The sequence below is a fragment of the Ochotona princeps genome, chromosome 13 (assembly GCF_030435755.1).
Source record: "Ochotona princeps isolate mOchPri1 chromosome 13, mOchPri1.hap1, whole genome shotgun sequence".
NCBI lineage: Eukaryota > Metazoa > Chordata > Mammalia > Lagomorpha > Ochotonidae > Ochotona > Ochotona princeps.
In genome coordinates, this window is record NC_080844.1 from 52,982,580 (window position 1) to 53,126,758 (window position 144,179).

The 144,179-nt window shown below is 47.0% G+C and overlaps 1 protein-coding gene, 1 non-coding gene and 1 pseudogene across 6 annotated transcripts; 1 reads left to right on the forward strand and 2 right to left on the reverse strand.

Moving 5' to 3' along the window:
• Positions 1–20,969: 20,969 nt before the first annotated feature.
• On the reverse strand, positions 20,970–24,201 carry LOC101530014 (dynein light chain 1, cytoplasmic-like; annotated as a pseudogene).
• A 16,801-nt stretch (positions 24,202–41,002) lies between these two features.
• Positions 41,003–94,067, reverse strand: XPNPEP1 (X-prolyl aminopeptidase 1). Of its 5 annotated transcripts, XM_058671040.1 has the most exons (22): positions 93,919–94,067; positions 86,705–86,793; positions 81,096–81,220; positions 68,815–68,878; positions 67,657–67,761; positions 63,888–63,980; positions 63,499–63,642; positions 61,819–61,914; positions 59,575–59,656; positions 58,004–58,214; positions 56,547–56,636; positions 55,930–55,980; positions 53,999–54,057; positions 53,783–53,860; positions 51,979–52,050; positions 49,727–49,787; positions 47,997–48,066; positions 46,648–46,821; positions 45,661–45,737; positions 44,452–44,555; positions 43,654–43,715; positions 41,003–41,568 (listed from the first exon to the last, which is right to left on the reverse strand). In XM_058671040.1, the coding sequence occupies exons 1-22, from the start codon at positions 93,948–93,950 to the stop codon at positions 41,318–41,320; spliced, it is 2,190 nt and encodes a 729-aa protein (XP_058527023.1). In that variant the 5' UTR covers positions 93,951–94,067; the 3' UTR covers positions 41,003–41,317. The 5 variants fall into 5 exon arrangements, with proteins under 5 accessions (XP_058527023.1, XP_004579920.2, XP_058527021.1 ...); XM_004579863.2 differs by lacking the exon at positions 43,654–43,715 and having other exon boundaries at positions 41,335–41,568; positions 44,457–44,555; XM_058671038.1 differs by lacking the exons at positions 43,654–43,715; positions 93,919–94,067 and adding an exon at positions 93,823–93,843 and having other exon boundaries at positions 41,335–41,568; positions 44,457–44,555.
• On the forward strand, positions 83,944–84,069 carry LOC118759496 (small nucleolar RNA SNORA40). Its single transcript, XR_004996224.2, has one exon. It is a non-coding gene; the product is annotated as a small nucleolar RNA SNORA40 (small nucleolar RNA).
• Positions 94,068–144,179: the final 50,112 nt, after the last annotated feature.

Sequence of the window (144,179 nt, forward strand, 5' to 3'; positions counted from 1 at the left end):
ATACGCTGAGTTCTACGGGTTCTTTGCTATAGATGAATAAATAGCTATGCAATCACCCATTTATCTTACTAAGAATTTCGATGTGGAAGAAACTTCAAGGTAGAAGATGTGGTTCCCATTCTCAAAGAGTTAGCATTCAGTTCTACAAATGCAAGAGATGCTGTGTAGTCTGTGAATGTGTGGTTAAAAATAAACCATGCTGATATGGAGTCAAACAACCCCAGTTTAAGTCTTGCCCCTGCTTTGTGATACCACTTACTTTCTACCTTAAGTGACCATGTATGTTACTCAATTTCTCCATTTTCTTGTCTTAAAATTTAGGTAATATATGCCTTCATACAGCACATTTTCAGTTAAGTCCCTCAGATTGAGTGTTTAGCATTGTGCCTGATTACTAATTATTCAGTGAAAGAATTCATGTTATCATCACACACATACAATGTCATGCATAGTTTACCAGTCCCACCCACTACCCTAAAATATATTGGATGGCACAAAGCACTGCGTGGGAAGTGATGGATATGCGGCCTTTAGAGTTTGCAAATTTTCAGCCTGTGGGCTGAATCCAGTTGGCAAGCATGACTTGTGTGATTCACACAATGTTTCTAAAAGCATTCAAATTATTTCCTAACACCTAAAACTTAGGAAACTTTATCGAGAAATCTAGAATGTTCTCTTCTCCCGAGAGGACTTGCTTATCAAGAGACCTGAGGGTCCTGGAACTGTCCTCTTAGCTGAAGCTGAGAGTGTCTGCCCAGTTCATAGGCCCTGCCTTGTGCTTGTGTCACAGACCCTACTCATTTGTATATTTTGTGTTGCCACTGAGGCAGGAGAAATCTGAAATTTAAATCAACAAATATTAACACAGATATTCTTAGAATCCCACTTCTCCTCTGTGCTAACACATTTTCACACACATACACAAGCACACAGTTTCCTTGGTCACAGAGTGGAAAATGCTTCATAATAAAAATCATCAGCCACCCGGAGATTCACAATTCATTTACAGCTATTAAAAAAAAAAACACCTATCAAGTTGATTTTAACTTGATATTTCTCAAACATATTTTACCATGGAAATTTTTCTTCCAAAGGATACCTGGTAACACTATTTGCATCAGGATTTTTGGAAAATCACTGAGGATTATTGGATTAGATTTAAAGAAAGCATGTGTTCATGAGAAGAGGGTCATAAGATATCATGTATGCTATAATCTCTGACCAAGGTGTAGGCCTTTTTTAAATATTTTATTTAATTTTTGATGTTGTTTTTATAGTTGAGAAGGATGCACACACATATAGACCACTGACTGGGTGGGCTCTTGTGCAAACCAGAAGGTGTGGCAGCCCCACATGGATGAGCCCACAAATTCCCCCCACAGAACCTGCCCCCAGACCCAGTACTCTTGTGTGCCTGTTAGTGACATGGCCCAGTCTAATGTGGGCCACCCCCTGACCTAACTCTCACTGGTGGGTATTGTGGCCTAGTCCTGCCAGGCAGGCCCCTCAACTCTAGCATTCATGCATGCCAGTGGGCTGCTATCAATGCCAGCTAACCCAGCCCAAGTCTTCCGCATAGGCAGGTACGATGGTCTGAAGTAGCTATGTCCTTTGGCTTCCCTCCATTCAAACCATCCAGTCTCAGCCCCCTCCCTTACCTACAATTGCAATGGCCAGTCCATGGAAGTCCCCCAGAAGTCATTCCTCACCTGCAATGTATTTTCTCAGCGGTCCCCCCACCCACACTCTCCCAAACCCCCCCTCCTAGGACAATCCACAGCTGCCAAGTGTGCACAGGTCCCGGTCCTGGTCTTGCAGCGGCACAGTGCAGCACGTGTTGGCTGCTTGACATTTTCTTCAAACCAAGGCTTCAGGGTAAAGAGAAACTGGGGAAATAGTATAAATGAGCTATAAGACAAAGGCCTATAACCTGGTTTTTCACTCACTCAAACAAAAGAAGAGTTGAGAAATGAAGCCCAGGAAATTTGTGCTGTCATTTCTTGAAGGAAAGCAATTCCATCATGACGCCTAGAGAAAGCACACATCACTGCCAGCATCCGAAAAGAACCTCAGCCTTGAGTCGCGGTTTGTTTGGTGCCTGTTTGCTCTGGCTCCATATGCTACCTTGTGACAAGTGAAGAGCAGGCCTTCTTTTTGGAATAAACACACTGGAGAAGCGGAGTTCTGATGAACAATTTTGTCAGCTCAGATTGATCAGTAAACTTTTGGCTACACAGGCCAACAGAGGGATGCTTTGTTTACTGGTTGCTGTCATTCAAAGTTCCACTCAAAGTCCTATGGGTTTGGCTCTGTGAATCAAATATTAGAAAGTGCCAATAATTTACGGCCAGATTAATTTGGCAGGACTTAAGCCTTTTATGTGACGGTATTTTTGGTTTTAGTACTGAACAAATGCGTATACATTAGAGAAAATTGGAAAGTGCAGACAGGAAAAAAAAAAGTTTAATCAATTAAAGGGGGGACCTGATCCTGTGGCTCAATAGGCTAAACCTTCACCTATGGCATGCTGCCACCACATATGGGCACGAGTTTGCGTCAGGGATGCTCCAATTCCAATCCAGCTCCCTGTGTATGGCCTGGGAAAGCCCTGCAGGATGGCTCAAGTCCTTGAACCCTGCACCCACAGGGTAGACCCAGAAAAAGCTCCAGCTCCTGGCTTTGGATTGGCTCATCTCCAGCTGTCGTGGCCATCTGGGGAGTGATGGAAGATCTCTCTCTCTCTCCTTTCTATAATGTTGACTTTCAAATAAAAATAAAATAAATCTTTTTAAAATCAATTAAAGGGAGTATTAAGGTTAATATTTTGGAAAGTTCCCTACAGACTTTCTTTCAAAGTATGTGTAACATTACTAAATAAATGGGAGGGTAGAAATTTCTGTATAATAATTTTCCCCCTAAAATGGAAATAATTGTATTTAAAATGTGGGGTTTTTTTTACGGCTTACCTAGAAGTTTGAAAGGGTTGTAGAGCCAGAAGGAGACGGAGATACAGGGCTTCCGTCCACTGGTTAACTCCCCAGTGACCCCAGGCCAAAGCTAAGAGTTGTGAAGCCAATGTAATTCTACTTAAAACCCAGAGAGGCTTTTTCCTATATTTTAAAAAAAAAATCAGTTCCAAAAGTTATATGGGAATGCAGAAGACTAGCATAGTTTACCAGTTTTTAAAAGGAAAAAACAAAAAACAAATAAATTACCTGATTTCAAGAAGTAATTCAAAGATACAGTAATAAAAGCACATATTAGCCTAAATAAAATCATATATAAGTTAATGGAACAGATCAGAAAGCTCAAGAACAGGGTCACATATTTATGGTGAAATTACTTTTAATAATTTTGCCATTGGTGCTATAATAACTAGATATAAATACCAGAGAAATTACCTTTATGTTGAATAGTTTTTACCTTTACCTCACATCATGTTAAAAAAAAAAAGATAAAAACCTGAAATATATTATAAATTTTTACAGCCAAGAAAGCTTCCAGAAAAAGAAACAAAGGGAAATATCTTTGATTCCTGATGTGCATTGATTTGTCAGCAGCATAAAGAAGCATAAGCCATAAGCCAAAATAAACCTTCCATCCTATAAGGTCCTTTTTGTTAAGCTGATGCAAAGCTGACTAATCAGCCCATTAGCAGGTAAAGGAATGAGCAGGTGGCAGTGAGTGTTTTCAATAGAACACTCTACAAAAAACAAAAGAACCACTGATACCCATAGAAACATGGAGGAATCTTAGAAATCACTGGTTAAGTAAACAAAGCCAGAATAAAAGAACATGTTCAATAGTATCTATTCACTTAAAATCCTGAATAGATAAAACTAATCTATGGTGACAAAAAGCAGGTGTTTCTGAAACTGAGGATAGAGATTGAGGGCAAAGAGGCAGGAAAGCATTTGAGGGGGTGATGATGATGTTCTGTGTTCTTACTAAGCTAATAGTTTCATGAGAGTCATTTTATCAAAATGGCAAAACCTAAACTGAGTATATTGTATCTTATATGAATAAAATCTCAGTAATGTTGATTAGTTATATATATAGATATATAGATATTGATAGATATAGAAAGCTACTGAGAGATGGAGAGAAGAAATGAATGTGAAGGAAGTGACGCTTTCCCTCTGAGATTCATCAAGCAGCAGACAGACAATAGGCTACACGTGAAAGGACCCAAAGGGAAAGCCCAAGTTTCCTGCAGGAAGGCACTCCCTGACAGCAGCCAGGAACTGGCACATCACAGTCCTGCCTGGACAGCTTTAGCGGTGGTTCCAGCCTTCAAGATATCCCAGGAGAAGCTTCTGGACATAGCATCAAGGGGGCTACTCAGTGTGATAACATGAATAAAACCTGGGGAAGAAATTCATCAAGTTCACACCAGGAAGTCCTCTGTCCAGAAGAAAAGAGGGTGGAGAGGAAAAAGAGCTGGAAGAAGTGACGTCATAGCCATATGAAACTGTCAGAATGCACACTGGACACTACTGCTCAGACTCAATTGGCCTGTGGGACGTAGCACCTCATTAAACGTCCCTACCGAGCTTACCACCGCTCTGTCTCATATCTGACATTCTTTTCCTTCCCAGGAAGACAACCTCGATTCCAGTCATCTCCACTAGCAGATGATATCCATTTCTCACGCTTACTGAGTCTCCCAAACACATGTTCAGTGTGCTCAGAAACCCCCTGTTCTGAGCTTGCAGTTTCCAGATAAAGATGTGGCAGCTGCTGGAAGCAATGCCTGAGACACGTCCTTCAAACACGTTTTGGGTCCTGCAAGGCTAGCAGCTCCTGCCTTCTGCCCCAGAGCATGATGATGACATTGTGATATGAAGAGCCAAGTAATTTCTTTGTCAGCATAACCATTGTTTCCTCCCAACAGCTACAACCAGGGCTTCTTTCCCTTCAGTGCGTTGTTTGGACCCTACAAAGAAAGCAGGAACACCACACAGAAACACCAACGGATGATGCATTATGATTGCCACATGGACCTAGCATTTGTCAACATCTGCTGTTTCTCTAGAATCCAGGATGCTTCTGAAATGGCACAACTAAATGGCCAATGACTAAATGCTTCTAAAATGACCAACAACTAAAATGGCCAACATTGGGCCAGCAACTATAAAGCTAATTATCAAGAACAACAATGAAGTAAACTACGAATAAGTGTTCTCCCTAGATGTTTTTTCACCAACATACTATCAAGATGCAAGTAGCTTAGCTGATACCCACTGGGAGGATTGTGGCATGCTATTAGAAAAAGACCTATCTAAAAAGGAATGTTTCCTACTTATACCTATATTGTTCTAGGGATGTTGAGAATCAGGGCTGCCAGGAACGTCTAAGTCAAACAATGAAGGACCTTTTATTGAACTCAAATATTTCCTGAAGAATTCCATGATTGCTTCCTGTGCCCTTAAATTTCTCATTTTAAAAAGTCAGCTCAGGGCCCAGCAGCGTGGCCTGGCGGCTAAAGTCCTCGCCTTGAACGCCCCGGGATCCCATATGGGCGCCGGTTCTAGTCCCGGAAGCTCCACTTCCTATCCAGCTCCCTGCTTGTGACCTGGGAGAGCAGTCGAGGACGGCCCAATGCCTTGGGACCCTGCACCCGTGTGGGAGACCCGGAAGAGGATCCTGGTTCCCAGCATCGGCCCATTGCGGCTCACTTGGGGAGTGAAACATCGGTTGAAGGATCTTCTTCTCTGACTCTCCTCCTCTGTGTATATCCGGCTTTCCAATAATAATAAAATCTTTAAAAAAAAAAAGTCAGCTCAAAACATTAAGGAACAAAGAAGGGGGATGAGGGTCAATTGGGACAATGAGGGCAAGGAATGGAAGGAGCTCTCTGCTTCAAATTCATTTAATGATCACGAGTCTGTGGCAGCCAGAGGACCCTGGAGTCGTGTGCCTCTGAAGTTACTGACATTCGTGGAATGCCATAGTCAAGTCAATCATGAATAGGAGTCAAAGCAAACGTGGCTCAGCTTCACAGATAATTCTGTCCACTTAGAAGACTATGCCAGGGGCCTGGCGCTGTGGCCTAGCGGTTAAAGTTCTCATCTTGCACAAACCGGGATCCCATATGGGCACCGATTCTAATCCCGGTGACCCTACTTCCCATCCAGCTTCCTACCTGTGACCTGGGAAAGCACTCAAGGACAACCCAAAGCCTTGGGACCCTGCACCCGCGTGGGAGACCTGGAAGAGCTCCTAGCTCCTGGCTTCGGATCAGCACAGTACCGGCCGTTAGGGTCACTTGGGGAGTGACTCATCGGATGGAAGATCTTCCTCTCTGTCTCTCCTCCTCTCTGTGTATTTGCCTTTCAAATAAAAATAAACAAATCTTTAAAAAAAGAAGACGGCGACAACTATGCCTGGCCCAGCATGATGGCTCAGTGGCTAAAACATTGCACTTGCAAGTGCCAAGATCTGATATGGGTGCCGGTTCATATCCCAGCTACTCCACTTCCCACCAAGCTCCCTGCCTATGGCCTGGGAAAGCAGTAGAGGATGGCCCAAAGCCTTGGAAGCCTGCACCCACGTGGGAGAACTTAAAGAAGCTCCTGGTTCCTGGCTTCAGATCAGTTCAGTTCCAACCATTGCAGCCACTTGGGGAGTGGACCAGCAGAAAGATCTTTTTCTGCCTTTTCTCTCTGCCTTTTCAATAACAATAAATAAATCTTTTTTAAAAAAAGACAACTATGTGCCTACAGATTACATACATTAGGCACATAGTATTAACCAAAATAAGCAATTTACATGAACTTTCAAATTTTACGGCCCCTGTATCATGGAAACTGTATCATGGAAAGCCATAGTAATTTTTTAAAATGTAAGAAAAACGGCAATCTCAAAGAACTTTATCGATGAGGTAGCGACTGCAAGCCGTGATCCAATCTCACAGGCCTTTGCTCTCTTCTGCTGCCCTGGTTGCCCTGCAGAAACATCACAGCAGCCCTGAGCGGACAGCCTCCCTGCCAGTCCTGGGAGGGTCAAAGGGAGACCCGAGGAAGGAAGAGCACTTGTTCAGTCCACGCCATGTTTGTGAGCAACCAGAACGCCTTCTCTCTCCTCCTCCAGGGCCCTTCCTCCAGCACTCAGCAAGGGGGAGAAGCTACATCAGAGATTACCCCATGAACCCCAGAAAGGAAAAGCAGCTCCCCAAGCCTACCGTTCCTGCCTGGCTCCCCATAGAAGGAACAGATTAGCTGGCTGATTTCTTGGAGAGGGATTGGGTCCCTGGGTTAGTGGGGGCCTCGTCCTCCTCCTCCAACAGCCAGTCTCCTTCCTTTCCACATCTACTGCCACCCTCCTGCAACACTCCTTCCTTGCAATAAAACCCACTTTCCTTCTGTGTGGATGCTTTCCAAGAGAACTCATTCATCCATTCATTTTTGCTCTACACATGTCAATAAAGATACAGGCCCTTTACAAGCAGCCATCGCTAAACCTGCAGGGAGCTGAGGGGCTCATCTCACAGGTAGGGGGCTTGAGCCGGTGCGTGTACATGTCATGTACATCCTCCTTCCTAGCTCCCCGATTCATCCCAACAGTTTTAAAGATGAGGAAGACAGTTCTGCTCACATTAGCCTCAGCAGCTGGGGTTGTCCCGCTCTGTTTTTTGGCCACAGACAGTACCCCTCTCTGGTCCTGCCCCTACCACCATAACATAATATCCACAGCAAAGGATGGAACTAAAGCTCTTAAAATAGGTTATTTTGCTGAAGATTTTCCTACGAATCATAAAGCTTCAAGCAAAGTTCATGGGATGAATCCTGGTGCTAGAACCAAGACTCAGACAGCTTTGGGACTCCTGGGGACTTTCTCTCACTTCATAGTGGTACTGCCCGTTCTCGCCTCCCATGTGTACCTGTGAAAGGAGCAGGAGAGAGATGAAGGCTGTCCATGCCTGAGTAACCACTCCAATGAGCTGTAACACGCAATGGCCTAGGAGTGTCCTCACCAAGGGGCTTCCTCCCTGGCCTCTCTCCCACCTCCCTGCTGCCTCCTGCTTTTCTTCATCTTTTTGGAAGAGGAAACATCACGTGGCAACCCGGCTCCTCCCCACTGGCCTTCTAAAAAGGGGAAGAGAAAGGATTTCAGAAGCTGCCCTACCAGATAGGTACAAGGGCATGATAGAATCATGTTCTCAGAGTTTCTCAAATACACACTTTGTTTCGAGGCATCCCTCTAGCAAGCCATTCTTATCTCTCTCCAGACATTACTTTTTTGAATACGGCAAGAGCTTTCCCTTTTTTACTCATAGTAAGATGTAACATGGAAGACATGCTCATCAAAAATCCAGGCTCCCAAACTGCACTCACAGCTATGAGCAGGCATGCCATTTCTTCCCCAAGCTCTCTCTGTCCAACAGGAGATTATAAAAACACTTGGTATGTGTATAGTTCCTTAAAAGTACTTGAATAATGATTTCACTTTAACTTTGGCCACAATTCTGTAGCAACTTTTCTACTCATACCGAGAAAGAAACGTACTGAACCAATATTTGCTAAATGTTCACCAGCTGCCATCATTGTGCTGTGGGCAGGACGTTGAGCAGGGCAATCTTCCGTCTTTACGCCACCTGCAGTCTGATAGGGCAGGTGACTAGTAGACATCGTGTGACAAAGATACCTCACTATTACTGTTCTATTTTATAACATGGAATTAATAAATGTTCATGGTTCACCTTAGTCTTAGTGAGGAAATTGTACCATCTGCTGAATGTGAAAAGACCAAGGTACCAATGTGGTGACTCTCCAGGAGAAACTTGAAGAAAGACAAGTGGCCAAGTGGATCGTTGAGGGAAAAGGTACAGGCTATTCTCCACAAAGGGACCTTAGTATGTGAAATCTGATCGCATGAGTTTGCAATATAGTCTGTTTACAGAACTGCATGGTAATGGGGATGAACTTGTCCAGTGTGCTCAAACTGTCTAAATACAAAACATCTTTCTGCCCAGTGGTAAGTATTCAAGTTCCCTAACACACCAAGCTCCCTGAATGGAATGTGCCTGACCAACTGCCCTCCAAATGACTGTGCGCAGCAAATCATCTATGTGTTATTCTTGATTTTGAGCTGCATTGCTTTCGACAAGCCATCTCTATACACTGGCAAATTGCGATAGTTATGATCATCATAATAACATCACAAGAATAATCAAATGCTATTGAAACAAAAATGTACCAATTTAGCTGGGCTTCAGCTACTATAATGTGCATTTAAGTTTATGTACATTTGTGATTTATGTTAAAGATCATACCCTTTGTGACTCCCTGGAAACTGTGATTGACAGCCTTGGCAATTGGGTTTTGTTTGCCAATTTACTTTCCTTTGCTTCTTTCCTCAATCTTTAAAGGAAAGGATGCCAGCATAATTCCTGCAGTTTGAACCAGTACAAATGAAGCCAGGACTAAAGTCATGACAAACCTCTAACTGATAAATTCATTCAATCACTTCCCACTGGCAGACCAGGCTGCCCTTGCATAAACAGCCTTCAAGACAGCAATCAGCCCAGCACTTCAGTCCTCTTACTGCTGCCCCAAGCCTGGCAGCCTCCTCCACTGCCTCTCTCAAGTAGGCTGGACTCCTTTTTGGCTGCTCTGGTAACTTTTAAACTCTTGAAAGGAGATGGTGTTTGCCACAATTTGGGGGGTTTGGTTTTGTTTTGTTTTTTGTTTTACAGAAAGAAGCACTCTGGTTGGGAGTTGGGGCTGGGAGACATCTTTTGAAGCTATCATATTTGCACATCAAGGACATGGAGTTGTTTATTGGATTATCAGCTGGTGGGAGATGTCGAAGAGAAAGGTGATGGCACGGCATCATTGGAATCCCAACTCAGTGTTGGGTACCACTAGGTGGAGATCCCTCACCGAAAGAATGGCTTTGTTCTTCCACGTGCATTTTAAACCTCCCAGGATCCAGGGAGAACACTCCACAGCTCTCCAGTCACCGAGCACTGCTCACCTCTATCTGAGCACTTCTTACAGCCTGCCAGGAACCAGCACAACTTAGGGCGCCTTTTCTTCACTACCTGGGAAGCTCTTACAGGAGAGATGCCACAGATACCATTGCTTCTCATAAATGCACATGGGGTTCATAAAATCTAGGAAGCTTATCAAAGGCGAAAACCAAATAAGAGTCATTTATATTCAGGTTCCACCTCAGACCTAAAAATCAGAATGACTTAGCAAGACAGTTCTCCCTTCAACTTTTGTGGGAGTCAAGCAAAGAGGGACAAATTAGTCACAGATGAAGTGATTTACAGTCACAGTTATTTCACAAGCAAGGCAAGCCTCGGTGATCTATCACACCAAGAAGCACTTCTCTCATTACCTAGTTTCAGGGGAACAAACAGCTCCAACGTCAACTGGCCACTCATGTGACAAATAACAGGACTCTGGAGAGGCTGTGTCCAACCTGGTCAGCAGCTTCAGACAAAAAGGGACAGGGCTGTGTTTGGCTTTGTCACAGGTGAACAAGGGATCCTCCCATAAGCCTCAGGATATCATGAGAAAACAATTGTCACTGGGTCTTATGAGGAAGAGAGGTTCCTTGTTGAAAGCCATTTACTAGAGCACAAAAGGTCTAAAGGATTTCCCATCTACTGCAGATCTCCATGGTCACAGGGTTGTAGTCAAGTTTAATGTCATCCAATTGTTTGAAAACATATGTTTTGTCCTGGCCAGTGAACACGTCCTGCTCTTTCTCTGCCCATCTTTCAACATGCCTCCATACATTGGAAAGTATTCTCACTCATTCACATTCTCTCTCTCTCTCAATCTCTCCTCCTGCCTTTCTCAGCTCTTATTTTTTCTTTTGTGACATATTCAAAACAAGAAAGAGAACACAGAAATTTCCAAGAGGAAGAACTGTCTTCAAGGTTATTGAGCTTTAAAATCTGCAGTATAATTATTGCTCTGGCAACTTTTCCATCAGAATTGAAGACGTGAGAAGCCATGGAAACAAACAGTGTCTCTGTGTGTGTAATCGGATGAAGTCATTGGTTGCACCAAGAGGGGTGCTATCTGAGGGGCTGTCATCATGGACATTATAAAGACTTGGGCCAATTGCTGGTCCCTGGGCAGAGTAGCCCCTTATCACCACTAGAATTTGGTGGAGCTGAAGTTCATGTCCAAGTTGATTCTGCAACCACCACATTGTGACTCATTAGGTCAGCATGCTGTTGGGTACAAATGGTGCTTCGCCAGGTCCATGCTGCTCAAGCACTGAATTCTTCCCCAGAATGTAGCATTTTTGCTCATGTTGCTAGCCCAGACACAGAGAAAAGTAGGAAGGTTGGGCCAGAATGAAGAGACTTGTAAGGTAAAAAAGGTCTTTCAAAAGCAAGCTTTGAAGTGGAGACAGAAATTTTAGTTGCCTCTTGCCTCTAGTTTTTAACATTTTTTTTTAATCTCTAACAAAAAGCAAGTAAGTAGTTCCAGAAATCAACACGAAAAAAAAAAAACCTACATAGAAATCAACCTTTAGCTTGTTATGTTTCATCTGGTGCCATGTTTTATTTTATTCCAGTATCCCATTACTTAGTAGAGTCTTTGGTATGTAGTGAGTGCTCAATACATGACTATTAGTCAGTTATTGATTACTTGGAAAAGTATTAACTGCCTTTTAATGGTATTTATCTTTCTTCTTTCATTAAGAAAGATAACTGTAACTCCCAACATTTTTGTGAGGTTTACCCAGACACAGCCATGTTTCAGATGGCCATCATGACTTGTCTGTCGCCAGTATTTTTAAGAAGCTACCCTTATCATCAGCATAGCAGATGGAAGATCTTACTTTCAGACGCAAGAGGAGGCAGGCCAAACCTGCCCAAGCATAGTCCAGCTGGATGCCCAGAAAGTGCTGACTGATTGTTGGTCAAAAGGAAGAAACATTCTTTCACACTTGCCCAACAATGCTTGATATTTGTTTCAGAGTGAGGCTTTTCAACCCCTAGTCTGCCTTGTCCTTGGCAGCTGCTGCCCCTCTCCCCCCATGTGATCCCAGCTCTTCAGTCAGAGCTCAATGGAGCTGAACACAGCTAAGGCCTAAGACTCCTGAAATCAAGGAATGTGACGTGAATGTTGGAAATGGTCATACTATGCCAGACTTTGTGCCAGGAACCTTGAGATTTGAGGGGTAAAATAAAGTCACATTTCTTATTCTAACAACAAGTTTAAAAATACAACCACCAGGGAAGGTATTTCACCTTAGAGATTTGTCATCACTTGTCCAGCCTGTGAAATGGGATGACTTTCTGGAAGAACAGCTATAAAGTTGATTTTACTTCACAGGAAAAGCAATCTTTCTCCCACCTGCTGACAGTTATCATCCTTATGAAAAACCCAGGGACCGCAGTCATGCACCCTCGGTCATGCAGAGGCACAACATGAAAATAAGCCAGATGACAAACAAAACGTAAACCTTTAAGCTATTCACAGTGAATCGTTGCTTTAAAGATGAAAATGTACTAAGAAACCAAGGAAAGTATTAATTACAATCTTCCTTTGTCATTAAATCAATAAAGAAATTAAAAAGCAACATTGCTCAAAACTGTGGGTCCTGGGATTTAAATCCATGTTTGTATTGTTGTCATTATTAATGCTGTTGTCTCATTTCTCAGTGGCCACTGAGTGTGAAGGTTTCTGGGGTTAACGGCGTAGTAAGAAATAGAAGAGATATTGCTTTTGCCTGAGTTTCACAAAGCTGACATCAATCTTTCATTTCATAAACTTCAGGCTGGTTATGGCTTTAAACACGGGCTTTGGTACATTAAATCCGGCACTGACAGGAATACAAATTAAGAGAATTCCCAATGAAACTAACCAGTGGGGCTGGGGAAAAGCTAACTTGCCTCCCACACCTGGAAAGTGGAACGTGGGAAAGGTTACCAGGTGGTTACCCGAGCTCACCTGCCTCCGTCAAGAACTCGGATTGTTTCCAGATACAGGGGAAAGACACATGGTTTGATTGAGCTTTAAGACAAGGCCTGGCTGTGGTGAGCTGTAAAGGCCCAGACCTCATAATTAGATTTGAATTTTTCCCCTACATCATCACCCCTGTGATGGGCCTCGGTAAGATGACAGCATTTCCCAAGAGTTAATCACGAAGCACCACTATCGGTTTGAAATTTTAAGAACTAAAGTTCAACCCTACTAGGAGCAATCATTGATATTTGAAAATTTTTCATGCTTTTCAAAACACTAATTATCTTGATGCTAACCATAATCTTGCAAGAAAACAAAGATACAGTTGAATAAACTGAGTTTCAGTTGAACTGAAAAACCATACCAAATAATCACGACCAAATAACAGATCTAATCCTTTGCCATAAGTCTTCTGGCTTCCAATCTTGTGCCCTTTATAAAAACATATGCCACAATGGCGTTTCTGTTTTTATCTTAATTCTACTTTTCCATAAATTTGTTAATATTTTTCATTTGAAAGGTAAGAAGACAGAAATAGAGACAGCAAGATTCTCCATTCACTGGTTCACTCCACAGTGTTCTCATCAGCTGGAGATGAGGCAGGCCTAAACTGGAAGCTCAGAACTCAAGCTACATCTTCCACAAGGGAAACAGGCACCCAAATATCTGAGCCATCATCCACTGCCTCCCTGGGTGAGCATCAGCAGGAATCTGAAATAAGAGGAGGAGCCAGGACTTGAACCCAAGCACCGCAACAGGGAATGGAGGCTTCCCGGGCAGTGGCACCATATGCCCACCCCCACACTGCCTTACAACAAACAGGATGTGGGAATCCAAGCAAAGGGAAAATGATGATTTTGAGTTCCTCACGGAAAGTTTGAACTTGGCACAACACAGTGAAAGTAGAATGTGTTTGTCCATGATGACAGGGGAAAGAATAAAGTTCAGCAGAATTCAAAGCAGGGACTGATCATATCTCTGCACAGACGACATCAGAGCAGTGGATGAGAACAAGTCTTTGTGTTGCTTGAGGTCTGGATCATTTCTTCAAGGACTACAGAATCACAACACAACCCTCACTCCCAAAGTCTCCAGGCCTCTGGCCTTCTCCCCCTTTTCCGTATAATCCTCACAACGTTCCTTCAGCTACCATATCTTAGTCACACTCAAGGACTGTCTTCCCCTGGCACTGCCCCACATGTACATGTCACATGTCCTTGTTCAAACCTATGGGGATTGCCTCAATCCTAAATATATTCTCTGCCTTCCTGCCCACATATCTCCACAATCCCAAGGAACCAGTTCATACCTCCAACTGCCAGCACCTTCTTCTGTCTCCTCTGTATACTCTTCTCCCACTTTTACCTGACCTGGCCCAGCCAGCCCCCCAGTCCCAACTCTCGCTGCCATGTGCTGCAACCTGGCCCTGCTCAGTTTGCTCCCATTAAAGGCCTCATGTAAACCAGTAGGTGTGATACCCTAGCCCAGCACTCCAGCTTAGTTTCTGCAGTCACCAGTGGGCTAAAGTTTGCTTGGCCCTGCCCAGTCCACCCCCTTCCAAAACCAACCAACACCTTGCCAATGGATGAGCTACCTTGCCCAGCTTGCTCAAACCCTAGCTCTGGACCACATGCTCACCAGTGGGAGCTATGACCCACTAGGAGAGTTTCCCAGATTCCCCCATTTGGCCCACTCCCAAACCCAGATCTTACAACTGCCAGCAGGTGCTACGCCCTTGCCTGGCATAGCCTGCCCCTCCATCTTGGCCTTTGTATGAGCTGGTGGATGTTGCGGGCCAGCCTGCCCCATACCCTGTTTTAGGATGCACATGCAGGTGCTGCATGTTGGACCTGCCCAGCCTATTGTCAGCCCCAGTAGCTGTGAGTGTTGGCAGATTCCATGTTCACTCCTAGTTCAGTCAGTCACCACCCCAACTCTTGAGCCAACCAATGGGACTTGTATTTCCACAGGGTTGGGCCCACTCATCCCCCTTCGGAATCTACCCCCAGACCTAGTTCTCTCACATGCTGGTTAGTGTCATGTCCCTGCCTAATGTGACCCGTCCCCTGTTCTAACACTTAGTCAGGTACTGGGGGTCTAGCTCTGCGAGACAGGCCCCCAGCCATAGCTTTCATGTGGGGTGGCATGTGGCAGTAAGAGAAGCTCTGCACTAACAAGCCCATCTCAGGACTCCCATGTGGGCTGGTGAATCAGTCTGACCCATATAGATCTTCCAGTCTCTGTCCTCCAAACCACCAGATCTCAGTCCCCTGACTTACCTGCAAGTACAGTGGCTCTGTTGTTGACTGTCCCTCAGGATTCATTCCTTACCTACACATACTGTGGCCTTATCCACAGATGTCCCTAGGCAGTAATTTTTTACCCCCAAGTCCCTGGAGCTCCACAGCAGGCGGCCAGCAGGCGGAGCCTGGTGTCAATTGGTGCTCTGGCCACCCAAGCCAAGATGGCCCCAGCCTCTCAGAAGCAGCCAGGCTAGGCCTTGCCCCCTTTACCCCAACCAGCCAAAAATGGCTAAGGGGGTGAGGGGTCCCATTTGTGCACCCAGAGCCAGAATTTTCTTTTTAAAAATGAAAGTACTAAACACCCAAACCCAAGATGCTATTCTTCAGCTCTAATTAAACCAGAAAAAGTCTGGCTAAATAGACAGAATATTCCTTTTGAGGTATAGAATTTTGTTTGTGATATATTTTAAAGTCCTAGATGAAAACATGCTAAGCTGGAAGGAAATCTTTCATTTCAGTGCTTTAAAAGCCTTGTTCAGTTGACTGCTAAAACACGTACCTAATCATGGCACATATTTAATGTCATGAAATATTTACAATTCCGTGCCTGAGAGAGTGATGTATGGTATATTCAGTCTACAGCTCAGTAAATTCTGTTTATAAAAACCCAAATTGATGCTCTCAAGTTATAATGCTAGTGCAAACAAACTTTCCTTAAAAAACTGCATTCTGTCTCAGGAATTTGATCTCCATTCTGAAAGATGCTGCTCTCTGGTTATGTCTTAGATGACAGAAATAACTCTGAGTTATAACTCTTTCAAGATGCATGCTACCTTGTAGCTGAATCATTTCTGAGCAGGTGAGATCATTCTTGTAGCTCCTAGTATTTCGGATATAGTATCATAAAAGATGACATCTCAGTAAGTACATGCTTGCTAAAAGAAACAAAAATTCTCACTTGAGTTTCCCAGAAGTCTGAACAATTCCCCACTACGATTCTGAGGTCCCTGCAGAAGTGCTGGTGGTAACCTAGTCCTACGAAACCACAATGCTTTGTAGAAGACAGGAATTGAAGCCAGACCTTCCACGAACCTTTCTTTCTCAGACTGAAACTATTTGATCAACTTCTAGATCTGCTCATGTTGCCTTTTCAACTCACTTTTCTCCAGCAGTTTTTGTCTTGCTTTTCAAAAAAAAAAAACTAAAATTTCTTCATAATGGACTCAACACATTTTTGTTTAATGAATAGAAACTTACTGATGAAATTTTGCTACCATCCATGATGCACTGTGGGAAGAGCAAATATGATCTCTGATTTCATGAAGCCAAAGGTCAAGTGAGTAAAACAGAATGGCCGCAGTCTGCTGAGCCATCACTGTGGTGAGTACTAAGAAGGAGCCTTGTGTGTGGTACTAAGAGAACTTCCGATTCGTGCTTGTTGTTGGTCAGGAAGGCCAGGTAGTGCACCCTGGGAAAGAGAAGCTGTGGCTAACAACCCGCATGGCCAGAGAGAAATGAAATACAAAGACACATGAGTGTGCCAGGCAAAGCCGTAGGCATCGCCGAGGCCCGGGGAAAGGAAACTGGAGTTACAGGGGCCGTGAGGTCAATGCAATGACGGAACAAAGAGCGCCAAGGAGAAGGTAGCGAGAAAAAAGTGTGAACAGCACTGGAGTGCGAACATGCAGGCCCTTTGCTGCGTACCCAGCAGCCTCCAGTCCGGGAGCCCCAAATGTGCTGGAGGAATTTTTTTGAAAGGCAGGGAGACAGAGAAAGATCTGCCATCCGGTGGCTCCCTACCTAACTGCCCACACCAGCCAGGCCTGAACCAGGCTGAAGACAGGTTGCCGGAACTCAACCCAGATTTCTACCTGGCTAGCAAGTACTCAACTCCTCAACTCAAGGTATGCCAGCAGGAACCTAAAAACCAGAAGCTGAGCTAGGACTTCCACCCAGGCAAGCAGTCCAGGCACAGTCTTAACTGCTGTACCAAGCACCTGCCCCTAATAGAGGATTGTACACAGAGAGTTGACACAACTAGGTTTGAATTTGAAAACCAGTGGGAAAATACTGATACAAATGGAGGACAGCAGCCCAAGGGACCCGTGAAAGTGGCATGGGCTAAGCAGAGAGTGACTCAACAAAGGAGCTGAGAGACTTACACCAGAGCCACATACCACTGAAATTCCAGGCCTTCCTGTGCCAACCCAGCATGGCTGCATGCTCATCACACCCACTTCCCATGATGCACCTGAGCCTCACTTCCTCCACCATGTGCAAGAGCCCAAGATGGTCATGTGTATGCTGAGCTCCATATGTGGACACCCTGCAGCCTTCACAAAGATCACATGCACTAAAGCCCCACCTACACTCCAACTCATCTGTGTATTTCATTGGACTACCAGCCTTTAATGGCATGCTGAGCTTATGTGGACACAGCAACAGCAGCATCTACACCAACACCCTCTCTCCTCTTAAAGGAAGACTGCCCACACTCCTACATATCTGTCTCTTTAAAACCCTTAAATAAACCCTACTCCCATTCTTGCACTTTGTCTATGTTTCTGCTTTGAATTTATCTCTCATTCAGAGACAAAATTTACCCCCACAACATGAGGAGCAAACTTCTACCTGGCAGGTTAAAAATAGCACTATGGGACCAGGTGAGAGGCTAGTTCAGACTCTCCTTCAGTTAGGTTGAAGGGGGCTCGATTTGTTTCTGCTAAGGTAGAAATAAATCACATTATAGCTAATGGTCAGGCTGGGTTAAGAATCCATTTATATTCTTGAGTGTCAATGAGAGATGATAATGTAAAGGAGGTGCTGGTGCTGGGGACCGGAGTATGTTGCCTCCTAGGATAGCAGCATCTCCTATCAGAGCAGCTCTTCCAGTTCTGGCCGTTCCTCCTCCAGTGCAGCTTCCTACTACCATGCCTGGGAAGGCAGCGGAAGATGGTCTAAGTGCTTGGGCCCCTGCCACCCACATGGGAGATCCACAGGGGGCTCCAGCCTGACTTTAATAATAAAGTCACTGCAGTCATTCAGAAAGTGATCCAACGAATGAGAAATCTTTGTGTGTGTGTGTGTGTACATGCATGCACGCATCTGCCCTTTACAAATAAATAAAATCTATTTGAAACAAAGAAAACCCACCAAGCTTCTGTTCCTGAGCTCTGCTGGTTCCCTCTGCTTGCTCAAGTTCCAGCTCAGTTTCTAGAGAGCAGTCTGGGTGAAACCATCTCCCAACTGTCCTGGTCCCTGCACTGGCTTTTGGGACTCAGAGATGCTGCCTCTCTAAGGAATACCATCAGGGTCAAGCCTTTGGTGGCCCTGCACCTCCTAACTCACGCAGTTTTACAACCAGCTCAGAAGCCACCTGGCGGGCAGTTCTGTAACCACCAGGAAGCAGAGAGCCGTTGTGCGGCCCAGGGGCAGGCCTTGCTGCTGAGCCAGGATGACCATTCCTGAACGATGGTTTCAGTCCCCGACCACCTCACTCTGCGAGACCTGCAGCAGCCATGAGGGTCACAGGTCTCTCAAATTTAGTCTGCAGAGTGTCACTGTTTGCTTTCCCTCTAGGGTCTTGTAGTGATCACTATCTGATCCCTCACTGTTCCCCTGAGCTGCTAGTACTTGCCACAGAACCAAGCAAGTTTTCTAAGTGAGAATGTGACCTACTTGTGCACTTGGTCATCTTTGCAGATGACAAGTCTAACGTTGAGATGTCTATTCCTTTAGGAGGGCTCCCTAAGCACCAGCCTTCTAAGAATGTATACTTTTATCCTTCCTTCTGCCTTCCTAAACTGAATAGCCTGTCTCCTGGGGCCAAGATCTGGCTGACTGTCAATGCTCCCCTGCTGGGCGACACAAACACAATTCCACAGAATCCCATAGCAACTCGCTCCCCCACCACTGAACTTGCACCCATCTTGGTGTTCCAGACTTGTAACAGTTTCTCTCTGATCATGCCTCTCCTTCACTTCTGACTCTTAAGAGATAATGAATCATCTCCAAGGCTTCCAAAATCTCAAAACCACATTTCTCTTTTTGTACTAACGCTCCCACATATATACCCCCTCCAGACTATAAACTGCTCAGGGATAGGGGGCTTCACGGTGCATGTTACACAGGTTGTGGTACTCGAGTGTTTGATATGTTAAGTATAATTTTTACTCACCTCTAAAGGGTCCCTGAGAGCCCAAATTTAACTCCCAGCCCTCCCGTGTCTAACTCAACACTTTGGGCATCTGTATTTCTTATGTTGAAGCTGCTATTGTCGTCAACTTGGCTGGACCTTCTTGCTGCCAAGATAATAAAGATGAATCCACAGTGAAATGAGAGACACTTGGTATCTGACAGCACTGCAATCCCAAGTGCATGCATTTGTAAAAATCACTAAGAAGAGCAATGTCATGCTACTTATTATGTAGAAAGGGTTTGCAAGCTAACGTATAAATTATTGTCTATCAATGATTTATTTATATAGCTCTTGTTTTCTTCACACAGACACTCTTAAGAAACTGGGCTGCTCTGTGTTGGTATCCATGGCATCTGGTTGGGAGTAAATGCCACACAAACACTTGTGGGAATTGATTCAGTTATTCCCCGCCACCCAAACCAAAGCCAAACGCATACCAGCCACGTGTAGCTACTTCCCAGATACACTTGTTAACAAGGCTGACCAAAGAAGACAAAGCTCAACACAGATATTTAATAAAGTTGGCTGCCTGGGCTTCTTCAAATCACAGACACAGGATGGCCCATCCACCTCCTAAAAGGTCTCCTGATCGCCCAGCTCTGTTTTCAGTTCTCCACAGAAAAGGACAGGGGTTTGCCAGGACTCCCCAGACCTTTGGCATGGAAGTGGGCATACAGAGAGGGATGACAAAGACTTGGTGCCACTAACCAGTATCATGGGTCCACTCCCAACAGCTGACTAGAGAGAACAGAAATCCACAGTTTTACCAAGCCCAAAACCAGAAATGGACATCATTGGGTTGAAGGCTATCCTATTTTAGAACATTCTCACCCAGCCAAGATGAAGGTACATCCAGATCTTCCAAAAAAGCAGAAACAGAGCAGGAAAAGAATGAGCAAAAGCCATGTGGTTCTGTCATTTGTCAGAGCAGCAGGCCTGGATGCTTTGTGTAGGCCCTCCAGGAATGCAAGACCCATCTCTGAGCAGTTCACATAGAGTCTGTCTTCCCCACAACTTCCTCTGGTTGGCAGCAAAAATTTTTGACTTTTTTGCTGTTCGACAATTCGAGGGTCTGGCCCAAAGTTTGCTATAGAGTGATACTCCATTAAATTCAATTGAATGAATGAGTCTTAACTCTGCCTTTCAGAGCCGCATGTATAAGGCTGGTCCCCTCTGACATGCCACCCTTTCCGATACCAATGTGCAACCACTACTGCATAAGGCATTCCTACAGACCTGAACGTCTTGCCAAGAATGCTTTCAAGAAGTGTCCAAGCTGCTTCACCATGCTGGTCTGCCTTTTCTGACTACTAAGTCAAAGTGCTCAACAGGTTGCTTCCTAATGACTTTGTCTCCCAACCAAGCTAGACATCCTCTGAGCAGGGATCAAGGCCATAATCACTTCTGCAACCCACGCATCATTTATGACTGCACATTTCCTCACTGTATGCAGTGAGTGTTTAATAAATGCAGATGAAGCAGGCTGTTAGCTTCTCTTTCGGGGATAGGCTGCCGTCACGGCTCAGTCAGATTCTCATGACAGAATCTTTTCCCTTTTCCTTTCTATTCTTTCCTTTTCTCTTTTTTGCATCTCCAATATTTATTCTTTTAAAGGAATGAACTGAGAAAAAAACATGGGGAAGACAAGTATGAAATAAATACAAACGTAAGCTGTTGTTGGCTGTTTTATAACCACTAGTACACAGAATGCCCTGCACAAAACACAATGAAGGTTCAAAGACTGAGGTGTTCCCTTGGCAAGGCAGTCTCTGATATTTGGAATTTAGGCTGCAGTTCTTGTTTTTGGATGGATCATTGGGTTTGTGGCTGAGTCCATGCTTTTAACCAGATTTGAACAGAAGAATGGCCACCTGGCCCAGGTGGAAGTAGATGAAGTGTTTGGTTTCATGTGTCACATAACTGCCGAAGTTTCTCCCCACAATGCAGTGCCCAGTGGGGTTGTACTTCTTGACAAACTCCTTCTTAATGTGGCTGCGATATCCTTCTCAATGTTGTATTTCTCCAGCGCTTGAGTAGCGCACTCCACCAAATCCTGTCGCATTTCTTCGGACATGTCCGCATTTTTGATAACTGCCTTACGGTCGCACACGGTTACCGTGGAGCTGCGGCGGGCTGACTACACCAGTCTCCTGGGGGAAGACGCCGACTGTGCTCAGCTCAGGCGAGAGGATGCGTCCTACCAAAGCCGTGGCGCATCTAAGCCCTATTCTGTCCTTTTCTCAAGAGCATTCACCCACACAGAACCCCTCTCCCCCCAGATCTAATTAGAGCTTCTCATTAATCAGGGAAACTCATAATGAAAGACACCAAAACGATAAAATGAAAGATACTTACTTAAAACTAAGGTTTCAATCTGTACAGTAGGAAGACAGACCCATGGAAGAAAATTAGAATAATCAATGGGACAAGAAATAAAGACTGTGGCAGCAAAAGCTTGGGTTTCTTCACTCATCCTGAGGAAGTAAAACCCTTGACAGGTTCCCGTTTGATATCTGTATAAAGGTCATGATTTTTAACATTTGAAAACTTATCCTTTAACACTTTCCACAAGGATAGAAATGATTAATGAAATGGAGTGGTACCAAGTGTTCTTAATTAACCCCAACTACCTCTTGCTTTGGGATATAACTTGTGACTTAATTGAGTGCTTGCATTTGGTCCTTACAGTCTCCCTTTTGACAGTCCATGGAGAAAAAGGTTGTTAGTGTTGCTCTTTTATAGATTATGAACTTGAGACACTCTCACTGAACTCCATATTCAGGAATAAACTGCCAGATACTCAGACTCACCGTGTCCCTCTACTCCTGCAAGCTGGAGTCCCCATGACTTCCCCACTCAGCTAGCAACGAGAGGATTCAGGATTTCAATCTAAGTCCTGGTCACCAGACCACCCTGAAACAAAGTAGGAAACAGAACGGTCCACAACTGAAACCGGAAGTGTCCCTCAGGCCCACAAATAGACACGGCTGCCTCCTGCCAACGGGCCCCAGGTACTGCCAGCCAATCCTGGTTCCCTCCTGCCTTCCTGTCTCTGCCAGGCCTGCCCCCCCACACACACAGGCCGAGACTTCCCCACTCTGCAGACTCCCTGGGGCCATGAGCCAGGTCATCTCAGGGAGGACAGAAGGTCCATTTGGCTGTACCAGTCAGTGCGGGAGGAGGTCAGCAGGGATGTGGAGCTGGTTATGAAGGTGGGATCTGGACAAGCAGCTCTAGTGGCAAGCATGGTGATTTCATCCACACCCTTTAGAGAAGGGCAGTGGCATGATTCAAACTGAACTTCCAAGAAATCCAGCTGTTATTCATATAGAAAAAGAAGTCAAATAGAAGTCCCATGGTAAAAAATATTTTAATTAGTCGGTATGTCACCATAAAAAATGAAATCCCTGAAACAAGCACTTCTGGAGGAAGGTTTGAGTCACAGAGTTAACAGTTTGCAGCTCAAAATCAGGCAGGCCCCAGTGGCTCAACCATTCAGTAGGACTGGAGGATGACAGTGGTAAAGGAACACACAGCAAGCCAGAAAGAAAGAGACAGGCAGGACACACTCCCTTGTGTCCGTGTGGCCTCTCCTTAGAAAGTCATCAGGATTCAGTCCTGAGGCTCTCCCTGCAACAGTCTAGTCACCTTCAAAAGCCCTAAATTCAGAAAACACCATTAGCTGAAGCCTCCACCTGTCTAGCACCACTGACCCCATGACTCCAGCACTGAAGTGTTTGCTGAGTCGGGGTGCCAACTCAGGTTCACACTCCAGCAATACTTACTTCCAATACAGAAATAAGGAGCAAGGATCTGCAACAGCTCGACAGCAGCAAACAGAATGAAAGGGACAAGGTTGTAAGGGTCCAATGGAAACAGAATGGCCAGGATTCTACAGGGATGTGGGAGAGGAACATGTATCAGATGTTCACCAAGGGCCAGATAGGACACAGAGCACATCTGAGTTCATGGGATCCTCAGAAGCCCCATTGAACCAAGTGTAGCCACTCAGAGAAACTAAGAAGTTAAAACCACTTCCCATCTCATTCAATGCATTGCTTCTTGAGTGTATTTGTAATCAAAGAGAAGGCCCTTTAGGGAAGGTCAAAGACACAAATGCAAAAACTAGTGAAACAAGGAGAGTTGGGGATCCTCGAAGACAAGAAGGAAAAGAGGAATTTTCTTGGCTGAAAGCACTACTTAAATGAAGTGACCATGAGCCAAGGACTTGCAGGTGGGTAGATGTCTGTCCAGTAGAAGAAACCAGATTCTCGGGGTGAGGACAAAACATCAGCAGCAGCCACTCCACATTTCACCTGACAAGTGGGTGCTGAGCAGCTTCCCCAGGTACATAGTAGGAACCCTTCCCATCCTGGAAGCCTCCAGCTGTGTGGTCACCCAAGGGACAGGACGCCGAAAGCAGCGATGAGTCCCCACGCCCAGCCTTGGAGGTGGGGTATCTGTTTCCAGTTTGGCCAGTGATTGCTTCCTGACCTGGAACAAAACACTTTCCCTCTCAGCAGCTCAATTTCCTTTTCTATCAAACGTAAACTTCATCAATGGGTCCCAAAGGATAGAAGGTCTACCTTGGATCGTAAAGAAATATGTAATACAAGTTTAAGACAGTATAAGACACACAGAAAAATGCCTATTCCGTAAGTGTTCAGCTCTCTGAAGGTTTGCAAACGGGACGTGTTATGACATCAGCCACCAGCAGAAGGAACAGAGCATAACTGGAGGCTAAGAAGCACTTCAAGTTCCAGGCACTCACCCCCACCAGGCTAACCACGTAGACTTGCTGCACCTGTACTTGTATCATCACTACCTATATTCCTAAATCAGACTGACCTTCAGTCTGATTTAATGCACTCAACATCATTCTATCCTGAGCTAAAATGTGGCCTGTGCTGGTTTCACTGGGTTCCAGGATTCTGAGCACTGTGGTTTGTGGGACAAAACTTTGAGATTCGCTTCCTAGTGAGAGCTCCCTCTGGTGGCTGAAGGTCAAAGAGGAGACACCCATAGATTGGGTTGTGCCTACAGAAGTTGCAGAAATTAACCTTTGACTTTCTGTAAGAGAGAAAGGGAAGTGGGAAAGCGGTCGAGGACGGCCCAGGGATTTGGGACCCTGCACCCGCGTGGGAGACCCCGAGGGGGTTCCTGGTCCCGGCATCGGATTGGCGCGTACTGGCCCGTTGCGGCTCACTTGGGGAGTAAAGCATCTCCTCCTCTCTGTATATCCGGCTTTCCAATAACAATAAAATCTTTTTAAAAAGAGAGAGAGAGAGAGAGAAAGGGAAGGGAGACTTGCAGCCCCCACAGGATCTCCCATCAAGATGTATTCAGAGAGATGCCTAAAAGGGAGAACTCAGGCCTTCCCGGAGAGTGCAGTTCTATGTGAATACGCAGCTGAAGCTCCCTCATAACCATTCAACAATTCCACCTAAAACACATCACTTGCTTGCAAAAGAATTCACTGAGTTCCTTTTAATTGGCAATATTCTTAGCCATCTCACACAATTCTAAACACAAGCTATTGAAACCCATATATATCATACAAGATACACATCACACACCACTGTCTTTCTGTAACTGCTGTCTTGCCATTGTTCCCAAGGGGCATGTTTTCATTTTGTTTCCATTTTGGCTGCCCAGCACTCAACACCCACCACCACACCTTTGCTAGTACCTCCATCTCCTGTTTGGGAAATTCCCCAACTTGTAAGGTCGTGGCAGAAGGAAAGACCTAGTCCCTGCCTCAATTTACCTGCTGCTTCTACTTCTAGTGGAAGTCGGGGGTCACGCTGTCTCACCACCAGCCCAATGACAAGCTGTGACCCACAGTTGGCCAATCCAGTGTTCACGGAGCCCTGACCAAGTGATGTTGAGTCCAAGGGAAGGCAGGAAGGCTGGAGTCAGCACAGTGATTGTAGCCTTGTAACAGCACCGACACCACCAATGACTTTCTGTAAATCCCTCCCATTCCACATTCTGTTTCTAAAGACAGGCAGAGTTGGCTTCATACCATTAAGAATAACAGATATAGTTTCTGCCACACATAAATTGTGGCCACATAGCTTCCCACTAAACCTACCTTCATCACACACAAGTTCTTCAGTAAACAAGGCCACATTTTCTATTATCTCTTCCCATTCCACTACTGAAATAGATGTCCAATGACCCTAACTGCTATAGATGAGATGACCTCACAAGCCAACATATCAAAACTTTGCTGCAAGTTCACTGAGGCCAAAAAGAAGCATCTTAAAATCCAGGGTGGATTTGGTTTTTTGCATAATATAATAAGTTAACATTTAAAGTGCTTTTAAACACACTACAAACACACTTCATGTCTGTCTCACAAGATGTCATGTCAGAATGCTATTTAAAAAAGTCACAGTAGCCTAGCAGCTACAGTCCTCACCTTGCATGAACCGGGACCCCGTATGAGCACCGGTTCTAATCCCAGAGGTCCTGCTTCCCATCCAGCTCTCCGCTTGTGGCCTGGGAAAGCAGTCAAAGACAGCCCAAAGCCTTGGGACCCTGCACCCGCTTGGGAGACCCGGAAGAAGCTCCAGGCTCCTGGCTCCTGGCTCGGTGCAGGTGTCGCCGTTGCGGTCACTTGGGGAGTGAATCAACAGACAGAAGATCTTCCTTTCTGTCTCTCCTCCTCTCTGTACATTCTACTTTGCAATAAAAATCAATGTCACTTTAAAAGAAGTCACAGCTAACATTAGGTTTTAATTAATGAACCTTGCTTCACAAGGCGGTGAGGAGTGTTCCTGCCATTTAGTGCCAGGCCTATCTCTTACACATTTGTCTAATTTTGCACTTGCACACCAACATAAGTGGAGCAGACCATAGCAACCTCTAGTCCAGTTAGTTTTCCAACTCCCCCCTGCTAACTCACTTGCTGTCACCTCCCGGCCAAGGACAGCCAAAATACCTTACAACCACCTTAACAGATGTTCTTCTTACACCACCATCACAGCAATTCAACTTCCTTCCTAACCATCCCTGGCGGTGCTCTCCATGGAGCTTCCCCAGGTGACCCAACCCGTCAGCTTACCTGAGACACGGGTCAGAGTGTACATACAGCAGCAGCTTATGTGGGAGCAGCGCGGGACAGCAGCCATCATGTCTCCCGGCATCCACCGCTGCGCCAGGCTCGGAAGACCAGATGAAACGCCGAGCCTCATCACGCACTAACTAGCCTTACCTCCTCAACAAGCCAATTACTCTCAGCTGTAGCTTCTTTACACTTGAAACTGGGCTATTAATAGAGCTCACTGTAGCGTTTGGAGGGGGATTAAAGGCAACAACATGTGTAGGACTTAAGGCCCCAGCAGTTACGAAGTCCTGGGTAAAACAGGTGTTTACTGTTACTTTGCCTTCAGCACGTGCGCATGGCGAAGATCTTGCCATGTGTCTTCACAGCCACCCCATGGGCTCATGCATTCCTGTTTGGGTTTTGTTTTGCTTTTGTTTCATTTCTGGCAGATGATCGTCCCTCCTCACCTCATACTGCATAAACCAGCTGTCTGGGATGCAGGGGCGGGAGGAAAGGGGGAACCTTACTGACTGGGATGCGGGGTGGGGAACCTCACTGACTCCTGCACACCCCTCACCTGGCATAAAGAGTCCAGCGCTGTACGGGGTAGGCAGTTTCTCCCCAGGCAGCGAAGAGGACTCCGTGCTCAGCTTGACAGGGGCTGGGTGTAACCCTGGGGCAGGTGGGCCTGGCCCTGAAGCCGGGCTCTGAGGGCGCCTGTCTGTGAAGTGAGGAGATGGGGAGTGGGGAGCGGGGAGCTGAAACCAGGACAGCCCAAACACAGGACCGAGGCACTGGCTGTGACCGTGGAGCCAAGGAAATCCACTGGAGCTGCTGACCAAGAGTAGGCCTGATGGACTTCGTCAGGCTCCAGAACCTTCTCCTAGCCTCATCGGTGTGCTTGCTTGGAAACCTACTCTTCACAAGGAATTCTGCTACTTCGGTTCAGCAAAGTATCCAACCTTGATAGCTGATCACATTCAGTGCAGAATTACGGAGTGCTCCTCTGCCATCCCCGCCGAAGTCTGACCCCCCTGAGCTGGCTTCAGCAGTCCTGTTAGGCCACTTTGGCCAAAACCCCCAAGCTCTGATGATTTTCCTGTGTAATTTTCTAGCAAATAACCCCATCCTCTTCCAGGACTATACATCTCCTATTCTCCAAGTTGAGTCTACTCTCTGTTCTCCAAGAGAAGAGCCCACTGCAGGGGACCCTACATCTTTGTGATGGTCCCTAATACTATGTTTAATAAGCATCATCAAATAGTTCTTCCCTCAACAGTTTCCACAAAGGATTTCTAGCTTCCGGATGCTGAGCTCCAAACTACTAACCTAACCAGACTACCTGAGGCTACAGACAAGAACACACAACAGAGAACAGAAAAAGATTCTGGGGTAAAGTGAACATAAACATCCTAGGATATCAAGAAAAAAACCCTGTGTTTTAATTAACATATATATAATCCCCTTAGCTGTCTGTTACCCAAGAATGGAGTCCACTTAGGTTCCCCATTTAAGGCTAAATGGACCGGAGTCCAGGAAAAGTCACCACGACCTGCCACGGAAGAAGCGAAAGGGAGACAGACGAAAGACCGACAGGTCCCCCTGCCGTGACTGGCTAGCATGGTGACCCATTCATGCCCAGTGCACAGGCAGGCTGTTCCCCCAGCAAAATGGAGGAGAGCCTAAACCAGCTCCAGGATGCGCCCAAGGGCTGCCCGCCGAGGTCCTGCTCCTCTTTCAACATTAAGCCCCTACGCTGGGGTTCCCTCTGGACACGCCCCGCCTTCATTGAATCTCAACACTCAATTAGAGGCCCCATGAGCTGCGCCTCTCCGTGGCAGTCACACCCAGCGGAGAGTCCATCACAGCTGACACATCCATGCAGTTTGGTTAAGGGGACTCCTCCTACATTCCTGCCCTTAGCGTTGGGCTGGGAACTACTGCGTCCGAGGGGACGCCGTGGCAGCCGCCTGTAGCCCCCACGTCTGCGTCTGCGCGAGCGAACTCCAGCCGCCCCTGCTGTTCCTCAGTGGCCTCGCAGTCCCACTCTATCTAAGAACCACACTGCCATCTGCAGGCAGGACACGCGGAAGGGCTTCGGGCGCAGCCGCCTGCCCTGCCTGGATGCTGGCAATCCACGCTGCCCACCTGGGCCACGGCGCTGCCCCCATCTCCCTGCACGTGGCCTCCTTTCCTTCAGAATTCCTTCCCTTGTTTAAGCACGTGTCTTCTGCCACCACCCGCCATCCGAGCATACTGCACACTGCCCAGGACAGAGCGAGGGGTCCTGGAGAGGACCAGGTCGCCTTCTGTTGGGCTCACCCCTTCTCTAAGTTTAGGTCTGGCGGGTCACATTCCCTGTCTTGAAACGTGTTCAAGGTTTGTTCAACACTTCAGAAATGAGGGTGCATCGTAGTCACAGCATGTGATTTGTGGAGATGGATCGGACCTAAGCATTATGATACTCTGCCTTCACAGTTACTTCTCCAGTGAGGAGAAAAAATAAGTTTCCTTAGTAAGAAACAAATCTCATTTGGATAAAAGACAACCAGGATATCTTCCCGTAGGCGAGTTTGTAAACAAATTGGTAAATCCGCGCAGTGGTAAAAGAAATGAGCTATAGGGTCACAAAATAGTCACATAGGAATCTTAAATACCTATCTCTAAGTGAGATAACTCCATGTGAATAAGTCACATGCTTCATGGCTCTACGTATGTGACGTGTGGGAAAAGCAAAAGAGACAAGGAAAGGACTGGTAGTCGTCAGGAACATGAAACAACTCTGGAGACAAGTGTGTGGGGGCTGGAGAGTCAGAACAAGAACTGCACCTGAGCACCGCGCCCGGGGTTGACAAGGTCTTCCCCTCAGCGGCTCACACTCTGGGTAGTACCAAACAAGTACTCTGGAATTCAACAATTCAGTGACATGCATGCTGGCTGCTGGGTCCATGTTTCTCACAGATGGAGCGAGTGGTTATGGGACGGCAAGAGACAACGATCATGACTTAGAGCAGGAAAGAGGGAGGATCCATGTTTAGCCTGATCTAGACACAGAAAGCTACATATGGAAACGTGTCTAGATGTGCATGTGTATAACACACACACACACACACACACACACACACACAGAGGAATGTATCAGAGACAGGGACCAATGGAAAGACCTCCCAGTGGCTGAAACCGGAGCAATTTGACACACAAAATTAACAAGGTAGCATAAATTATAGTCCAAAGTATAAAGTGATTATTCATGTCTATATGTTTATTAAGAAATAAATAAATGTGGAACAAGAGACAAATCTGGGGGGCTCGGCAGCGTGGCCTAGTGGCTAAGGTCCTCGCCTTGATCCCATATGGCCGCTGGTTCTAATCCCGGCAGCTCCACTTCCTCTCTCTCCTCCTCTCAGTATATCTGACTTTGTAATAAAAATAAAATAAATCTTTAAAAAAAAAAAAGAGCACATGGAACATTTAAAAAAAAGAGAGAGAGATAAATCTGTGGGTGGGGGGCCCGGCGCCGTGGCCCAGCGGCTAAAGTCCTCGGCTTGACCGCGCGGGATCCCATATGGGCTCCAGTTCTAATCCCGGCAGCTCCACTTCCATTCAGCTCTCTGCTTGTGGCCTGGGAAAGCAGTCGAGGACGGCCCAAAGATTTGGGACCCTGCATCCGCATGGGAGACCCAGAAAGAAATTCCTGGCTCCTGGCTCCCAGCTCTGGATCGGCAGCACCGACTGTTGCAGTCACTTGGGGAGTGAATCATCGGACGGAAGATCTTCCTCTCTGTCTCTCCTCCTCTCTGTATACCTGACTTTGTAATAAAAATAAATAAATCTTTAAAAAAAATCTATGGGTGGAAGAATTCCAAATAACTTGTGTAGATTCTTCGCCCTGAAGAAGGTTCAGCATGCCTTTCTGCTCCCTGAGGTTGGACTGCAGGTGGGACTTCCTTGCCCAGAGCACAGTATTGAAGGCAGCACGACCGAGCAAGCTTCCAGTGGAGAACCACCTCAGGAGACACCGGTGGTCAAGACGGACAGTGGGAAGTCCTGTTGAAAGCATGTGCCAGTGGCAGGGTGTGATGGAAATGGCTCTTCCCTCTATGATCTTCCTCCTGAAAACCCAGAACCAGGGTTTAAAACCCTCAATTCAGGAACAGTCCACAAAAATCTGCCAATATTGCTCAGCACTGTCAGGGTCATCAAAAACAGAATTTGAAATGACCTAAGGAGTCAAAACAACTTTGTTAGTCAACTTTTGCTAGAGCAAAATACTTGGGGCCACTTATGGGCAGAACAGCTAATTCAGCTCAGTTGGACATTTCCAGGGCATGGCGCCTGTATCCATTCAGTTCAAGATTCTTGGAGGCCGGAAATGGTGGCATCACACCTGGGAGCAGGCAAGTCATTAAATCTCAAACAAGGGCAGACGGAATGAGAGGAAGGCAGGTTTAAGCTTGCCTCCTTCATAACAATCTCCCCAGAATGCCAACGGGGTCACAACAGAACCGCAGCCGGCAGCAGCCCCTTCGCCTCCCCCTAAGGCCCTCCCTTCACACATCCCCCCTCAAAGGTTGTGCCAGCCCCCTTGAGTGACACCCTGATGGGTTAAGCCTTCCAGTTGCAAGGGACCCTAAGGAGAGGTACCAGATTCCAAACACAGCAACAGCCCAGTGTGTAATGTGTTATCCTGAGAACTAGGCACAGGAAAAAAAAAGACAGACATGAGAGCAAAAGCTAAGGAAATCTGAATAAATATTTAGTTACTAATGATGCATCTACATGAGTGTTTTCATTATGCAAATACCCCAAAGGAACATAAAATGTTAGCCACAGGGAAAGACTGCCACAGAGTGCGAAGAAATTCTCCACTGTTTCCATAGCAAAACTAAAACTATGCAAAAACAACAAGGCTTGTGTTCAAAAAGCACGATGTGAGAAAATGGGGAGATGTTGTGGAAGGAGGAAAGAGGGGACAATAAGCAGAGAATTCAACACAGAACACATCTGTCCTCGTTGTAAAATGTCAGCGCCTGTGTCGTGCACAGCTGGTGTTTATACACTGCTCGTGACGCGTCCAGCGCTGTGCTGGTTTTTCTGTTATTTCACTTCACTCTCCCCATTATGCCACAGTAGGTGTCATAACATGCCCACTGTAAGAACAATGAAAGCAGAGCTCAGAGACAGCTGTTGCCCAAGAAGGTGCCCAGTTGTTGAGTGGCTGGACTGCATCTCTGTTCCCATGATCCAGTGTGCTCTGAACAGGTTCGGAATGTCACCATCCATTCTATCAATAAGTACATATTCACTGATAGTCTTTTATGTGTCCAGTCCAGGATAATAGCTTCTGTTGGACCTAAGGAACTACAAGTTTTATTGAAGAGACATAATACAATAATATTTAAAAGAACTATCAGTTACAATCTGTGAAGAAAGTAAATGCAAATGAAACTCAGGATGAGGAATTCCTGCTGGGAGGCTACGTGGGCCTTGAACCAGACTCTGAAGAAAGGAAGGAACAGAAGGATGAAGAACGGCGCCAACGGCTTCAAGACCCGCTGGCAGACAAGCCTCAGGAAGGTAGCACTCTCTGGGACTGAGGATCAGGAGACTAGCAATGCCCATGACGTTGGCCTCAAACAGTCCCTTTCCACCCCAAAAAAGGATATTTATAGTCCATTCTTACCGAGTACAGAACATCCTACATTGAGGAGGAACCTTGCAACAGAGCACTCTGTACCATAGCTTCCCCTTTCAAAGAGAACACTGTGAATACTCTTAAAATTGGCATCTCTCCCAAGTCCCTCTGCACAAACACACACACAAACACACACACTGGCATCTCCCCCAAGTCCCTCTGCACAAATACACACACACACACAGGCATCTCCCCCAAGTCCCTCTGCGCGCACACACACACACACACACACACACACACACTGGCATCTCCCCCAAGTCCCTCTGCGCGCGCGCACACACACACACACACACACACATGGGTTCAGCTTCCTGTTTGTCCCCACTCTCCCCCAAGCCAACAGGCAGGAGCTGGTGCCCATCACTCCTCCGCCCAGGGCCCTTACTCTCACACCACCCTCGCCCCACACTCCAACTCTGACCACCTACTTTGCCCTCCTGGTCACTGGCAGTACTACCTGTTTTTAACTTACGACCTGTACATTTATCACAGATTTAACAAACAAACACAGCCTCAGGACCACAGCCTCACTGCCATCCTGTTGCTTCTGAAGAGTTGTTGGGGAAAATTCTGAGGGCAACCTAAGATTTTTTTTTCCATTGTAAATGACTGAGTTTTGCTTGAGCAATAGAAGTTTCATTTTTTTTTCCTTTAAGGTATGATTCTTACAGTACTCATACGTCTCCTTGGACATTCTGGATTTATTTATTGAGTTAGATGATATGTTCCTTTAAAGAGTCATTGCAAACTTTTATCTCAGAATGTTTTCTTGAATTATAGTTTTTAATATTTGCTCTATTTCCTTGCTTTCATATTTCTTGTTTGGGGAAAGCTGTTGTACAAATGGAGAATGGTTTTTGCCTATCTCCAACACTTGTCACTTTCTTTTACGTCCTTTTTATTCACGTTGTTTTTTTAGCTTTTCCTCTTATTAATCTTCTATTTATCCTAAGACATTGTACGCTGTGTTTATTCGCTCTTGACTTCCCTGTAGTTTAGTGTTCATTATAATAAATGACTGAGATTTTTGCCTGAGTCCTCTCAGATTCTCAGCTTGTTTTACTTCTGTGTCGTGTGGGGCTCTTGCAAACATCATTTAAACCTGCCAACGCGCTTTTAAAACCTTGTCATCTTCCTCTGTACGTGGCCACGTCAGTATGATGTGTCTTGACAGCAGGTGAGTCATTCGGCACCTCACTCTCCTTGCAAGTCTGCACCGCTTTCCGCCGAGATCTGTGTTCTTGCTGCTCATTTCAATGTCACATTAATTTTTTTTTTCTGAACTCCTACAAGCCCATTGCTCAGGGCTCAGCAGCTCCATTTCCTTGGCTGCTATGAAGTGTTCAGAACCAGGGCTCGTCCTCTGCACACTCCTGGCTCTCCCGCCCTCCCCGTACGCCCTCTTCTTGCTTTGTCTCTGCCCAACACTGGATCCTGTCTCTCCCCAGCCATCATTCCCTGGTACAACACTTTGTCCGAGGGGGTCCCAAGATACTGACCATTCCATCCCTGCTGCCCCTACAACAAGCCCCTCACACTAGACTGCCCACATTGCCACTCTCCTGTGATCTGAGATTGCGAGTACCCGATGATTGACTGGGGCTCTCCTGTGCACGGGTCTACCAGACACCCCATCTCTCCCTTCACTGTGCTGCTACACCACTGCTGGCTGCACGCTGCTGGTACTGCCCCTGCTCATTTAAAGCTGTGCGAAGATGCTTGTCTCCACTATTTTTAATGTAGATGTCACCCATACATTTTCATTTTGCTCTCCCAGTTTCTCTGTGTCTTATGGAGTGATCTGGAAACATTCCAAAACCAGGACAGCTTGCCACAAGCTGCAATTTTGTTTTTAAGCCCTGATCCTGTGAATTTCATCTCTGTTAGCTACTGAACAGAAGCTAGAAACCACAACATGAGTTAAAAAAAAAAAGTACTGAAAGCAGTCGAGGACGGCCCAAAGCCTTGGGACCCTGCACCCATGTGGGAGACCCAGAAGCTCCTGGCTCCTGGCTTTGGATTGGCTCAGCTAGGCCACTGCAGCCACTTGGGGAGTGAATCAGCAAATGGAAGATCTTCCTCTCTGTCTCTCCTCCTCTCTGTATATCTAACTTTCCAATAAAATAATAATAGTAATAAACCAAGCACCTCTTGTCCCCTCTCCCAGGCCCCCCAGCGCTCCTACCTTCCTCCTCCTACAAACCAACAATACTCAAAACACTGACAGGAGCCATACAGTGAGTCCTGTCATGGCCTGGCCACAAATGTAGGTCCTTTCACAGTGGCTCAACCCAACCCAGAATCAGCCCTGATGGGAACTGACCAGTAGTAACCACCAGAAGACAGGAAGAGGCCAGAAAGGGCACTCAGGTGGGAGAAGTGCTGAGAGCTGGGGAAATGAGGAAGGCCTCCCTTTTTTTCACCCATGTGCCAGCAAGCTTCCCCAGCTCCTGGGTAAGGGGAAGAGGCAGCATGGCAAGAACCCTGCCTCCTCACTCCTTCTTGAATCCTCACACAAATCCTACACATAAAGTCTCACCAAAGGATCAAGTGAGCAAGACACGGTAGCATCAGGCTACCTGAATTATCCTATACATTTAGCATAAAGCCAGCATTCCCACCCAAGGTTCTCTTACCATTCAGTGCAGAGTGAAGGAGAACGAGTCTTCTGACCCACATTTTTTCTGTACTTCCTCCCCTTGAGCTCCGGCACCTCCAAGTTGCACTGTGATTCCCAGTGTAGATGGGACCACCTTGCCCCCAACCCAAAGTGCTACATGTCAGAACAGGAAACCCCACACACTCAGCGCCACTGACCTCACTTCTTGGCCTAGGGCCATTTGGGTCAGACTTGATTCTGACGCTGCCTAGGGAAGAGATGTTAACAGACTGGAGAATGAATAGCACAGTGGCCGTCACACCCGAGTTGCAGTCCACGGGCACGCCGCGTCAGCCACAACCCACAGCTCCTGTCGCCTCCAACACGGCTTGCAAGGCATCAGAAGCGACAGTCTCAGGGGAGAGCTCCTGATGCCCTGAGACACCAGATGAGAAGCATCTTCTAAGAACTGGGGAAAGCTCCCCGTTAAGATCAACCCAAGAGCCAGCACTGTGCCATAGCAGGTAAAGCCAGCACCTGCAATGCCAGCAGCCCACTGCCCCACTATCAACCCAGCTCTCTGCCAACGGCCTGGGAAAAACAGCAGCAGATGGTCCAAGTGTTTAGGACCCTGGCACCTACCTCAAAGACCCAGAAGAAGCTCTTCCTGGCTTGGGTCTGGCCATGTCCCAGTCACTGTGGCTTTCTGGGGAGTAAACCAGTGGATGCTCTCACTTGCTCTCAAATAAATCTTGTAAAAAATAATCAGTCTGGGGCCCGGCGCCGTGGCCTAGCGGCTAAAGTCCTCGCCTTGAACATGCCGGGATCCCATGTGGGCGCTGGTTCTAATCCCGGCAGCTCCACTTCCCATCCAGCTCCCTACTTCTAACCTGCGAAAGCAGATGAGGACTGCCCAAAACCTTGGGACCCTGCACCCGCGTGGGAGACCTGGAGGAGGTTCCTGGTTCCCGGCATCAGATTGGCGCGCACCGGCCCGTTGCGGCTCACTTGGGGAGTGAATCATCGGACGGAAGATCTTCCTCTCTGTCTCTCCTCCTCTCTGTATATCTGATTTTGTAATGAAAATTAAAATCTTTAAAAAAAAAATCAGTCTGAACAATTATCAACAAAATCACTTTAGAACTGATCTTTAGCAGATCAAAACACACCCTATGCCTTCCTGGCCTCACTATGAATGTAACTCAAGAAGTTTGGGAGCATCTTGCCCCCTCCCACACAGCAAGTGGGAATCAGGGTTTTCTGAGTGAAGAAAAGAGGAGGGAAATAAAAACGAAAATGCTGGCTATTTTGTCTTCATCTAATCTGTCAGTTCAGGGTCACCCCCACTAGTACAATTTTCTTGGCTGCCACCCACTTCTGAATAGCAAATAAAATATATTGTTTTCTGCTCCCACTGTTGAATGAAGTAATGGACATGACCAACTGTGCTTCAATGTGTGGCTACAAGTATGCAGATATTTATTTATCAAGCACATTCCAATTAAAGACATAATTCGGGTTTAATGAGGGAGAATGATTCTGGGACGGTGGAGGGGTAGGAAGCACCAGGAGCTTGTCTCCCCACCTGGACAATAACAGCAATGGCAGAGTCTGTCTGCTCTGTTTGGAAACTATGGTCTAACTATTTAGAAACTCTATGGAAGGCTGGCAAGTTGCATGGGGAACCTTGCACCGTAAACTGAGGTTCATTTTGTATTTCAGCTCTGAGCACAAGAGTCACCCTTCTGTTCCTTCTGCTCACAGAAGGGCACAGGCGCACAGCTCCTCCTGACTGCCCTCGCCCGCTCCTCGCAGCCCCTCCTTTGCCTCTGCTGGCTTCCCAGGGGCCTCAAGGGCCACAATCTGCTTGCTTCTCCTCATTTGTCTCTTCTTTTCTCTCAGGGAGTCACACATTAAAAACTAGAGCATTAAAACAAACAAACAAAAACCTGTGAATATCGGAAAAAACTAGAAAATGGTGTCACATGTCCAGAAGGGGTTCAAGTACACAGAAGAGCCAAGAAAACCTCAGGTCCACACTGCAGACTGCTCCTTGGCTACCTACAACGACAATAATGTATTTATACACATATAAATAGTAACACACACACTAATAAAAAAGCAAACCCTAGGTAATGAGAGAATCTGATTCCCAGAGCAAACCAAATTATTAGATTCAGATGTTCAGTTTCAACAAAAAGTCACAAGGCATGCAAAGCCTTGGAAAGTATGGCCCATTAAAAGAAAAAAAAGAGGGGGGCCTGACACAGTAGCCTAGTGGCTAAAGTTCTTATCTTGTATGCACCAGAATCCCATACAGGCACCAGTTCATGTCCCGGCTGCTTCACTGTCTTTCCAGCTCCCTGCCTGTAGCCTGGGAAAGCAGTAAAGGATAGATCAACCTTGGGCCCCTGCACCCACAAGGGAGACCCAGAAGAGGCTCCTGGCTGCTGGTTTTGGACAGGATCAGCTCTGGCCATTGTGGCCACTTGAGGGAGTGAACCAGTGGATGAAAGGTTTTCTCCTTCTCTCTGTAAACCTGACTTTGCAATAAACAAAATATTTTTTTTTAAAAATGTTTTAATTAAAACAAAAGAAAAAATTGAGGAATAGAAACTATCTTAGAAAAAAACCTGATGGTGAACTGCTAGAAAAAGGTATTACAACAGCTGTCTAAGCTCCGTGGACAGAAGGATCATGTAGATAAAATGAAGAAAATTATTATGAGCAAAATATGAAAAAGCAATAGAGACAGAAAACCCCTGAAAAGCAGCCCATAACATTATGGAGCTGAAAACTTCGCTAGTGAGATTCATGGCAGATTTAACCACCCAACAAACAATCAGTGAACTTGAAGATAGGACCACGGAAATGATCAAGTCTGAGGAAAGTGAACAGAGCTGAAGAACTTGTGCAACACTGTGGAGCAGGACACGCACACCACACAGCAGCTCTGAGGCACACAGCACCCACGTCCTGCAGCCGAGACTGGCCAGCAGGATCCACCCGCGCAGCTGGCACATCGCTCACCCAGACCAGGTGGGATGTGTCCCTGGCACGCAGGGAGGGCTTAACATTCACAAATCAATCCATGTGATTCACCATGTCAACAAACCACAAAACAAATGCATATGGTCATCTCAACAGATGCTGAGAAGGATGCTGATAAAATCCAACACCACTTCATGCTAAAAACTTCAAACAAGACAGGCATCGAAGAAACGTTCTACAACACAAAACAGTATACAAAAAACATCACTTACAAGGGCCCTCAATAAGACAGAAAAACAATGATTTCTCATCAGGGACTTCAGAGTCCAGAGGCAATAGGACAATACATTCAGAGAGCTAGAAGGAAACAAAACAAAATGAAACGAAACAAACCATGTGCAAAGAATCTGACAGCTGGCAAAACGGTCCTTCAAAAGTGAGGGAGAGCACCCAGCATTATAGCTTAGTGGCTAAACCCCTGCCTTGCACGCACTGGGATCCCATATGGGTGCTGGTTCAGATCCATGCTGTTCCACTTCCCATCCAGCTCCCTGCTAGTGGCCTGAGAAAGCAGTCAAGGACGGCCCACGGTCTTGAGACCCTGCACGCACATAGGAGACCCAGAAGAAGCTCCTGGCTCCTGGCTCCTGGCTCCTGGCTCCTGGCTCCTGGCTCCTGGCTTTGAAAAGACTCCGCTCTGGGGCCCAGCGCCGTGGCCTAGCGGCTAAAGTCCTCGCCTTGAACACGCCCAGGATCCCATATGGGCGCCTGTTCTAATCCCGGCAGCTCCACTTCCCATCCAGCTCCCTGCTTGTGTCCTGGGGAAGCAGTCGAGGACAGTCCAAGGACTTGGGACCCTGCACCCATGTGGGAGGCCTGGAGGTTCCCGGCTTCGGACCGGCGCACACCGGCCATTGCGGCTCACTTGGGGAGTGAATCATTGGATGGAAGATCTTCCTCTCTGTCTCTCCTCCTCTGTGTATATCTGACTGTAATAAAGTGAATAAATCTTAAAAAAAAAAAAAAAAAAAAGACTCCGCTCTGGCAGGTCTCTGGCTGTGGTGGCCACTTAAGAAGTGAACCAGTGGACAGAAGATGTCTCTCCTTCCCTCTGTAAATCTGATTTTCCATAAAAATAAATAAATCTTTTTTTAAAAAGTGAGGGGAGAGGTGTTGTAATATGCCACCTATGATGCCAGTATCCCACATGGGTGGCAGTTCACGTCCCAGCTGCTTCACTTCTCAGCCTACTTCCTGAAAAGTGGCCTGGAAAATGCAGCAAAAGATGGCTCAGTGCCTGGGTCCCTGCCACCCACACGGCACATCCAGGAAAAGCTGCTGGCTCTGGGCTTCGGCCTAGCTCAGGTGCAGCTCTTGTGGCCATCTGGGAAGTGGACTAGACTTCCTCCTCTGTGCAATTCTGACTTTCATATAAATAAACAAATCTCTAAAAAAAAAAAGGTGAGGGAGAAATTAAGACATTCCCAAAACGCTGAGAAAGTCCAATACCACTAGACCCACCTTCCAAGAAGCACTTAAGAGAATGAACAGACACTAGATGGCGCCACATTCAGAAATGCCGAACTCAATAAATACATGGGCAACTATAAAAGCTAGAATTACTATAACAATGGTTTGCAACTCCACATTTTTTCTGTAAATTTCAGAGACAATTACGTCTTTAAAAAATTATCAGCTAGGATGATTATAAAAAAATCAATAAGACCAATTTAATAAAGAACGTAGCTATATAAGGGAATAGGTTAGTCATTAAGAATAATGTCTATTATTAATAATCAATGTGGGAAAATGGCTTCAATAGCTAAGTAGAACAAGCAAATTGTGTGTATGCAATGAGCCAATATTTTTCATGACATATGCACGCACATACATTTTTATACATATACACATATTCATTCAATACTTTGCTGAAAGTTGAACACACAGAAAAAAGTTCATGGAAGTTATTAGATCCCAGGGAGCAGTGTTGCATCTTAGGTTAGGCTTCCAAGGGGGGCCCTGTCACTGGAAACACTGATGGAAGAGAAATGAGGCACGCAAGAGGAGCCCGGGCTCGTGCTTGAACAATCACCACGGCGGACAGCTGCGGCTCAATCCCACACCTCAAGGGCTCAGGCCTGCCTGCTCATCTCGCACCCTGATGATGCGTCACCGCAACCTGCTCCAGAGGTGCAAATCAGGGCAAGGCCCATGAGGGCAGGCACTTGACCTACAGCTAAGCTGCCATTTGGCAGTGTCCCACGCAAGCATATCTGAGCTTGAGTCCTGACTCTGTTCCCAATTCCAGCTTCCTGCTAATGGTCACCCTGGGAGGAAGCAGCTGATAGCCTAAGTGGCCGGCTCTCTCACGCATGTGAGAGACCTGGAATGAGTGGCCATTCTGCAGATGGAAGCTCACCGGTATTCCATCTTAATTAGACAACTTTTAAAAGAGAGAAGGTACACGTAACGGGAGTACAGGCCCTTGCTACAGAATGTCACCCACACGTGTTGGGACGGTAAGACAATGGCAGCGCCCCCAACCAGGTCTACAGGAGACTATCATCGTGGTAGAATTTATTATTTAATATGAGTGGCAGTGGGGCCAGCGCCGTGGCCTAGCGGCTAAAGTCCTCGCCTTGAACACCCCGGGATCCCATATGGGCGCCGGTTCTAATCCCAACAGCTCCACTTCCCATCCAGCTCCCTGCTTGTGGCCTGGGAAAGCAGTCGAGGAAGGCCCAATACTTTGGGACACTGCACCTGCGTGGGAGACCCAGAAGAGGTTCCTGGTTCCCGGCTTCAGATCAGCACAGCACCGGCCGCTGCGCTCACTTGGGGAGTGAAACATCGGATGGAAGATCTTCCTCTCTGTCTCTCCTCCTCTCTATATATCTCACTTTGTAATAAAAATAAATTTTAAAAAATTTTTAAAAAAAGTGGCGGGGGAACATTCTTGTAAAGTGTGTATTATTTTAAAGCTGTATATGGCTTTCAAAATATCTCCATACCAAAACACAAGTAAATTTGTCATTTCTTTTTTCTACACACTTTTTTTGAAGTGCACTTATATGTTAATGGCATTTTTTTTCTAAACCAAGACACTTTAAAACCAAAATACTAAGTTTTCTAGATAAAGGAGAAAACTGTTACACTCGAGGTGGAAGATGTGCAGGGAGGCCAGGGACCTCTCCTGCAGCGCCCCGCGCCTGGGAGACAGCTGCCACACAGACCAGGCCAGGCACGGGACAGCGCCCTGGGGAGAGAGACAGCTGGGACGAAGCGGTGTTGGGACACTTTTATTCACTGATCATAAATACAGTCTTGTGGACATGAGGGTGACCCTGAGGGGGGACTAGCACCTGGGCCGTGACCGTGGCAGAGCGCTCCCGGTTCCACCAGCACTGTCCGGGGAACAGGGCAGGGCGTCTCCCCCCTCGTCAAGTATTGAGCTTCCTGGGGACTCTCCTTCTGGTGTGGCAATTTTATTCTTGGCTCATTCTCAACAATTAAAAAAAAAATCATAAAAGAGCGAGTGTGTGTGAGAAAATATCAAAGAGGATAAGAAGATTTTTTTTTTTTTCAGTTCTTCTTAGCATCTAAAAGTAAAAAGGAGAGATGGGGCAGACAGGGGAGCAGGGGGACAGGGAGGACATGGGAGAGAGGCCTGCCACGCGTCTCCTCTCACCACGGCGTTTCACACCACAGGCCCGGGCAGGGCTCAGTGCTGCCTGGACACGGGCTGCGTCTCCCGGACGAGCCACTCCAGCGCTTCCTGGCGGCCTTGTTTCTGCAGCTCCTTCCCGATCACGTCCCTGCAGGTCAGGTGGTAACTGTTGAGCCACTCGCACTGCACAGGAAAGAAAGATGAGACACTGGCCTTAGCACCCTTTCAGCAAAGGCTACACGGGCCGGCAGCAAGAGGCCCACATGCCGAGAGCGCAACTTGAGAGGAGAGCTACACGAACTCCTCTCTCCCTGCTCAAGGACAAGTGACTTCGTCGGGTCTGTTGCCCTGGAAACAGATGGGCTGCATGGCTTACAGTGAGAACGTTCCCAGAATAGTCCAGCCCACGCAGACTGACAACGACCAGGAGGGAACTGCAGACACTTGGTGGTGAGCCCTGGCTGTGGCTTCCCTGAGCGCGGAGTCCCCAGAATCCCAACCTTCCCCTCGGAGAGAACGTTGGACAGTGATGCCCTGTGGCCTGGGTAAGAGAGATGGAGCAAGGTCCCTGACCAGATCCCACCCATGTGGCTTCACTCCCTCATACCTGAGCCAGCCTGGGGTGGAGGATGGAAGCGATGACTAATTTCAGATGACATCAGCGCATGGACTGGTATTTCTCTAGACTCGGTAAGGACTACTGCTAACGACGCATCTCCAGATGCTCTGCCTACATGTAGGGCTTCCCATCCCATATCCACTGAGGAACCTTAATAAACTCGGGGCTGCCGAGTCCGTGTGGCTGTCTAGGTGAACCCACAACCCCTAGTGGTCACAGACTAAGTGTTGCAAAGCAGGGCTGACAGTGAGCTTGACTTTCAGCTACTCCCCAGAACATGCCACGCTGGATACGAAAAAGGACAGTCCAAAGCCAAGAAGTATCAACAGTACCATGCCAGGGGTGGGAGGGAGGGTGAGTGGGCTGATCCACCAGCACTGGCAGCAAAACCTCTGTGGCTGCAGGAAGGGTGAAATCAGCCTTTGGGGAGATGCCAGCTCCACCAGGAGGACAAGAAGCCATGGGGTGGACGTGACTGGACAGCGAGCTGGCACGAGGCTAAGGTGACTGTTACTGCCACTGGCACGCTAATCCTAAATGAGCCAAGAGTCAAGCAGGCAGGCACTGGTGTCCCACAGCCTGCACCAAGGACCAAAGTCCAGTGAAGGGGTCCAGATGGGCACCCTTTCTTGGAGCAAAGAAGCAAGGGAAGACAGCTGGGGTGACATTGGCAAGAGGCTTCACCCTAGCCTCTTACTATTAATGTAATTCCCCAATGACAAGAGCCCTCTGGGAGCTGAAGAAATTAAAATCAAGTCAATTGCTGTATCTCAATACCAAAGCCAAGCAGGGCTCAGGAAGCCTGCGCAGCTAACAGTGGCACTTGGTGTAACCCTGGGGCCAAAGGGATACTCCCAAGGGCCTTTTGGTTTAGGGAAGGGGGAAGTAAAAGAACAGAAACAGCCTTAGCAGGCCCTGGGCTGAGTTTGCCCAACTGACCAAAGTCCTCTGCTGCCATCTGGTGACAGTGATGGGGGAGGCAGGCACTTTACAAAAGCTCCCGCAAGTGACTGCTAAAAACTAACTGAAGGGACCCAGCAGCGTGGCCTAGCAGCTAAAGTCCTCGCCTTGAACGTGCCCGGGATCTCACATGGACGCCGGGATCCCACATGGACGCCGGGATCCCGGCAGCTCCACTTCCCATCCAGCTCCCTGCTTGTGGCCTGGGAAAGCAGTCGAGGACAGACCAAAGCTTTGGGACACTGCACCCACTGGCTCCTGGCTCCTGGCTTCAGATTGGCACAGCACTGGCCATTGCGCTCACTTGGGGAGTGAATCATTGGACGGAAGATCTTCCTCTCTGTCTCTCCTCCTCTGCATATCTGACTTTGAAAGGAAAATAAATAAATCTTTAAAAACTAACTTAAGGGGCCAGCGCCGTGGCCTAGTGGCTAAAGTCCTCGCCTTAAGCACCCCGGGATTCCATATGGGCGCCGGTTCTAATCCCAACAGCTCCACTTCCCATCCAGCTCCCTCGCTTAAGGGGAAAGGACTCCTATCAGCGGGCTAATGTGCTGGGTGTCCTGACCCAAACCTGTCTGTAATCCAATCAACAAATAAGCCAGGATTGGCAAGGAAATGTCGAGCCAAGGGCACGATGGTCACGCAGAGATGCCCAGACAAGGAGAACTAACCCACCTGCCACCCACCTGTGAGCTTGACACAGTGGAAGAGGCTTTCAGCTGCCAAGACCGCATTCCACATATCAGCACTAGAGCTCCTTAACGCTCAGGGGTCCTTCCCCTTAATGCCAAGAAGGATGCCCAGGCAAGCCTCACTTTGGCAGCTCTGCCTCAAGAGAGCCTTGAAGCTCCTGGGATGAGCCCAGGGGACTGCTTTGGGAGCACAATCTCCTCCCTGAAAAATCGGGCGTGTTCATCCTGCCCTCAGCTCCCACCAGTCATTTGCTTTGTGCTGGGATTTCTGACCGCTACCTGTCCCCTACACCAGCCTCACTGGCAGGGGGCCTCCCCTAGGATTTGAAAGGATTTCAAGACCTGTAATCCTGAGCTTGCTAAGTGAGCATAGTCGTGCCCTAGACCTTGTGGAGGGTTTCATGCCCACCCCCCGGACCAAAACAGTCAACAGGGATGGGAAGGCCGGTACCCCCTCCTCTCCTTGTCCAAGAGAATGACTCAGATGAGATTTTGGCCTCATTTCGTTAATGTTTCATGCAACCTAAGACAACAATCTGGCATGTATAATGGCCAAGGGGCCTCACCGTCCATCTGGTTTCTAGCAGGAAGAGGCAGGAGCCTGTTTGCTACTAGGTGGTTATGGAGGAACAGCATGGATATTTCCTCCTGAGAAGTGATGGCAGGCCGTTCCGCCCCACAGGAGCCAGGGGACATGCAGAGCTTCTGCCCGCAGGCCCAGCGCTGACAAGGAACACCTAGGACGCTCAGCCTCAGTCGCTAAGAACCCCGAATCAAAAAGCCCCCTCCCGCTTTACCTCTTTGTCGGTAAGAGAATCCACATCTATCATTTTGGTCTGGATCGGAACCAGAGTTAGAGGTTCAAAGGTCAGGCTTCCCCGGTTATTGAAATTATACTGTGGGAAAAGGAAGCAAACAGACATTCTCACTCATCTTGACCACAATGAACCACATACCATGAGCTCATTCCACCAGACACGGCCACCTCTCACAGCCAAAAGCAACTGTGAAGCAAGAAGAGGTTCGCCGGTCACCATTTTTAACGAACACGCTTGGATAGGGTCACAACTGATGCCATTCTCCGAAAGCCGCTACACTGGGCACACAGAAATGTGTGGCTCAGGTGGAGCCAAGCCAAGGGTGGTAAGGGACTCCCAGCAGCAGGCCCACAGCGGGGCAGGGCCCACAAGGGCCGGGCTCGGGGTAATCTGCTTTGGGTTCCTAACATTCTATCGGAGTGCGCGACCCCAACATGATTTTGTTAACTGCCATGCAGCTGTCTTAGCCCATAAAAGCCCATGGCATGTGCACGCTGAGTCCCTGTTCACTACAAGGCCTCGGGGTCTGAGACAGGAAGCCACGTCCAAGAACAGTGACTTCCACATGGAAACAGACAACGGATCCTTGAAGTCAACCTCCTGGAAGACTTGGGAAGCTGCTTCCCTCCAACGATTCATTTCCATAATCATCAGTGAAGAAGGAATCAACAGGTCTCTTAGACCAAGCCTGGCACCTGAACCCTTGCGGCTTCTTGGTAACACTGACACGGGAGAGGGCAAAACTCCTCCTACTCCGTGATGTCTCTGAAGTCTGTTGCATGGACCATCTCAGGATTCCTCGACTTTACATGGCAAAAAATCACCCAGCAGCCCCTTGTTCTGCGAGATCTGGGAGGGACCTGGAACGTGCCCTTCAAAAAAACACTCCCTGCAGCTGGGACTGCATAACAACAGGCCCACTCATGACAAACTCAGAGCCCCCGAGCGCCCGCAGGCCCCAGCCTGGAGTCCCAGGAAATCCCGTTCAGGTGCCACATTCATGACAGATTTTCTTTGTGATACTCTAGGGAGAGGTGAGTGACTTCCAGGGCGTCCTGGAGACCAGAGGAAAGAGGCTCCATTGTGATCTGGAACTGCACTCATAGCTCCATCAAGACCAAGTCTTCATCTTGCAGCAATAAGAAACAGGAAACTTCAAAAATCTAAACACATGATGACTTACCTTGGTCTTCACGGGCACCACCAAGACCACATTCTCAATGCGAATTCCAAAAGCTCCATCTTCGTAATACCCTGGCTCTGAAACAAAACAAACTTCACTGTGAAGCAGCATAGGGGAGATACACGCACGGGGGGGAGAAGCCGTTGCTCCAGGATGACAACTGTGGCACAAAGCAGAAGACACAGGTCAAGGACCCCATCTATCGGGGTGGGAACAAAGAGGCTCTGCAGTCCCTAAACAGCAGCTACATGGTAGGGAGCATAACAACAGAGCCCTATGAAATCAACGCCGGTGCATATCCATGAAGCGATGGTTCAGACACTAACGCACACTTACAAAGGTTTCACAGTGACTTGGGCGAGGGCATACGCTAAGAAAACAGAATATGGTCAGTACAGTATATTCAGCATGACTTCACTAACATTAAAAAAAATCTTGGGCCCGGCACAATAGTGTAATGGTTAAGGTCCTCGCCTTGCACACGCTGGGATCCCATATGGGCGCCGGTTCTGATCCCGGCAGCTCCACTTCCCTTCCAGCTCCCTGCTTGTGGCCTGGGAAAGCAGTCGAGGACGGCCCAAAGCCTTGGGACCCTTCATCCGTGTGGGAGACCTGGAAAGAGGTTCCTGGCTCCTGGCTTCAGATCGGTGCAGCACCAGCCATTGCGCTCACTTGGGGAGTGAATCATCAAATGGAGGATCTTCCTCTCTGTCTCTCCTCCTCTCTGTACGTCTGCCTTTGCAATAAAATAAAGCCCCTAAAGTTGGGCTGCAAATGAATTTGAGTTCCTCGTGTAGATTCCATTATCTCACTCTCTCCAAATGAACACGTATGTATCACTTTGATAATCAGGAAAGTTTGGTGCTAATTTTGTGCTAAAACAAGAGGAAAAGTACCACCAATTTAAAATCATTTTAAAATAAGAAACGAAGCATTTTCATAAAAGCTCAAAGATGCATGCTGGCCTTCCTCTTGGGGATCACGTACCGTCGGTGACAACCATGCCGGCCTCCAAGGGCTCATCGGAGAACGTCTTGTAACTGATGCCACACGGACCCTCATGAACATTCAAAAACGACCCAACACCATGCCCCGTCCCGTGCAGGTAATCCAGGCCGGAATCCCACAAAGCAGAACGGGCAAAGGAGTCTAGAAGGTGGCCTGAAAGAGAAAAAGCCACTTGATGGCATTCACACAAAACCTTAAAGATCAGATTATCTTCGGCTCCAGAGGCTGATCAAAACCCTATGTGCAAAAGTTCCCGGAAGGTTCAGAATGCAGCCCAGCACAAGGAAAAACCTTCTAGCAATAAGAGCTCCCAAGGAGAGAACTCTGAGTCCTACGTGCCTGTGAGGACAGACACCTACAGGACGGAGCGGCTGCTCTCAGGGACGTGGACAGCCCCTTTAACTCTGGAAATTTAAAAGATGAGCCTTGGTCCCAGCGCCATGGCCTAGCAGCTACAGTCCTCGCCTTGAACGCCCCAGGATCCCATATGGGCACCAGCTCCTATCCCGGCAGCTCCACTTCCCATCCAGCTCCCTGCTTGTGGCCTGGGAAAGCAGACGAGGACGGACCAAGGCCTTGGGACCCTGCACCCATGTGGGAGACCCGAAGGAGGCTCTGGGCTCCTGGCTTCGGATCGGCGCAGTACCAGCCATTGCGGTCACTTGAGGAGTGAATCATCGGACGAGGGATCTTCCTCTCTGTCTCTCCTCCTCTCTGTATATCTGACTTTGCAATAAAAATAGATGAATCTTTAAAAAAACAAAGATGAGGCTCTGACCAGACTGCTATAGGCAGGCAGGTATGACAGATGAGGAAACCAAGGCTCAGAATGAGCAGCAGATGCCCAACACAATGAGACTGAAGGCCCAGGTCTTGCCAGATCCCTTCGCAATGCCCCACCCACCAGTCCTCAAGCAAAGCACTATACAGCCAAAGCCAGGATCACAGTTATAGAAATCCCACCAAGGATCCTCCTGCGAAGCTCCAGCTCAGCACTAACAGAAAGACAGGAGGCTGCACCAACTCCCACTCCGGCCTGAGGCCTTCATGCCCAGTTTATCCTCTCGTGGGAGTTGCCCGCAGGTGTCACCCAGTAGCTTAGGGCTCAGGAGAGGAGTACACTCCACAGCTGACACTGGGCCCAATCCTAAGCCAGGCTGTTGAGCAGGTCCAGCCTCACTCTGTGCGGCACCCTCACCTGCCCCAGCCGGGCCTGAGGTGGCTGGGGCTGACAGGGACAGAAGGACATGTTCTCTTCCTCCAGCCAAGGCACATTTGACTCCCAAACAAGAAAAAGAGGCTGCCATACGAGAGAAGGAACTGCCTACCTTTGGTTCCAGTCGGGAAAACAGCTGCGCTCACAGCTATGTGGCCTTTGAGGACATAGGTGAAACATTCCTGCCAGAGAAAACCAGAGGGGACAAACTGCAGGAAAGGCATTTCGACCCTGCAGTTTTCTTGGAGTTCAGAAAACTCCTCCTGTTAATGTTGGAGCAATACCACAAAGAAAGTCAGAGTTAAGAGGGAAAAAAATTAAATTCCAAAAATGTTAAAAAACCTGGCCCAGGACCAATGAAACTTGAAATTAAATTGAGTCAAAGAGACAGCCCCACAGGACTTGACTGTACAGCACACATTCTGACATACGCTAAGTCACATGCACCTTGGGAACACTGGGGAAAGTAATTAAAAACTACTCATGACCCTGGCTAACATTTGCTGAGCAAGACCTCCGTGCCAGATACTCCATTTGGCATGAGACATTAAATCCCACACTTGGCAATGGACACACTATCATTATCGCCCCCTACAGCATGCTTGGGGGCACAGGTCCTAAGTGGCAACATCTGGCTTCAACATCTGGACTCCTTGCCACCATGCAATCCTCGGGGGTTTATCCCTCCTGCTCAGACAAGTCAAGTGCTGCTCCGAAGACTGGTGGCTGGAGTTGGGACCGGAGCTGCGCAGCCCTCAGCTTGCCAGCAGTTCTTTCCATAGCATACAAAGTCACTTCAAAGGGATGCTGGCCTTGAGGTCCAACTCGGAGAGGCACTGGAGCCCAGAAAAGGTAAGAACCAGCGCAATGGCACAACAGTAAAGCTTCATCCCATATGAGCACCAATTCAAGTCCCAGCTGCTACACTTCTGATCCAGCTCCCTGCTAACGAGCCTGGAAAAGCAGCGGAAGATGACCCTGCACCCATGTGGAAGACACGGAAGAAGCTTCTGGTTCCTGGTTTCAACCTGGGCCAGCCCCAACCATTACAGCCATTTAGAGAATGACCAAGCAAATGGAAAATACCTCTGTCTCTCCCTCTCCTTTCTCTCTAACTCTGCCTTTCAAATAAATAAATAAAGGAAGAAGAACGCAAAGCAAAAAGAAAAAGGGGGACCAAAACTAAAAACCTGCCCACCATATCACATAAAACCCTTCTGCTAGAATAACCGTGCAGGGGCGCCCCTGAACAGAGACGCAGCCAACATGTGCTCAATGACTGATCTGCAGATCCTGGGTTCAGGGAATTCGCACAGGTGTCCTGGGAGATGAGAACTGAGCAAAGAGAACAGGCCGCAAGCTCCCAGCTGCTACGCTTCTCTTGACTTCACAGCTCTGCCCCTTCCATCCTAGGCAAACTGGAAACCGACAGTGTCTGTCATTTCAGAAAGTCCCTGCCGCATTGAAACTGTATTATGCTGAACTTGAAAAAACAAGGGGCGGCTGTCACAGTCCAACTCAGACACTGCTTGCAAAGCATGCGCTTTACCATCCCACCCCCGTCCCCACAGATATTCCGTGACTCAAGAGAAGGCCAGAGCTATTTAAACTTGAGCCTGAGTTTCCCTGACCTTAACAGCATGCTTTTCTGAAAAATTTCCCCAAACGTCTTGCTCTGTAATAATTAATTACATGAACCTCATAAAGCAGATAAGCCTGACTCCACAGTAATGAGCAATTTTATGATCCCACATCTAATTTTTACTTATTTATTTAATCCCTGTTCATAAAAGCAACTCTCTTAAGAAAACAGAGAGTCCTGAGTTTTTGGCTCCATCTTACCTTCTCATAGGCTGTGGGAGTCCCAAAATGCATGGTCCGGGTCACATCTGTGGTTCCATCCCTTTCCAGAAGAAAGGATAAATTAGTGTTCAGCCAAAGTAAGCTTTGCCTCAAGTATGAGCCAAGTGAGGATGTGGAGTAATGAAATCCTCACACACTGATGGTGGACACGTACAACAGTGCGACCCTTTGGATCATGTTCTGCATTCAAGGGTAAATACACAGTCAACATATTACCCAGCAATATTACTCCTATGAACATATAAAAAAAGAACTGAAAATATGAACACACAGAAACTTACACATGGGTTTTTATCACAGAATTATTTGTGCCACTAAAAACGTGGAGACAACCCAAATGTCCATCAGCTAATGAAGGGGCTATTACCTATACAGTGAAGCCTTATTCAGCAACTACAAAAAATGAATACTGATATGAGCTATAACCTGAGTTAGCTCTGAAGACACTATGTTAAGTGACCAAAGAGAGACACAAGAGACAAGATTTTATTTGTGTCAAGTGCCCAAAGAAGGTAAATCCACAGAAACAGGACTGACTGGTGTTAGCCAGGAAATGAGAAAAGGGAGCGGCAGTTACTGATGTTCTAGAATTGACTGTGATGATGGCTGCACAATGCTACGAAAATACAATTAAAAATTATAGCCCATCAACTAGGTGACCTGTAGGCTAGTGAACTGCATCTCAATAAAAATTATTGTATTGAAGCCAGCACTGTGATGTGGCGGTAAAGCCATCGCCTGTCACACCAGCATCGCAAATGAGCAACAGTTCATGCCACAGCTGCTCCACTTCTGGTCCAACTTCCTGCTAAAAGCCTGGAAAAAGCAACAGAAAATGGTCCAAGTGTTTGGGCTCCTGGCTCCTGACTGCAGCCTGGTGCAGAACTGGTCTTTGCAGCTATCTGGGGAGAGAACCAACAGATGAAAGATCTGTCTCTCCCTCTCCCTCCATAACTCTTCTTTCAAAACAAATAAATAGACCTTTTTTAAAAGCATTATAAAAATGAGACAAAGCATGAAATCAAGACGAGCTTGGTAAAGTGAGAATGAACCAAGCCCAGCGCACACACACTTGGTTTTTATCCTGAGGACTGACTCACAGCATCACAGGGGTTGAGAATGAGAGGAAGGAGAATAAAGTAAACATAGCAAAAAAAAAAGTGTGCAAATTCCATTGTTCCTGTGATTTACCTAGGGGTTTACTGGGCATAGGTCTTAAAGGAACCCAAGTGCATTTCTGAACAGATCCTAGTCTACAACCACGACACAGAAAGACAGCTTCCAGAAGTGTGCTACAATTTACAAGTGAACAGAAGTTTCATGATTACCAAGCAAGCCAATATCCTCAGATCTAGGCTACTTTTCATATCAATTGATACATTCCAAGGCTAGGCTATGGTGGCCATACAATTGCCCAAACTCATTTAATGACTGGGTTCCCCCTTAGCCAAAGTCCCAAATGCAGTGTGAAATGGAGCACTCCAAGGTCTTTGCTGGGGCCAGAGTTGTGGTGTAGCACCCAAAGCTGCCATCTACAATACCTGGGCCCATCAAGGCCAGGAGCCAGGAGCTTCTTCTACATCTCCCATGTGGATCCAGGGGCCTAAAGACTAGGGCCATCCTCTGCTACATGTCCAGGTCATCCGAAGTGGAGCCACTGAGCAACACCCACATGGGAGGCTGATGCTGCAGGCAGACGTTTAGCTTGCTATGCCATGGTGTCGGTCTTAAATTATTTTTTAAAATGCCTTGCTGGTGCTCAGATGCTATCTAGTCTCACTTCTCAACGGTTCAGAATCCAGACACAACCAAATCTTAAGTTCTCCTCTGAGAATCCCTTCTAGAGGGGACAACTGTGACAGCAGGAAGACAGAAGGAAACAAATTCAGAAATACGCCGAAGCAGTCCTCGCTTTCCACTCATCCAGAATTAATACTCATTTAATCAGGTCTTGCGGTAGTTACAAACACAGAGCTAGCAAACAGCTGATGGACTGGGGCAGAAAAGTTTGTCAATGTTCCTAAGCCTTTACTTTCAGTTATTACTTAACATTTAATCAAGGACTAAATATTTCTGTCAGTCCCAACTGGGCCACTTCAGTGGGGGGTGAGAATAGGCCCATGCTCAGGACAAGGTCAACAGCACAGAAAGAGGCTCCCAGCTGAGGATTCTCAGAGCGCCCTGGCCCACCTCCCCAGCTGCGCCAAGTCCACCACATCCAGTTCACTTACTTGTACTGGGCGCCCGAATCAATGAGGTAGACTTCATCCAGGGACAAGGTCCTATTCGTCTCCGGGACTGGCCTAACAAAGTTAATTAAACATTTATTCCACACATGCAAACATGTCAAGAATCTGAAGAGAAGGACATACAAGGGTTTCTTTTTTTATTGTTACAACTTTAACCCTGAAATTATATCAAAACTAAAAGTTACTCAATAAATTACTTATTCCAACTAAGTTTCAAAACCCCATCAACCTATCAAGAGAAGGAAGGCTAACACATTTCTTAACATCTACCTCTGTTATCTAGAACAACACAGCGGTCAAGAGGTCATTTTGGACACCACGAACATAACTGACACAAGCAATAGGACCAAGCTAGAGTTGTGGCACCCAGGCACGGGGCAGCCTGGAGTCACCACAGTCCCATTAGACTCTGGGAGTCCCCGGCCCTCAGCTTCCAGGGCCTTCCTCCAGTCCCAACCCCATCACGTGCCTCCCCTCTTATTCCCAAATCCACCAGACACAGAGCAGGTGGAAGGGATGATGCCGGGAAAGGGAATGAATCAAGATGCTCTAAAAGCTGAAACACTTTTTCCAAATGAACACGAGGCATTTTGGAAAGGGAGCCACTTTCCCCACAGCATTTTCTAGAGGCTAGCACTGCGCTGGGAAATGCACACAGAGAAGCAGCTCCAGTTTGTGCTCTGAAGCAGGGCTGTCCTGCACTTGCAGGTACCACCCCCTCTTCAGCAACAGAGCACCAGCTGGCACCCATGCTGAGCAATTAACACACACGCAGACAGGGGCCCAGCCTCCAAGAGCCCTAATGAAGAAATGACAAGGAAAAGCAAATTTCTCCTTGAAATTAATTTCTTCTTGAAATTAATGTTTTTATTACATGCAGGGTTCCAGGAGAGTCTCCAGGCAGGAAATCCAGAAGTTAAGTCACACATAAGACAAAAACCGAAATTCCTTTGACATTTTGATGTTGGAGCAGAGGCATTAATGTGAGAGAACTGTACTGTCACAACTGTGACTGTCTCCCACACACAGCTTCAAAAGCCGCCCCGCGACTATTAAAAAGGGGGAAATTTTGTAGCCAAGAACGTCATGGAAAGACAGAGTGTTCTCTTCCTGGCTGTGCAGATCACAGATGAGGCCCCATGGGACTCAGAACGCCCAGCGCAAAGCCAAACTCTTGGAGCTAGGTGAAGCTGAAGGTGAAGTCCAGGGCCAAGCCTACAGCCATCTCCTATCATCTCCACGGAGACCTGCCAGTGCCAACATACCAGCACCCCTCCTGTCCCCTCCTGTCCCCCAGTCTAGGGAGTCTCTCCTCAGCTGATCCACAGCTCAGCAAGCAGCATGTGGCAGCAACTCCCATGCCTGGGATGCCAGGCCCAGGGGAGACGGGGCTGGCACAAATGACCTCTCTACCCAAAACAGGTGGTCCCGCAGCCCAGAGACAAGCCTCCTGGGAAGTGCTGGAGCTCAGAGGATGCGTGGGGAGAAAGGACTGCAGAAGCTCAGGGCAACGAAAGCCTCCAAGGAGAAGAGGGAAATCCATCAGGCTGCCTAACGGGGAACGTCCGTGCCACTGCAGGCCTGAGAGCAGGCTGCGGACCGCCAGAGGCACAGGGGAACCTGCGGGCAGGAGGAGGACGAAGGGCCTCCAAGGACGGACATCCCCTCGCCAAACCATCGTAACACACACCCCTGGGCCTCGGGTAAAATAACCCATCTCCCCTGCTCAGAATCCTGTGTGGTCGCAGCGGCAAAGCCGGGCCCCGCGCCCCTCCGCATGCCTTACGCGTAGTGAATGATGGCGCCGTTGGGCCCCGTGCTGGAAATGGTTGGGAAGCTCAGGTCCACGAAGTCGGCCTGCTGCCTGGAACAGAGACACACAGGGGGGGCGCAGCTTAGAGGCCCTTACAATGCAGGGAAGGACCAGGGCCCTTCCAGGCCTGTTTGGTTTCACAGAACTCCACATCAGATTCCCTCCCAGCCTCACCAAATAGCTCCTTACCTGCGAAACTCCTCAGCTTTGTCCGCAGCCGAGATCTCCGTCACACCACCTTTGGGCACCTGCAAGCAAACAGGTTATCAATCCTCTGACCGGAGACTTTCACCTGGGCCTCCCACCACTTGGACAAGATCTGCTGAAAGCTTCCTTCTCCTCACGCCTGCACCCCAACTGTTCCGTCTACAGGACACAGCTCAAATGCAACAAGATGAACTTCAGAGGCTCTTACTCAGTGTAGCTCAAGTGGAAGGTTTCCATTTGCTTAGCTTGTCTTTCAACTCTTCTACCTCAGCTAACATATCCTGAAGCCTCAAAATCTGAATACACCTTAGTTTAAAGATTGCAGAGTTGGGGCCAACGCTGTGGTACAATGGGTTAAACCAGTGTCCACAGTACCAACATCCAGTAAGGGCACCAGTTCAAGTCCCAACAGCTCCACTGCTGATCCAGGCCCCTGCTACTGTGCCTGGGAAAGCAACAGAACATCAACTAAGTGCTTGGGCCTCTGCACCATGTGGGAGACCCAGGTGAAGCTCCTGGCACGTGGCTGCGGCCTGGCCCAACCATGGCTAGTACAGTCATTCGGGGAGTGAAGTGGCAGATGAAAGATCTTCCTGTCTCTCTCTCTCTCAAATTTTGACTTCCAAATAAATAATGAATACTAAAAAAGGAAAAATTGCCGAGATTCCCTCCAGGCAAATCATCCTAAGAAAATCATCCCTGAAGAAATAAAAAAGGAAAGCCAGTTAAAGCCAGTTATTGTTGCAGGGCTACTGACAATAAAGATAATAATGACAGTAAGATAGATTAAAAACAAAATAAACACTCTTAAATATTCAAAAACAGAAGGATGGATAAACCCGTCAGTCCAGCTCCCAGACACAGTCTCCATCGGGACCCTTTGGTGAGGCCTCAGAGCACACGGGAAACACTCCCCCTGCAATTCTCAACGAATAAAATAAACAAAACACGAAACTGTGCCTATACCCTGGGAGTCACACAGAAATTATTTACCTCTTAAAAATGATTTATATAGATAAGCAATAGCCAGAGAAAATACGAGGGAGAAAAAAAGTTACACTGGTAGAAATTAGGGCATTTCAAATTAAAGACTTGTTTACATGATATTTAAAGGAAACATATTGTTTAACAACAGAACAAAAAGATTTCCCTCTTTGTCAAGCACAGGGAGTGGAAGAGCGAGAAAACAGGCCCGGCATGGTGGTTCAGTGGGTTAAATCGTTGCCGTGTAACAGCCAGGATCCCATATGAACATTGATTGGTTCATGTCCCGGATGTTCCACTTCCCATCCACCTCCCTTCCTGTGGCCTGGGAAAGCAGTAGAAGACAGCCCAAAGCCTTGGGACCCTGCACCCACCCAGGGGTAGAGCTCCTGGCTCCTGACTTCGGATAGGCTCAGCTCCAGCCGTTGCAGCCACTCAGGGAGTGAACCAACAGACAGTAAATCTGAGTTTACGATAAAAATAAATAAATAAATCTTAGAAAGAAAGAGAGAGAGAGAGAGAGAGAGAGAGAGGGAAGGAGGGAGGAAAGGAAGGAAGAGAAGGAACAAAGGAAGAAAGACAACTAAGAGCCAAGAGTCAACTCAAGGAAATAGCTTTATGGTTTAAAGTTCCAAATGCACAAAGCTCTCCTCCTGCCAAGTCAGCCTGCCTATCCTAACATTCTAAGAGCCATGTTTCCTTACAATAAAATTCCAGTGAGCTACAAGTTCCTAACCCAAAAACAGATTCACTCTAATACAGAATTTCTTCATCCTTATCACTACTTTCCACAATTAAGCAATTTTTCTTAAATACATGCACCAACTTCCGAGAAAGAGCTACTGAGAGAGAAGCAGGGAAACTGGATAAAGATCATAGATCTACCCGGGGGACCAGTGTGCATTCCCGAACGAACACCAAGCACCAACCTCCTTCTCCAGCCAGTTAAAGAGTTCACAGAGGGCAACGGCGTCTTTAATCTGTGCAAACAACGGAGACGGGAGTTGACGTTATTACTGCAGACACAGCAGCCAGTTTCAGAGCCCTGTGCTAATGGGATGCCACAGGATGGCAGCTGCGGGGGCCCTCACTGTCACCAGGGCTTTCCACGTGAGCGTTCCCCAGACGCCAGTCAGTGACAACTCCCACAGTAGGGAGAGCACTCCTCTGCTCAGCAGCTCGGGCACAGTGCTAGAGGGCCCCAGCTCAGGGCACAGGGAGCTCCCACGCAGGCTGGTGGACACATCAACGTGTCTAGGACCACATTTTACCTTGAAACACACCCAGGACTTTTGGAGAGACTCCTCTGGCATCACACCCTCCTCCCCAGCAGCTACAGGCTCATCATGAACAGCTGCTCTTAGGCCGCGTGTCATACTTTGTGAAGCTCTAACCTGCTGAGTGATCTCACTCTCGCTAACTCGGGAAAACCAGGAAGGTATCTTCAAGAACTTTCAACCTTGTTCAGGCCCAGGCCACCCAGGGGAGGCAGCTGGGCCTTCGGATTCCCTCACAGCCCCTGCCCCGCGCAGGCTGCTCCACTCACGTGAGCCCGCCGCATGCCTTCAGACTCGGCTGAATTCTTCACAGCTTTGGCGATGCAGATGGGGGTATAAGGCATACAACAGCGGTGATCCTGGAAGACAAGGGGCAGAGGGTGGGATGGGAACTCGAGCCAGCCCCGCCCACCTTGGACTAAAGCAGAACGCACCTGCGACAGATTCTAAGGACACCCACTCGGGACCCTCCCGGCTGTCCGCTGTGACCTGAGAAACCTGGCCTTTTGAAGGATGACCTGAGCGTGACGAAAGGGGTGGCAGCACATCACAAGGCTCTCTGTCCTCCACTCCCATCCCCCACACTCTCTGTGACCACTGGCTGCCAGCCAGCAGCAACACTTGCTCTCCAAGCCCCTGTGGTTGTGGTCAGGGTTCACTAACTGCTCAGGATTTGACCGAAATAACCCCACTCCTGCTGCACAAAGAGGGCTTTTACCCCCGTGTGGGGCACACATGACTGGGGAGAGGGTGCTCCCTGCCCCTGGGGCCACAGTGCAGTAGTGTAAAGGGGCTTCCCAGCTGGAGAACGAAGCCTAGCCCAGTGCGGGAGGGGGACCCTCGGCACACCCCCGCTCGCCCAGCTCTTCAACAACTTTTACTTTCTTCACTCTGCTTAGTCGGTTCCCTGTTCTCTGTCTCTCACACACACCCCTCCTGAAACAGCAAAAACATGCATATTCCTCAATCAAGTCAAGACCGCACAACACTGAGTGGCTTGCTAGAAGTCACTCGCCATGTGCCAGTAGAAGGGGAGCAGAGGGAAGTCAGGTCTACAGGGGCAGGTCCTGGGCTCTTCCCAGAAATGTCCAGCTGCGAAATCCAACAGACAGGCATTGCTGAATTTGCCAAATGCCACTTGGCAGCCTGAGACCCAGGGCAGGTCAGCAAAACAGCTTCCATCCAAAGAGCTGCCCAGATGCTAAAGACAGTGGGTGGCAGCTGCTCAACATGGCCCAGCAAGGAGCTCAGTAACAAGTTAAGCTATCGCTACGGGGGTGGGGGGGGGCCCAACTTTCAAGCACTCTCCTCTTACCCTGTACAGCATGTAGTCTAGCTGCTTAGCCCCTGCACCCATATTTACTGGGCGCTTTTCTTCAGATCAGCTTCATATCCATTTAGTTTATTCAACTGAGTTTTATCAAATAATTTTTATAAATTCATGATTTCATATGCTTGTTTTTTTTTTCTACCATGCACTAAATGCTATTCAACACATTTACATAAGCCTAAGTATTAATGGGTGCCACCCGAACTCTTGCCTCGCTGCACACTCAGGAAAACACAAAACTCCTAACATGGCTGCAGTTCTTAGGGTCCATTCAGGGATGAGAAAACTCAGATCTCAGAGCCCACGCCAACCCCCACAGCCAGCACCCGAGACGGGCGGCATGGCTTCCGTGGGGCTGCCAAGGAGCTCTCGAGAGAGCAGAGTGAGGCCACCAACCTTGGGGATGGCCTCGCTCACGGCGTAGCTGGCCTTGTCGCTGACCCACACCTTCTCCCTCGGAGACAGGCCGGCACACAGGGTCTTGAGCTCGCTGAGCACGGCCTTGTAGGGAAGCACCTGGATTCTGTATTCGGCTTCCAGGCCCAAGTCGAGCAACAAGTGTTGCTTCACACTGGGGGCATCTATGCGGTCCCCATCGATGAAGAGCCTGCAGAGGGGCCACAGGCAGGTGGGCGACAGAGGCAAGAGGACACCTGAGTGACACATCAGACTCCGTCTCCTGCCTACCCAAGCCATGTAGCTTTTCCTTCCTCCCACCCATTTCCCAAATCCTGCCCTCCAACGTGGGTTCCCTGTCCTGGGACTACTGTTGTCGCCCACCCTGTTCCCCAAGCCGCAAGCCTGGGCATCACCCTCCTCTCCACGCCCCTCCTCTTCCCTGGGAGCCGGCAGCTGACACCCCACATCTCCACCACATCTGTCCAGCCACATGTGTCTCAGCTTCACCCAGTCTCCACCGCCCCTCATCTGGATCAGTGCCACAACCTCCAAGACTGGCCTCAGGCAGCCCAGTTTCCACGACCAGAACATTGTTATCATTTACAAAGCCTCAGTGTGTGGTTCTCTCTGGAACATTCACTCAGTGCTCCCTGTCAGCCTCAGGACAAGCAGCCAAGCCTGGGGCCTAGGGCTTTTCTTCGCTGTGACCCCTGCTTGCCATCTGGCCTCCCATCCATGCTCCAACTGCAGTGAGCCACTCTGGCTCCTGCTCACACAGCCACTCCTCCCCTCAGAGCCCTGGAAATGCTGCTCAGACCACACTCCTCCCTCGCCTCAGCCCGCCCATCATCCAGCTAAGGCATACCTACCCTTGGTTTTTGTTTCAGTATTACTTTCTCCCAGAACCTCTTTGAAGCCCTGGTCCAGTTCATCCCCACCTTATGGTGCCTAAACCCAGTCCACTAACAAGTTGGAATCCACCTCTGTGCCTTGGGGAAGAGGAGACACTCATCCCCCCAGCTCTAACCTAGGATTCTCTGTGTCTTCACCCCTTAGCACCTAACAAAGGGCCCTGGCACGCAGCAAACACTTGAAGATACCCTGAACAAATAGAGCCACCCAAATCAAAGAGCAGTGACAGCGAGGTCACAGGCCTTGGAAAGATAAACCGGCAGTCCCACAAAAGCACCTTTCAGGGGGATTTTCCACATAACTTCTCACCTTCAAAACGACGAGCCTTCCGTCATGCATTGCTGACCCAGATCTAGTTCCCTGAAACCATCCAGCCATGACATACTGGGGTCCAACGTGAGGCCTGAACTAGGGGACTCCAAGAACTAATCTCATTCTAGCGGCAAATCTCATAGAGTTACAGATACACTCACAGGTTTCCAATTGTTCGGGGGTTAAAAGAGAGATAGGATATAAACAAATACGGTGAAGGAGAACAAGAAGAGAAAGGAGAAAAGGCAGAAGAAATGAAGCATGTTAATGAGGCATCAGGCAGTGGCTGGTGGGCAGGAGCCAGCTGGGGGAAGGAAGTTGCAGGTGGCAGGGCGAACACTCACATGATCGTGTCTAGTCCTATGATTGCATAAGAGAAAAACACTGGATTGTGCTCCACGTCTGATCCTCGGAGATTGAACAGCCCTAAAAAACAGAAAGAAAGAAACCAAAGGCCCTGTCAACTGCCAGCCTTGGGTTTTTTGGTAGACGGAGGAAAGGGCTTTTGGCTCCAGCTGCTATGGCCTGACTCCTCGGTTCCACCTCTGAGCTGCAGTTGTTCATGTCTGCCACCAGATGGCACCAGAACTGCTCCTTAGGCGGCCACATGGCTGTCGCCGAAGGGAACAGAAAAGTCAGCAGAGGGAAAAACAGAATAACCTCCCCCGCGACACAGGGCTGAGGAGTCCACCTAGGGGCGTCCCTGACAGGCCGGCCTTGCCGCAGACTAGCCTCAGGCGCTCCCAAAGGAGGCGGATGGAGCCAGGCACTCTCCCTTCACAGTCAAATGACCTAGGGGAGAAAACCTGGGACCCACCCACAAGAAGGCCCCTTGGGTGAGAGCCCCGTGGGCAGAGAGGAAGAGTAGTCCCAGGCCAATTGAGGCCCATGAATGAAACCAGCGCCTGGGGCCCGCCCTGGATGTGCCACGGGACCAGGGATGACTGGTCTAGGGCAGGATGGAGGTCCAAACAGGCCCCCTGCAGAGTGTCCCTGTCCCCAGGCTTACGGGCAGGAGGGTCTGGGTTATTCAAAAGCCCCGAGCCTTCTTGAAAACAATGGTTTTCCCAAGGAAACAGGAGGCACCATTTTAAAAAATGTATCAGAGGCTGGGGCTAGTGAGATGTGGCCAGATGTGGCCAGATGTGGCTTTCTAGAGGTAAGCAGGGGCATAATGTCCCCAAATCCACAACACTACCACACAAAGCAACCACACAAGGGAAGCCAAAAGTTATCAGAAACTAAGAGGCTTATGATCCAAGTTTTTCATGGCTGCATCATTCTAATAGAATATTTCATACACACTTCATATTATGCTTATACTCTGTAGATACCCTGAAAAACATCCAGCTATAAAACCCAATCCGTGTTGATGCAAAGTACAGTTACACGAATTATGAGTGGGCAGTAGGATTCTTTCTTGATATTTTCCATAATGGAAATATGCTTTTTTGAAACTACCTTTATGTGTCTTTTTCTCTGCTGGTGAAGTTACTACACTAATGAAAGATTTAAGTCACTGATACACCTGACAGAGTTCTGGGGGAAAGGGATGAGGCAGGGTCCGTGTTGTAGCACAGCACGTTAAGCCACTCTGGCATTCCCTCCTGAATTGCTGGTTTGTTTTCTGCCTGTTCCACTTCCAATCTGGCTGCCTGATAATGTGCCTGGAAAGGTAGCAGATGATGGTCCAAGTGTTTGGGTTCCTGTCACCCATGTGAGAGCCCCGTGGAATTCCAGGCCCAGCCCGGCCTCAGCCACTCCAGCCTTTTGGACGAGTAAACAATGGAAGTAAACAATGGAAGCAAATGGAAGATCTCTTTCTATCTCTCCCCACATCTCTGTTTTATCCACCTTTCAAATAAATTAATCTTTAAGGAAAAAAAGAGAGAGGGGGGAGAGATAAGAACTGCAGAGACAAGATACTGTGTGGTGGGGCGCCTCTTTCCAGAGCGGAGAAAGTAGGAAGATAAAGCGGGGCCTCTCTTCGGATGCCCTGGGTCAGATCCAGTCAGAATCTCCGAGGAGACGGACAAGAACTCTCAACCAGACTCCTTCAGGTTCTAGAAGACAACAAAGAGTCCCATACAATTACAAGAGGCTGGTTTAGGGACTAAAGATTGAGAAACCACGACTGTATCAAAGGGCTTGGTACAGAATGGCCAGTTCTGGAGTTTTCTGAAGTAAAATGTTTCTAGAACATTCTCACTGTGAAAATCTTGGGGAAAATGCAGGAAAGCTACAAAGAAAAGAAAGATCTACAATCTCACTTCTCTGCCTGTAGCAGCTGACACACAGCAGATGTGTGTAGGAAATGCCCTTCTTGGAGTAGCCACAGTCCTTAGAGAGTGGCCCATGGTGGACACGTCTCTGGCTGTGACACTGCACAAGGCCATACCCCTCACCACCAGACCCTTTAGTTCTCTGTTCTTTATCCTCACTGACATCTGTGCCCATCTGGTAACAGCCCCTTGCTTACCCCCCGCCACCCAACCCCCGGCCACTCAGAAAGCTCAGTGGCATAGATGCACAGAGATCCAAGGGCAAGATCAGGCAGCAGGCCCTAACAGGGAAAGCAGAGCACTCACAAGCAACCTCATCCAGGGCAGTGACCACAAACCACACGATGTTTCTCTCAGCCATTTTCAACCGAAGGTCTGCAACCTTCTCCTTCCAGGAGATGCCTGCAAGAAACAAATACACCTGTGAACCCGACCACGGGCCCAAAAAAGCCAGGGGAGTCAAAGGAAAGTCCTCATGGCAAACACCCTCACCCAGCACCAAATGGCCCCTCCAGGCAGGTCTGCATCCAAGCCCCTTGCAAGAGGTGGGAACCTGCCTCAGCCCTCTTACTGTTATGGGAACTGACTGCCTCACCAGCAACCTTCATCTATTTGTTCATCCCACAAATACCCGGCAAGCCTCAGTGCTGGGTCAGTAATGGCAGACACTATGGGTCACCATGGTTATAGCTCAGGGCTAGAAACACTCTAGCAGGAGAAACAAAAACAATAATGAACACTAACAGCACAACTTGAAGCTGGTGCGATGGGCGGGCACAGGGAGACAGGTGCACACTCCAGCTGCAAGAGCGACCCTCCCCGTCTCAGGGTTCAGGGAGCATCACCCACCCGATGACACTCCCACCGGGCCCTAGGAGTCCGCCATGGTCTGACACACAATGACTGCCACTTCAAAGTCACACGTGTGCTGTCAGCCACAGCCTCCCTGTTGCTCCCCAGGAAGAAACGGTGGCCCACGCCAGGGGAGCTTACCCCATCACCACCACAACCACCCCACCACCGTGCCACTTGTAAGTTCCAGCCACCTGTGAATGGGGGGGCCTCTGACTCATTCACCCAGTACCTAGTAGTGTTCTGCACACGTGGTAGACACTCAAATGTTTGTGGAACAAGTTTTACCAGCCACATTTTCTCTTACCTCTCCTACAGCAGCAGGTTGGAGCCTGTTCCAGTGAGGGGAGGAGACAAATTCAAACCCTGCTGCTGCTGGAAAATGTTGAGCAGACCCTGGGTCACTCATGGGATCCATGCTCCCCAACCTGCAAGGCCCCACAGCGAGGGTGGTGCCTAGGAAAGCAGGCTGGGACTGCCTCCACAAACACCAGCTCACGTCGCTGTCTGCAGCTTGGTTCATGGTCCAGGCTGCAACGCTTTCTTCCTGGACCCCTCTGGGCAATCTGCCTACATTCCACAGATAGCCCCCTCCACCTCTGTTTCTATAGCAAAGCCTCCTCCCTTGAAACTTCATCTCCTCAGCCTATCCTTCTTTCCTTCCCTGTTCCATAAATCCACAATTATCTCTCATAAGCGGTTTGCAGAACAGACTCTTCACCCACCATGATCATGGAGGCTAAAGAAATTCACCCACACTCAACGCCTCTAGAGCAGAAGGCGCAAGCTAAGAAGAGTGGGGGGCCTGGCAGGCACACCCACCAGTGTGGCAAGCAGAAAGGAAGTGGAGCCCAGGAAGCCCCGGGCTCCATTTCCTGTTGGGCTCCACTTCCAGCACCAGACATGTCAGTGGCAAGCAGCGGCAGCTCAGTCCTCCCCGAAGCACTCAAAATTCCACCCAAGGGAGATCTGCAAAAACAAACTCACTTGGCGAGCAAGTGGCAGCCGTGACAACAAAGCCAGCCCTACTTGGTCCCACTGAGCCAAGCAGGACAAAGCCCTCGCAGCAGTTCAGCCTCCACGCGGACTCACGGGCCTGGCTGGAGACAGGGCAGGCCCAGCCGTGGCTCTCACCTGTGTAATCCAGGCCCAGCGTGAGCAGAGGCTTGCAGGGCCGCTCGGGACGGTCGGTCCAGATCTTATCAACAAGGTTCTCCTTGACGGGAACGAGGTGGTGGCCAGCACTCCTCAGGACCTTGGCCATCTTCTTCCAACAATCTGAGGAGACACACGGTACACGGCTGCCCATCTCGGCTGGGGCAAGCAGCTGGGCTCCCGGGATCCACACTGGGGCTGCAGGAGGGAGCTAGGAAAGGACACCTCCCGCAGCAACAGCTATCCCAGAAATCTCCTCATTCCGACCTGCACGGTGACACTGAGTCACCCTGATTTGCCAAATGCCACCAACACAGAGTGCAGAAGGGTGTCTAGAAGCCAAACTGGCAGGGAGCAAACCCACTCACCTGTAGGAATGATCAAGGGGTCCACACCAACCCTGGATCCCTCAGGAAGCACACTCACTAGCCAGTCTTCCTGAGTCGGGGTGTCCTTCAGACCTAGAGAGGGGAGAACCAACGGGCTGCAATTCCCAAGGGAGCCCAGGCTCACCACCCCACCCACAAGAAGGCAATTCACCAACATTATGAGAGCGGGGTTTTTGTTAAGCATTTCTTCAAGGCAGTGTGATAAGACGTGGAAAATCTGAACCTCCCTTAATCCCGGAAGGTTAACTGAAAGAGAAGGACTGGTGTAAGGAAAAAGTAAGATAAGGGTAAGACAGAGGGGGAAGTGTGACTGTCATTCAACCCTGCGGAAAACAGCATCCTGCCGGCTGCTGCCCCACGGGGACATGGTGACATCACAGAGATCACCTCGTTGGCACCAATCCCTTCTCCACTACTGGTTACCCAACAAGAACCTGGATGGGAAGCTGGTAAAATCTGGCAGCAGGAAACCACTCTCATGTCACACACCAAGGAAGGGACAACACGCCACCAGTGCCCTCTGTCCCTGCACCTGCTAGGCAGGGTCGCAGAGGGAAGGTGCCCTGAGCACAGTTGGCCAGCCCAGGAGACTGAGCACAGGTTCTGGAAGCCAAGATTACAAGAACACAGGGAGCCTGATGTTGGTGCAGCGTAGCCCCTGAGCATCTCCAAACCTTAGACAACTCTTTCTTGTTTTATTTATTTATGTACTCATTTACAACGCAGAGAAACAGAGAGAAGGAGGGAGAGCCATTTACTGGTTTACTCCCCCGGATGCTACTAGCAAGTCAGATCTGGGCCAGACTGAAGTCAGGACCAAAGAACACACCAAGCAAGGAAATGGAGTCCCTGGGCCGTCACCTGCCTCCCAGGACACACCAGCAGGAACCTGGATCAGAAGCAAAGCAATCAGGGCCCAACAGCTAAACCCTTGCAACCGCCGGGATCCCATATGGATGTTGGTTTGTGTCCCAGTTGCCCCACTTTCCATCCAGCTCCCTGCTTGTGGCCTAGGAAAGCAGTAGAGGATGGCCCAAAGCCTTGGGACCCTGCATCCATGTGGAAAACCCAGAGGAAGTTCCTGACTCCTGGCTTCGGATTAGATCAGCTCCGGACATTGCAGTCACTGCGGATGGAAGATCTTTCTCTCTGCCTCTCGTTCTCTTTGTAAATTGATCTTTCCAATTAAAAAAAAAATGAATATTTTTAAAAAGAAAAAGAAGAACTCAAACCAGCACTCCTGTATGGGACACTAGCATCACAAACAGTGGTTTAAGCCACTGTACCACAATGCCAGCCCCCAGACAGCCCCTTCTGGTTTCTAAGACACTGGCTACAGCACACTAAAATAAGCTTCCAGAAAGGAACTAAAGTTGTTTTTATAGCCCAGTTTTACTTTAATGCCAGCCAAAATCTTTGGAATGCATGCTTTTTTAAACCAACCAGATTTGTGCTTAAACAATTCACATCTTGGTAAAATGCATGTGTATTTGGAGTAAAAAGTTCACATATTCTAAAACAGTACTTATCCTTACTATTTCCCCACGGACTCCTGCTATAGCCACATAACCTCAGAAGGGAAGTTCAAGGGTTATAAGGAAATGAGTTTCTGAAGTCCACTTCCAAAAGTCTGCCCAGAGGTTGGCAATGAGTTTCACTTTTCTATTTGATAATTTCCTATTTTTCTTTCAAACCTCCAAACAAGTCACTTATTGATATAGTTTTTCTTGGTGCCCCTTTCATAACTTTTGCAGGATAAAGCCATGCCTTTTCCTAGTCAGTAGTTCTTTGGCAAAACCCCAAAGCGGAATCACTCACTGGCCAACCGATCCCACTAGGCTCTCCCTCCCCAGGAGACACAGCCGAAGGAGGGACAGCAAACCAGAAAGGCCTTTGGGATCAGACGGCTTCCCACCACCCTCACCGCCAGGGCAGCTGACTCCCAGAACAAATGCTGTTGGCTCCTCTGACATACACACACCAAGGGGGCTAACAGACCTAACAGCTGAGTCTGTGGGTCCCAAAGAGGGAGCCAGCACCCCATGGGTACACTCAACGATCCACCGGATACAAGGATGGAAAGTTTCTGAAATTCTATTTGCATTTATTTTTTCTTAAAAAAGAATTAATGCATTAGTATTTGCTAATATTTGGAATACAGATGGACACCCGCACATGAACACAGCATCTAAATAAATAAATATCAGGTTGAGGGTGCCTGACTCCATTGCTGGATGCATCTAATCCACAAATGTAAAGGTTGGCACCAGTGTTGTGACATACAAGGTTAAGCTTCTGCCTAACATGCCAGCATCTAATATGGGTACCATTTCATAGCACAGCTGTTCCACTTTTGATCCAGCTCCCTGCTTATGGCCTGGGAAAGCAATGGAGGACATCCCACGTGCTCAGGCCTCTGTACCCATGTGAGAGACCTGGAGGAAACTCCAGGCTCCTGGCTAGAACCCAGGCCAGCCCAGCTGTCATGGCCATTTGGGGAGTGAACCAGTGAATGAAAGACATCTAGCTATCTATCTCTGTGTCTCTCCTCCCCACTCTGGAAGTGCGCCTATCCAAAAAATTGAATTAAAAAAAAATGTAAAGGTTACTGACCTGCCCATTTACAACCACCTCAACTGCTTAGGTTGGGGTGTGGATGCAGACAGCAGAGAAAAAGAGAAACTAGTTGCAGCAATAACCTACCAGGAGTTCTTAATGTGTCTGAGATTTCTGAGACACAGAAACGAGAAATAATCTCATTGTCAGAAAGAAAACGGGCTTGGTCTTTCCCTCAGACAGACACCCCACACCCCTGCACGCAGAGGATGCGGCACACAAAGCCAATCAGCAAAGCTGCCAAAGCTCCCCCTGCTCCCCGCAGTGAGAGACAGTCTGCAGGAGGGTTTTGCCTCATCTTTGCTTGCTCTCCTCGTCCTTTCGCTCCTTCGTTATTCTCTGCTCCCCAAGTTCAAAATTCAGGAGGAAAAATACCTTTACACAAGTATTAAAGTTGTGTTTCCCAAGACTACTAGAATGACAAGGAAAAGCAGACACGGCACAAAGTTCAGTGAAAAGGCGCATGCGTGCGCGCACACACCCACACACACACACCCCGCGGCTCTCCCGTGAACTCTGAGCTGGGCACGTCCTGTAAATGATCTCTTTCACCCTTTCCACTTCTTCATGGGACGCTCACTAGGACTGTCTCATTTCAGATGAACAAACGGAGGCACTGAGAGTGAAGGAACTCGCCCAGAACTTCCAGATCCATGCTCCTGCCTTGTACACTGCTCACCCGCATCTGGCGGGTGCCAAATGCTTTCCGCATGTTCAGCCCCGGTAGGGCCCAGCGGGGACTACAAAGAAGAAACAAACCCAGCGCCCTCAGCAACAGCCTTGAGAAGGCTCCCTGGGCTTCTGAAGCCAACGGCCCCTTGCCTTCATGTCACCTTGTATCACAAGGCAGCACACAGCAGCAGGGAGCATGCCAGCATAAGGGTCAACAGCATGGCACACCTGTGCCCTGCAGCAAATCAACTGCCCTATAGGGCCTCAGTTTTCTCTTGAATCAGGACCTTCCAAAACTGAACCTGCACCAGGATGGATGAACGAGCAGGCCATATCCTTGGCTTTCCTTCCATTTTCAAAAGGATGTCTAAAAGGATTAAGGTCCAGGAAGCCTGAGGAACTCCGGGGTCCTGGCCCAGGTCACGCCAGCTAAAGCTACAGGAACCAGGCCTCCACTTACCCATTTTCATGAGCGTCCAGTTGCTGTCCATCTGCTTGGCAGCCTGAAGAAAGTAGCGCCCATCAGTCCACATGGCCGCATGCTCTTCTGTGACGATGGCTGTGCCTGGAACAGGGCAGCAAAGGAAAGGAGGTTCCCAACAACTGCTCGGAAGCTGCAAAGAGCAACATGGGCAGGCAAGGCAGCAATAGGCATCAGCTCCCCAGCATGGTTGAGGGCTGCCGACTCCAAGGAAACCTCCGGGCACGAGAAAGCAACACTACTGAGAACCAGCTGGGGTCTCAGGCTCCCTGCACAAAAAGGACCCCCACTCCTGCTGCACGAGTGCAGGCCAGAACAGCAGCGGACTGCAGGTCTGGGCCAGGGGGACATGTCATCCGTAAGACAGAAGTGGAGGTAGTGCCTGCTTGGGGGTGATAGCTGGTCCCCTGTCCTGTTAGGCTTTCCCACTTGCAAAGAGAGGCCAGTAAGAACTGTGCATGTAACTCAATGGTCACCAGCAGGGAGTTGGCACCTCCCGTCCTCCCTGCCCTCAGTTCCCACAGTCCTGACAGTACACGAGACTTTCAGGAGAGGTGTCAGCCAAAACGAGTCTCAATGTGCCAATCAACACATGTACTTCCGCCAAAGGTAGCACTGCGCTAACCACAAGGGTGAGGGGTTCCACCTCACCCAGCTTGCTTTAGGGATGGAACCCGAACGGGAAACTCCCCCTAAAACTCAAAGGCATAACAGTGATGGAAAAGACAGGAGAGCAACAGTGTTCCTTTGTTACCTAAGGCAAAAGCAAACAGAAACTAAAAGCCAAGCACCTGCAGAACCACATGGGACTGATAAGCCAGGTGCAGGTGCTGGGATGCTAATAAAGTTACTTGCGGTGCTAATTTCAGAGGTATATTTAATTGAATCGATACCATTTCCTAAGACTATGCCATATTAATGAACATTTCAAAAATATTTTTGAAAGCAAAGGCTGAGAGAGAGCAAAGGGGTCACTAACAGGTGACGTTAGAAATCCACCCTTTCCCTGCAGGGGCTCAGCAAGGAACATCTGGTCTGCATTTTCTTCTTGGTGCTGTACCACGGGCTGAAGCATGGTGCAGCTATGTTTGGGAGGCAGACAGAGATGCAGCAAGACCTGAGAACTGAGCCACTCACCCGCAGAGCCATCGAATCCAGACACAAAGGCCCGCCGGCAGTCACACGGAGCAATGTACTCGCTCTGAAAAACAAAGATGACAATGAACTGGACCTCCATCTGGCGGGTGCCAAATGCTTTCCGCATGTTCAGCCCTGGGCAGGGCCCAGCGGGGACTACAAAGGTTGGGGAACCCTTGGAACCTGGCCGCCAGAAACCGCCAGTCTAGCTAAAAAGACAAGCTGAACGTGTCAAAATCAATTAGAACACATTGCAGAAGGCTAATTAATTAAAGGTTGAAAGCTGTTCCTTTCCTCATTTAGAGAATAATGTCAAGAAAAACAGATAAAAATTGCTCCTTCCTCATAAGAGTCTTTAAAGAAAAAAAAAAAAGAAACAAACAAACAAATGGCCTGTTCTCTCTGCCACGGACTTTCAGGCATCTGCTATTTTTCTGAAAAGTGAGGTTGAATTTCCACGTTGAGCACTAATAATTCTCTGACTGAAGTCTCCTAAGACACTACCTTGTTGCCAAACTTCCTGTTTGCATTCCCCTCCAAGGTAGCGTCACTGGTCTCTCCCACACAGGCCGTGTCCCTTCCTGCCAGGGAATCAACAGAAGCGCTTCCTCCGAGCCAGGAAGCACCATTCCAAACCCTGCTGCTTCCCAGCGGATCCCCCTTCCTCTCTGTAAGGGAGGAGGTGAGTGGGAGGGGCAGTGAAAGGTTCTCCCAGCCAGGCAGAGAGCGCAGGCCAGGGTATGCAACAGCACCCAGAGCTTAACTGGCTCCAAGTCACGCAGCCAGCCAGGAGCAGCAGGACCGACTCCAGGCAGACAGCAGAGCAGCCTCTTCTCTGAAGCCCTAGGCCACTCCGCCAACCACATGACCCCTCTTCCTACCCACGCTCCAGGATAAAGCCCAGGCCAAATGAGAGAGCTGAGGCTCCGAGGGATGCGTGCAGTCACCTGCCCGCTGACAGGTGAACAGCAAGAATCCAGAACCAGCTCAGAGCTCCTTCCGCCTGAGCCTCAGAAGCAGCAGGACTAAGAATGCTTCCGGCAGGGCACGCGAACCCAAGGCATCTTTAAGACAGTCAACAGGACCCGGCGGCGTGGCCTAGCGGCTAAAGTCCTCGCCTTGAAAGCCCCGGGATCCCATATGGGCGCCGGTTCTAATCCCAGCAGCTCCACTTCCCATCCAGCTCCCTGCTTGTGGCCTGGGAGAGCAGGAGGACGGCCCAATGTATTGGGACACTGCACCCGCGTGGGAGACCCGGAGGAGGTTCCTGGTTCCCGGCATCGGATCGGCGCGCTTCGGCCCATTGCGGCTCACTTGGGAGTGAATCATCGGACGGAGGATCTTCCTCTCTGTCTCTCCTCCTCTGTGTATATCTGGCTGTAATAAAAAATGTATAAATCTTTAAAAAAAAAAAAAAAGACAGTCAACAAGTAGGGTAGAAAAGACATCCAGGTTCCACTCCTGCCGCATGGGCAAGCACTGCCCCCTTTCACCAGAGCTACTGCCATCACAGCCTCCAACCAGGCACGGAACCCCCGCCCAGGGAGATATGACAAGGGCCAGGAGACAGAAGTACCACAGCAAGACCAGGTCACTCTCGCTCGGCTGTCATTCAGGCTCAGCTGAGTGGTCTGCAGGAAAACCCAGCGTCTTGCCCGACCTCAGTGTCCCATCGCTAAACAGGCTATGTCAGAGGACTCAATGCAAACAGCATACACATGCTTCATGTGTAAAACACAACATTAAGAAACCCTGCTGTGGAAACAGAAAGAAATAAACACCAGTTTCACTTACCAACTTCACAGTTCATATTTGTTAACCCAGAAGTCATTAGAATAATTTTTTTGTTGTTGTTTTACTTTTGTTTTTAAAGAAAGAAGAAACAAAAATGTGGGGAGGTAAGCTACCCCTCTCCCCGGACTGCGGTGAGAAACAGTAAATTAATGTTCTGAAACTCACCAGAAACCTCAAAGTGTTGCACTCAGACCATGGAAGAGTTACTATTATCTCTTCCTCCAGAACAGTGAGAAAGCCTGCAAGGAGCTGGGAAAGCAAAGTTAACAAAAGTAAGTGTGGTGCTAAAAACCGCTGTGCGCAACTGCAATATGCAGTATAGGCACTCCTGAGCAACATCACACTCCCCTGGGCTTGGGTCCCTCCTACTGAGGACACATGGTGGGGTACCCAGTTCTTCAGGGAGGTACATCTGAGCAAGCGTGGAAGGGAGGGGAGAGGACCCCACAGGGTTCACCTGGTGGCCTCCATCAGCAAGGCAGGGGAAGGGTTTCTACAACCGGCAGTGAAATTAATAGCAGATGGCTGTCCAGTTTGGGACTAACATGAGTTCTGGGGCAAGAACCAGACATGATCTAAGTGGTCAACACGCCAGAGAGACGTCACTGAGCGAGGATGGCTGTAGCCTCCCCTCCTCACCAACAGCCTACGCCTTGGCCAGGCAAGCACCCTCCTTCCTCACAAAGCCCAGGTACACTCTCCCCAGAACCCAGCACAGGGCATCCAACAAGTCACGCCTGCAGCATGCAAGGAAAAAGACATCAAGAAGCACAGTTTTGGCTTTTTGCAGAAAGCATCTACTCACTCCTCCCCAACTCTAGTAACAACGTTAGTACAAACATTCGTCATCTCTAACGGGCCACTGTCCTGTAACTCCCTCTGTACGCACTCTTCAGTGAGCTTTAAAAAAAAAGTGTACTTGGGCCTAGCGCCATGGCCTAGCAGCTAAAGTCCTCGCCTTGAATGCCCCGGGATCCCATATAGGTGCAGCTTCTAATCCCGGCAGCTCCACTTCCCATCCAGCTCCCTGCTTGTGGCCTGGGAAAGCAGTCGAGGACGGCCCAATGCATTGGGACCCTGCACCCGCGTGGGAGACCCGGAAGAGGTTCCAGGTTCCTGGCTTCGGATCGGCGCGCACCGGCCGTTGCAGCTGTCTTGGGAAGTGAATCATCGGACAGAAGATCTTCCTCTCTGTCTCTCCTCCTCTCTGTATATCTGACTTTGTAATAAAAATAAATAAATCTTAAAAAAAAAGTGTACTTTATATTCAGGTAAATAAAACACTTGTATATGCATGATCATATTAACATCTTCCTTAAAGCCCTCCAATGGCTTCCCATCATATGGACAATAAAATCTGGTTTCCAGGCATGTCCCTAATGCAGCACCTGATCTGGCCCTGCCGTTCTCTCAGGTCTCCTCCCACGTTCACTCCCACTTAAAATGCTCCATACTGCTCTCCTTCCTCTGTGGTCCTGCATTCATTCCCACCTCAGCGCCTCTGCAGATGTTACGTTTTTCCTTGGGCCCATAAAGACCTTTCTCTTTCTCTTTCTCTCTCTGTCTCTCTCTCTCTCTCTCTCTCTCTCTCTCTCTCTCACACACACACACACACACACACACACACACACACACTTTCTTTGGAGTCATAACATGGCTGGCTTTTCTTTCTCATTCTTACAGTTCAGATCAAATGTGAAATGTCACCCTCCCCTAACAGGCCTGTCTGAACTACCAGGCACATAAATAGAGGGCTGGATCAGAAGCGGAGCAACTAGGACTTGAACCTGCACCCACATGGAATACCAGCGTTATAGGCAGCAGCTTAATCCCTATCTGGCCACTTTTAACACACATGCTTAACTATGAAAACATCACCAAAACTTACAAAAATTATAAATATATTTATTTTCAGGAGAGGCCAAAAATACATGTGCCTCTGAGCAATCACCAGTTCTTAGACACTGGCATCTAATTCAAATAGCAAAAATAAAACACAGCTGAATAAAGCACATCTGTAAAAGACCCCCAGAAAAGCCTTAGTCATCCCTCCCCACTGCACCCTCCCCGACAAAGCTCTCTGAGTCACTCCAGCCCAGTGGCCGGCCGCATCTCTGACTTCTGTGAGACCTCCCATATGGCCTTCACTCAGACCCTACATCGGGTAATGGTAAAAAAGTAATACTGACTGAGTTGTTTGGCTCAACCTCTCCTAGTTGCCAATAGCAACAGTGAATTCTAATTCTCAGTCCAACAACAAATCTGGAAGGCATCATCCTCCCCCACCTATAAATTAAGAGAGAAAGAGAGAGAGAGGAAAGGAAGGGAAGGAAGGAAGGAGGGAGGGAGGGAGAAAGAAAGAGAGAGAGAGAGAGAGAGAGAGAAAGAAAGAAAGAGAAAAAAAGAAAGAAAGAGAAGAAAGAAAGAAAGAAAGAAAGAAAGAAAGAAAGAAAGAAAGAAAGAAAGAAAGAAAGAAAGAAAGAAATCCAGAGAAGTAAACTAATGACTCCCCAAGGCACAGGAATGTAGACAGCACAGAGAACTACCTCCATGCCGGGCTGCCAAACAGCCTCTTCGAACTCTGCATGGGATGGCATAGATCTCTGCTACATTGAAGCCTAACTCCCTTGTTTATCACCTGGATAAATGGTGGGTTCAAGTTCCTCATCTACAAATTGGAGATGGATGCTAGGAATGGCCACCTCGGAGGCCTGGGCATATGCTAAGTGCTGACAAACTACACATATCATTGTGCATTAGGAAATGGGGTACACTCCGTGGGAAACGAAAAAAGCATCCTCTCAGAGTAGGCAATCTGGCTAGCAAAATAAGACATTCTATGAGATATCGGCTCCAAAAACAGTCTTACAAATTGTATTGTACGTACAATAACACATTTGCTGCAGCTTTCACAATACTCAGGCCTGCCTTAAGTTCATGAAGCCAAGCTCAGACACCTGACCGGGGCTTCCAGGGACAAGGAGGACAGAGGATCTGGAGTGACAGGACAATCTACAAAGAGGAGAGAGTGTGACAAGGCCCCGAAACAAGAGGCCTGAGGTCTGGGGAGAAGCAGTAGGCCAATTACCCTGGTGACAGGGGGTACAAGTTAAAGGAGGAGCTTAGAGATTTCTGGAAAGACTTTGCGAAGACAACTGGTCAAAGGTCTCAAACATCACATGAAAAGGCTTGAACTTTACCCAAAAAGCTCTACAGAGATACCAGATGCTGAAGAGCGAGTAGTGACATAACCAGTGTTTTAAGAGTGGTAAACACAGCCACATGCAGACCAAACAGGGCAAGTACAGCTATGGCTGCCTGCCAAGACAAGTGTGGCCAAAGTCACGAGGGCCTGGGCTGACGAGACATCTTTCCCCTCTTGACCCTCAACTCCCAGAAGCCAGGAGCCAGACACAGTGCTTCAAACAAACTAGCCAGATTGCCCACTCTGAGAGGATGCTTTTTTGTGGTTTCCACAGAGTCTATCAAATACTAAAGTAACTACTCCCTGTCTTTCGTACTTTTTCTCTCCTGAAAAATCAAGTCAAAGTATGTGTGACAAACAGATTGTTATTCACAGCCCTTCCTTAAAGTAGGAGAGTCAATGGTAGGTTGCTGCCTAACCAGAACTTCATTTCCCAGGGTGCTTTGCATCCAGGTACAGTCACAAGACTGGTTCATACCACTGGCATGTGGAATGGGAAGAGATGTTAGAGACACAATTGTTTATTGCTTAAAAAAAAAAAAAAACTGGCCAGTGCGATGGCTCAAATGGCTAATCTCCCCCTTCAAGCACCGGGATTCCATATGGGTGCCAGTTCGTGTCCCAGCTGCTCCATTTCCCATCCAGTTCCCTGGTTATGGCCTGGAAAACCAGAAGATGATGACCCAAAGCCTTGGGAGCCTGAACCCACACAGGAGACCCAGAAGAAGCTTCTGGCTCTTGGCCTCAGATCCTCAGCTCTGGCCACTGAGGCCATTTGGGGAGCGAACCAGCAGATGGAAGATCTTTCTGTCTCTCCGTCTCTCGATAAATCTGCCTTTCCAATAAAATTAAATTAAATTAAATTAAATTTAAAAAAAACAGAGCTGTGTCCTCCCCATACACTTCCCCTTCTACCAACTGGCCCCATAGGACAGAAGGAGCTAGGTCCATTCAACCACTTTATTTCCTTTATCACCCACCAGCGTAGTCTGTGCACTCTGTACCGCTAGATTAACAGGATGTGAGGCTTCAGGGTACCAAGCCACTGAGCCCTGGAGACGGCTGACCATGGCTAGCATTACTCTAATCAGCACAGTCAATAAAATCACTACTGCATAGCAGCAGGAGAGAACCCATTTAAGAAATACAAAGCAGGAATCTGACTTCTGGAGGAATGGCATAGGTTCTAAACAGTTTAGGGAACTCTGATTCATGTCTTCCAGCAGGAGCAGCAGAAACACAGTCAGAAACTCACAATGGCAGGGCCACCCACAGAAAAATGTGACCGTTTGGCTACGCCCCAGAGCAGAATATGGGGCCTTATGGATGGGGAGGATGAGGCACTGGGATGTCTCAAAGGCCATGCTCTCACAGCTCTGGCCCCTACACAATGGATCTCCTGACCTGGGGACTGCAGTACCCACAATGCCTACTTATATGATACATGAGAGTCCACAATCCTTGGACAATCCCTCACTGTAAACCCCACCCCCCAACAAATACCACAACCCTTATTCTGGGTTGAAAAAAGAAGAAACCCAGAGAGTCGCAGAGGACAGAAACCAGCAGGCCGGCCGTTGGAGTGCCAAGTCCTTGAGTGACTTACGATTTCAGTTGGGTTTCCTCCTAGCAGGAAGCAGCGTGTGGCTGTGTGGATTTTATGTTCTGAAAAGTACACAAAGGACAGAATTCAAGATTCCCCTTCACTTCTCCCATCCTTGAACCTTGAAGCTCGCCTGAGATGAAACACTTAGGAACAAGAGCTGTGGAGAACAGCAGCCTCTCTATTACAGAGGCCAGTGCTGCAGGTCACACACAAAGCTGGCCCTGCCTCCCTGTTGGCTCGCACAGCCCCAGAAGGGCCCCAGCACGCCCTGCAGCACACCGCCTCCTTCTCCAGGACAGCTGAAACGTGTGGATGACACGTCAAACACAAGCTCCCTCTGGCCACTTGGCCACAAGACCCACACTTTACTCCACGTTCTGCCGCCCCTCCACTGAACCCCACCCTCTGCTGCAAACACAAACCTCTCTGTTCCCTGACTCGAATCTTGCAGTTTCTCCTAACGGGTTTTCTAATCATCAGTTCCTCTCTTCTGTCCATACTAAACCCTGCTCCCTTTCATCATAACACTTTCTTTTTTTCTTTTTTAAAGATTTATTTATTTTTATTGGAAAGACTGACCAGCTTTACAGAGAGAAGAAGGAAAGACAGAGAGAAAGATCTTCCCCCATTGGTTCACTCCCCAAATGGCTGCAGCAGTCAGGGCTGAGTCAATCTGAGGAGCCAGGAATTTCTTCTGGATCTCCCATATGGGTGCAGGGTCCCTAGGCTGCTTTCCCAGGCCACAAGCAGGGAGCTGGATGGGAAGTGGAGCAGCACCCTTATAGGATCCTGGCACTTGCAAGGCAATGATTTAGCCATTGAGCCATTGCACCAGGCCCACGCCATTCTTTTGTTCAAAGCTCCTTGGTGACATAAGCCTGGAGCGGTAGCCTAGTGGTTAATGTCCTTGCCTTGCCAGTGCCAGGATCCCACACGGGTGTGGTTCATGTTCCCAGATGCTCCACTTCCCTTCCAGCGGCATGGGAAACCTGGAAGAAGCTCCTGGCTCCTGGCTTCGGGTCAGCTTGGCTCCAGCTGTTGCAGCCATTTGGGAAGTAAACCAGAGGATGGAAGATCTTTCTCTCGATCTCTCCTTCTCTCTGTAAACCTGCCTTTCCAATAAAAAGAAATATGTCTTAAAAAAAGAAACATGCTGCTTGGTGAATTCCTACAGCCTGACTCGAGGGGTCAAGGCCACCACGACCAGTCATGAGCAGCCCTGAAAAGCCCCAATTTCTCTTTCTTCCTCACACTTTTAGGCACTTCCACTTACATCCATAGATTTGCTTAGGACACTCCTTGCATGGCCCATCTCAAGCATCCCTAATTTTATTTTAAATGGGACAGACAGAAAGAGAGTACGCACAAGCAAGTGCTGTCCTCCACTGATGGCTGGGCAGCGACCAAGACTGGGAGGCAGCAGTCAAACCCAGGTCTCCCAGTGGATGGCAGAACCCCCATTTGAGCCGTCACTGCTGCCTCCCAGGTTCCACAGTGGTTAGACACTGGAAACAGGCATCAAACACAGACATCACAATATAGAACTCAGGTATCTTTTTTTTTTTTTAAGATTTTTGGGGTCCGGCGCAACAGCCTACCAGTTAAAGTCCTCGCCTTGCACACACCAGAACCCAATATGAGCACCAGTTTCTGTACCAGAAGCCCCACTTCCCATCCAGCTCCCTGCTTGTGGCCTGGGAAAGCAGTCAAGGATGGCCCAAAGCTTTGGGACCCTGCACCCACATGGATGTCCCGGAGAAAGCTCCTGGCTCCTGGCTTCGGAGTGGCTCAGCTCCAGCCATTGCGGCCGCTTGGGGAGTGAACCATCAGATGGAAGATCTTCCTCTCTGTCTCTGTATATCTGACTTTCCAATAAAAATAAAATAAATTCTTAAAAAAAAAAAAAAGAAAAAAGAATGCCATTTACCTCATCACTCAATAATGTGCTAATATTTTAGACATATAGGGTAGAGAAAATACACTACTAAAGTCAATCTCACTGTTGCTTTTATTTTTTAACACGGCTTTGAGGACATGCAGAGATTTCTACTAAAAGTGCTGCCTGCAGCCAGCGACATTTGTGACTGTGGCTTATCTCCCCTTTGATCTCTATAAGGAGATTTAGTCTGGTGAAAACAGACAAATGGAAGGAACCCTTTACTCAATCCAACCCTAAACCCTACCAGTCCAGCCTTACCTCCCACTGTCCTCTGGATGTAATGTTAACATCCTGGCCCCCATGGCTTCCTCGCAGGCCACCAACCCACCTTTCAGGTTGATTCACATTTTCTATAATCCGCAAGGCACAGAAGCCAGCGAGCAGCACCCTGAGCACACCTCCCGGCCTCCTGGCTCCCCACCTCGCCCACCTCTAGATGCCTGGCCCCATTATCTGTGGTCTCTCTCCTCTCCTCTCCTCTCACCTCCTCAAGGAGCAGGTTCTAATTCATCATGACACAGAAAGCTTTCTGGTGAATCAGACATGAAGGCATTCCATGAAACACTAGAATCGCCTACCTCATCCTTAAGATAACTGTAGAATTCCCTGGACATTTATGTCTGGAAACTGTTGAACATTTTATCTCCTCTCTAGAGATGAACAGTGCATATCAGCATATTAAAAGCCCGGAGAAGCCCTGCAGTTAAGAAACTGTCAACTTGGACAGAGGACTTGAAGATAAGCAAATGGCCAGCAAGCAGTCAAGAAGATGTTCAACATCACCAGCCAAGAGGGAAATATAAATCAGAACTCCACAAGGAATCACCTCGCATCCATTAGGATGGCCACTGCCAACAAAACGGAAAACAAACAGTGGCAAACATGTAGAGAGGGCAGAACCTTCAGCACTACTACCAGTGGGCATATAAAATAATGCCCTGGCTAACAGGGAGGTGCCGCACCAAATTAAAAACAGAACTACCAGACATATACTACTATATCTCACTTCTGGATATAGGTATCCAAAAGAATTTAAAATGGGATTTTTTTTTAAGGATTTATTTATTCATTTAAAGGCAGAGCTACACAAAGAGAAGGAATGATACAAACATCTTTCATCTGCTGACTGACTACCCAAATGACTACCATGGCTAGTACTGGACCGGGCTGAAACTCATTTCAGGTTCATGTGAGTGCAGGGGCCCAAGTACTTCCACTGCCTTCCCAGGAGAATTAAGAAGGAGCTGGATCAGAAGTGGAGCTGCCTGGACTTGACCACACGGGATGCCAGGGTTGCAGGTGGTGGTTTAATCTACTTTGCCAGCACACCAGCTCCTAAAAATAGGATTGCAAAGAGATATTTTGCAAACCAATGAATTATTTACAATAGCCAAGAGGCTGAAGCACCAAAAGAACTAGCAAGAGACGAGTGGATAAAGAAAAATATAGCATGCATGCAGTAAAACAGTACTCAGCCTAAAACCCAAATAAAGACTGTCGTAGGTTACAATATGAATAAACCTTGAAGATGCCATACCAAGCCAAATAGTCCAGTCACAAAAACACACATACTGCATGACTCCAGCCTTCCGAAGCCTCTGCAGAAGTCAAACTCTTCAAAACAGAGAGCAGAGGAGAGTGGATGGAGCGGGAGGCCAGCAGAGAATGGGCAGCTGTGATTCAATGGTACAGATTTTTGGCTTTGCAAAATGAATAAGCTCTACAGTGTGTTGCATTGCACTGCGCATGTAACTAACATGGCAGTACTGTACATTTAAACACTGTCAAGATACTGAATTTCAGGTTACATGTTTGTCAACACAATTAAAAAAACAAAAGCTCAGTTTATTTCACTATTTTCTTGACTACTCCAAATGCTTCTTCTGCAGAATATCTTACAAGACATAGAGGAATGTTGTAGAACTGGTTTGGGGAATGCTGCTCTGAATATCAGTACCCTAAACCTCATGCAGCTACCCTTACCATTCCTTTCAGCCCTTTCTTTGCTTCTGGAGTCAGGAAACCCTAGGCAGAGGTCCAATCTTAAAGCTATTCCTGAGCTAACAAAGGCCTGACATTGTCACAACCCTTTGGGCAGGGCCATTTGGAGAGGGCCAGAAAGGAGGCCAGCTGGAGTGGACATGTCTTGGGTTCTTTACTCAGCTGCCTTATCGGTCACTCCTCCATCATGATGCATCGCCGTCACTCAGGTTTATGCCACACAGTATCATGTGTAAGGACGCACAAGTAACCAAGACAGAGGGGAAACACCAGTCAAGTTTTTGCCAGTCAAGTTCTCACACGCGACTCTTGATCTGGGATAAAGGTTCTAGCTCAAACCAGAAAACAGAGAGTAGAAATCTAAAATTTCAAATCAGGAGTTGTCAAATTTATCCCACCTATGCTGTGGGCTAGAAGGAAACTGACATGCACCCAGAGCTGAAAATCACACCCCACCCCAGCTATGCAGGGCTAGCTGCTTCCCCACCCTCAGGTTCCAACATGTGCAACTCCGAGGACACAACCCGTAACCTGGAGCTCTGCCAGGTCCGTGGCTCTACCTCTAAGCCCTCACAAGGCATTGCCTGCAGCTGAAGAATCCAGGAACACCAGTGGCATTTCCCACCATTGCTTTTCAGTTCCATGGGCTCTTGCCAGGCACACTCACCACACTGTTTCTGGAAAGTATTCAAAGCTTCCTGCTTCCTTGCCTTCACTCTTTTTCACCCTTCTACCTAGAACCATGTCTCTCCTCGACCACCTTCCGCCTCTGTTTTAACAAACTCCGGCCATTCTTCAATAAAGGCCCAGTGCAAATTCCTCCTCTCCCGCCCACCCTCCAGTCCCATCCCAGGAAGTCTTCCATTGTCCTTCCCTCTCACTCTCAACTGTTCACAGCCCTCTGTTCAGATTTTCTCGAAAGCATTTACTGCATCCTGCCTGGCAAGACAGACACACCAGTGCACATTCTAACTCCATTATTAAGCTGTATATTCATTGGTACAGGACTTTTGAGTCACCTACAATACCTCAGGCAGTGCCTTGCCCATAAGCAAAGGATAAAAAATATCCGAGTCTATGGAAGAATAGCATTTTACACATTCAATCATCATTGAAACACAACAGTGCCACTACGGTGGTGTAGGCACGCAGACATTTGCTGACTCCTCAGCCTCCTGGTACATCCTACGCCCTTTCATCTTCCTGACCTCTGGCTTGATCACATAACATCTCTGTTCAAACCCAACTCTCCTTAATTTCAATCCCTAGAGTTCTCCAAGGGAAATGACACTAAGTTGCTTCTGCCAAGGAGAATGGCTGGCAGCAAGGGAATCAGTATCATTCCTAACACCTGCTAGCGTAGATACCCATGATGACTTTCTGCTCTTCTGGCCACGCCAGAAGGATGCCCATTTTGGATACACATGAAGGAGGCAGGGCAGACAAGTATGCTAATGACAAGTTGCAGGGGAGGGCACTGGGTCCAACATATCAGCAAGGTCTGCCTCTTCATTCTCTCATTCATTCTTAAAATGTACTCAAAGCTGGCTAAATCCATTGGAAAACAGGAAACCACAAATTCCACAAACATTTAGTGAGGAGGTCCTACTGGACACAAGTGTCCGTAGCAAGTTCTGACAACCAGAACTCCACAAACCCATACAGGTTGGGAAAAGAAGACTTAGAGAAGAGGCAAGGCCGAGGCGTCTCCGCACCAGGCTGTGCGCTCGCAGTACCTGGTGGGCATCTCCTGACGGGATGATGTACGCCTGGATTGGCTCCGTCACGTACTCAGCGTTCCTCATGGCTTGCCTCAGCTGCCGCAGCAGCTCTGAAGTCAGCTTTGGCGCCATCCTGTGATCTGCAACAACACGAGAGTTGACTTCATCACCAGCCGGCTCAGGGCGATGCCAGGAGCAGGCACAACATGCCGCAGGAGAAGGCTTTTCAAATTCTGCCCACCCTCACGCCTTCTTCCAAACGACCACCCCATCAGCCAACCAAGCCCAAAGCTGGCAGCAGTACTAGAAACACAGGTCATACATGCTGCTTCCCAACAGTTCCTATATGGCAGGAAAATTTCAGTAAATAATACTTGTTTCTATGGCTTTGTACTAAGGAAATAACTAAACGAGTGCACAAAAATGCAGGAGTTTTCCTTGTGTATAGTAGCAAACAATGGAAGGAAAATACATGATTAAATTATACCATGCAATCATTAAATATTTCAAAGTCCTAGGAAAAAATACACAAACCTACATTTGACTTAGAAAGACAGACAGACAGCACTGGTAGAAAATTAAAGATTGATTATAACCACACATATTTTTCTTATTTAAAATTGTGTGTGTGTTTGGGCAGAGAAATTTCTAAAAAGACAGTCACTTAAGTGTTAATAGGGTAGGTAAATGTGAGTGGCTATCATCTTTTCTTCTTTTGTGTTTTTCTTACTTTTAAGTCTTATTGCCTTTTTTTAAAAAGTATTTTTTAAAAGATGTTTATTTTTATTGGAAAGGCAGATAAAGAGAGAGGAGCAGAGACAGAGAGGAAGACTGTCCATCTGCTGGTTCACTCCCCAAGCTGTTGCAACAGCCAGAGCTGCACCAATCCAAAGGAAGGAGCCCCAAGCCTCTTCCAGGTCTCCCATATGGATGTTGGGTCCCAAGGCCTTGGGCCATCCTCGACTGCTTTCCCTGGTTAGAAGCAGGGAACTGGATGGGAAGCGGAGCTGCTGGCATTAGAACTGGTGCCCATATGGGATCCTGGCACGTGCAAGGCAAGGACTTTAGCCATTAGGCTACCGCACTGGGCCCTACTACATTGATCTTAAGACTCACTGAAAAAGTGCCTCTGTCCACTGTCTGCAGCAGGCATCGCAAATCTCGAAAAGGCAGAAGGGTAAAAACAAAGAGTCCTTGAAAACTGTCCGCTCACAATTTACACCTCTCGTTCCTTGCATCGCAGCTATTTCTGAACACCGTCCAGAGGACCAACCTTTCCGTTATGTCTGATTTTATTGAGCCTACAATTTCTCACCTATCAGAAAAAGAAGAATCAGAAATACCAGGCATGATCTAAATTAGTATGTCTACACCTCCACTGGGTTCAAAACAAGGCCAGTTATGACCTCATACAATTACCAACGAGATATTTTAGGTACTTCAGAATATATTTATCAAGTTTCCAAACCATATTTCCGATCAAGTCAGCACTGTTAAAGACGAAAGCAAAAATGCAGGCTTATTTCAGAGCACTGCTTCAACTCGAGCTGCACAAACAGAGCTGAGGGCTTCGTGCTTTAATTGGCCTGGACCACAGCCTGGACACATGGAATTTTAAGAAGCAAATATATATGATAAAGTCCAGTATACTTTCTTCCAAGATCATTAATTTCCTTGTAGGATTTAGAATCCATTTGGGCACAATCTGACTTAAGGATTTTGTTTGCATGGCACTGACTGGGTATTTTATAGCGCTGACTGAAATATGTTTCAACATTATCAGTCTTGGGGTTGGTGCTGTGGCTCAACAGGCTAATCCTCCTGCAAGCACTAGCATCCCATTTGGTCACCAGTTCATATCCCGGCTGCTCCACTTCCCATCCAGCTTTATATCCCTGTTTACGGCCTGGGAAGGCAGCAGAGGATGGCTCAAAGTCTTGGGACCCTGCACCCACATGGAAGCTCCTGGCTCCTGGCTTCCGATCTGCTGAGCTCTGGCCATTGCAGCCATTTTGGGAAGACCTTTCTCTCTGTCCCTCCTACTCTCTGCAAATCTGCCTTTCTAATAAAAAAAATCAATCAATATTTTTGAAAAAATTATCAGTCTTGAATTTCACCAATAAAGTCAACATAATCAATGGCAACCAGAAAGTCCTGGATAACAAACTGAAAGCCAAACATAGCCACTTCTTAATCGCCTCTACCAGGCATGATGAAGCTCACAATACTATAAACAGCATGTGGCAGGGAGCAGTGGCAGCAACAGAAAAGGCAGGAAAGGAAGATGGCGGCAAGCAAGGGTTGAGGCATGAAAGCAGCAACCAAAGGCAGTGGGCCATGAACGGCAGCCGGGCAGACGTGGCCACAAAGACAAAATGCCAGAAAGTGACTAAATGGGTGAGAAGCCAGAGCAGAGGAAAAGAGAAAAGTGGCACAAACAGGAACCCCTGCCATCAAGGGGGCACCAGCCAAAAAGGTGACCAAGACGAAGGAAATGAAAGTCATGCCTACTGGCACTGCGGCATGTTTCTTTTTTTTTTTTTTTTAAGATTTTATTATTATTGGAAAGCCGGATATACAGAGAGGAGGAGAGACAGAGAGGAAGATCTTCCATCCGATGTTTCACTCCCCAAGTGAACCGCAACGGGCCGGTGAGCGCCGATCCGAAGCCGGGATCCTGGAACCTCTTCCGGGTCTCCCACGCGGGTGCAGGGTCCCAAGGCTTTGGGCCGTCCTCGACTGCTTTCCCAGGCCACAAGCAGGGAGCTGGATGGGAAGTGGAGCTGGCGGGATTAGAACCGGCGCCCATATGGGATCCCGGGGCGCTCAAGGCGAGGACTTTAGCCGCTAGGCCACGCCGCCGGGCCCTGTGGCATGTTTCTGTCCAACTTGTGGACACAGACTTTATAGACAGTGCAAAAAATCAGTCCTCTTTTGCAACCCAGAACTTCATTGCTCAATGTGAGTTTTGATACATAGAAGGAATATTATGAAAAAAAAAAAAGGAAGAAAAAAAAAGTCATGCCTAGTGGCGTTCATATGGTAATTTATACTAAATGTGCTTACTGCTATTATTTATTTAACGGAAAGAGTTTCCATGTAATGGTTCACTCCCCAAACGCTCCCAATGGTCAGGACAAGGCTAGGCTGAAGACAGAGCCAAAAGCTCAATCCAGGTCTCCCTCGTGGGTGGGCAGGAAGCCCATTACTCAAGCCATCATCACTGCCTTCCAGAACCTGCATGAGCAGAAGACAGAACCAGACAATCTGATACGAGATGTGGGTGTCGCCACCACCTTAACCACTAAGCTAAACTCACCCTAGAGTAACTAGCAATTTTTATAATTAAGTGAGGTATTAATACATAAACCGCTTAGAAACACCACCTGCCACACAGTGGAAGTTAAGTATTTTCAAATATTACAGCTCAATACATAATTATCCAACAACAAAGGGTCCAACAGGCATGTACACTGTCCCCCCTGAGGCATGCATCATGTCATTTCTATATCTATGTATCTAGCCCTGCGTCCAAACATAGATATTTTCACTCAAAGATGGTCGAGCGAATGCAACAATGTCTATCTTTTCAGACCCAATGTAACAGAAATCAATATTCAGTGCAACAAAAAAGCTAGTATTGTGGGGGAAATGCCATATGACAACATCTGCTCACCCCACATTCCACCACTTCTCAACAATGTTAGCAGCAGGCAAAGGCTGAGTGCAGCGTGCAGAGAAGTAAGCTAAGAACAGGCCTGGCCCATGATGTAGAATGACCCCATGCCTGGCCAGGTATTCTTAAATCATGCCTTCAAGAGAATGACTCATAAAAGTACGTCTTGGTTATGTGAGTTTCCTTTTAGGAACAAGCTCCCAAACATTCAGCCTTCATCACAAACAAGACTTCCCACCGCTTGAACATGAAAAGCATGCTACGTTTACCTCACCGGGTGATTGGGAGAATTAAACATGATACTGCATGTGAGGGCATGAAGCCCAGCATCTAATCCACTGTCGGAGCTCAAGAAGTCATCTCATCTGGATTTGAAGCACCAGCTGGATTCCCACCCACCTTGTCTCAGGACTTGAGGCCCTGCTGTAGTCCGGCTTAAGCCTCCCAGCACATGCACATTCTTCCACAATCAGGAACTTCAAAGGGGGTAGTTTGTTCCTCTGTGCTTTCCACAGATTACTAGTTAATTCTTACAATAAACCTCCAAGGGAAGTTCCACTGTTTCCATTTTTCCCATGGAGTCAGCCAGATCATGCAGGACCTGGGACCCAAGGCCCAGCCAGTTCTCCAGCCCATAGCTACTACACAAACCATCTAGAGGACTACACAGGGACTTAAAGCACCTTAAGATCAACAGAATCAAAACAGCCTGCTCTAGCTTCCAGTGGAGATAACTGAAGCTTCCAGAACCCCTGTGTCCTCAACTACAACAAAAAGAAATTCACATCCAGCTTAAATTTGATCATTCTATCAGGTTTTTCCTTCCTTTACTTGATCTTTTTCTTATTCATTCTTTCTTCTTCCTCTCTCACCTCCTACAACAGCCCAATATGTACTGAATACATTCGGATTTTTTTGCTAACAAAAAAGAATTAAAACTGCATCCAATTACAGCACTAATCCTCCAAAATGATTAAATAGTCACAGTTTCTCATGTGCCCCAAGGGATCAATTTTTCAGTAAATTACAGGACATGCTGTGCTTCTCCTGGCTAGTCAACAAAACAGCACTGGCTTACAGGAGATAGAAACTTGTAAGCCAGTCCTGGCATGCTAGCCTAGTGGCTAAAGTCCTCACCTTGCATGCGCCAGCATCCCAAATGGGTGCCAGTTTGTATCCCGGCAGCTCTACTTCCCTTCTGCTCTCTACTTGTGGACTGGGAAAGCAGTCAAGGACAGCCCAAAGCTTTGGGACCCTGTATCTGCGTGGCAGACCTGGAGGAAGTTCCTGGCTCCTGGCTTCAGTTCAGCCCAACTCCGGCCGATGTGACCTCCTAGGGAGTGAACCAGTACACAGATCTTTCTCTCTGTCTCTCCTTCTCTCTGTAAATCTGACTTTCCAACAAAAATAAAATAAATCTTTAAAAAAAAAATTGTACACTATTTTCAGAACTCAGGTTTCTGGCAAAACCATCAAGGCAAGTTCCAGGAAGAAGGACCACTCCAAGAAATTCACCCCAAAACATTGTCCTAAATCCACACTCAATTTATAAAGCACTATAGTATAAGTTTTCCTCATTTTATAATCTGATGAAAATTAAAAGCTAATAACTAACATAATCAATGAAACACTGTAACAGAGATAGAGGATAAGTTTTTTAAAAACCAGAATAGTTGCAATACTGTATCTACCACCTTGACTAAAATCCCTACAAGAATGGAAAACACCTAAAATCTTGATTCTCTACTAATTACCTTTTAAACAATCATAACTATATAAAAACAGTAAGCAACCACCCAGTAAAGCAAAGGACAAATGGTTTTTAGTCACCAGCAACCTTGATCAATTACTAATTCCTTATCTGCACTTCACATTCAACTTGAGGCTGAGGCAAGAAGCTCTCTAATTCTTTCAAAACGTGCCATTTAATGTAAACACACACTATTACCTTTTCCCACGTCTGTGTCTCCTGAGGGTGTCCTCTCGTTAGGTTCAATTATTCTTAAATTTCTCAGTTGAAAATCCTGGTGATTAGCCCTTAAAAAGACAAGAACAGGAAGTTGCAGACTTTGCCCACAGTAAACGTGGCAAGGCTCAGCCACAGTGCTGACTTGAGTCAGCAGTTCATTGAGTCAGAAGAACTCTCACCCCAACCACCAAGACACTGTAGGTATCAGCTAAAACACGCAGGTGCAGAATGCCACCCTGCGGGCTGGTGCCGTGGCACAGTGTGCTAAGTCTCCGCCTGTGGCACTGTCATCCCATATAGGCAGAGCATTCAGATCCCAGTGGCTCCACTTCCAGTTCTGCAAACAAGCCAATGCAAAACCTCTCCCTGTCTGTCCTCTCTGGACCGCTGCCTTTCAAATCAAATAAATGGGGTGGGGGAAGGGAAGCACCATGCAGTCAAGCTTTCTCAATCCCAGCTTCCAGCTCATGAATTCTCTTCAGCTATGTCTGATCTCCTATATAACTAGAATACATGGGATCTCGAAACTGCTTCGAAAAAAAAATGCATATTACAGAAAAACTACGCACATTTTTCACAACAAACTCATCTTTTAAGTGACCTGGTAAGATTTTATTTTCAATAAAATATTCTTTTTTAAGCTTTATTGTATTTTTTATTTGACAGGAAGATTTACAGAGAAAAAGCAGAAATAGTCAGATCTCCCACATGGGTACAGAATCCCAAAGCCTTGGGCCATGCTCCATTGCTTACCCACGCTCTAAGCAGAGAGCTGGATTGGAAGTAGAGCAACCAGGACATGAAACCAGGCCGTTACGATAGCTGTCAGCACTGGCAGTTGGAGGACTAGCATGTTGAGCCATTGTGCCAGCCCCACCCCCAAATGAAATGTTTTTAAAAGAACTTTTCTTCGGTAGAGATATTTATCCATGAGAACCGATCCTGGTCTGTATACACTTAGCTGTCACTGCTTGGTTCTGGTACTAATTTTCACAGCAGTTTCTGAGCTAGAAGGTTTGCACACAAGCTTCTTGTCCCCCATGTGGGAATAGTCTGATGCCTTGGACTCCAAGCACGAATGCCTCTATCTCCGTCCAGGCTCAGATTTACTCATGAACCACTCATGCTTTAAGGACCCTTCACACATCTTCCCTTTCTTTCAAGTTTATGTGATCAACGAGTATTGACTGAGAATCTTCCATAATCCATACTCTATCATACAAACCAAAGTGAACCACAAAGATAACAACCTTGACTTCAAGAAGTTTACTTGAGGGCCCAGCATAACAGCCTGGTGGCTAAAGTCCTCGCCTTGAACGCGCCAGGATCCCATATGGACACCGGTTCTAATCCCGGCAGTTCCACTTCCCATCCAGCTTTCTGCTGTGGCCTGGGAAAAGTCAAGGACATCCCAAAGCCTTGGGACCCACAACCGCATAGGAGACCCAGAAGAGACTCCTGGTTCCTGACTTCAGATTGGCTCAGCTCCAGCCGGTGTGGGCACTTGGGGAGCAAATCAGCAGATGGAAGATCTTTCTCTTTGTATTTCCTCCTCTCTGTATATCTGACTTTCCAATCAAAATAAATAAATCTTTAAAAAAAAATACTTGAGGCATGGTGGGAAGGTGGAAGGAAAATCAAGAAAAAAAATCAATAGACACAAAGCAAGTATCTAACCAGATAAAAAGTATACATTCTATGAAAACAGGCAGAGCAAAGGAAAGTGAAAAGATTGTCAGAGAGGTTGTAGAACACTCCAGAGCAGGAGAACCAAAAGCACAAAGGCGCAATGGATCTGAGCTTAGAGCCCTTGTCTATACTCTGCAGGAACAGTAGTTCTGCCAGTCCAGCCTCAGCTAATGCACAGGGGAAATCAGCTGAAGATGGCCCAGGGGTTCGGGCTCCTGTACCCACATAGGAGATCCAGACACAGTTCCAGACTCCTGGTTTTTTTTAAAAACGATGTAGGCACCATCTCACAACATGTACAAAAATTCATTCAAAATGGATCATACACATAAATGTAAAAGCAAAATCATAAAACTTTAAAAAAAAAAAAAAAACAGGTCTGACCTTATACAAGCTATAATTCCTGGATTGATTTTTCTTTTTTCAAGATTTTATTTTATTTTTATTTGGAAGACAGAATCACAGAGAACAAGAGACCACAAAAGAGATTTGCCATCCACTGGTTCATTCCCCAAATGGCCAAAACTGTTAGAACTGAGTCAATCCAAAGCCAGGAGCTGGAGGTCTCCTACAATTCTTCCAAAGGGGTACAGTAGCATCAGAACTTGAGCCAGCCTCCACTGGTTTCCCAGGGCACAAGCAGGGAGTTATCAGCAGTGGAATAGCTGGGACACAAAACAGCACCTATATGGGATGCCAGTGCCACGGACATAAGCTTAACCCACAATGCCACAGTGTCAGCCCTTAACCTATGATTTAAGATACACCAAAACCAAAAAAAAAAGAAAAGAAAGAAACATGAGTACACTGAACTTCAACAAAACCAAAAAACTTTTGTGTGGAAAAGAATACCCTCAAGAAAGCAGAAAGACATCCACAACCCACAGAATGGGGAAAAAAAATATTTGCAATTACTATCTAAAGTTTGTAAAGAATATTACAACTCAACAACAAAGAAGACAACTCAATGTTTAAATGGTGAAAACACTGGAATATTTTTCAGTAAGGATATGCAAATGGCCAAAAAGAACATGAAAACACAAACACCATTAATCATTGGAGAAATGTCAACCAAACCACAATGATTTACATCTACTGTAAGGGTATAATCAAAAAGACAGACAACAGGCATGGGTGAGGATGTGGAAAAACTCAAAACCACACACACTGTTTGTGGGAATATAAAATGTAGGAGCTATGGGAAACTGACAGAGTTACCATATGATTCCAGCTAGGTACATATTCCTAGGTACGTCAATAAAACTGATAATAACCTCACAGTCTATGGACATTTCGCACATTTATAGCTACAATAGCCAAAAAAAAAAAATCAACCCAAGTGTTCATCAACTGGTAAACAGAAGTAGTCTATCCATTTCATGGAAACTCACACCTATAACATACATGAATTCAGGGAAATAAGCCTGTCACCAAAGGTTATATAGTATGCGATTCCATTTATATAAAATGACCAAAAGGGGCAAACCTATAGAAACAGCAAGTAGACAAGTGGTTTCTGACGGTTAGCATGGGGCTAGAGGAATGCGTATATGATTTGTTTTGGAAGTAAGGAACTTGTCCCAAAATTGTGATGATTGTGTAACTTGATGAAATAACTTTTGAGTTGTATCTAAACAGACAGAATATATGACAATGAATTGTATCCCAACCAAGTTATTAATTTTATAAAGATCTCTCATTTTTCTTCTGAAAGATTTGTTTGTTTGAAAGGCAGAAGAACAAAAAGAGATGAGACAGAGCAATATCTTCAACCTACCAGTTCACACCATAAATGCCCTTAACAGGGCCTGGTGTAATAGCCTAGTGGTTAAATCCTCACCTTACATGCGCTGGGATCCCATATGGGCACCAGCTGGTATCCCAGCTGCTCCAACTGCCCATCCAGCTCCCTGTTTGTGGTCTGGGAAAGCAGAAGAGGATGGCCCAAAGCTTTGGGACACTGCACCCACATGGGAGACCCAGAAGAAGTTCCTGGCTCCTGGCTTTGGATCAGTTCAGCTCTAGCCACTGCAGCCATTTGGGGAGTGAACCAGCAGAGGGAAAATCTTTCTGTATTTCCTTCTCTTTGTATATTTGCCTTTCCAATTAAAAAATAAGTCTTTAAATTAAAAAAAAAAAAAAAAATTTAATGCCCTTCACAGAGAGGCTGGGCCAGGCCATCTTGGTCTCCCACACGGGGGCAGGAAATGAAGCACTCGGGTCACCATAGTGTAGCAGGAAGCTGAATGTGAAATGGAAGATTCAAACCAGCACTCTGATACAGGATGACAGCACCCCAGGAGGTGGCCAAACCTGCAGCACCGCGAGGCCTGCCCTGAGCGCGCCCTTTCTTCTGTAAGGGTACAACTGGCTTTCCCACTCAATTTCCCATGACTTCATACAGGCTTACCAGATGATGAGTGACAAGTCAATTTTTCTATACATATTGTATAAAACTGGATCAAGTGACTGGTTTAGATACTCTGGACTAAACAGGGTAGTCCTCTTCATTCATCTGATAGAAGAAACAGAGACAACCTACCACAGGCCATCCATGTCAGTGGCTACAAAGCCAAGTTCAGTAACTGGTTCTGACAAGCGGGTTCAAGCTCCCCTGTGAGCACCACAACCTCCATCTCTGTGTCAAGCTTACAAGAAGCCACAAAGCAGACAAATCGTGACTTCCTTGCTCTTGTCACCTCCCAGTCTCTGAGGGATCTAAGATCCAACCTGCCTTCACTTTCTCGGACACTTTCTCTCAAAGCAGGATTATCAATAAATGCTAAATCTCAAAGAATGTGCTACAAGGACCATGTAAGTCAACTCCCTTCTCTAGACAAAGGCCTTGAGAAACAGAGATCAAATGAGTCTCCTGAGGCCTCAGTGCTATTTGACAGCACCAGAACCAGAACTCCAGCTCTGCCTGCTCCCCCTTCCTGGGCCTTCTTCAGCCGACACCTCAATGTCATGAGGAGCTACAGGTGCGTAAGAGAAAGTTCAATCCTATATTAGATCATTACAGCAGAACTACTAAAAACCATGCACTTGTCTTTCTTTTCTAAAGGAATCCCAGCAGGATTCAGGAAGTCATTCCCTACGCCCCTCCACACCAGTCCATGATAACAATCAGACAAGCCGGCTGTCAGGTCAGCACAAACCAAAACTCAGCATGCTCAGAGCACCTAGCAAGACTCCATGAGAGTCAAACAGAAGTAGTGCTGGGGGAACAAACCAGACCCCCTTTACCTACCCAGAAGCCAACCTGCCTCTTTGAGAAGCAATCTGGTTCTCCTTAGCAGAATGTCCCTCCTTCATTTCAAAAGTCGAAGTGGTTGGGATGAGTTTCACCCTCTTACCCACCTGTGTTCTGATTTCCCACCCACCTGGCCATCATCATTGACTCACGGCTGGACATGGGAATCAAGCGAGTCAGGTGGGAATCGAGCTGGGGCTCCTGCTCCATGTACCAGGGGAGAGGACTGGAGCTCTACTGGGACTCACAGCCAGAACCATCCCGGCCCTGCCGAAGGACAATACCAGACTGAGGCAGAGCCAGTGTTGGGCAACTTGGAGCCAAGAGTGGAAGAAGAGAGGCCCAGACCAATGCCAGAGCAGGTGTTGCTGGGTCCCACCACACTAAGAGAGGCCTAGACCCATGCCAGAGCAGGTGTTGCTGGGTCCCACCACACTAAGAGAGGCCTAGACCCATGCCAGAGCAGGTGTTGCTGGGTCCCACCACACTAAGAGAGGCCTAGACCCATGCCAGAGCAGGTGTTGCTGGGTCCCACCACACTAAGAGAGGCCTAGACCCATGCCAGAGCAGGTGTTGCTGGGTCCCACCACACTAAGAGAGGCCTAGACCCATGCCAGAGCAGGTGTTGCTGGGTCCCACCACTCTAAGAGAGGCCTAGACCCATGCCAGAGCAGGTGTTGCTGGGTCCCACCACAAGTCAGCTCAACTATACCAAGACAACTGCAAGTTCAGTTTCTATCACTGAAGCCCAAAGAAACCCTCACTTTACACAGCAGGTGCCCAAACCTACCCCTGGCGGAGGCACATGACACAAACGGCCTCTCCCAGCCTTTCATGGACTCCTGTGGGAGGTTATCAGGCTGTAAAAGCTGATGCCCAAAGACCTCTGATCCTAAAATACTGTGACTATACGAATCTAGTTGACTGCGGGCCCTCAAAGGCACTGTCCTAGCCCACAACCTCAACTCGTTGTTATCCACTTCCACAAGGCTTACCATCCTTCCTGTCTCCTTCCATGGGCAACTGTGGCTCTCTGCAACATGCTGTTGCAAGGCCAATGCCAGGTGAACGTGGGCTGGAGATCAGTCCACTCATAAACACCTGCACAAGACGTGGTCTGTGGGCCTGACGCGATGGCTCAGTAGCTAAATCCTTGCTTTGCATGCGCCAGGATCCCACATGGGACGCTGGTTCGCATCCTGAACACTCCACTTTCCATGCAGCTTCCTGCCTTATGGCCTGGCAAAGCAACAGAGGATGGCCCAAAGCCTTGGGAAGCTGCCACCACCATGGCAGACCCAAAACAATCTCCCAGCTTTGGACCAGCTCAGCTTCAGCTGTTGTGGCCATTTGGGAAGTGAACCAGCAGATGGAAAATCTGTCTTGTTCTCTCTATAAATCTGCTTTTCCAAGGAAAAACAGACAAATCTAAAAAAAAAAAAAAAGACATGGCCCGTTCAAGCTGCCAAGTGAGTTCACTCCAGGTCTCAACAGATCAGAGGGTGTGGGTGACTGACCCCTTGTGGGTCCCCCAGGGAAGGTCTGGCCTTCCCATCTTTGTGAATTCTGATTCTATGTCTCAGCTTGTTGGCTGGCTCTAGTAAGTAGACTGGGGTGGGGGTAGGGCTTTAATAAAACTTTTTCAACTTGACATCCAGGGATTATTATTCTCACTTTACCTGTGTCCAGGGAGAAGTCCTTAATGGATTTTCCTTAAGGTTATACCAAAATATTCCCTTACACAGCTTCTGAAACCATTTGGAAGGCCACAAGGCTGCCTATCTTCGTGGCAGTCACAAATCAGTAAGACAAACATGCAGGTGTCGGTGGTAATAGGAGCAGGAGATGGCCACAGCAGGGCCAGGGATAAGGGATCCCCAATCTCCTGAGACCCCAGGAGGAGCCAGAAGGAACCAACTTTCTGCAATAGCCGGGCCTTTCTGTGAGGCCTGGCGGCGGTGACGGCCACCGCACCCGGGCCGAGTGTGGCAGTTCCCTGAGAACACTTGTCCCAAGGCCACGATCGGGCTCCCCGCCGGTGCACGCAGCTCCGCCGGAAACGAGCTGCAAAGGCTCCGTCCCCCGAATCCTGGTTCTCCTGCTCTCCGGCCAGCAAGGGCCCTCCCCGGGCCGCGGATCGCCCACCGTCCCTCACCCGCCGGGCCCGGCCCTCCCGGGTGCAGCACGCGCGATCCGGCAAGGGGGGCCCGCCCGCAGCGCGGACGCCGGCGCCCCGGCACAGTCCCCTCACCTTCCTCGCGGCGGCTTTCTGGAGGCTGCCATTCGGCAGTGACGTGCCCCGGCCCACGTCAGGGGAGCGCAGACCAGCTGATCACCCGCGGCAGAGGCGAGGGAGGCGCCGCGCGCCCAGGCCGGCCGCCAGCGCGCCACGCCGGCCACGCCCCCCTCTGTGGCGCGCGCGCGGCGGCCCCGCCCCCCGCGCAGGCCCCGCCCCCGCCGGCCGGGCGTTCGGGGCCTGGCTGCCCGGCCTGAGGCTTGCAGCTGGACCCGGGACAGCTGGACCCCAGGCGGGCGCTGATGGTTGGGAGAACGTCCCCCGTAGGCGCGCGTCGTCTTCTTTCTGCGTTTTTCTAGCCGTTCCCCAAAGAAGAAAGAGAACGGCTTTGGCAGCTGCCGTCCTAGGCCCTTATGAGGGCGCAGAGAAAGGGCACGTGGCCGCTTCCGGAGGCTACTCCACGGGATCTTCAAGGCTTTGGATCAGAATGTCACATCCCGACACTTTAGAGATGTCCCAAAACTATTTCCCCACTTGGATAGCGAATAGACACCCCCCCAACCCCGCACGCGCACCTCAGGCCCCAAATCTTTGCCGTATCAATATCAGTAACTACTCCATTCTTGCTGTCCAAGCAGCTTGTTGTGGTCCCTGCCTCTTTCACTTCCCAGATGCAATATGCCAGAATTCCTACTGACTGGGTCTTCAGACCCGATCCCTAATCTGCCCACTTCTGGTCTCCTCCACCTGCCAGCCCTCCGGTGTGCACCCCCTGTGGGACTGCACCGGCCTGCTGGCCTCTCTGCACCTGCACCACCTCAGCCCTTGCAAGCCTGCAGTCAAGCCGCATCCTAGCCAGCATTTGGCAGTAATGCTCACCTCACACAGTCTGAAAACTCTCCTTGATCTGGCCTTCTCCGTTTTCTACTGTCCCTACGCTGCTCAGCCGCAGGTAAACTGGCCTCCTTGCTACCCTTTCAAAAAGCTGGAGACGCTAGGCTCCAGGACCTTGAGACTTGATCTTTCCTTGTATGTACAAGCTCACTACCTCTTGCCTGCTCCGTGAGAATCACCCTGATGACTCTATTAAAAATTATGAACTTCCTCAATATTCCTTAGCCTTCCTTACCCAGTTTTTTTCCCTTGCACTTATCTATCTCGCTTTTTCTTAATTTTTTTTTTTTTAATGGAAAGGCAGATAGATAGGAGAGACAAAAAGATCTTCCGTCCGATGGTTCACTCCCCAAGTGGCTGCAGTGGCTGGAGCTGAGCAGATCTGAAGCCAAGAGCCAGGAATCTCTTCTGGATCTCCCACACAGGTGCAGGGTCCCAAACCTTTGGGCCGTCCTCGACTGCTTTCCCAGGGCACAAGCAGGTAGATAGATGGGAAGTGGAGCAGCCCAGACATTAGCTAGCACCCATATGGCATCCAGGCAGATGCAAGATGAGGATTTAGTCACTAGGCTATCGCACCAGGCCCTAACTATTGCTTTTCAACATAATTAAATATTCACTGTGTTTATTATGCTCTGCCTCTCCCAGCACACACACACACGTTTAATGATGTCTAATATCTGACATGCAATAAGCTCTCCTTCTATAGTTTCTTCAAGAATGATGTCTCCAGAACATGTACTTCTTCAGGCCAGGGACAGTGGCTCTCTTGTTCATTGTTAGGTCTCTGTTGCTTAGAACAACACCTGGCACTAAATGAAAGTGACCATATTTTGGAAGAGTGATTTGTAACTTTTTGCTTTGACCTTGGGAAGGCCTGGTAGACCTGTATCAAATAGATCCTGCTGCCTGCCAGAACTTGAAGTTCTAGTTCGTATTCAATAATCATTTAACCAAGTCAAATTAGAGCCTGGAGGAAAGGCATGAGAGAACAAAAAGCTTGGGACAACAGATGTCTGTTCCATTTCCCAAAATCGATGGAGCCAGAAGCAGAGCAACTGTAAATAAAATGATTGATTCCAGTCTACATCTTAAAAAATGGTGGGAAAGATCAAGTTTGTGAATTTAAAAAAAAAAAATGAAAGCCAACAGGGAGGAATGGATACGTGGGACCCAAAGGGGACAGGCATTTCATAATCACACTGCCTAAGACAATGAACTTGGCTCAGAGTTCCTGGCATCTGGCTTTAGGGGAGAGAAATACTTGGTGTTTCTTCAGCGGGATTTGAATTTCTGTCTGATGGATGGCGAAATACCCTTCCCCTTCCTGAAGTTCTTCGGAGAAGGCCGGCCTCAGGGAGAATAACAGGAGCGTTTACGGCAGCCCTTCCCTGACTCTGTCCTCACAGCCAGCCACACTGACATTTCTTCAGTGCTGTGTGGCCAGCACGCACCCAGCGAGTCGAGGACTACCATCCTCATTTACTGATGCAGACACTGAGGTATGCAGAACTTTGTTCTTTTGCCCCAGATCCTGCCTCTAGTGCGTGATGATGACATCCAATCAGGTTGGCAAGACAGACTCCTAGCCTCACACACTAGGTGACAATTTCAAGTGAAAAGTGCTACCAGAAAAGCTCAGTGGCAGGGGAAAGCACCTCCCAAGAGGAAGCAGGGAAGTGGGAGTGCCTCCTGAAAGGTGTTCCGGCTGCTCAACTTTCCAAATAGTTCCCTGCTTATGGCCTAAGAAAGCAAGTGGAGGACAGCCCAAAGCCTCGGGACCCTGCACCTGCCTGGGAGACCCAGAAGAAGCTCCTGGCTATTGACTTTAGATCAGTTCAGCTCTGGCCATTGCGGCCACTTGGGGAGCAAATCAGCGGATGCAAGACCTTTGTGTTTCTTCTCTCTCTTAGAAATAAGAATAAATAAATAAATAAATTTCCAACAAATAAATAAATTAGAGAAAGAGAACCAGGTTTCCAAAGAGTCTTGGGACTTTTTTATCTGAGTCAGAACCTGCAAGGGGAAGAGGTTCTCCTGATGGCTTCTCAACCAATTAGGAAATGGTTGGTCAATTGTTGTGCCACCCAGTTGAAGGTGTGGCCAAGATGTCAGGGGGTTTGGATCTCTGGAGGGACCCTAGTCAAGACCACATCCAAAATTGAAAGTTAAGTATGTAGGAACATGCTGGGGATAAGCATTTGCTACAGCAGTTAAGATGTTGTTTGGGGGCCCGGCAGCATGACCTAGCACCTGAAGTCCTCTCCTTGAACGTGCCAGGATCCTATATGTGCGCTGGTTCTAATCCCGGCAGCTCCACTTCCCATCCAGCTCCCTGCTTGTGGCCTGGGAAAAGCAGTCGAGGAAAGCCCAAAGCCTTGGGACTCTGTACCCACGTGGGAGACCTGGAGGAGGTTCCTGGCTCCTTGCTCCAGATCGGCACAGCACCGGCCGTTGCAATCACTTGGGGAGTGAATCATTAGACGAAAGATCTTCCTCTCTGCCTCTCCTCCTCTGTGTATATCTGACTTTGTAATAAAAATAAATAAATCTTTAAATAAAAAAAAGATGTTGTTTGGGATACCCACATCCCATGTTGTTATGCCTAATTTCAAATTTTGCCTCTGGTTCCAATTCCAGCTTTCTGCTCTTGTACGCCTTGGGAAGACAACAGGAAATGGTTCGAGTGGTTAGATTCCTGCTGCTCAGATGGTAGGCCTAGGTTGAGTTTTTGGCTACTGGCTTCAATCCAGCCCAGCCACAACTGTTGCAGGTATTTACAGAATGAACCAGCAGATAGGAAGTTAAGAGAGCTCACTCACTTTCCACCTCTCTCTCTCTCTCAAACACACACACACACACACACACACACACACACACACACACACATTTACCTCCAAATAAAACTGTAAAATTTAAAAATAAGTCTTTTGTGAGGTGACACCGGTGTGTAGGCTAATCCTCCACCTTGCGGCTCCAGTATCCCACATGGGTACCAGTTCATGTCCTGGATGCTCCACTTCTGATTGAGCTCTCTGCTTGTGGTCTGAGAACGCAGCAAAGAATGGCCCAAGTCCTTGGGACCCTGCACCCCCATGAGAGACCCAGAGGAAGTGCTTGGCTCCCAGCTTCAGGTCAGCTCAGCTCGGGCCATTGCAGCCATTTGAGGAGTGGGGAACCAACAAAGTGGAAAACCTTCTCCCTCTATCTCTCCTCCTCCTCTAGCAATGTAAAATCTGCCTTTCAAATAAAAATACATAACTATTTTAAAATAAATAAATATTTTGGAAACATAATGAAAGTGTATTGGAAATATATACTCCAAAATGCATATGTTGAAACCCTAAGGCTGAGTACTTCAGAATGTAATCATGTTTAAAAATAAACTCATTATAGATATAATTAAAATGAGATGATGTTGATATAGGATTCACTCTCCTGCTCTCCTGATATATTTACTTAAAAAAAAAAAAAAAGGAAATTTATCTGGAGTCTCCGTGAGCATAGGCAAAGCACCACATGGGCATGGAGACAGACATCAGGGTGTTATTTCTCCAACCCAGTGCACATCAAAGGGCCCCACAAACCATTGGAAGCTGGGAGAGAGGTGTGCAGTGGCTTCCCACTTCAGCTCTCAGAGGAAGCCAAACCCACGGATAGCTGGATCTCAGACTTCCCATCTCCAGGATCATGAGACAATCCCTCTCCGCTTTGTAAAGCATTCAGTTTTGTAACTTAAGGCCTAGGAAACTAGTACGAACTTTGAAGTTCAAAGGCACAAATGTGTGCATAGCGACCTTGTGATTTCAACCACTTAGAGTGCATTCAGTCTCCTTCCTCCTATACCTCCTGCAGCCCAAGTCTTCCACACAGACTACCTCCCATCCCTTCCTCACTCTTAGTCTGTTCTTCTAGTGAAACACTTGGACTCCAGAGGCGAACCGTGCGACCCAGGCAGCAGCCACAGTTGGCAGACTCAGAGATTGCTCTGGGACAATGAGTTTCCCTGCTCAATCCTGAAATAGGTCTCGTTTCTCTCTGCCAGGCAAAATCCTGGACACATGTACCTTCTGCCTCAACAGGCAACACACAAACAGCACTAAGGCATCAGAAGGCAGAAGCAAAGATCAAAGCAGATGTCCTAACCTTGTTTAAACCTGAAATCCTATGATGCCTTCAATCAGATCACTCAGTGGACTCTTCAGAAGTCAACCAAAAAATTGCCTTTTGTGTTTAAGCAAGTTCAACTACTTTTCTGCCTTTTGCAATCAAAAGATTCCTTTACTGAATCATGTAATCATCTATACAATTAATTTTATACATGAGTAGGTATGGTTTTATTAATATAAACAACCATGAACTAACAAATGGAAAAGAATGATCATAGAATAATTACACATTTTTAAAACTTTATTATTATTATTTTTAAAAGATTTATTTTTATTGGAAAGGCAGATATACGGAGAGGAAGAGAAACAGAGAGGAAGATCTTCCGTCCAATGATTCACTCCCCAAGTGACTGCAACAGCCGGTGCTGTGCCAATCCGAAGCCAGGAGCCAGGAATTTCCTCCAGCTCTCCCACGTGGGTACAGGGTCCCAAGGCCTTGGGCCATCCTCAAATGCCTTCCCAGGCCACAAGCAGGGAGCTGGATGGGAAGTGGAGCAGCCAGGATTAGAACCAGCACCCATATGGGATCCTGGCATGTTCAAGGAGAGGACCTTAGCCACTAGGCCACCGTGTCGAGACATTTATTATTATTTGTAAGAAAGATCTACAGAGAGAAAGAGCGACAGAAAGAAGGATTTTCATCCACTGGTTCACTCCCCAAGTGGCCAAAATAGCCAGAGCTGAGCCAATCCGAAGCCAGGAATCAGGAGCCTCTTCCAGGTCTCCCACGCACGTGCAGGGTCCTGAGGCTTTGGGCTATCCTGGACTGCTTTCCCAGGCCACAAGCAGGAAGCTGGAAGGGAAGTACAGCAACTGGGACATGAACCAGAGGGTCCCTGCAGATGCAAGGCAAAGACTTTAGCCACTAGGCTATTGTGCTGGGCCTGCCCATTTCTATAATAATATCTACATATACACATATTGAACTGCTACACATATTGAACTGCTACACATATATAAACACAATGTGTTGTTTGCTTGTTTGTTTAATTTGAAAGAAACAAAGAGAAAAGACCTTGAATTTGCTGGTTCTCTCTAGATACGTCTATGAAAGTCCAAACAGGAAATCAGAAGCTACATCTGGGTCTCCCACATGGGTGCAGGGACCCAAGCACTCGGGCCATCTTCTATTGCTTTCCTAGGCACATTAACAGGAAGCTGGATCACAAATGGAACAGCTGGGATTTGAACTCATGCCTTTACTGTACACAGACAAGGTCCTAACCTACTGTACAAGAATGCTAGCCCCACAGATATTCTTTAGAATACAGTGAAAATGGGCCCAGCGTAGTGGCCTAGTGGCTTATGTCCTCGCCTTGCATATGCCAGGATCCCATATGGGCGCCAGTTCTAATCCCGGCAGCCCCGCTTCGCATCCAGCTCCCTGCTTGTGGCCTGGGGAAGCAGTGGAGGACGGCCCAAAGCCTTGGGACCCTACCCATGTCGGAGATCCAGAGGAGGCTCCTGGCTCCTGGTTTTGGATCAGCTCAGCTGAGGCCATTGCGATCACTTAGGGAGTGAATCATTGGATGAAAGATCTTCCTGTCTCTCCTCCTCTCTGTATATTTGACTTTACAATAAAAATAAATAAATCTTTTTAAAAAAAGAATATAATGTAAATGAACCACTGACACTCACCTTGAGTTGACAAATTCAGGGATGATTTTAATTTTGCCCATTTTTTGATTTTTTAAAAGATTATGATTACCAACAAGAAACTCAAAGTACTCACCATTTCTCTGGCTATTTCTTCTTAACAAGCAGAGTGAAAAAATCTGTTCTGGCCTCCACAGCTGAGCATTACACGCCACAGTGTGCCTCTAGCATTCAGCTGCTTGATGGTCTGCTTGGTGAGGTGTGGGGGGCAGTATCCCTTTCACTAAACTCCCAGATGAGAATGCTAAAAAAGAGAGAGAGAGAGAGGGAGAGAGAAAAGAAATCCTTGTAGGAGATCAAACAAAATTACAGCTTCAGAGAAAAGGTTTTAACCTTTTAAAACACTTCAATTTGTTCTAATAAAACTGATAGTTCAGGACCAGCAATGAGTGCGGTTCTCATAAATTGTTATAATATGAACTTATTTTTTGCAATGTTAACTAAAAGATAGGCTTGTGGTTACACCCTAGGAAGGAATGAAAGGAGAAAAGCCAACTTTCAGAATTGCAGAGGCTGCCAGAACAATGTACTGTAAATTAAGGTTGGGAGAATACACTTGGCTCAGTTCAGAATCTACTCACTCTTTGTATTCAATGAAAACTGAACTCAGACCTTTTTATATCTGGGTTCCATTTAATCTTGGCAAAGTTCGGTTCTCTGCTTCAAAAAAAACGCTTTATGAGGCCCTCAGGGTTTCTTGGACATCAAATGGTTCTTGCACAAACAACGTATTGATGAGCTAAGAATACATGAATCAGAAACAAGCAGCAAAAAAAATCTCTGAACTCGCAGACCCACCCATGCTGCAGCAGGAGAGGTCCCAGGAAGCACGCTGGCCATCTCTGCTCTGAAGGAGCAAGCCTTTTGTAACTGTATTCCCCTCTTGCAAAAGCCTTCAGGAGACCTGCGCAACATGCAGCAAAAGAAACAGAAGATGCTCAGCTGTCCATCACATTGGCTTCTCACGGTCCTGTCCTTGGGTCATTTGACCTAGAGGTCAATGTCAGAGGACCAGTGTTGGTCCTGCGTCTGCCACTAAGTAGGTGTGTAATTTTAGAATGGGCACAGCACTCCCCTCTTTGCTTTCCAGAAGGATCAGGTTTGACGACACGTTTCCATGGCTAGGCAGTGATCAAGTGCTAAGCAAAGGACTTTAGGTTGACAGCCTGGCAGATACACTTTGTGTGGGCCTCACTGTATCCTTCCTCCCCACCGCAAATAACAGCTTGATTGAGATACAGTTCATGGACGCATTTGAAATGTGCAACCCGTGGTTTTTATTATATTCCCACGATTGTGCAATCATCACCATAGACAGTTTTGGAAAGTTTTTCTTTATTACTTCTCTCCCGCTGCCCTGACCCCCCTCACCATATGCAAGTACTAATCTACTTTCCGTCTCTGCAGTTGCGCCTTTTCTGGGCATTTCACACAAGTAGTAGTATAATATATGATCTGTTTCTAGCTGGGCTCTCTTTCGTTAAGCATAGCATTCTCACAATTTATCCCTGTTTTAGCATGCACGGGGACTTGATTCCTTTTTTATTGCCAAACGTGACAAATGATATCCCAATGTCTGGAATGTCGTTTTTATTTTATTTGTCCTTTGCTTGATGGACATTTGGGCGGTTTTCAGGTTTGGAATATTTGAATATTGTACCTATGAACATTCCTATACAAGTTTTCATGTGGACATATGTTACCAGGTTGAGTTTTTCTTTTTCTTTTTCCTTAAATCTTTTGAATTCGAAAGACAGAGGGGCAAAGGAGAGACAGAGAGAATCTTCCACCTGTTGGTTTTGGTTTACTCCCCAAATGGCTGCAACAGCCAGACCCAGGCCAGGCTGAAGCCAAGAGCAGGAATTCGCGCATGGGCGGCAGGGACTGAAGCATTTGTTCCATTTTCCATTCCTTCTCAGAAGCATTAGGAGGAAGCTGAATGAGAAGCAGAGCAACAGGCATGCAAACCAACACTGCAATACGAGATACCAGTGCCGTCGTAGCCAGCAGCAGCCTAACTCACTACACCACAACACCATCACCTGTTTGCAATTATCTTGAGTATCTCCCTAGGAGTGGAAAGGGAATATGTGGTCATTCAATATTTAGCCACTGGAAAAACTGATGTGCTATTTTCCAAGGAAGCTCACTACTTTTTAAAAAAAGATTTAATTATTTTCAGGCCCAGTGTGATAGCGTAGCGGCTAAAATCCTCACCTTGAATGCACCGGGATCCCACATGCAAGCCAGTGTTATTCCCAGTGGCCCTGCTTCCCTTCCAGCTCCCTGCTTGTAGCCTGGGAAAGCAATCAAGGACGGCCAAAAGCCTTGGGACCCTGCACATGCGTGGGAGACCTGGAAGAGGCTCCTGGTTCCTGGCTTCGCATTGGCTCAGGAGAGATTTAATTATTTTCATTGGAAAGTCAGATACACAGAGAGGAGGAGAGACAGAGAGGAAGATCTGTCCAATGGTTCATTCCCCAAGCGGCCACAATGGCTGGAGCTGCACTGATCTGAAGCCAGGAGCCCAGAGCCTCTTCTAGGTTTCCCACACAGGTGCAGGGTCCCAAGGCTTTGGGCAGTCCTCCACTGCTTTCCCAGGTCACAAGCAGGGAGCTGGATGGGAAGCAGGGTTGCCAGGATTAGAATCAGCACCCATATGGGATCCCTGCACATGCAAGGTGAGGACTTTAACCACTAGGCTATCACACTGGACCCAAGGCTCACTATTTTAAAAAAAAAGATATATTGATTTGTTACTGGAAAGGCATATTTGCAGATTAAAAATACAGACAGAAAGATCTCCTGTCTGCACATTCACTCCCCTGTGGCTACAATGGCCAGAGCAGGAGCTGGACGGGAAATGGAGCAGCCAGGACACTAACCGGTGCCCATAGGGGATCCCAGTGCATACAAGATAAGGATTTAGCCATTATGGCCATACCGCCCTGAACATGCCTGACCCCGTTTGATCTCAGAAGCTAAGCAGGGTCGGGCCTGGTTAGGACTTGGAAGGATTTAGCCACTGAGCCACCATGCCAGGCCTCAAGGCTCAATATTCTTCAAGCTCTCACCGCATACACTACGGCCTTTGCTTTCTATCCTAGCTTGCCCGAATGATTTGAAGGACCACTCACTGTGGCTTTGAGTTCCACTACTTGGATACTAACAATATTGAACATTTTTTATGTGTTTATTGGCTGTTTATTTCTATAGAAACAAATGTCCTTTTCTTATCTTGAAATTTTTTCTTATTAAATCATAAACATTCTTTATATATTCTATATGCAAATATCTTATCAAATATATAATTTGCAAATACTTTCTCACATTCTGTGGGTTGCTGCAATTATTATCCTAATTAGATGATGGGATTAAGACTCTGTCGAGCATGGTGTGGTAGCCTAGTGGCTATGGTCCTCACCTTGCACGTGCCAGGGTTCCATATGGGCACCGGTTCTTATCCCAGCGGCCCTGCTTCCCATCCAGCTCCCTAGGAAAGCAGTCAAGGATGGCCCATAGTGTTGGGACCCTGCACCTGCTTGGGAGACCTGGAAGAGGCTCCGAGCTCCTGGCTTTGGATTGGTGCAGCTCCGGCTGTTGCGGTCACATGGGGAGTGAATCATAGGACGGAACATCTTCCTCCTTGTCTCTCTTCCTTTCTATATCTGGTTTTCCAATGAAAATTAAAAGATCTTTTTTTAAAAAGCTCTATGTCTTTGGTTTCATTGGAAAAATCTTAAGGTTGTTTTGCAAAAACTAGTCATTCTTTCTCTACAGTAATAAGCACCATGAACGCAGCAGAGGGTATGAGGGAGGCTGTATAAAGAGCCCTCCATCCGACCAAGGGGGGGGCTCTTCTACTTCACCTGCCAGATCCCTGTTGTTAAACGAATTAGCAACCACTCCTAGAGAAATCTGACAAAGCCTGCCCTGGATTTCAACTCCACTGAAATTGCCTTGTGACTGAGTTAAAGTAACTACTTCTTGCTACAACATTTTAGCCTTTGGCACTTAAACACAAAATCCTGCAAACGTCACACCAACTAGCAAGTCCTCTAACTTTATGTTTTGCAATTTGGATTTTGCAAGGCACGGGGCAACTCCCTAGGGCTTGGCAGAACCCCCAGGATTTTGGCAGCCCCATTGTACTGATGTCATGGAGTGTCCCTTGCCATAAAGCATCCTCATTACTAACTCGTACCAGCCAAACAAACAAACAGAGCCGGAAAAAGCAGACTAACAGGCTGCCTGCACTTCAAATGCTGCATAAAAATACTCAGAAAAACAACTTAGTGCTTAGGACAACATCCAAGAATGGAAATCCCTAGTTCTTGTTAACCATCCCTTTCCCTGATTATAATTTGCCTGCTAAAAGTGGCCCCTTCTCACAAATAACTCTCTCAAAAGACATGAGTAATACTCTGGTCAGATGCCATTCTGGTTTTGTTTGTTTGTTTGTTTGTTTGTTGCTTGTAAAGAGAGAGAAGGAGAGGCAGAGAGAGAGAGGGCTTGCATTTACTGGTTCATTCCCCAAAAGGTCAAAACATCCAGAGCTGAGCCAATCCAAAGCTGGGAGCCAAGAGCTTCTTCTGGGTCTCCCATGCAGGGCCACAGTCCCAAGGATCTGGACCATCCTCTACTGCTTTCCCGGATCATAACCAGAGAACCAAATCAGAAGTGGAGCAGCCATGACACGGCACCCATATGGGATGTTGGTGCTAGCAGGTGGAGAATTAGCCTACTGCACCATTGTGCTAGCCCCAGCACAAACAATTTTAGGATGTTGCATAATCCCAATAGAAACTTCATATATTTTAGCATAACTCATTTTCCCCTTCCTCCCAAGCCCTAGACAATCACTAATCTGGTTTCTATTTCCATAGAGTTGTCTTTTCTGACTATTTCATAAAATAAGTCAAACAAGATGGCATCCTGTGTGACTGGCTTCTTTAATTTAACGTAGTGTTTTCAAGATTCATTCACAGGGCAGATGCAATGGCTCAACTGACTAATCCTCCTCCTGCAAGTGCCACTACCCCATATGAGCACCAGTTCATATCCTTTCTGCTCCTTCCCATCCAGCTCCCTGCTGTGGTCCCACTGTTCTAGTGGGTGACCCAAGGCCTTGGCACTCTACATCCCTGTGGCAGACCCCAAAGAGGCTCCTGGCTTCTGGCTTCACATCAACTCAGCTCTGACCATTGTGGCCCTTTGAGGAGTAAACCAGCAGATGGAACATCTTTCTCTCTGTGTCCCTCCTCTCTCCATAAATCTGCCTTTCCAATAAAAATAAATAATATCTTTGGGCCTGGCACAATGGCTCAGTTGTTAAAGTTTCATCTTATAGGTGCTGGGATCCCCTCAGTCAGCAGGTGCAGCTCACACTTGACATGCACATTAAATTCTGGGCTCTCAGCTTCAGCCTGGCACTGCCATTTGGGAAGCGAATCAGTAGGTGGGAGATCTCTCTCTCTCTGGTTTTCAAATAAAATGAAAATAAGTAAATAAGTAAAAATTGGTTTTAAAGAAAAGCACACTAGGCCCGGTACGGTAGCCTAGCAGTTAAGGCCCTTGCCTTGAATGCGCTGGGATCCCATATGGGCGCTGGTTCTAATCCCAGCAGCTCCACTTCCCACCCACCTCCCTGCTTGTGGCCTGGGAAAGCATTCAAGGACGACCCAAAACTTTGGGACCCTACACCTACGTGGGAGACCCGGAGGAGGCTCCTGGCTCCTGGCTTTGGTTCAGCGCAGCCCGGGCCATTGCAGTCACTTGGGGAGTGAATCATCGGATGGAGGATCTTCCTCTCTGCCTCTCTTCCTCTCTGTATATCTGACTTTGCAATATAAATACATAAATCTTTTTAAAAAAAAAAAAAAGAAAGATAACCTTACGTGAAAGCCTAGCAGATGGGCCATCTATTGGAACACCTGTATTCTGTATCAATATATCTCATGCTGGTTCCGACTCTAGTTCCCTGAGAGGCAGCAGCAATGAGTGAAGCATTTGGGCGCCTGCCACAAATAGTGGGAGACCTGGGCTTAGTTCCCGGCTCATATCTTCAGCCTGGCCCAGCCTCAGTCTGCCCAAGCATCTGAGCAGTGAACCAGCAAATGGGAGTTCTTGCTTTTTCTCTTTCTTTTCCTCTCTCTCTTCTTCCCATGTATTTTGCTGCAAAAACAATTTGAAATTCATGCATATGAAAGGTATTCCAAACATTCATAAAAAATGTGTATTATGAAAAAGCTCTGCATAGATGTCAACATTTTTGCACTCAAATAAACTTATCTTTTAAATCCATTTTTCAAAAATATCTCTGAAAAAACCCCCTCATGCCTGACTCTGCTTAATTCTAAAGATTAAAAAAAAAAATCACAAAGAGAGCGTTTTACACTGTACGGAGCCCAGAAAGAACAAAATAAACATTGGCTCTGCTGTTGCTGGTGAGCATTTGAAAAATCCGATACTCACACATCTTCACAAACTCACGAACCGTCAAAGCTAGAGGAGTCTCTGGAGATCCTGTGGTTCAAGAAACTTCTGAGAAAAGCAGTTTCCTCCTCCGTAGGAAGAGGTGGTGGCCCTGACCAGCGTGTGGTCCCATCCATCCAGATCTTGTCAAAGCCCCTATTGTGTAGAGCTAGGCACACCTGCAGACCACTGGAGGAGATTTGCTGGAGGGGGTGGGAGGAGGCATTACTGTTATGCTAAAGAGTCGCCTTCCCACAGTTTGGCTTAAAACCTGAAGAGTCAGAGTTTAAGAGGTCCCTGGGTGAAGCCCAGAGAAAAACGAGCTGAAAACATATGTGGGCAGGCATGATTTACGCCCTTCCCCTCTCCGCCAGAGCTGCCAGGGTGTGAGGAGTGGGATGGACAGCTCTGGGGTCGGCGTTCAGCACAGCTGTGAAAACAGCCTGTCCTCTTGCTCCTCCAGCTCTTCGGCATCAAGAGGTCTCCCAGTGGCTTCCAGCAGAAGATGAGCTGGTCTTTACATGGGGAGAAGGCAAAATGAAAGTTTTGTAGGACCTCGTCCCCAACCAGTTTTTCCTGACTTTCTTTGAAGTTAAGTGGGATCAGAATCTTGTGCGTGAAAAGTAACGAGGGGGGGTGGGGGATGGAGGAGAGAGAAGAAGGGCCAGCACGTTAACTCAAATAGCTAATCCTCCATCTCTAAGTGCCAGCATCCCATATGGGCGCTGGTTCATGTCCCAGCTGCTCCACTTCCCATCCAGCTCCCTCTCTGTGGCCTTGGAAAGCAGCAGAGGATGCCCCAAAGCCTTGGGACCCTGCACCCACGTGGGAGACCCAGAAGAAGTTCCTGGTTCCTGGCTTTAGATTGGCTCAGCTGTGGTCAGTGGATGGAAGGTCTTTCTCTGTGTCTCTTTTGTTCTCTGTAATTTGGCCTTTCCAATAAAAACAAATAATTTATTTACAAAAGTAATATGGTAAAAAGTAATATTGTCCATGATGATCACCACTTCCCAGGCCCTGCCAACTGCAAACACGCTTAATATGTGGAAGCTACCTAAGTGTCTGTTGACAAATAAGTGGATAAAGAAATTGTAGCCAGATAAATGGGGACCTTCAAAAGGATCACTGGAAACATCCATTATCTTTCAGTTCCATGTGTTCATGAACTGTTCATGAACTGTTTCAAAAAGTTTACGAACACATGGAATTAAAAGATAAGTTTATTTTGGTACAAAAAACTATTTTTAGGAGCAGATGTTGATCACAGCAGGTGAAGTTTTCCCTTCGAACACCCACAACCCATATTGGAATCAAGTCCTGGCTACTTGAGTCCAAGACAAGTCCCTAGTAATTCACCTGCTGAGAGTAGAAGGTGGTAGCTCAAGGACCTGGGTCCTTATTCACGCAGGCGACTGTCATGGAGTCCTTGGCCCTGTTGGGTGTTGCAGGCATTTGAGATGTGAACCAATAGATGAAAAATCTCTCTCTCTCTCCTGCTCATCTGCTACTATAGCTTTCAAAGCTTAAAAAAAAAAAAAAAACACCTTAAAATTTTTTTTCATTACATCTACAAATCCCATATTAGCAGATGATGGTCTAAGTCCTTGGTGGTCCTACCACAATATGGAAGACCCAGATGGAATTCCCAGTTCCTGCTTTTGGCCTCACCCAGATCCATCATTTAGGAATGAATCCACCGATGAAAGATCTCTCTGTGTATGTGTGTGTGTGTGTCTCTCTCTCTGTTACTCTGCCCTTAAACTAAATAAACAAAATTTTTAAAGAAGAAAAAAAAGTAAGTGGAAAGGAGTAGAATCTTTCTAGCACTATCAAAAAAAGTCTCTCAATGTTAAAAGTACTAGAGTGGATATCTCAGTGTAGCTGGTTAAGCTACTACTTGGAGTGTTTACAACCCATACTGAAATGATGATTAAAATCCTGGCTCTTCTGCTTCCAATCCAACTTCCTGCTACAGTGCCTGGGAAGGCAGTGGATATTTCTCCAATGGTTTGGCTCCCTAACCCCCAATAGAAGTATACATACATGTTCACCAAAAGGCACTGTTTGTGTAGTCAAAATTGAAAATTACTGAAATGTTTAAAAGTGGAATGGATATATTGGTATATGGTTATACAGCTAAGTAGCAGAAAGTCATAAGAACAAACAAGCATATAATAATTCATGCACAACATGAGTGAAATGAAGAAACAGCACCCTAGGCGTGTATGCCATTTGAATCTAACTTTATGAAGTTCAAAAACAGAGGAACTCTAACTTATGACATTGTGAGTCAGGGTAGTGCTTATCCTAGCCAGGAGAGCAGGGACTAAAAGAGATGCCACTGGGGCTTTCTGGGCTCTGGTGACATTATTTCTTGAATGAGTCACATCGATATTTTAAGGTGGTTAATACTTTAATTAGAAAAAATTACTCCGTTTTTGAAGGAAAGGAAAAATTCTCTCATGTCAAGAAATCAACAAATGCTGATTAACTCAGTTATAGGAAAACTTTTGCGGAGAGTGAGGTTGAAACAAAGTGGACAGTATACCAGCAGTTAGCAGTGTGATGTTGAGTAATATCATAAATAGGCTATAGTCATCTGGCCATGAACTGTGTCAACTCTTCTAAGTGTTATTCCATCAAAACCTCCTAACTACCAGGTGAGGTCAGCACTGTCCTCATCCCTACTTTGCAGATGGGTAAACTAAGGTTTAGAGTTAAATTGCTTAGTTGAGGGCGCTTGACTGGTAAGTAGAAAAACCAGTATTTCAACTCAGATAGGTCTGATTCTGAGCTTTATATTCCTAGTGAGCAAGGGAGGTGCCGAAGCCAGCCTGGGAACAGGGCAAGGGTAACAATCACAGGGGCAGGTTGTCTAGCCCAATCCATCCCTAGCGGTGTTTTCAAAGAGATGAGATAATCGGAGTTATGATGCCAAGCTACACCACTCCCTCAAGGTCAACCAGAACTCTCTCCTCCCACTGGGGAGGAGGTTGAAAGATGGCATTATGACATTTTGATATTAAGATAAGAAGAGGAGGAAGGTGGGCTTCTTGCCTACTTCCTGAACCCATCATCATCAGAATGATGCTGGCTTTCACCTTTCCTCAAAAGAAACGTTCTGTTCTAGCAAACCCTGCCCCAGGTATTGGCCAAACGTGCAAGGTTCTTTCCAATGTCTGAACAGTTTCTCCCCCTTAGCAACTCCTTCCCTTCTTCTAATTTGCTATTTTTTCAGTCCCACCTGGAGTCACACCTATGCCCTGAAGCTGGCCTTAATTTTATTTTTATTTTTTCTCTTTTGAAAAATCTTTGAAAATATTTATTTATTTTTATTGGAAAGGCAAATATACACAAAGGAGGAGAGACAGACAGGAAGATCTTCCGTCCGATGGTTCACTCCTCAAGTGGCTGCAATGGCTAGAGCCAGTTTGAAGCCAGGAGCCTGGAGCCTCTTACAGGTCTTCCACGCAGGTACAGGGTCCCAAGGCTTTGGGTCGTCCTCGACTGCTTTCCCAGGCCACAAGCAGGGAGCTGGATGGGAAGCAGGGCCACTGAGAATAGAACCGCTGCCCATATGGGATTCTGGCATGTGCAAGGTGAGAACTTTAGCCCCTAGGGTACCGTGTCAGGCCTGAAGCTGGCCTTCATTACTCTAGGTCAACACTGCTCAGTGGAAATCTCTGCATTAAGTTAAAATTAATTTCGTACTGTGCAACAGGATGCTTGCTAGTCACACAGGGTTACTGAGCGCCTAATCTAGCTGGTATAGCTGAGCAACTGAATTTTTACTTGTATGTGAGAGAACTTAATTTACATTTAAATAGGCACATATGGCCGGTAACTGCACCATTTTAGACTATGCTGACGCTTTACTTTGACTTGATTATACTCCTTCAAGAACGAAATACAACATTGATTGTATACAACATCTAATTATTTTACATGCATTAGTCTTGTCTTTAGAGCTGGACCATTAGCATAAGATAAGAAAGGAGTCAAAGATAGGAAAAATCTACTTGTGTGGCCCTGGGCCCCAATAGAGATATACAATGCTGACCACAGAGAAGCCTGGACTCAATGAATTCCCGCTAAAATCATCTATCTACTGGCTCAAAAATAACAAAGCCTGGAGCTCGAAGCCTGAAGCAAGTGCCATCCCACCATCAAAGCATGGCGTGGAGTCGTGTTCCAGAGAAGAAGCTAACAAGTCCCTTGCGGCAAAGTCATCATCTGGGTCCCGGATGAGGGCAAACTTCCTTCCTGGCCAATTGCTTACACTCCTCAGAGGGCTTCCAGCCACTCAGGTCCCTCAGGTGTCACAGAAATGTTTCATGGTACCAGAATGCAGGCCTGAGAGGGATGACAGAAGTGTTAGGGAGGCAGCAGGCTTTGGGGAGCAGGGGCTCTGGGCAGCTAAATGGGGGCAGTCACTGTGGACCCTTGAACTCTCCCTTACCCTAACTACCTGCAAAAACACCCCCTGCTGGGCCTCCACCTCTGCGGGATGACTCAATAGCTCAGGAGGAAAGGGAAAATTCCCGGCTTAGGGTACATTTCCAGGAGACAACAGATAGAAAGGAGAAGGCGTGTGGATCTCTTGAGGCAGAAAGATAAGAGCAAAGGGGCTGAGACCTATAAAAGAATGTTACAAGATGAAGGTATTCCACACCTCTAACAGTGACTCTGAAACACAAAGGTCATACTGCAAGATCAAGAGAAGAGTGAAAGCAGAGGCCTTGGGGAACCTGGATAGCCCACCAAGCACGCCAAGTAGTCTACCGTTAGGCAGTTTGGGAGGTCCTTGTGAACAGTTTGAGTGGGCCCTAGTACCTCCCTACAGGGTGAAGTGGAAGTTGAAGAGGAACCCCAGCAGGCCCAAACTACTGCTGCCAGTGGATGCCCTTGGGCTGGCTTAGGGTGGAAAGGGAATGTAGGAAGATGACTCGCAGACACCTTCACTTTGGAAGCCTGTGTGCTTATGCCTTGTCTGGAAGGAAGGATCTGGGCTCTAGAGGCTGTGATCCACCGTGTGTGGTAGATCATAGCCAGTGCCTCCCATCCAGGGAAAGGAACACCACCAAGTTCAATGACCTGGTACAAAGAGGTCTTAGCCTCCTTGAAGCCCTAAAAATCTACATCTTCTCTGAGTTCTGTTCTTTTTTCCTTCTTTCCTTGGCAATGCAGAACATGGGCCCTGCTACTGCTGGACCATCATGTCCCACTCTGCTCACTGACCCATCACACATCCCTCTAACAAGGCCACCAATGATCCCTCCATTGCCAATTCAAACACTGGTAAGGCCTCCCATTGCCTGGCTTCCGAGACAACCCCTCTGTGCACCAGGAGCCCTCCTCCCCTGGTTGTCATGACACTATGGTTCTTCACTTTTCTATACCCTTGGCCCCCCTGGGGCTTCTTCTCACTCCCCCTGAATTACCCTGGAGGCTCATGATGCCCCTGCTCACCCGTTCTCTCATTGTTTTAGCTACCAGACCTGCATCTCCAGTCCAAGCCTGAATTTTTGAACTGGGGTCGTTATTTGTGACTTATCCCTCAACAACAGCATTGCCAAAATATTTTCCAGACACTTCAACCTCAAAATGCCCAAAGTAAAAATGATTCTGTCTTCTCCCCTTGGGACTGACTCCCTTGTTTTTGTAAATAGTAAGTGCCATGCTTTTCATGAACAAGAACCCAGCTCCTAAGGAGGTGCATTGTGTTTCCTCCCATGGACAGTTTGTGTATTTCCATTCTGACAAGACTGGTCCTCCCCCCACTCACTGCCCACTTGCATCTGAGGAGGCTCAGGCCTGCTTGAGTAAGCATGGTCCTTGGTTTCCAGCCTATCCACCCCTCCTGTCTACCAAGTTTACTTTGCAGGAAGTGGTATGTGGCACAGTTTGGACCAAGGAGATATAAGAAGATGCTTCTTGATAAAGAACTACTTTGTCTGTATAAACTCCTTGCACAGTGGCTTGCTCATTCTGATATGAATAAGAAACCATATGGGTCAGGGGACCAATCCTGCAACGAAGCAGACACCCGGCAAGAGTGGGAAGAAAGAAAAAAAAATGAATATCCACTAGGGCTTTGGTGGCACTGTTGAACTTTTGAATCAAGCCTCACCTTAGAGCTACATTACCACTGGGATTGCCAATAAATTCCTTTTACATGTCAAGACTGTTGGAACCAAGTTTTCTCTTATGTGCCATGAAAAGCACCCTCAGTGATATAACTAGAGGTGTTAATAGTCAATCACTATTTGCTACATGGAACTGACTTCCAAAAATGCATGAGTTATGCACAGACCTCCAACTAATGTACACTTTGCTCCAGTTAAGCTCACACATGCTAATGAGACAGTGCTTCAGAGGCAGACCATTCGCTGCAGAGGCCAAAGTAACAGGATGCCCCAGAACAGGGGCTCAGAACTCACCCACGAGGCTCCTGGCCAGGCTGCCTACCTCTTAAGCTTTATTCTTTATTTCAGTTTCCTTGCCCGTAAGCTTATGTGGTAAAACTTACGCTTCCTTCTAGACTTCCAAGTCAGTAAAAAGGTGGGAGCTGAAGGTATGCATTTTCCAAGATTCTGCTTGTTTCAGCAAGAGGTACAGCCATCACATATGTCAAGAAAGCCAGTCACCTTTGGAGGATCACTTTCTCTGTTGGAAAGCTCACTAAGTGTCCTCGAGTTGACTTCTTTCATTGAGAACTTTTTAAAAAAGATTTATTTATTTTTATTGGAAAGGCAGATATACAGAGAAGAGAAGAGACAGAGATCTTCCATTCCGCTGATTCACCCCAAGCGGCCGCAATGGCTGAAGCTAGCCAATCCAAAGTCAGGAACCTGGAACCTCTTCCACGTCTCCCATGTGGGTGCAGGGTCCTAAGACTTTGGGCCATTCTCAATTGCCTTCCCAGGCCACAAGAAGGGAGCTGGACGGGAAGTGGGGGAAGTGGGACCATCAGGATTAGAACGGGCACCCATACAGGATCCTGGCACATGCAAGGTGAGGATTTTGGCCGCTAGGCTACTGCACTGGACCTCAGAAAGTCTTTAATATTTGCCAAAATCACAAGCAAAACTTCATATGCGCAAAATAAACTTATGAAACATTAACATCTCTTTTAAAAAATATATGTATTTATTTTTATTGGAAAGTCAAATTTACAGAGAGAAGGAGATACAGAGAGAAAGATCTTCCATCCATTAGTTCATTTCCTAAGTAGCCATGAAGGCCAAAATTGAGCCAATCTGAAGCCAGGAGCCAGGAGCTTCTTCTTCGTCTTCCACATGGACCCAAGGCTTTGGGTCATCCTCTTCTGCTTTCCAAGGCCATAATGCAGGGAGCTGGATGGGACATGGAGAAGCCGGGGTACAAACCAGTGCCCATATGGGATCCTAGTACTTGTAAGGCTAGAGTTAGCCAGTTGAGCCAAAGTGCTGGCTTCCTTGTGTTAGCTGTTAAACTGCTTCCAGCCTGATGACTTCAGGAGTGTGTCACTGGCTGTTATCAACAAGGCGCATTTAGAAAACTTTGTGTGCTTTCTGAAGCGTTCTTTCCACCCACAGGCACATTTGCACTGACACAAACAACCCTAGAAAGCCTGCCGTGAGTATGATGCCATTTTACAGATGGAGAGACAGCCTGAGAAAGGTGATGTGACTCGGCCAGCCAGCAGGAGGGGAAGCTCAGTTCCCTAACCAGTTCCCTTTCCTCCTCCTATGAGGGCAAAATGAGATCACCAATAGGAAAGCACTTTGGAAAGAAGGAAGGTCTATCGATGCCAGATGTAATACTGTCAAGCCAAACTTAAGTACAGAGTGACCTTGTTATCACCCCTGGAGGTGCGGCTGCTTAAGGCTCAGGCCTGCTTAATCTCCTCACCCCTGGGGGAGAATGGGAGGCCTTCTCCAGCAGCGCTAAGTCTTCCATATTCCTGACATCACTTTCTCCAGAGGAGACCCATCAGGAAGGAAGAGAGTGACATCCGCTTCGTTCTTTAAAAACATCACCCTCCCGTTATGCCCAACCAGGCAGATTCAAACGGCGCTGGGTCATAACTCAGGTGTCAGGATTCACAATTTATAGACGATGTGGACATATGTGATGGTTTGTTTGGGGAAATGGGTTCGTCATGTGCCAGATCTATGGCAGCAGATAAAACATCCTGACAATATTACACACTGGGGGGATGGGGGCACATGAACATGTTATTTTGAAAGCACACTGTTAGGACATTTTAAAAATTCCAGAGCGAATGCTGAGCAGATCCAGAGGCTAATGTGACGCTGGAACATGCAGCTGTACAGAATCATTTTTTAAATCACCCATTTTGCATCCCAAAGTACATTTTTCATTTTCTTCTCTCTCGAATTGTGGAGTTCAGTGCTAGGCTGTTTTCAACAAATTTAACTGAATCTCCCTGTATTTCAGAGTTGAACATGTTAAAAAAAAAAAAAAGATTCATTTTCTAAAATTTGGAAGAGAATGCAAGCAACTCTAAAATTAAAAATTTGTCCCAAATTGCAAAATTTTCCACTTGAAAGCCCAGCAAACTATAAACTCTGCTTTTTTTTTTTTTTCTGCCAGCTGGCCAAGTGGTTGTCTTCCTTTGCCAGGAGAAAACTAGCATTGTGAGATTTGTTTTCTACAAACAAGGGTACTTTAAAATGTTCACAGAAAAATGGAATTAAAAGACCGTTATGGGGGCTCATGTTGTGACACTGCAGGGTAACCACTGCTGGTGATCCCGGGCCAGCTGCTCCGCTTCTAACCTGGCTCCCTGTGAAAGCACCTGGGAAGGAAGTGGAGGACGACCTAAGTACTTGAACTTTTACTATCCACGTGGGGAACCTTCAGCTGCTGCCTTCTGACTTCAGCCTGGCCCAGCCCCGACCATGACAGCCATTTAGGGCGTGAACCCATGAGAGAAGACCTCTCTCTCTCCTTCTCCCCTTCTCTCTCTCATCTATCTGTCTCCCTCTCTCTGTCACTGTCTTTCAAATAAATAAATAAATCTTCTTAAAACTCAGTTATCTTGTGCCAAAAATGTGAAATGCATGTGTGCCTTGGCTCTCTGAAAAGCTTATGGAAATACAAATTATGAAAAAGACACAGAAATTATCATTTTTGCACCAAAATAAATTTATGCCTTAATTCCATTTCCATGAACATTTTGAAGCATCTGTGTACATGAAATCTTGTAAAATGAAGCCCACATATTAAAAAATAGCATCCTTATACTCAGGTCCATTGTGAGCATTCATGTATCTGCTTTTTTCTCAGATTTATTTATTTATTAAAAAGGCAGAGTGATAGAGATCTTCCATTCAACAGTTGAGGATAGCAAGGATCTGGGAATTCCATCCAGGTCTCCCACACGGGTGGTAAGGATGCAAGCATTTGGGCCATTATCTCGCTGCTTTCCTAGGCACATTAGCAGGGAGCTGGCCCCAACGCAGAATGAACTGAGACTCAAACCAGCACTCCCATATGGGAAGAAGGCATCCCAAGTGGTGGTTTAACGGGCTCTACCACAAAGCTGGCCCTCCATTTGTTATTGTCAGCCTCACAGCACCTCTCTGAGCTGATAACAACAGTCATTTCACCAGGGAGAAAGTCAAGACTTAGAGAGGCCCTCTCAGAGAAACGGCCCAGCCTGGGCTGTCTGCATCAAAACTGGGATGTCACAAGGAGCAAGGAGCACTGCTTGACTTGGACCTTGGTTTGGTTTTATTTATTTTTAATTTTTTGGTATATGATGCACACTTTATATACCACTCCTACAAGAACACATAAAAAATTAAAGCACAATTTCACAAAATAATGTTTACCTACATGAGGTGGTGTGCATGCTGATAATTCCTAATCTCTTCCATTTCATTTTTATGATCTTTAAAAAACATGACTCATGAAATTGATCACAGTCCATTAATGAGTCATAGCTCAAAGTTTGAAAAACACTGGCTTAGATTATATTCTATATTCCTTTCGGAGTTTTTTTTCCTCTCTATCACTGGCTCTTAACAATGTGTTGTTTTGAGATATCCACACTTCTTAGACACTACTTGTCTGAGAATTGTTGCACACTCCCCCAGACAGGAGGGAAGCTCTGGATTCACGTGTCCCCAGCACAATGTTTCCAGTCTGACCATATCTGATTGGAGAGGAGTGTGAACAGAGGATGAGGACTCAAATTGAATGACCAAATGTTTTCTCCCAGGAATATGGAGTTAGGCCATTGAAATGATAGATAGTTGGATGGCGGATGGTCCTGGAGATAGAGCTGTGACATATGGTTACACAGTGCATTACTCCACTTCTGGTTACCTTGAAATATTGGAGAGGAGTTTCTTAGAAAGGAAAAAGGTTTATTTTGCCTTACAGTTTAGTGGTTCACAGTTCAAGATCAGGTGGCCCCGTTATTCTGACATCTGATGGAGGCTGGTCATGACACAGCGTGCGTGAAGCAACAATTAGAGAGGGAGAGACTGGCCAAACTGAGTTTAAATGACCAAGACCCTGGAAAGAACCTTCCGAGGGCAAAGCCCCAATGAGAGGCTGTTGTCCTAGCTGCCATAATAGGAACAGATCTGCACCCTAATCCACCAACCGCTAATGTTAATCCAGGGATTATCAACATAAGACTTGGAGGTTTAAATGTCTGCCTGTGTTTGAGCAGGCAAGTCCTACTCAATCCCTAACGTGCAGGTTGTGGTCCTCACAACTGTAGGGATTCCTAGTCACATAGACTACAGTGAGCCTCCTGGACTTAGTTATTGTACAAGTGTGCATGACAACTGTGCTCAAGTCAGCCTACTCCAGAGCTCAAACGAAGATATCCTGTCCCATGCATGTAAAACAAGGCTTTAAAAAAGCTTGTATGGGCCCGGCGGCGTGGCCTAGCGGCTAAAGTCCTCGCCTTGAAAGCCCCGGGATCCCATATGGGCACCGGTTCTAATCCTGGCAGCTCCACTTCCCTTCCAGCTCCCTGCTTGTGGCCTGGGAAAGCAGTCGAGGACGGCCCAATGCATTGGGACACTGCACCCGCGTGGGAGACCCGGAAGAGGTTCCAGGTTCCCGGCTTCGGATCGGCGCGCATCGGCCCGTTGCGGCTCACTTGGGGAGTGCATCATCGGACGGAAGATCTTCCTCTCTGTCTCCCTCCTCTCTGTATATCTGACTTTGCAATAAAAATAAATCTAAAAAAAAAAAAAAAAAAAGCTTGTATGATACTACCAGCTGGAATCAGAATTTGTCTTAAGAACTACCTTAGTGCGAGAAAATACCCTCAAGTTGTTCGAGCAGTTCTTCAATAACAAACATAAAACTGGTACCAAGAAGTCAGAGGGACAGAGAAGGCACAGGAAAGACAAAGGACAAATGTCTTTGTTTTTTCTCCTAAAATAAGAAGAAAGCGAGGTTTGAGCAATATTGTAGAGGAACTTGGGACACCATTACCTGGAATGCCAGGTTACAAGAAACAGTGAAACCACACTAGGGTAATAAAGATGCCATAGGGAAAGAGAGTGAAAGGAAAATTTGAGGTTAAAGAAGCCTCTCAGAAAATTAAGACTACATTTATAATACTTTCTATTTTTTTTTTTAAAGATTTATTTTATTTTTATTACAAAGTCAGATATACTGAGAGGAGGAGATATAGAGAGGAAGTGGAGCTGCCGGGATTAGAACCAGCGGCCATATGGGATCAAGGCGAGGAACTTAGCCACTAGACCATGCTGCCGAGCCCAATATTTTCTATTTTTTAGTTTTATTTTATTTTTATTGGAAAGTCAGATTTTATTGGAAAGGGACAGACAGAGAAAAAGTTCTTCCATCAGCTCATTCGCTCCCCAAGTGGCTGCAACCACTGGAGCTGAGTCAATCTGAAGCCAGGAGTCAGGAGTTTCTTCAGAGTCTCCCACATAGGTACAAAGTCCCAAGGCTTTAGGGCATCCTCTACTGCTTTCCAGGCCACAAGCAGGGAGCTGGATGGAAAGTGAAGCAGCCGGGACATGAACTTATGTCCATATGGGATCCCAGTGCATGCAAGGCAAGGATTTAGCCACTATGCTATTGTGCCGGGCCCTGCAATACTATTTTTAAAAGATTTCATTTTTATTTGAAAAGCAGATTTACAAAGAGGAGAGACAGAGAAAGATATTCCACCTACTGGTTTACTCCCCAAATGGTCACAAAAGTGGCCAGAACTGAGCTGATCTTAAGCCAGGAGCCAAGAACCTCTGGGTCTCCCATGTAAGTGTAGGGGCCCAAGCACTTGGGCCATCCTTTGCTGCAGTACTTTGATAAGCTGCATGGGGTGGGGTGAGTCTCCAGGGACATGATTGTGTAAAAACAGATAACTGGTTTTAAACAATTACTAAGAAGCATGAACTGAACTCCACCCAGTTTTGTGCTGTGCTCTTGTGGTTTTGTTTTGTTCAAAAGGCGGAAAGGCTCAAAGAGAGAGAGAGAAATGAGCAGATATTGAGCTCCTCCCATCCCCACTGGCTCACTCTCCAAACGTCTGGCCACAGGCAGGAACTCCATCCAGATCTGCCGTGTGGCTGGCAGGGACCCAGGTACTCAGCTGATGTCTATTGCTTCCAAGGATGCACAAGAGTTGGAAACTGGAATTAGGAGCAAGGCTGGGACCTGAACCCAGGGACTATGATAGGGGCTGCTGATGTCACAGGAGGACCTTCCCTGCTGGGCTGAACACCAGCACCAGCATAGCTCCCGCCTCCTGTTCAGCAAGGTGTGCATCGCTGGGGTTTGGGATGAATTGCTCAGGATCATGGGACAGATGGGTGTATTTTTTTCCCCTTTTGTTTTTCCCCTATGCATCCCATTGCAGGATTCTACCTCCCTTCCAAATTGTGATTAGAAACGATTATAAGTCATCACAGGATACCAACTTATTAGGCTGCCCATAATATCCAAAGCTTTTTGTCTAGCTCTTAGTACAAGTACAAGGGAAAATAAAAATGAAAGAGATCAGACACAGAAGTAAAAATTAAGGAAGCAAGAGGGCCTATGTGAAGTAGAGGGCCTGAGATGTTCACCAGTAGCAGGCAGCTTAAGAATTGTGGATTTTGCAGTAGTTCTATGAATAGTAAAATTTGTAACTTTATAAGTACATAGAAAAAAAGGACAAATTGTTAGTGTGATTGGGCACTTTCATTGCAAGAATATCTCAATAGAATAATATAAAATAATAGCTTGAAGCTCGAGCTTCAGAGAACAAACTGCTGTGGAGGGGCCTGCTATTGCTCCCAAGTTGACAAGTCACGTAGAGTTTAAAAATAGCATAAAGTGTACTCTGGGTATATTATCAGAAGTTAAGATATATTGACTTTTAGATGTAAAATGCTTTTGGGACGATATGTCAACATTTTAGCCAAGATAGCAGACTTCCCTATGTAGTTAGATTTCTAAGGCATGGGATAGCAGATTTATTTTAGATTTGTAAAATCAGACTATTGTTTCTTTTCTCCTTTAACCATTCCTTGGGTCTTTTTGGGTTTTTTAAAGCCATTTTCTTCCCCTATCAGTTTTTTGTTCCTCACGATTTGAACAGAGCCTTTTCACACATGGCCATAGCTGTTTCTTCGCTCTGTCATGCTACCTTCTTACGTACTGTGACTTCAGAATGTGACTGATGGATTAAAGGAGCTTGTGTTTCCCTCCAGATATTTGGATTGTCCTTATTGAGGTTACAGTTACCAAAAAGCTAGGTAGTCTTCTATTAAAAGATAACTTAGGTTGTGAAAGAAAATAAAATTAATGCTCTTCTGTTTATAAAATTTTTAATAGAATTTAGAATATATCCAAGGGAAGATAAAACTATTGATCATCCTTTTTATCCTACAAAACAAATGAAATTTTTGCTTTAATATTAGAACTGTTTTTCCAGGTGAAATTTTGAGTCTGTTTTCAAACATATTGCTATCCTGATGTCTGAATATGTGTGTTGGTATGAGAAAATCAAGCTAAGCAGGCGGATTGTATGTGTGGGGTTGATCTTCACATGGATCAACTCATAATGTTTATTTTTTTTTTACTCTGTCCAGGTTACTTAATTAGGAAAAATTGTTGTTTTCTGCCAATACTAAAGGTAATACCCAGTACATTTCTTTAGAAGGTTGTGTTTTGACAGGTCTGTTTTTGCCTGCTCATCAATTTATGTTATTGCCTCTTAAAAAAACTAATGCGTATATATCTTCGAAATAGCACAAAAACATTTGAAAGTTCACAGTTGTAAAAGGAATCTGTGACAAACATAATGTCATTAGACCTAAAGAGTGTAAAAAATACTGAAAATTGAGTATTTCACTTGCTGTCAGGAAAAAAAATAATTTTCAGTCTTTTGTAAAAGGGAGGAAAATTTTTGCATACGTTTTTACTCTTTAAATAAAGACACTTATGCTGTCATAAAAAAAAAGAATTGTGGTATCTGATCACATGTTTGTCTTAATTTAAGATGAAATGATGTCAATCCGAAAAACAGTACCTATAAACTGCAATATTATTTCAACCTCAAACAGCCTGTATCTCATGCAATAAGATATTGTAAAGTAACCAATGAACCAACAATCAATGTGAGTCAGACTGCTTATGATCTACATCAAAGAATTGTAAAACCTAATATACTTTTAAGACCCTATGCCACTCGGAAATGGGGAGGGAGAGCAGAAAAATCTTCCATCTCCTTAGAATGTGTGAGGAAGACATGAAGTATAACCTATCAGGAATATAACAGATAACTTATAGACAATAGACTCAAATCAGCATTAGACAATAGTAAAACTACGAAGACAGACGGGGGTATCAAGAGCGATCCTGACAACCTCTTAACAGGAGGTCATATGCACAAACTAGGGTGGGAGCCCAGAGTGGAGCAGGTAGACAGGAGGAGGCTTGTATCCCAACCCTGGAGACTCCCAGATCCTCACGAAGGACTATAAGTATGGGCACCAAGGACTATATCCCAATGGCCAAGGAGACCACGGGGAATGGAATGCCTTCGGAGGCCCAGAACTCTGAGGTCATCCACCCCCATTTGGATCTACCGCATGGGATAGAAGAAGCACAAACCTTTCCTTGCAGGATCCAAGGTCATCGGAACAACAGCCAGGAGCCCTGAGCAATCAGCGGAAACAGAACAGTAAGCTTCCTTGGGGACTAGGGAGAGGAGCTTTCTCTGGTCATTACTTAGTTCCAACTTTGGATCCCCACCCTATCTCGCAAGGACCATCAGGGTCACTCTGGAGTCCCCCACCCCAAAACACACACACACACACACACGCACACACGCACACACACAAATTGGAATAAATAGAGAACAACAAGGAAAGCTTGGAACAAGACAGGAAACGGTCAGCGTGGACTCACACATGCCTTACTAGGTAGGACACAAAGATTAGTCACTCCTCACTAAGGTATTGAAGATTTCTCTGCACATCTCTCCTAAAACTGTTCTGCACTTCAACTGTTGACTTATGCCTTGTTAGAGTTATAAGCCAGTTTAGACTATCCCAAAATCTGCCAAGTTCAGCAAAATTAAGCTTCAACACTATAAACTGCTTTATGCTAAAATGAAAATAGACACGAGACAGCTCTGAATAGTACCCTATAGCCATTTTCAGGTGTATAGCAGCCATTTTGTGTATAAACTAAAATTAAAATGTCAGTGAAGTAGTCACAGGATGTGGTTAAGAACTTGCATTTTTTAACATATTTGTTACTCAATAGCATGTCAATTAATTCCATGATGTTGTAAATTGATGTTGATGTTATGTTGTGGCTTTTAATTGATCGGGATGATACTCTGCCAGCTCTGCTTTCAGACCAGAGATGGTCTCCCCAAGAAACCATTGAATTTATCTGGACAATGAGATGCTGGACTCTATGCTTGCAATGAAAGAATCTTGACTGAATTTGAACTGTAATACTGCAACAAGGTGGAGGAATCCACCATGGTGGGGGGATGGGGGAGAGGTTGGAGGAATCCCAGAGCCTATGAGACAGTGTCACATAATCCAATGTAATCAATAAATTAAAAAAAAAAAAGAATTGTGGTATCTGGGCAAGTGTGATGGCTCAAGTGACTAAACTTCAGCTACAAGGACCAGCATCCTATATGGGCACCCACCCATATCTTAGCTACTACACTTCCTGTCTAGCTCCTTGCTTTGCCTATTGCCTGGAAAATCAGCAATGACGGCCCAATCCCTGGGACCCTGCACTTGCGTGGAAGACCTCAAAGAAGCTCCTGGCTCCTGGCTTTGGATCTTAGGTCAGCTTTGGCCATTTGGGGAATGGACTAGCAGATGGAACATCTTTCTCTGTCTCTCAAGCTTGGTCGCCCAGGTGGTTTGCAGACAGTGTAAGGTGGGTCAGCACACAGCGTTCCTTGGTCAGGTACCCAACCACAGGCTCCACGAGGCCCAGGTCAGTCTTGCTGGCTATGACAGAGCCAAGCTCCAGGCGCAGGAGGGCATGGGCTGGCAGGTTCTGCAGGAGCCTGGTGAGGGCGGCGGTGCCCAAGGCATTGAAGGACAGGGACAGGGTCTGCAGGCGTGCTGCACCTCGCAGAGCACTTGCAAGGGCTTCCTGAGGGCTCAGAAGGAAACCAGGGCCAAAGCCACAGGCCTGCAGGCGCAGGGTGTGGAGCGAGGGGCAGGCCTGCAGGAGAAGGGCCAGCGCCTGACCACAGCTGTCCCCCAAGGGGTTCATGCTCAAGTCCAGCTCCTCCAAGCTCTGCAGCACAGCCCGGCCCGGGAGGCCCATGGCCAGGTGGCGCAGACCTTCAGGACCCAGGTGGTTGGAGGACAGGTCAAGAAGGCCCAAGCTGGGCATTGTGGCCAAGGTGGCCAGCAGCTCCGCGGCGCAGCCATCCCCCAGCCGGTTCCCCGCTAGGTGTAGCTCCCGGAGTGCAGTGTGCAATTTGAGGGCCCGGAGTAGGGGCGTGAGCTGAGCTGGGCGCAGGGCCAGGCAGTGGGTACTGAAGGAGGGGCTGGCATCCTGGCACTCCGCAGCCTGCAGCACCTGTGGGTGCTCTTCTTGTCCCAGGCTCTGGCAAGCCCTACGGTAGCGGTCAGCCAGCGGGGGCAGGTCCCAGGAGCTTACTTCAGCCAACACCTCATCATTGCTTTGCAGCACATCAGGGATGGGGTCTTGGGGGTCCAGCAGGGCCCCCTCCTTCTGCAGGGTGAGCCTGGGCAGCAGCCCACAGATCTGGTAGTAGCGCTGGGCAGCCTGTTCAGCCAGCCAGGCCACCAGAGGGGCCTCACTGTGATAGCTACTTCTTAAAGACCCATCTCCCCTTGTCTGAACACACAGACCACGCTGGCTGAGCTGTGTGGGCAGTTGGATGAATGAATACCAGGCATAGAATGAGAGGGAGGTGATGCAGGCTAGTTCTAGTCCAAGAAACTGCTGTCTCTCCTCCCTGCTCTCATTCTTCTGCTGGCTGGAAAGGGACCATTGGGCCGCTGGGCCCTGGGCGCTGGTGGAGCCCCACACGGCAGGAGCCTGCACTCAACAGATGGAGAAGAGCTGTCTTCACACTGCTTATTGGGCGAGCAAAAAAACAAACTTCTATTGTTTTTAAGTCATTGTAAAATTTTGTGTCCTTGTTCCCACCGCAGCAAGTCTACTTAATTAATTCAAGAACAACTTGGTCTCTGTAACGGCTTAACCCTTTCCCGCTCTGCAGACGGGCTGCGTTGTGCCTCTGCGTGTAACCCAGATGTTAGTCAGACCTCCTGTTCCCTAAGGAGTCTGTCCTATGGAAAACCAAAGCTTTCCCAAGAAGCCTCCGAATTTCCGCTGAGCTTATTTCTCCTAGGAATTCTCTCTCAGCTCCCTTTCTCAAGTTACACATGTACTTCTCACTCACTCAAATTATCTCTGAAAATCAGGAGTTGTACTGAAAAACTGAGGGAAAGAAATGAAGAACTTGCAGCCAAGTAACATATACCTCAAATTAAACAAAAGGTGCCACCATTCCTTAATTTTTAAAAGATCTACTTTTTTATTTGAAAGGAAGATTCAAAGAGATGAGAGACAGAGAAAGATGTTCCATCTGCTAGTCCATTCCCCAAATGGCCAAAGCTGACCTAAGATCCAAAGCCAGGAGCCAGGAGCTTCTTTGAGGTCTTCCACGCAAGTGCAGGGTCCCAGGGATTGGGCCGTCATTGCTGATTTTCCAGGCAATAGGCAAAGCAAGGAGCTAGACAGGAAGTGTAGTAGCTAAGATATGGGTGGGTGCCCATATAGGATGCTGGTCCTTGTAGCTGTTTCCCTCGACCTGTCTGCCAACCCTGCCATCAGCCGTGCCAGCCTGCAGGAGCTCCTGTGTGTCCTGCGGGAACGGCGGCAGGGCCTCAGCTTCCTGGGACTGGCAGGCTGCTCCGTGCACAGCCCCCTGGGCGCCAGCCTGTGGGACTCCGTGGGCGCTCAGCTGCAGGAGCTGCGCCTGTGCAGCAGAGGCCTGGGTGCCGACGACCGCTAGGCCCTGCTCCGCCTGCAGACCGGGCCCGGCGCGCTGCTCCGCGGCCACAAGCTCTTCCTCCGGCGCCTCTGACCCTGCCTGCCCCCTCGGACCCCCAATAAACACAGCAGCCGCTCAAAAAAAAAAAAAAAAAGAAGTAGCTATCAGCAGATTACAGAACACTCTTCTGCATGCCAAGAGTTCGTTTATACCTGTGTTGCCTCCTAGACACCATGCTCAGGTCTGCTCAAGGAGACAAGCCTATGTCCCGTTCAGCTCCCACAGCTACCTCCACACCCAGGACACTAGAGGACACGGGTTCCTCAGGTCCAGCAGTTTATTAACTGAAGGATCAACTATCCACCCTTCGGGCAGGCATCCATTATACTGCAGTGAAACAGGAAATTTCTTTTTATTTAAAGATTGATTTATTGGGCCGGCGGCGTGGCCTAGTGGCTAAGGTCCTCGCTTTGAATGCGCCGGGATCCCATATGGCTGCTGGTTCTAATCCCGGCAGCTCCAGTTCCTCTCTATCTCTCCTCCTCTCAGTATATCTGACTTTGTAATAAAAATAAAATAAATCTTAAAAAAAATTGATTTATTTATTTGAACGAGTTACAGAAAGGGAAGGAGAGAGGTAGAGAAGTCTTCCATCTTCTGGATCATTTCCCTAGTTGGATGCAAAGCCCACAGCCAAGAGCCAGGGGCTTGATCCAGGAGTACAGGCACTTGGGCCATCTGCAGCTACTTTCCCCAGGCCATCAGCAGGGAGCTGGATGAGGAGGTGGAGCACTCAAGATACCAACTGGCACCCATCTGGGATGCCAGCGTCACAGGCAGCAGCTTTACACACTATGTTAAAACACTGGCTTTTCTACTACTTTTCTGATCTCAGTTACTGTGCCATGTAAGGTACAAGGCCAATGAACAGTTGTTAAAGATGAACTGAAAGTATATAATGATATAGATGCAGAAGAAATTTATTTCCTACCTATGTAACAGTGTGAAGCAGGTGAGCCTGGTCATGGGTAACTGCCTTCCACACAGTGATTCAGAAATCAGATTCCTGCGCCTGGTGACTGTGCCATTGCTAGAACTTGAACAGTATATACATCCAGCTACAGAAAATCCAGAGAGTATGAAGGGGCTTGCTTGCTCATGAAACGGTTTGACTTGAAAAACGTGGACGACTGTATAGGCACTGGTGAGAACTCAGCCAAATGTCCATATCCAACTACAAGGAGCCGGAAAACAAGCCCATGGCTCAGCAGCCATTTTCCAGACAACTCTATGGTTCCTACAACCTGCAGAATACATCTGGCCCATTACCTGTTTCTGTTAATAACGCTTTATTTAAATACAGTCATGCTCATTCTTTGGCATTGTAACAGTGAATCTAAGTAGTTGTAACAGAAATCATGTAGTCCACAAACATTTATGGAAAAAAATGTACTGCCCTGGTTCTGTCTACCACGGCTTCTGGAACAGGTCCAGCCATCCCTACCACAAGGCCAGTGTGAGTGCATCACACGGAGACAGAAAGAGAAGCCAAGGCAACAGAAGGCAGAACCTCAAGATGGACTAAAACCAAGTCCTGAGGACCTGCTCTCAGTCAGGAAGCCAGCTGCTCCTGGAGCCTGCCTGGCCTTGGGTTTTTGAGTTGGTTGCTCCAACACATCACCTCCTCACTTCAACCCATTGGACTGGGCTTTCCGCCTCCACAGCAAGGGTTCTACGTGGGAACCCTTGCCACTTCTACAGGAGCAGGCAGCGGGAGAGAAAGTAATATTTTCTCTATAACAAAATAGGTGCTCAAACTTTAATCCCCTTTAGCACAGCAATGAAGCAGACATAGCCCATGGACAAGAGCAACTGAGGCGTAAAACCAACATGTGACACTTCCCCAGTGTAACCCTTCAACACACAGATGGTTGGGGGCTTCCTAAGAATGTTTCACTTCTCTGGCTGAGTAGATCAAATTTCTCAAAGTATGTGAGATGAGAAAAAAAAGGGGTTCGAGAAGGCAGCTGCTTGATGGTCTCTAAAGCCCTGGGAAACCTTGGCTAAAACCTGGCCTGCAGACAAAGGCTGAGATTTCGTTTTTTTTTTGGTCAGTCCAGCCTGTCCTGGAAAGGCACTGTGTCATCTTCCAGAATGAAACATAATCAGTAGTCTCCCTTCCCAGCTCAGCCCACAGAGCTCTCTGCAGGTGCACTGGCAGAGCTCGGAGAGGTTGGCAGAGGCCAGGTGGCTTTGTTCCCCCTGCTGCCTCCTCCTTAGAAGTTGCTCATTATGGAGCGAGACGGTGGTGTTATATAACACAAGCTCGGCCTGATTCCACCAGAGAGTGCAAGGGAGAGAAAAATGTCTAAATGTCTTAAACATACTGCAGACAGAGAGCCCTTCTAGAGCACCCTGCAGACTTTGACAGCCAGACTATGCACTGAAGTCTGAAAATGCCCTAGACTTTCTCATAGGTGCCCTTATAAAGACAAACACTTGTTATGAGAGTTTTCTAGACAACAGCCAATAAAAGCAAGGTTGGTATAGCTAAGAATTCTTGTTATTAACCAAGCAACCTCTTTCTACGGATTTCCAAGAGCTTTGTAATCATTTTCTGTAAAATCACTTCACACAGATGCACACACATGCATGCACACAACTACACTGAACTTTCCAAAGTCACTCCCGTGCCTAAATAAAAGGTCATTAGATAAACTTCCTTTTAATTAGCAAATCTGTCCTCCTGTAACCACATGTCTCCTGAGACATGAAGAAGAAATACAACACCCAGGAGATGAAAAGAAGCCCAACTGCTTCTTAACCCTTTCTAAAAGCTTGGGAACACTGTGTAAACAATGTGGTTTCTGGGCAGAAGTACATCAAGCAAGAATGCCATAAGCCGCGGAAGCAGAAAAAGACAGAGGCGCCGAAGGCCATGAGCATGGAGGCAGTTGTGCTCATACCTGGCTGAGCTTAGTCACACCCATACAGATCTTTCCAGGTCAACCTGTGAGGTCCCAGGCTTGGAGACAAATCAGAGGAAGCCTTATTTGGGGGGGCATAAACAGGAGCCAGGGCCAAAAAAGAAAGTTGAAGTCATTGTCATCTAGGCAAAAAAATGCAAGTTGAAACCAGAAAGGTAGAGCTGAAAGGTGTGGCAAGTACAGATAAGGCAGCAGCTGAGATGATCAGGGAAGGAGGTCAAGTGTAAGGTGAGTCAAGGCAAATAGCCCCAGCCTAGGAAGTAAAGGGAGGGGGCGGGGGAGAGAGAGAGAGATTTTTTAAAGTTGGCTCACGTGATTATGAGGACTGGCAAGTCTGAGATCCAGAGGGAAGATTAGCTAGTGTTGCAGGCTTGCATCCCAAAGACTCCGAGCAGACAAGCAGAATTTCAACTCAGAGGAAAGTTCTGTTAGAGACTGCAACACTGCCTGACAACAGACAACCTCTGTCTTCACTCCTGAGGCCTTCGACTGGTTACACAGGCCTACCACACCATGGAGGGAGCTCTATTTTCCTTAATATCTACTGATGGAAAGAGTATAACACATCTACAGGATGCCTTCCCAGCAACACTTAAGCTAGTCTGATCAAATCATTGAGCACCACAGCTTGGCCAACTTGACACACAAAATTAATCACCACATGATGTTTAAAGATGCTCAACACAATCAGACATCTATGATCCCAACACAGTGACTCAATTAGCTAATCCTTTGCCTTCAAGTGCCAGGATCCCGTATGGGCAATGGTGGAGGTCCCGGCTACTCCACTTTCCAACCAGCTCCCTGCTTGTGGCCTGGAAAGCAGTAGAGGATGGCCCAAAAACTTGGGACCCTGCACTTGTGAGAGACCCAGAAGACACTTTTGGCTCCTGGTTTTGGATCAGTTCAGCGGTTCAGAAACTGCTATGATCAGTAGACTTTCTGAGAAGACTTCACCACTTACCTAGTTCTTAGACTAATGATAAAACCATGTTGCTGGCATTCCATATGAGCATCAGTTAGAGTACCTGCAGCTCCACTTCTGATCCAGTATGCTGTTAACGAACCTGGAAATCAATGGAAAATGGCAGAAGTGTTTAGGCCTGTGCAATCCACATGGAGGACCAGGATGGGGTCTCAGGATCCTGCCTTTGACCTGGCTCAGCGCTAACCAGCTGAATGAACTAGAGCGCGAAAGATTGCTCTCCCTTCAATTGTACCTCTCTCTGTCTGTAATCCTGCCTTTTAACTAAATAAACTTAAAAAAAAAAAAAAAAAAAAAACAGGCACAATGTTACTTAGCTGCTTTTGCAACGGAAGAGGGAAGGGAAAAGAGATAGGGAGGTGAGAGTACGCCAGCCCCAGGCAGTTCCCTATTTTCTTATTCCTGGATGCTTTCAGTAAAAATCCCATCCTGTTTCGTCCCTCCTACACCACCAGGAATTCTAATATGCAAACCCTGCCATTAGTTCACTCAGAGTGAGAATACTTGACCTGAAAAAAGCACCAAAAAAAAAAAAAAAAAAAAAAAAAAGTTCTTGTTCTTGCGCAATTCCGCACGGGATTTCATCTCCCCTTCTCCGTTCTCAACATCTCAGGCCTAACAACATTCATGCAGCACTCAGCTTAAAAGTTTTAAAAGGAAGGACAGTGATTCAAAGAGCGAGGAGGGCGAATTAGGTGTTGCACGCAGTGTGTGTACACCAAGTGCATGAGAGAGCGTGTGTGCATTGTTTGGGATTGTTTTGTGATGTTGGCGTTGGGAAGGAAGAAATTCCTATTTTTGTAAGAAAAGAAATTCTGTAAATTTATTCAATTTGTTATTCCTGGTTTTTCTATCAACAACGCATTGATTTTGTTGCCCAGGAAACTGGTGGAGGCTTCTGGAGAATTAATTACCTCATTCCAAACCAGGGGGTCACTAAACACTCTCTTTTCAAACTCTGTTTTTCTGAAACAAAGGCCATTCCTTGCAGCTCACCTGAGTCTCTCTAGAGTTTGAAACCTGAGCCCCTACTCATTCCTGGGATTTCGTACTTCCTGCTGCAAACCATATGTTAGGTTATAAAGGGAAAGCCCTGTGGTTACAGTTGAGAAGGGTGGGGGAGGACGATGAGGTCACAGCTCCCTGCAGGAGGCAATCACAGCTCTAACTCAGAGCTGCTAGGGAAACAGGTTCCAGTAAAACAGACTGTTTTCATAGCCCTTCAGCTGCAATGCTTAGCTCCTTACCGCTTCAAGTGCCTTTCTCTGCACTCGGCCCTAAGTGCCTTCTGGACTTCTCCAAACGCTAGACTGGCCAGCCTTTACCTGTAATCTGCCTGGGTTTTGGATTTTTTTTCCCTGTCCCTAGAAGGTTCCTTTCATTAGCTGCACCTACTCACTCCCTGCTTCTCTCCCTCCTCTCCCCCACTTTCTTTTTAATGGACTTCTCAAATAGAGAAGGGCCTAGGAGAGGAGGGGAACCCTGGAGTCAGTAACCCACACTGCAGCCTCTTCTGGGTTTGAGTGGCACTGAGGATTCCCCAGCACCCCCGCAAAGGATGCCTGAGAGCCCCAGGGGAGACTCTGCCCTGCAAGGAGAACAGAATGGGAGGTTATACAGCACACTCCACTGCTGGGAGGAAGGAGAGAAGAGGGGGAGGAAGAGAGGGAGAGAGAGAGGGAGGAAGGAAGGAAGGAAGGAAGGAAGGAAGGAAGGAAGGAAGGAAGGAAGGAAGGAAGGAAGGGAAACAGGCAGGCTGGCCCGAGGTCCCAGGAGAATTCCACACATCAATCCATTGAGGAAGAAACCCATCGCGGGAGTGAGTGCATGATTGTTGACCCAAAAGTGGGGGGCAGAAACGCATGCCTGCAAAACGACTGGCAGTGAGGTGGGTATTTGACCTGACCCTTTAGACAGCCTTTGGGCAGCCCCACATCCCACATCAGTGGGTGCTTGAGTCCAAGTCCATCGCCTGCTCCTGGTTTCATCATCCTTGCTAATGCAGATCCTGAGTGGTAGCAGGTAACAGCTCAAATCTTTGCATCCCTTCCACTGAAGTGGGAAACCAGGATTGAGTTCCTGGCTCCTGGCTTTTGCCTGGTCTAGTCCGGGGAGGTGCAGGAATCTGGGTGAATGAACCAGCAGGTGGAAACTCTCTGCTTCTCAAATAAATAAATAACTGGCAGAAAACTGACTTCTGTCAGGGTGACAGAGGAAGAGGAACAGGATCTGAAGTCTGGAAACATGAATTTGAACCATGAGCCTGCCACTTGATGGCAGGTGACTGTCAGTGAATGACCTAAGCAGTGTGCATCTCTGCTTGCTCTGATAAAATGAGGGTTCAGACTGTCGGGAGAATTAAATTGTGCCAGGCAGGATCTCTACAGCGCCTGCTCCAACGAGGCTGAGGGCACTGTGTTTGCATGTTACCCTTCCTTTTCTCCAGCAAAGCACATTTATCCTACATCCCTCTGGGGCTGAGTGGGCCTCAGAAGGCAGATCTGGCTCATTCCACCCCCTCACAAAAGGAATGCCAAAAGCCTCCAGCTTTGCAGGAACCTTGCTGGTTGGGCCAATCTAGGTTAAAGTCACAGGCAGCTTGTAGTCCTGAGCACTTTCAAAATCGACTTAAAGAGGTATCACGCCCTTTTCCTGCTGCGTTCCTAGGAATTTCTTTCCATTATAAGCATGTTTTAGAAGCCACGTGGCGCCAGCACGTAGTGTAGCAGGGTATGCCTCTGAAGATGGCACTGGCATCCTGTATGGGCACGAGGTCATGTCCCAACTGCTCCACTTCCACTCCAGCTTCCTGCTTAAGGTCTGGGAAAACAGCAAAGGATGGTCCTAGTGCTTGAGCCCCTGTGCCTGCATGGAGATGCACAAGTTCCTGGCTTTGAACTGGGCCAGTTCTGGCCGTTGCAGCCATTTGGGGAGTGAACCTGCCAATGGAAGATCTCTCTCTCTCAGTCTCTAGTTCTTTGTCTGTAACTCTGCCTTTCAAATCATTATTTTCATTGATGTATTTTTAAGTCCTTTAAAAAAAGGGGGAAGTCATGTAGTCAAATATTGCTTCCATTAGTTCTTTCTATGGCATAGAAGCCTTAAAAATTTCCATTCTGTTTAACTGGGAAGGCCCACCTCCTCCGTGAAGTGCTCTCTGGTTGTCCGACACCCTTTGTACCTTCCGTTTTAGAGTTCCACCAACGAGTCTAATTGGCATCTTAAGGTTGAGCAGGGAACACTGCCCTTGCTCCTCACTGCTGAGCTCATGGCTCCTGTTTGCTACCAAGTCCCTGGACCAGGGCTGCCAGATAAAACACAGGATGCCTGGTTACATTTGAATTTCAGATAAGCAACAAATAACTTGTTAGTGTAAGTACATCTCAAGTATCACAATCCTGATTTTGATTTGCTAACTCTGGCAGCAGTAAAGCTAGACAGTCGGGCCTTTATACCTGCCCCAGTGCTCAGCATGGGGGAGAGACTGAGCTGGGCCACACCCAAAATAATTACTGATAACGCCAGCTACGAATAGCTAGTGTTTATCAAGCTGGACACTGCAATAAACAAGGAGACAGCATTGAGAAATATACCTAAATCTGTCATTGGCCAGACAAGGCAAAACTTGATTTAGTTTTTCTCTTTTTTAAAAAAATTTCTTCATCTAAGAGGCAGAGAATTAGAGAGCTTCCAACCACTGGTTCATTCCCCAGATACCTACAACAGCTGGGCCTGGGCCATACTGACACCAGAAACCATGAACCCAATTCATATCCACTTCCTGGATGGCAGGAACCCAAGCCATCACCATTGTTTGCCAGGATTTGCATCTGTGGGAAGTTGGAGTCAGGAGCCAGAGCAGGGACTTGAACCTAGAGACTCCAATTTGAATCTGATTTTTATACAACAGTATAAATGAAAGATGAAGCAAGGTCCTCAGAACCACATGACCCAAGGCTGTCACTTACTGACTTTATCAGTCTACCTTTCTGTTTTAACTAAAATACTAAACATTTGGGGAAATGTTATTTCAGCTGGCAGTTGGAGATGACAGGATTCAGACCTCATAGACCAGTGTCTGGTGGAGGCTGCTGGTGGTGGGTGTGGAGGCTCAGGGTACAGGGTAAGGCAGGAAGGGAGGGAGAGGGAATCTAGGATGAACTCAAGTGAGACTCGTTAAACCTCTTCCAAGAACCACCTTGGCAGGGTCACATTCTGAGTGATTCAACAACCACCTGCTGGCCCCATCTCCCTAGACCAAGCCTCCAACCTTCACTGATCAACCATTGGCAGTAAGACATCGGGGTTCAAATAGTTGTGTGAGTTTAGTAGAGATGATCTTGTTGTACCCATAACACTGTCTTTACGATCCGAGAGTTATCTCATCTCATCTTATGGCCTTCATTTACAAAATGATGTTAATCTGTGTTTCCTTCTGAAGCTGCAGTAAAGATTAAATAAGATAGTACACTGAAGGCCCAGCCCATGGTTGGTCCCCAGGAAGTGCTTAACACTGTGATGGTATGGTGAATTGTGTGAACCTGGTGGGAACTAGAGAAGGGAGCTCTTTGGTGTGACTGGCTGATGAGACTTCAAACACTAGACAGTTTGACAAGTTAGAGGAAATTCCCCACACAGCAAGACAGTGAGAGAGAATAGGATGTGGTAGGTAGATTTACCTAGCTGCTTCAGTTTGCGTGGGACTTATTCAAAACTTCCATAAGCATTAAATCCGAAAAATTGTTTAGTCCTCCATAACTACAAAAAAAAAAGAGGTTATCTAAATACAAGTTGAATATTCAAGGATAATAATAATAATAATAATAAAGGACACACACTAGGTATGTTTGTGATATCTCTCATTGCATTTCCTTGTAAATATCACAAGATAGGAATCATCCAGGCATTCCAACACTGATTATAAACCTTGCCAATAAACATAGTAGGATGCTGGTAGCAAACCTGAGGAGCCCTCCACAAATCCCTTTTGCCTCTTCTTTCCTGGAGGAGGACAGGGGTGCAGAAGCATGGGCCTGCTCCTCGGGACCTTTTGCAGGATCTGAGCTTCCTCTGAGGTTTCTGCTTAGAGTCGGGGCTGTGGGAATGAAACCAGAGAGGGTGCCAGATGGCAGGGTGTGGGAAGTCTTGGGCTGGAAGGGGATAGCCAAGATAAACAAGCGACTGGAGGTCTGAAAAACGAATGGATAAACATCCAGACCAAAGTCAACAGTGCTGGAGGATCCAACCCACTCGCCACAGCCGGGGAGGTTTTGACATAAGTCGTCTCAAGTCCCTGAAAGAACTTTTGTGCATCTGCTTTTTAAGCATCCCTGCCTTTGAAGAGGGTGGGGAGGGGGCAGCGCCCTGCTCGTGCAGCATGGCAGGGGTCGTCGGATCTGCATCAACAGGTCTTTCTCTAAGACTTCTGCTCACCAGTCAGTCGGTGTCGAGGTACTGACTGACACTAAAATTTAGGCCCATTTTAGAGTATAAGAATAGCATTGTGCTTGTATTTGTGAAAGAATCTTTACCACATGGAGCTACATTTTTAATATTTACAAAAGAAATGATAGGACAGTGTGGATTTCCCAGGGATTGGCCATAAATTCACAGCTGTTTAACCTTCGGGAGTATCGCATTATTCTCTCAACTGGAAAATTTCCATATTACGAAGGTTTAAATAAAAATTGTCAAAGACAACTTATTTTGTTCATAGCCTTAAAAAACCCAAATTGGGATCTAACAGAGTAGCTGGCAGCTTTTTTCCCTAATTTTTAGTTATTTGCACTTCATTGAAAAGACGGAGAGAAAGATGGAGACAGATGGAGAGATTCCCCCATCTGCTGGTTTAATCCTCGAATACCTACATTAACCAGGGCTGAGCTGGGCCAAAGCTCGGAGCAAACAATTCAGTCTAAGCTTCCTGGGCGGGTGGTAGGGACTCCAGGACCTGAGCTATTACCTCTGCCTTCCAGGATGGCCATGGAGCAGGAAGCTGGGTCGGAAGTCAGGTTTACACTTCACACAGGCACTACGAGACACCCTACCCAGTGCACCAAACACCACCCCTGGATACTTGCTTTCTAATATATATAAAAGCATGAATGATAATTCAGGCAGGTCTGCAGGGAACACTATGAAACAGAAAGCAACATTTAGCCATTTGGAACTCAGGAGTAACTCTCTTCTGTACCTGAAATATTTCGTGACTGATGATCTAAATTGTCCTATGCATTCACAGTGAGTAGTGCCCGGTACGATTGGTGCAGAATCATTTTTTATCTGGTTAATTGGATCCTATAGACCTAATGTTGGGAAACAAATCCAACAAGTAGAATTTATGGTGCAGATCTGAGAGACACTTCAGAGGAACAGCTATGACTTGGTTGGCTGGCAGCCTGCTTGTTGCTCACCAAGGTCTTGACACAGACTGGGGCAAGAGGAAACAACCACTTGAAAGTAAGGCGTCTGCACACACTGGCCAGAGGTCCTGCCGGGATTCTCTGACTCAGTTCATTTCCTCTCAGCCCTTCTGGTACGTCCGAGTTTGTTTCGTTTTGTTTATTTAGTTTTTTTTTTCAACCCCTGATAAATTTGAATCATACTGACTTGATGGTGTGTGTAATGGGAAAAAACCCAAAAAGCAGACTGTTTAGAATCTTTGTTTAAACTGGAAGAACTGATTCAGCTTTGAACTACTCCATGCTCTTGTTTCCTGACCAGCAGAAGACCCCGATCCCGCTGCCTTTGGGAGTGAATGGAAACGCCCTGCAGTCTCTCTGGAGTGTGATTGGCCTAGTCACTGATTGTGCAGTCTCTTGATGTTTCTAACAACCAGCACATGCCACATCATACTGTTTTGCATGCAGTAAAGGTTGTTCAGCGTAGGAGGGTGGTGGGAGGGTCTGGCTGAGCTGCTGGCCAAGTCCAAATCAATTATGCTCTAATCAAGACTGTTTCCGGAACTGGTCGGATTGAGGTTCAGAGTGAAAAGGAAAAATTGCTATTTTTCCCCAGATCCTGTTTGCATTAGCGGACTCCATCTGAGACACATCCTGTTTGACCTCGGGTGTGGGGGGAGGGGAAGAGTTCTGTTTGACTTTTGACTGTCCCTGGTCCCGAGGGTTTCCTTTTCCTTCTTTCTTTCTTTTTCAGGAAAAGCTTGGATCAATATTCTGACTTCACCATCATCCTCAGCATGCAGGGATATGCTGTCTGAGTTGTTCATGTTTCTCAGTGGTGCCTTGCTGGCCAGAACTCCCCAGAAGTTTGTGGTTGCATTTTTTTTTAAAGATTTACTCTTGATTTTTATTGGAAAGGCAGATCTATAGAGAGGAAGGATCTACAGAGAAGACTGAATTTTTTGCTCCTGGCTTTGGCCCAGCTCAGCCCTGGTTAATTTGGTGTTTGAGGATTAAACCAGCAGATGTGGGGAAGGATCTGCTGGTTCACTCCCCAAGTGGCTACATCAGCCAGAGCTGAGCCGATCCAAAGCCAGGAACTTCTTCCTGGTCTCTCACATACGTGCAAGGTCCCAAGGTTTTGGGCCATCCTCTACTGCTTTCCCAGGCCACAGGCAGGGAGCTGGATGGAAAGTGGCACAGCCGGGACATGAACTTGTGCCTATATAAGATCCTGCCACATGCAAGGTGAGAATTTAGCCACTAGGCTATTGCGCCAGGCTCGGTAGTTTTCTTTTGTTTGTTTGTTTGTTTGTTTAGCATAGATTTTGACAGCCTCTAGGATAGTACTGTTCTAACAAATGACTCAGGTAGTTGAGAAGTACAGCCAAGTTGAGGAGCTCACAACGGGATGAGAATTCGTCAAACATGAGTTCCTAATCTTAGGCCACTGACTCCAACCAGACCCAGGTAAATTAATTATGTAATAATGTTGGGGAAAGTTGTTTTGAAATGTTGGGCACTTAGAAGGGATCATTAAAAGAGATAGGGGCCCCTGCTTATCACTACGGAGTACATGAGGACACCCCCTGGGCTGGAGTCCGAGTTCTGTTGATTCCTAAGAACTTTGATAAATGGCTGATTTCTCTGAGCCAGTTTCCTCATTTAGCAAAACCAAGGGTGTGGTGGGAAATAAAACCTCCCTCCTGAAGTTGTGAGGATTGAACAAACAATGGATGGAACTCAACTGGAACCTTGAACCTGAAGGATTATCAGTGTGTGGGCTGTGGCTGTAGAGTTGGCAAAAGACAAGTACTGCACATAAAATAAGGCCTGGAGGCATTCATTGATGTTGTCAGTGGACAATCAATGAAGATTCAGCCACAGAGCTCAGGGGAGTGTTACAGGCAGAAATCAGAGCTGCCAGGAGGGATGGGGAGGCAGCTGGTGCCAAGAGAAGGAGGTAGACATTGAATTTGAGCATCTTTGTTCCAACTGGATGTGAAGTGGGCCAATCTTAGAGTAGGCAATGATATTTAGTCAAAGAAACACTGTCTGACAACCAAAAAGCAGATACGTCTGGTCTTTGTCTGCATTTTCTGAGCGTGGTGAAAGGATATACTCAGACAATGGAGAGTAATGTGTCTTTAAATGCTATTTCTTTCTCATTTCAGTAGTATTCTCTTATCCACAAGACATATTATCAAGATTCCTGATGGATGCCTGGAAACATGGATATAGGTCTGATATATATATATATATATATGTATGTCTGTATGTATATATGATAGATATACATGTATGTGTCTATATATGTATCTTCTTTCCTATACATAACTATAATAAAGTTGAATTTATAAATAAGGCCCAGAACTTCACAATAATAACCAATAGTTACATGAATGTTCTCTCTCTCAACTACCAGGAAGTACGTGGTATATACAGTGTGTATACACTGGACAAAGGGATGATTCACATCCACGCGGACAGATGGGATGGTGAGAGATCTCGTCATGTTGCTCAAAACTACAATGTTAAATGTATGACTTGGTGATTCCTGGGATTTTCCAGTAATATTTCCAGACGACACTTGACCATGGGTAACCGAAGCCGAGGAATCAAAAGCGCGGATGAAGGGTGATAACTGTGCTGAGCTCCTGTTCACCTGCTGTTCATGCTCATCTCTTGCTGAAACTGTCCCCTTGCCTTTTCTCCAAAAACTTCTTCTCATTACTGAAGGCACCTCTTCCTGCCTTTTCTGCTTCTCCTCTAGTTCTGTCTCAAGAAAGCTTGACGAGCCATGGTGCTTGGCAATGAAAGACTCCTTCTCAGAGGGCAAAAACAATTCATAAATACATGCTCTTGCTGGGCTGTTAGGAGGTGAGAATGGGTTAGGAATCCTGCTGTGTTAAAATGCTTATCACTTTCTTTTTTTAAGATTTATTTATTTTTGTTGGAAAGGCAGATAGGAGGAATGATAGAGAGGAAGATCTTCCGTCCAAGTGAATGCAATGGCTGGAGCTGAGCCAATCCGAAGCCAGGAGCCAGGAGCTTCCTCTGGGTCTCCCACACGGATGCAGGATCCCAAAGCTCTGGGCCATCCTCAACTGTTTTCCCAGGCCACAGGCAGGGAACTGGATGGGAAGCAGGGCAGCTGGGATTAGAACCAGTGCCCATATGGGATCCCGGGCGTGTTCAAGGCGAGGACTTTAACCCCACACTATCGCGCCGGACCTATCACTTTCCATATAAGCCAGTATGGAGTAAACCAAGCCAAGCCCCAGGTAGCACAGGGAGCCATGGAATGTGACAGGGGTCCTCCTGAGCAAAGCTGTGAGCTCAGAGCAGAGTGTGCAATCATGAGAAAGGGTGTGCTGCACTCAACACAAAGTAGGTGATCACAGACACCTTACTAGAGCAGGAGGACTGCTATCTGAGGGGCAGAGAGCATGCTAGAACCTTTCCAGTGAAGGGAGCCAATGCTCCTTCTACATGCAAAACTGGTTCTCTTGAGCCTGAACTACGCTCCATGCTGTTGCATACTCTCCTTTCCCATTTCTGAGTAAGTCATTCACAGCCAAAGCCCAGCTGGAAAGCGCTGGCAGGCCTGGGCATCAGGCCCAGCATCCCAAGGTGAGCACATGATGGGAAAAAAATGTGTGCCAAGGGGAAGAGTAAACTTCTTAGTTCTGAGTCATTCCAAGCTTCTTGGAAGGAAGGCTTCTCGCAAGCCCTCTTCCCTGACCCTTCTTCAGAAAAACAGAGTCAAATTAGACAAAGCAGAGATGAGGAGTGTTTTATCCTCCATTAAACGTAGTTACTTTCCAAATATTGCTGTCCTTCACTTAAAACTGCAGCACAGGGTCCAGTGTGATAGCCTACTGGCTAAAGTCCTCACCTTGCAGGATCCAGGATCCCATATGAATGCTGGTTTATGTCCCAGCTGCTCCACTTTCCGTCCAGCTCCCTACTTGAGGCCTGGGAAAGCAGTAGAGGATGGCCCAAAGCCTTGGGACCCTGCACCCATGTGGGAGACCTGGAAGAAGTTCCTGGCTTTTGGCTTTGGATTGGCTCAGCTCTGGCCATTGTGACCACTTGGAAAGTGAGAACCAGCAGATGGAAGATATTTCTCCCTCTCCTTCTCTGTAAAACTGCATTTCCAGTAAAAATAAATAAATCTTTTTTTTTTTTAATTTAAGTGCAGTTCAAATGAATCAGTTCACATATTTCACCAAATCAGATGAAAGATGTGTGCCAAGCTGAGTAAGTGACAACTTTCTACGGAGAGAAATCCAAGTTAGGAAAGGCGAGACAATGTGCTGGTAGACTTACTGTGAGCCCAGTTCTTGCTTTGGCAGCACTATATACTAAAATTGGAACAACACTGTGAGCCCAGTCCTAGGGATTAAAGAGAGCTGACTCTAATTTGTGTACCTATTGACAAGTTGCTTAATCCCTTTGAGGCACAGTTTCTTTATCTGTAAAATAAAAATACCTACACCTACTTGGTAATGTTGTAAGCATCTTTCTAGGGTCTTCTGCCAGCCAAATGTGTATCAATCAATAAATCCTGTTGTTATTACTGGGTACTGTTGGAGAATTAATCTTCCCAAGTGTGCAAGAATTTTTTCCAATCTTCCCTCTGTGTCTCTGAAAGAGAGAGAGAGATGGAGAATGAGCTCTCCTTGGCTCACTTCCCAAATGTTCATAATGACTGGGCTGGGCAATCTGAAGCCAGGAGTCAGAAACTCCACCCAGGTCTCTTACGTGAGTAGCAGGAACCCGAGTGCTTCAACCATCACCTTTGCCTCGCAGGGTCAATGTCAGCCACAAGCTAGAACCAGGAACTGGGAGAAAGTATTGAACCCAGACATTCTGATATGGGTGCAGGCATCATTCTCTTTTCTATCTTCCTTCCTTCCTTCCTTCCTTCCTTCCTTCCTTCCTTTCCTTCTTCCTTCCTTCCTTTCTTCTTTTCCTTTCTTTTCTCCCTCCTTTCCTTCTTTCATTCTTTTTTAGAGATTTGTTTATTTATTTGAAAGTCAGAATTAGAGAAAAAAGTCTTCCACAAGTGGCTACACCAGCCAGGACTGAGCCAGGCTGATGTCAGGGGCCAAGAGCTTCTTCTAGGTCTCCCACATAGGTGCAAAAGCCCAAGCATTTGGAACAGCTTCCACTGCTTTTCCAGGCCACAGGCAGGGAGCTGGATCGGAAGTAGAGCAGCCAGGAATTGAACTGACACCCTTATGGGTGTCACAGACAGCAGAGTTACCTGCTAAACCAGGGTACGGGCCCCAGGTCTAGGCATTTTATCCCCTATGTCAAAGGCCCACCCCCAAGAATTTCTCTTTAGCAAGTTTGTTCTAGTTGCAGAATGATTTTCCATCTTTGGAACTGTTGCAGATAGGCCAAATAGTTCGCATATACCCTCATTCCAAATTCTTTTTTTTTCTCCCAGATTTTTAAAGGTTAGCATTACCACAGTCCTTTTGCCAAAACTAAAAAGACAGCTTTGACACATCACTATGAACTAAAGCTGACATTTTATTCCATTTTATTTCAGTTTCTTGTTCCAGAATACCATCTAGGATATTACACAGCATATAAAAGAACGTTTTTTCAATTAGCATAAAAATCAACATTACTAATCAGTCAATTATTGTCTCCGTTGTCAAAACTTAAACGCTCCTTTCCAAAACTATTGAGGGGTCTTGAAACCATTGATTTTCTTAAATAGTTTCTTACAAATTTGCTGACCTGTTCATTGGCATAGTAAATCCCTCCTGCCTGGATAGTGAAACAGTCGAATACAAAAGCACTTCAGAGTTCATGTTACATGAATTAGTCCTTCGTAATATGCACTTTTGTGAGCTTTTAGAAAACCTCTTATGCAGGTTAGCATCTACCTGAAGTATTGTTATTTGGATTTATTTATAATTTATTTGGATTTGAAATTAGTTAAGATTTTACTTTGTACGTATTCTTGTCTCACGGGAGATGCAGGGTATGACACTTAGTAGGTGTTCAAAATACGTGTATTGCCCAGCAGAATGCAAAAGGGAATTCACATCTCTTCATGGTTTCATTTGTTTCACACATCGAGGTGTAGTTTGCCATGAACTGAGTGTTGTTTTGAACCAGCTCTCGAAGCTTAGCTTTGCCTCTGCACACAGAACTGATTTGTAGCAGGTTATTCAGATTTGGGGCAAATATAACTCACTATTTGGCAAACTGTGAATTCCAGCTTTCACTCAGCCAGGATTGTCCCTGATGGGGAATTGATTCTGACGGTGAAAATAAATCAGTTTTACTTTCGTCTCAGAAGACATAAATATGCATATGTGCAAATTCAATTTCTGGGAAGTTAGCTGTGTGGTGGCTGTTTTTAATAAACAGCCTTAACCAGAGATGATGAGAATCACCAGGGTAGCCGGGGCAATGAGAAACACAGAGGTCAAGACATCCAGACAACTGTGAGATTCATGATGTGACCAGGTGGGCCCCTGGCAGCCCTGCTGAGACCACATGCTAACTCAATACAAGGCAGGTGTGGTGAGGGCATGACTTCACCAGGGCTGATTGCAGCATCACACCCAAGTGGTCCATTTGACTGAAATGTCACTAATGAAATTTTTGTCAACTGAAAATACTGACGGAGTGGCAATAGAGTGCTACTAGATTTCTGCTACTGAGAGCAAGCCCAGTGGAGCATCCATTTACTTGAATGCTTATTAGAAATGCAGAATTTCAGGTCCCTCTGCAGTGCCCTGAATTACAATCTGTAGGTTAACAAGGCACACACCACTGTATGAGAAACCCTGGGTCAGTTGATGGGTTAAGAACTAGGAGCCACTTGTTCCCCCAAGTCAGGGGACATTATCAAAAACTATTCATAAAAGTGCAGTCATAATTTCAGAAGAACACCAATAAGAAGCTGTTTGGAATGAATATTACGCAGAACTGTTACCATCCCAGCAGAGGCCGTAGCCCTGGTAGAGATCTGAGCAGTGAAACCAACGGTCTTCAGTGGGAGGAAGCAGGCATTATCAAACTGTGTCTTGGGAAGGAGTACATTAGGGGAATCAATCCTTTCATCCTTCTCTCATTCTCTAAGATGTGTCTCTGAACTCCAGGTAGAGTCAGAGCACCAGACAGGAGAGTTGCTGCTGTCTGCAAAAGTTAGGTGCTTGGGACAGGGATCCCACAGGGAATCGGATGAACCAACACAGACTATCCACCACCATGCAACATGGCCTTTGCTCTCTGGAGCAACCATCTAGGCGTTGCTTAAGGAAGAGGGTAGCTCCTATTGTTCCAGCCTATATAAAAACTGGAATTTTTTTTTTAAGACATGACCTTGATTTTGATAGTCTCAGATTTTCCCAGTTCACTCTTTACTGAACCGACTATAGTGAGCAACTATTATGTGAGAAGCACGCAACTAGATCCCAAGAGGAGATTGAAGCATCAGACAAGGTCCCCACTTCCCCAAAGGCCATGATTTTAGGTGTCTCTTAGCCAGAACTCAGGACACAAGCTCAAATGTAAACCAGAATCCAATAAAGCACCATTTGGAGTTGAGACTCTAGAATCAGAATACTGGCTTTGAACCTAGTCTACACACACTGAATGTAAGACCATGCATGTGTCTCTCATTGAGCCCTCTGAAGCTGACATGAGAAAAATAATTTTCTGCCTCAAAGGATTGGGGACATGGTAGTGAAGATTAAATGAGTTGACACACAAACAGTATTTTTAGTTACTCTTAGCTCATAGTTTTTAGGCAAGCTCTGTGTTGGTGTCCTTAAATTATTATAAGACTTTCTAAAGGGACCGCTTCCTACAGTACTTCCTGGGTTGGGGGAAATAAAATGAAAGCATCGAAAGAGGAGTGCTTTTTCAGAAAAACTGGCTGATTATGCACTTAAAACAAACCAAAGACGTTTTACATGTGTAGGGGAACAGCTACTCTGGGTGCCTGCTGTGCCCCAAGCTGTGCCTCGACAGGTCATGCAGCCATACTGTGTCTGAGGTCGGAAGTCCACTCTGAAGCTTTGGTTACCTCTTTGTTAAGATTTCTGAAATTTCAAGCTCCTTTTGTTAGATCCTGTGCTGAATTTTATTTGTGTTTTTTTTTTTTATGAACTTTTGACCCAAATTGCATTTCCAATTTCCAGTCATTTAGTGGATGGCCATTAGTGACTG

What these genes read in the sequence shown, in the direction of transcription:
- XPNPEP1 (XM_058671040.1), bottom strand. Translation starts at nt 93,950, where the DNA reads ATGGCAGCCTCCAGAAAGCCGCCGCGAGGAAG. An exon ending in AGAAAGCCGCCGCGAGGAAG is followed by an intron (nt 86,794 to 93,918) that starts GTGAGGGGACTG and finishes TGTCTTTTTAAG; the next exon opens with GGCTAATCACCAGGATTTTC. An exon ending in AAAGCTGAGGAGTTTCGCAG is followed by an intron (nt 53,861 to 53,998) that starts GTAAGGAGCTAT and finishes TCTCTGTTCCAG; the next exon opens with GCAGCAGGCCGACTTCGTGG.